The 142,541-nt window shown below is 35.4% G+C and overlaps 14 protein-coding genes and 2 non-coding genes across 29 annotated transcripts; 9 read left to right on the forward strand and 7 right to left on the reverse strand.

Moving 5' to 3' along the window:
* Positions 1-2,043: 2,043 nt before the first annotated feature.
* On the forward strand, positions 2,044-13,719 carry LOC145032128 (agamous-like MADS-box protein FUL-L). Of its 2 annotated transcripts, none has more exons than XM_078980825.1 (8): positions 2,044-2,426; positions 4,888-4,966; positions 5,153-5,217; positions 12,695-12,794; positions 12,886-12,927; positions 13,072-13,113; positions 13,252-13,358; positions 13,465-13,719. In XM_078980825.1, the coding sequence occupies exons 1-8, from the start codon at positions 2,242-2,244 to the stop codon at positions 13,568-13,570; spliced, it is 726 nt and encodes a 241-aa protein (XP_078836951.1). In that variant the 5' UTR covers positions 2,044-2,241; the 3' UTR covers positions 13,571-13,719. The 2 variants fall into 2 exon arrangements, with proteins under 2 accessions (XP_078836951.1, XP_078836952.1); XM_078980826.1 differs by lacking the exon at positions 2,044-2,426 and adding an exon at positions 2,593-4,138.
* A 54-nt stretch (positions 13,720-13,773) lies between these two features.
* On the reverse strand, positions 13,774-16,802 carry LOC145032125 (Regulator of chromosome condensation (RCC1) family protein). Of its 2 annotated transcripts, none has more exons than XM_078980817.1 (9): positions 16,606-16,802; positions 15,903-16,177; positions 15,644-15,837; positions 15,458-15,505; positions 15,286-15,358; positions 15,020-15,191; positions 14,439-14,861; positions 14,179-14,370; positions 13,774-14,099 (listed from the first exon to the last, which is right to left on the reverse strand). In XM_078980817.1, the coding sequence occupies exons 2-9, from the start codon at positions 16,153-16,155 to the stop codon at positions 14,063-14,065; spliced, it is 1,392 nt and encodes a 463-aa protein (XP_078836943.1). In that variant the 5' UTR covers positions 16,156-16,177; positions 16,606-16,802; the 3' UTR covers positions 13,774-14,062. The 2 variants fall into 2 exon arrangements, with proteins under 2 accessions (XP_078836943.1, XP_078836944.1); XM_078980818.1 differs by having other exon boundaries at positions 16,506-16,617.
* Positions 16,803-20,565: 3,763 nt separating this feature from the next.
* Positions 20,566-22,297, forward strand: LOC145032130 (Thioredoxin superfamily protein). Of its 2 annotated transcripts, none has more exons than XM_078980831.1 (8): positions 20,566-20,758; positions 20,967-21,120; positions 21,197-21,316; positions 21,384-21,427; positions 21,510-21,635; positions 21,751-21,835; positions 21,952-22,008; positions 22,095-22,297. In XM_078980831.1, exons 2-8 carry the CDS (start codon positions 20,980-20,982, stop codon positions 22,170-22,172), a joined length of 651 nt encoding a protein of 216 aa, XP_078836957.1. In that variant the 5' UTR covers positions 20,566-20,758; positions 20,967-20,979; the 3' UTR covers positions 22,173-22,297. The 2 variants fall into 2 exon arrangements, with proteins under 2 accessions (XP_078836957.1, XP_078836956.1); XM_078980830.1 differs by having other exon boundaries at positions 20,567-20,758; positions 20,956-21,120.
* A 71-nt stretch (positions 22,298-22,368) lies between these two features.
* LOC145032129 (E3 ubiquitin-protein ligase At3g02290-like) lies at positions 22,369-24,545 on the reverse strand. Of its 3 annotated transcripts, none has more exons than XM_078980827.1 (5): positions 24,335-24,545; positions 23,511-23,793; positions 22,961-23,411; positions 22,770-22,879; positions 22,369-22,690 (listed from the first exon to the last, which is right to left on the reverse strand). In XM_078980827.1, exons 2-5 carry the CDS (start codon positions 23,625-23,627, stop codon positions 22,661-22,663), a joined length of 708 nt encoding a protein of 235 aa, XP_078836953.1. In that variant the 5' UTR covers positions 23,628-23,793; positions 24,335-24,545; the 3' UTR covers positions 22,369-22,660. The 3 variants fall into 3 exon arrangements, with proteins under 3 accessions (XP_078836953.1, XP_078836954.1, XP_078836955.1); XM_078980828.1 differs by lacking the exon at positions 24,335-24,545 and adding an exon at positions 24,195-24,328; XM_078980829.1 differs by lacking the exon at positions 24,335-24,545 and adding an exon at positions 24,137-24,313.
* Positions 24,546-44,857: 20,312 nt separating this feature from the next.
* On the forward strand, positions 44,858-48,258 carry LOC145032132 (AUGMIN subunit 5-like). The gene is made up of 7 exons (XM_078980832.1): positions 44,858-45,816; positions 45,886-46,483; positions 46,557-46,709; positions 46,771-47,326; positions 47,440-47,635; positions 47,716-47,848; positions 47,934-48,258. The coding sequence occupies exons 1-7, from the start codon at positions 45,275-45,277 to the stop codon at positions 48,060-48,062; spliced, it is 2,307 nt and encodes a 768-aa protein (XP_078836958.1). The 5' UTR covers positions 44,858-45,274; the 3' UTR covers positions 48,063-48,258.
* An 82-nt stretch (positions 48,259-48,340) lies between these two features.
* LOC145032133 (uncharacterized) lies at positions 48,341-49,878 on the forward strand. Its single transcript, XM_078980833.1, has 2 exons — positions 48,341-48,518; positions 48,863-49,878. Exons 1-2 carry the CDS (start codon positions 48,341-48,343, stop codon positions 49,768-49,770), a joined length of 1,086 nt encoding a protein of 361 aa, XP_078836959.1. The 3' UTR covers positions 49,771-49,878.
* On the reverse strand, positions 48,727-51,533 carry LOC145032134 (transcription initiation factor TFIID subunit 8-like). The gene is made up of 2 exons (XM_078980834.1): positions 49,997-51,533; positions 48,727-49,746 (listed from the first exon to the last, which is right to left on the reverse strand). The coding sequence occupies exon 1, from the start codon at positions 51,049-51,051 to the stop codon at positions 50,047-50,049; it is 1,005 nt and encodes a 334-aa protein (XP_078836960.1). The 5' UTR covers positions 51,052-51,533; the 3' UTR covers positions 48,727-49,746; positions 49,997-50,046.
* Positions 51,534-51,616: 83 nt separating this feature from the next.
* On the forward strand, positions 51,617-51,688 carry TRNAT-CGU (transfer RNA threonine (anticodon CGU)). Its single transcript has one exon. It is a non-coding gene; the product is annotated as a tRNA-Thr (tRNA).
* A 21,796-nt stretch (positions 51,689-73,484) lies between these two features.
* On the reverse strand, positions 73,485-75,697 carry LOC145032135 (uncharacterized). The gene is made up of 3 exons (XM_078980836.1): positions 75,422-75,697; positions 74,187-75,024; positions 73,485-74,107 (listed from the first exon to the last, which is right to left on the reverse strand). The coding sequence occupies exons 2-3, from the start codon at positions 74,987-74,989 to the stop codon at positions 73,921-73,923; spliced, it is 990 nt and encodes a 329-aa protein (XP_078836962.1). The 5' UTR covers positions 74,990-75,024; positions 75,422-75,697; the 3' UTR covers positions 73,485-73,920.
* A 56-nt stretch (positions 75,698-75,753) lies between these two features.
* Positions 75,754-76,392, forward strand: CRR7 (chlororespiratory reduction 7). Its single transcript, XM_078980837.1, has 2 exons — positions 75,754-75,983; positions 76,060-76,392. The coding sequence occupies exons 1-2, from the start codon at positions 75,813-75,815 to the stop codon at positions 76,327-76,329; spliced, it is 441 nt and encodes a 146-aa protein (XP_078836963.1). The 5' UTR covers positions 75,754-75,812; the 3' UTR covers positions 76,330-76,392.
* Positions 76,393-76,412: 20 nt separating this feature from the next.
* On the reverse strand, positions 76,413-77,114 carry LOC145032137 (uncharacterized). The gene is made up of 3 exons (XM_078980838.1): positions 76,848-77,114; positions 76,662-76,782; positions 76,413-76,567 (listed from the first exon to the last, which is right to left on the reverse strand). The coding sequence occupies exons 1-3, from the start codon at positions 76,982-76,984 to the stop codon at positions 76,523-76,525; spliced, it is 303 nt and encodes a 100-aa protein (XP_078836964.1). The 5' UTR covers positions 76,985-77,114; the 3' UTR covers positions 76,413-76,522.
* A 22,238-nt stretch (positions 77,115-99,352) lies between these two features.
* LOC145030255 (uncharacterized) lies at positions 99,353-100,728 on the forward strand. The gene is made up of 4 exons (XM_078978651.1): positions 99,353-99,544; positions 99,621-99,870; positions 99,947-99,987; positions 100,090-100,728. The coding sequence occupies exons 1-4, from the start codon at positions 99,353-99,355 to the stop codon at positions 100,726-100,728; spliced, it is 1,122 nt and encodes a 373-aa protein (XP_078834777.1).
* Positions 100,729-102,276: 1,548 nt separating this feature from the next.
* On the forward strand, positions 102,277-106,564 carry LOC145032138 (putative alpha-amylase 2). 2 transcript variants are annotated; one of them, XM_078980839.1, is made up of 14 exons: positions 102,277-102,512; positions 103,088-103,236; positions 103,318-103,378; positions 103,464-103,857; positions 103,938-103,969; positions 104,040-104,172; positions 104,272-104,369; positions 104,458-104,608; positions 104,728-104,854; positions 104,968-105,083; positions 105,266-105,342; positions 105,711-105,845; positions 105,952-106,020; positions 106,096-106,564. In XM_078980839.1, exons 2-14 carry the CDS (start codon positions 103,094-103,096, stop codon positions 106,366-106,368), a joined length of 1,809 nt encoding a protein of 602 aa, XP_078836965.1. In that variant the 5' UTR covers positions 102,277-102,512; positions 103,088-103,093; the 3' UTR covers positions 106,369-106,564. The 2 variants fall into 2 exon arrangements, with proteins under 2 accessions (XP_078836965.1, XP_078836966.1); XM_078980840.1 differs by lacking the exon at positions 102,277-102,512 and adding an exon at positions 102,538-102,558.
* A 455-nt stretch (positions 106,565-107,019) lies between these two features.
* Positions 107,020-107,092, reverse strand: TRNAA-UGC (transfer RNA alanine (anticodon UGC)). Its single transcript has one exon. It is a non-coding gene; the product is annotated as a tRNA-Ala (tRNA).
* Positions 107,093-111,048: 3,956 nt separating this feature from the next.
* On the forward strand, positions 111,049-114,109 carry LOC145032139 (uncharacterized). Of its 2 annotated transcripts, XM_078980842.1 has the most exons (5): positions 111,049-111,286; positions 112,110-113,065; positions 113,162-113,286; positions 113,364-113,681; positions 113,759-114,109. In XM_078980842.1, exons 2-5 carry the CDS (start codon positions 112,232-112,234, stop codon positions 113,997-113,999), a joined length of 1,518 nt encoding a protein of 505 aa, XP_078836968.1. In that variant the 5' UTR covers positions 111,049-111,286; positions 112,110-112,231; the 3' UTR covers positions 114,000-114,109. The 2 variants fall into 2 exon arrangements, with proteins under 2 accessions (XP_078836968.1, XP_078836967.1); XM_078980841.1 differs by having other exon boundaries at positions 112,110-113,286.
* A 20,420-nt stretch (positions 114,110-134,529) lies between these two features.
* LOC145032141 (uncharacterized) lies at positions 134,530-138,867 on the reverse strand. 7 transcript variants are annotated; one of them, XM_078980844.1, is made up of 17 exons: positions 138,784-138,867; positions 138,579-138,706; positions 138,153-138,189; positions 137,680-137,819; positions 137,513-137,584; positions 137,367-137,439; positions 137,248-137,285; positions 137,070-137,183; positions 136,835-136,954; positions 136,595-136,744; positions 136,442-136,519; positions 136,191-136,343; positions 135,999-136,103; positions 135,824-135,892; positions 135,670-135,732; positions 135,466-135,578; positions 134,530-135,352 (listed from the first exon to the last, which is right to left on the reverse strand). In XM_078980844.1, exons 3-17 carry the CDS (start codon positions 138,187-138,189, stop codon positions 134,890-134,892), a joined length of 1,788 nt encoding a protein of 595 aa, XP_078836970.1. In that variant the 5' UTR covers positions 138,579-138,706; positions 138,784-138,867; the 3' UTR covers positions 134,530-134,889. The 7 variants fall into 7 exon arrangements, with proteins under 7 accessions (XP_078836970.1, XP_078836973.1, XP_078836971.1 ...); XM_078980847.1 differs by lacking the exon at positions 138,784-138,867 and adding an exon at positions 138,299-138,401 and having other exon boundaries at positions 138,579-138,777; XM_078980845.1 differs by lacking the exon at positions 138,784-138,867 and adding an exon at positions 138,284-138,401 and having other exon boundaries at positions 138,579-138,777.
* Positions 138,868-142,541: the final 3,674 nt, after the last annotated feature.

The following is a 142,541-nucleotide window of genomic DNA, read 5'->3' on the forward strand; positions in this document are numbered from 1 at the left end:
AAAAGAACATTAGTAGCGACAATTATAAATTGATGACATGATACATTTTGAATTCATCAAGGTTGGATACCACATTTGACGAGGCAATCGCCCATTAAAACCCATCTCTAACAGATATATATAAGACATACACGAATCACATCCTCATCTGATATGTCATTAAGCGATGCTTCAAATACATCAATGACATCTTTTAATTCACAATGTTATTGTTCTTAACCATAATAAATACACGAGATTGGAAAGTAAGACCGAAATCAGAGGCACCAAAAATATTCATCAGACTGAAAGTCGGTGACAAGACAAAATTATTTCTTCCCAAAAGTCAGCTCATACCCCTCTATCTTACAAATCACTTCCTCTACTTCGCTTTGAGGGTCTATTACAACTTCTGTGTAACACGTAATGTAGAAGTAAATGATCCCCCTCTACCCCCACATGAATATCTACCCACCTACCAAAACAAGTCTTTCGGAACATAGTCTCGTGTGGCGGTCTGTCCTTAAGTCTCACAAGAATATCCGTATAAATTTCAGGTTTGCAAGATAGTGTAATTGATGCATCAAAAATTTTGTCATGTTATAGATAAAACAAAAAAATATATATTAAGGTAATTAAGAAGTTTAAATGGTGTTCCAAAACCAAATCCGATGAACATTTTGAAACTATTATGCACATTGCAAACATGTTCGCAGTGTCAAGATCAGTCCTTTGCATTCTGTACATGCTTGGGATGTCTTTTGGGTGTTTCAAAATACCAATTTTCAATGTATAATAGTCTAACACAATAACTAAACTAATTTTGGTTGGTCATAACACTAAATTAGCTAAAAATTGAACATATATAACATTGTCCACATGTTCTTCATATTTTAGACGTGTTCTTAATGTTCCGGAGTAATTATTTTACACTACTAATCTTATAATTAAACAACTAAAAGTGTAGGAATGAATAACTTACCTATAAGACTACCAAATCTTCAAAATCATGTATTCTATCTTCTTTTCTTTCTTTACTTTGAAATGTGTAGTATTTCGAAATAAGACCCATAATAAAAGTTCTATACTTCTTCCTTCCAAACAAGTTGGAATGGGCTGAAATGAGCATTCTAGAACGTGTTAAATGGATCGGGCTCAATCCATATAGTATGAAGTGGGCTCCTAAATAACCTATTATGGAGAAAATGGTTATTAAAAATAAAAAATAATAATAATAAATAATAAAAAACTGTTTATCTTTTTTAAAAAAAAAACCACCAAAAAATAATTATAGTACTTAATTTCTCAATTTCTTTTCTGTAAAACACATACTTTAATTATCAAGTCACACTTTAATTAAGTATGCCATACTCTTGTATTTGGATTTACATGATTCAAATTCATCCCAGCCAACACATGTACCCTAAAAACAAGACAGGGAGATAAGAAATCCACCAATGAGAACTTGACACCAAATCTGTCCTAAACCATCCTGGTTTTAGATCCCTTTCTTATGCAACTATTCCCTTTCACCGTCCTCTTCTTTTTTTATTCCTTACTTCCGTTCTCCCTCCATTGATATATATCTTATAAAAATTGTATTCCTACATTTTAGATATCAATCAAATAGTTATAAAATCCAAGTGTTAATTGGTTTAATCGTCTCTCCCAAATTCAAATTCCACATTTTTTTATCCTACAAATATGGTTTCGTGGATCTTATATAAAAGAGTATGAACATTAATTTCTAGGTTTATATAACAAATCATGCATTTAGTTTTTTTAGTACGTACGTACATTTTTCTTAAACGTTAAAAAAAAGATAGAAGCGTAGAATACACATATAGTCTATCGTAAGGCCATTAATCAGCCTTTACCTTTACCATATTTATAAGAACTAAACTATTGTCAGCTGATGAGGCAGTTAATGTTTGAAGTTAGAACGCAAAATCTTTCAAAGTTATTCGGGGTAAGTTAAAATGATCTCACAAAGTATGTAATAATAATTTTATGCTGTTTATAAGATAAAATACATATGGTATGGAAACAGATTTTTTTATGTTATGAAAGATTGTCTAATAAAATAATACATACACCAAAATAGAAAGGAAGCTACAGAAAAACATTCTCCTGTGTCTTTGTCGTCGTCTTCTTCTTCTTCTTCTTCTTAGATCTGCTTCGCATTTTTTATTGTTTTTTCACTTTAGAAGCTGATTCTTTTTAGGGTTTTCTGTAGAAAGAGACCCTGTAAAAGCAAGCTAGATGGGGAGAGGAAGGGTGCAGTTGAAGCGGATCGAGAACAAGATTAGCAGACAGGTAACATTCTCCAAGAGAAGAACAGGTTTGCTCAAGAAAGCTCATGAGATCTCTGTCTTGTGTGATGCTGATGTTGCTCTCATCGTTTTTTCCACTAAAGGCAAACTTTTTGAGTACGCCACTCACTCCAGGTGCGCACCCCCTTCTTCTTCTTCATCATCATCATCTTCTTCTTCTTCTTCTTCTTCTTCTTCAGCAGCTTCTTTTAAATCAGTGGCTTGAAATACATTTAAAAGTCGACAGGTTTTATTGTCTGATCAGATGGGTTTTTAAATCATTCAGAAGTTATTTTCCATATATATCTGTATGGATACGTTCAAGATTTCAAGTTATTTTTGTCTTGATTTTGCTTTGTTTATGTTTTTATAAGAAAGTCTAAAAGAACAGGCACCAAATGAAGTGTATGAATATTTAAAACCCTAAATCAAAATTTTTTTGGTCAAGTTCATACCATCAGGGTCAAATTAACCCTCTTAATCTTGTGTGTGTTCTTGAGGTTTTTCCTTATTCTTTTTTGTTATCCTGACACAAATCCTGTGGGTTTTCTTCACTCTCTCTCTCTCCTTTCTGCATGCATCTATATATATTATTATACATATATAGACTCATTATAATATATTACTATATTTAGTCCAGTATGAAACCCCTTACCTTGGGTGGATTTTGGTATTTGTTTTTTTCTGGGTAGTGTACTGTTTTATTTGTTTGAAATTATTAAAAAAATTGTTACTGAAAAAAGTTTAATTTTGATATTGGAACTCCCAAGAGTTTTCTTGAGCTGTGTGGCACTGCTGCTTAATTGCTGTCTCATTACAGCCTTAACATCATCGTACCATATTTTCTTCAAAGTGATTACAACTTTAATTTGTTTGTACATAAGCAACAACTTAAGACAACCTAGTACTGATCACAAAAGCTGTATCCTAGGCTAGCTGTTGGGAGATGATATGTACTATTTCAAAAGATTTTTTATACATATAATATTTCAGCTCTAAGATTAATATTGGAATCTAGCATAATTTGTATTCATTTCTTTTGGGGTAGACTCCAGTTCCTTTAGGGTCGATTGACAGGGTTTTAATTAGGAGGTTCGTCAAACCTCTATAGATCAAGCACAAAGTTTTTTTATTTTATTTTATTTATTTATTTATTTATTTTTACAAGCAATAATCTTGCAAAAAGATCTCGCCGGAGAAGGCTAAAAGATGAAGCATTAAAGTAAAATTAAGGTTACCAATTTCTCAAAGAATGTTCCATCCTTCAATTGTAATTATTTCTCTTGCGAGTGTTCATAGAAAATCAAGTTACCATTTTTGTTCATTTTGTTTTCAAAGAACAAAACACAAGAAATTAAGCAAGAATTTGCATCGATTCAAGCTCTCAGTTGTTGATATATTCTCTGTCAAACTTTTCAAAACCTCTATGAACTGTATATAAGGTCTTCAGTTTTTATATATGCTTCAGGTCTGTAAAGTTCAACGTATATGACTAAGATTGAAATTTCAAATTTAGGGTTTTTATATACGTTGAAGCTAATCAATAACTTACCATTGATTTTGCAAATTTTAGGTTCGAATATCTTTTGCTGTGAACGTAAACATGTTAAATTCGCATCATCCGTTAATTAGAAATATCATATAGAAATGAGATTGAGTGTGGTAAATGTAAAATGGTTTGAATCTAAATATATGGAAAGATAGATGCTTATATATGAGGACAATTACATGTTATGCAATTGGAATCGTTAACTAACAAAGATAAAGCGGACTGTGATGATTGCAAGAAGCCTGGTATATATAAAGAGGTTAGAGAAATGACATAAATTTCTGCAAAATTAACAAGTGTACGTGTTGCTTTAGCTCTTGCTTTTTAACTTTAGCAGTTGTGTTAGTGGAAATTGACAAAATTAAACGTATGATGATTAATTGAATCGACATTGGCATGCCATTGCTGTAAAGCTTCAAAGCGTCTAATTTGGTCTTCAAGATTTATGATATTCCCATAAAGCTGTCTTGGGTCTCAAGTCGTACTTCTTTTTTAGCAGATGATCATCTTAATTAAACCAACAAATTAACCTTAAAAACTAGACCTAAGTTAATTATATACGGCAAATTAAAAATCAAATTGATGAATAGAAATTACTTCAAATTAAAAGGAGGATTGATTATATTCCATTTAATACCAAGAAAGAAAAATTGTTACAAAAATGCCCTGAAATGCATGCCCTAAGTTAATTATAGAAATTTGGTACATAAAGCATGAGAACATGTAGATGATAGCTAGCTTTACTTTAAAGGATTTAGGTATCTCAAGTAGGACATCTATATATACTTAAGTAGGAGCCACAAATTAGGTTTTAATGATTTTGCTGTGATGAAAATGGTTCAGAATATCGAATTGAATGCCATGTACTTTTACCTACTTTATTCTAATCAAACGTCTTAAAATACCATTTTTAATTTCTTTCTTGGAATATTTAATTTAACAAGTAGTCTATATATAATTTATTGTTGATCAATAGTAAACTGTTCATTAAAATTCTTGCAATATATACACATGTATACAAATCTTAAATTTAGTTGAAACATGCAGTATGGAGACGATTCTTGAGAGGTATGAAAGGTATTCGTATGCAGAGAAATTGCTCACTGCTCCTGAAACCGAAACACAGGTTCGCATTAATTTGTTGCTATAACTTTTATTGGATAAAATATTAATTGAAGGAACATTATGAAAATTGTCATTAACTGTCCAGTTTTCTTATGTTTTGTCTAAATCAGCATTCAAATCGAGCATAACTGCCTTAAAAATGTGTCAGGTTGAATTATTGACTTTTTGAGAATATGTGTAAGTACAGGCAAGCTGGACTCTTGAATCCTCCAAGCTTAAGGCAAAGATTGAAGTTCTTGAAAAGAACATAAGGTAGGTTCACTTAATAGCAATATAATGTATTTAATTAATGCATATGTTCGTTTAATTAGTGAACAATTAGTTATGTAATCTCCTAATATATATATATATATATATATATATATATATATATATATATATATATATATATATATATATATATATATACCCTCAAGGGTATATAAGCTTAGGTACCCAAACTTACTATATTATGTTGTTTTGTATCATATGCGTACATTGTAATTGTCCAATGTTCTTATAATTCAACTTCTAACTTGATTTACTTTTAAGATTTTTATAAATTTCACATTTATCATCCTCTTACATAATTTTCATTTTCAACTCTAATATATATAGCCTAATAGGTGTTCGGCAAAAAGAAGTGATATAAGAGGAAAACAATAATGAAATTTCGAAAATCTTCAAAGTAAATCAAGTTAAAGTTGAAGTTTAATAACATTATAATGAATATATCAAACAAAACAACTAATTATAGTGAGTTTGGGTACCTAAGCTTATATACCCTTAAGGTATATTCACTTTTACCATATATATATATATATATATATATATATATATATATATATATATATATATATATATATATATATATATATATATATATATATATATCTGTGAGAACACTATTTAATGTGAGAACGTGTTTTATGTTACTATTCTACTATGAATTTTGTATATACAACGATATGACATTATTCGTCAACAAATATACGAACAATCACAAATTAATATTCACATTAAAATTTTGTATGTACAACTTTATGATATTATTCATCTCCGAATATATGAACAATCACATATTTAACATTAACATTAGAATTTACTAAATTACTACATATATATAATTTTTATAGTAGAATAGCAATATAAAATTGAATATATTCATATTATAATTACTACAATACTATACATTTTAAATTCATAGTAGAATAGTAATATAAAGTAGTGTTCTCACGTTCTCACATTAAATAGTGTTCTCATTTGAACTTACCCATATATATATATATATATATATATATATATATATATATATATATATATATATATATATATATATATATATATAGTATCCTTATATTTAGTTGGGATTAGTAGATATTTAGAATCCTTTATGGTATCATAGCCTTAGGCTTTTAAACCTAAAACTCTTCGGCCGCCAATGTGCCATCAAGCGCACCACCACTCGTCATGACTCGAAATGCAAAGTTTGAGACAAAGCTACACCATGCATAGAAATATTACTATATGTTGTCAAACTTTTCCAACTCCATGCACGTTGTTACAAGGTTCTACATCACATCGATGACACACCACCATCAGACAAAAACCAAGCCAACATATATACCATGGGATGAAAGCCGAACACATCCCACAAACAAAAATAGCTTGCCTTATATATTCATTCATCCCAAATCTAGATAAGATCAACGAAAATTAAAGCTTTAGCACTTGAAAACCGTTTTCTAGAAATTCCTGCCAAGCAGCTGGAACATCTAAAGAACGGACCGGATAAGCATTATGGTTGCAATCTACTGGGGTAGCTTGGGTTGTAAGGCAACATAAGTTGCCTCTTGCCTAACCCACAATACCTATCATTTCCTTGTTCAGACATTTTGATTAAGGCTTCGTACTATATTCTTGGTTTAAAATTATATTGAGGATTCGGGACACTGCCTCTCGACAACGTCCGCTGGTTGGTGAGTGGGACCACTACCAAGGGATCATCCATCCTTGTGTCTTGGAACAAGAGCCAACAAATTATATTCTTCTTCATCCAATCTGCATAACAACAATGAAAGTTGTAGTTTTATCATTCGGAAAACAGTTTCTAGAATAACCATTAGGCAGCTTAGTTGCGACCTACAAAGGGCATCCACAATTCATTGAACTTTATAGAGTTCAATGGATTGTCACATCACATGATCCATTAAACATCTATACAACACCCACAACCCATTAAACTCTTATTCAACCATAATCACCACTTTATTCCTTCTATTGAGTTGTTCAATGATCATTAAACTTCTTTATTCAACTATACTCTATGTCATCACCCACACTCTATTTGACTCATATTCAACCCTAATCATCACCTCATTCAACTTGTATACTACTTTCATTGTGGAGGCTCTAAGGTAACGTGAGTTTCCTTGTTAATTTGTGGAGACCGATTCACCATTTTGGCCTTATAGTCGCTAGGAAAACCAAGTATGAGGTCCTGCTTTAGAGTAAAGAGGAGCCGGTCCTAGAATAAGTTTTTCATGGGAATGTTTCTATAGCAGATACGATACTAGATTGATTTATTGGCCATATTTGTCATAGCTTTTTGGGTTTCGTCTTATTAGCAGTTTTAGGTCAACTTACTAGTATATATTACTCTGTGTTAGCACTCATTTTAATTCCAGTTATACTAAATTTTCGGTGATACTCTCTAATCACCAACAACCCAACATCCCAATAGCCCCCCACTTACTAGTATACTAAAGTTTCACTTGTGGACGTAGCAAATCACTCTGACCATGTGAACAACATTTTTGTATATACCGCTCTATGTTAGTCATTTGAATCATTTGTAAAAGTGCTTAAACCCTAACATGCCTTTGGCTTATCCTTTCCTTATTCATGTATTTTGATCAAGATTTTCCATTGCATTCTAGGTCTAGAAGCATGTAGAGGTTTTGGGTAACGGCCAATCGTAAGGGGGCATAACTCTCTAAACCTGTTTTTTTTTTCATGTTGCTCGAGATCAAACCCATCGTATATATAAGTATGGATTCTGCAACTCTAAACTCGTATTTGATCATAATTTAAATATGTGTTAGCACTCATTTTAATTCCAGTTATACTAAATGGTCAATGATACTCTAATCACCAACATCCCAACGGCCTCCCACTAATTTCCATAGCATAACTCACACCACCTCCCCCAATGGCCTGCAAGTTTTGCTTTCTCCAACACCAAAAATTGTGACTTTGTCTAAGCGCAAACTTCAATAAGTTTTTGAATTTCATATCTCGTCACAGCACTTCATCTTATCCATTGCCAAATCCACTCGTAAATCTCTCTCTGACCCCTCTCTGCCTCCCTCTAAAAGGTTGTCATACATGATGAATATAGTGTGTTACATATTAACAATATTTATTGTATGGATGTCAAAAAGTTCCGTGGGCGCCCCGTCCCGTTTGGGGAATTTTTTTAAAAAAAATCGAGGCAGGGGACGGGGGCGGGGGCAAGATTAACCCCATTTTAATTTCGGGGCGGGGGTAGGCAATCCCGTCCCGAAACCCCTATGGGGGCCCCGTTAACCAATTTCATATATATTTACATATATTAATATATTAATATATTAATTATATAAATATAATAAACAATAATATGATTTTGAGCTTCCAAAATTTATCAAAAAACATGTTTTTAAGTTGTTAGTATAATGTTTTTAAGATGCCAAAACTTTTTTATTTTTAATATATAAAATTATGTTATAAATAATTATTTGTTACTTAAATAACAACTTCTTTTAGCCCAAAAAAGACAACCCAAAATTAATCGGGGGCGGGGGAACGGAGGTGGGGGCAGGGACGGGGGTAATAAAGGGGATTTCAGGGACCGGGGGCGGGGACCGGGAAGTGGGAAATTTCTAGGGGTGGCAAATCGGGCCATCGTATCGTGTTTTTGTCTGACACGACACGACACGACAAGGTTTTATGTAACATGAACACGATACGATATTGTGATTTTTTTAACTAACACAAAAGCGAACCAATTAAAAAACGACAAACACGACACGATAAAGATAACATAGTAATAAAAAAATAGTTTATTTAACTAATATTTAATCATACATAACTCGACAAACGCAACAAATAAATGTTAAATCGTATCAATTTTGTGTCGAATTTTAAACACGAACACGAGACGACACAACATCGTGTTTTTTACGCTTAACATGAACATGACACGAACACGAATTCGAATTTCGTTTTCGTCCCAATTTCATTTTGTGTCGTGTATTTTTGTCGTGTCGTGTCAATAATTATCACCCCTAGAAATTTCAAGGGCGGGGTAGGGGATGGACTCCCCGTCCCGTTTGCCCCCGTTGACATCCCTAACTTAGTGAGACCCTTAGATGCTCTTGTTATTAGGTGTATGTAGCTATTCCATCACAAATTATACTTGGATGGCTTTGTACAACCATACAAGGCATGTCTTGTAGTAAATGCTACTAGTATTGATTGTGATCATCCTTTAGTTTGGCTATCAATACAATCACCGTGCAAGGAACCTTAGCGAAATCATTAACTCGAAGTCAAAAGAGCATTCTTGCAAAATTCCTTGGAGAACACACGCATCGGCCTTTTATGTATTTTTGACTCCTTTACACCTATGGAATTCTATGTATTGTGCCAAGTGCCACATGAATAGTAGCATTAGGGGCGGACATAGGAATACATATTAGGTGTTGTCGAGGTTGAAATAAGTGTTGCCGATGAAGGAAAAATATAAAAGAAAGTTCAAAAATCAAAAAAATTTCCACTACATCCGCAGGAACTAGGTGTTGCCGGTGCCACACCGGGCACCTAGGTAAAACCGCCCTTGAGTACCAATGCTTTGACACGTTTATCCATTCATTCGATTCTCGTTGCGGACTGTGTGGTATTTATTTTTTAATTTTCAATGCATGAATAAAGTGCATATCTATTACTATATATGGACGACATTGTTCTAACTGCCTCTGGACCTAAACTAAACTGTTACATTTCATAATAGTTACATTATCTCGTGAGTTCGTATTGACCGACATTCGTACACTTTACCACTTTCTTGGTATTAGTGTTATCCTTAACTATAGAGACTTATCGCTCTCTCAAACCTAGTATGCAAAACACATTATCTCTTTGTCCTCCATAACATCCTACGATGCCACAACTCTTGTTGATACTATTCAAAAATTAATTGCTTCTCACAAACCACTCATGAAAGACCCCACTTTTTATAAAAGTCTCATTGAGACACTACAAGTCTACAATACCATACGACCTACTCAAGGGTAGTGTGCCAAGATTCATGTCATTCAACTTCCGAATTTTGTGTCGTCCTAAGCGAGAACTGTAAGATTACTTGGGTTGAAACTTGTGTAAATAACAAGCAAAAATAAACCCTTATGCAACAAGTAAAAAGAATACGTGAGAATGGAATAATTGAAACCAATATATTACTTGAACAAAAATAAAATAGAAAAAGTCTTGCATAAAAGAAAATACCATACCATTGATCCTATTTATACTAGACAAATAAGTATCCTACTTGAATTCTAAAACCATGCAGGATATAAAATAAAAGACTTAAATATGGCTACTTTCCTAATTGTCCATTATTTAAACTAAACAAAAATAGACTCCTAAAATAATAAAACCGATTAACCCAACAATCACCCCCTTATTCGGATTTGTCATACGAGCCACTCGTCGTTCAAAACAAAGTCGGTTCCTCTTCGATTAGACCCGCTTCTTCCTTTTCCCATTTAGGACACTCGTTTTTATAGTGACCAAGCTCACCACATTTGTAACATCTAACGTTACTTTTATCCCGGACACGTTCATTACCATCTCGACTTCTCCCGGACCCCCGACCTCTTCCCCGGCCACGTCCAAAGTCATCCCGATTTGAACGTCCATTGCCACAATGCTTACAAACATGTGACTTTTCATTACTAGCCAACAACAACCCACCTTGAGTGTCCTCCACTTTCTCAGTTCCTCTTATACGCTCCTCGTACGCCTTCAATCTACCAACCGCTTCATCGAATAACATTGAATCCAACTCGAAACATTGCTCTATTGAAGCCACGATTTGGAGAAACGACTTAGGCATCGAATCTAGTAACCTTTTTACCAAATCACCTTCTTCAAGCTCATATCCAAGACTCCTTACTTTTGACGCTAAACCGGATAATTTTGTCACAAAATCATCAACCGTTTCATCCTCTTTCATGCGTAAACTTTCAAGCTCCCTTTTTAAGGTTGCAAGTCGAGCCGTTCTTACCCGATCCACTCCCAAATATCGTGTTTTTAGCCCATCCCACACTTGCTTTGGGTCGGTGTAACTCGCCATTTGCAACACCATGTCTTCGGGTATCGCTTGAAACAAAAAAGCAAGAGCTTGTTTTGACTTCTTTTGATCTGGTGCTTTATCTAACGTCTTCGGTTCGACCGTCTCCCATATGCCATGTGCATCCATAATTGACTTGACTTTAACCGCCCACACCGGATAATTCGTTGGAGTCAAAACCGAAACTTGATATGTCAACGAACCTCCTTCTTTAACCAACGCCATCTTTTTCTCCTTAACCCCGACTTCTTTAATCAAGCTTGTTCCGAGAGCACGTTTCCACCGGACAACAAGACAAGGTCACGACCACCTTTACCGTCTTCCGTCACCCGCAAAACGAACCGAATCAAAGCCACCCGCTTTGACGTCTTCCCGTTCGTTTACTCCGCGCCTCCGGTTAGTCTCTCACAAGCCCGATTAAAAGAAACCGGGGTTGTTTCTAATCAACCTCGAATCACACCCCCTTCAACAAAACCACGCTCTGATACCAAGTGTAAGATTACTTGGGTTGAAACTTGTGTAAATAACAAGCAAAAATAAACCCTTATGCAACAAGTAAAAAGAATACGGGAGAATGGAAGAATTGAAACCAATATATTACTTGAACAAAAATAAAATAGAAAAAGTCTTGCATAAAAGAAAATACTATACCATTGATCCTATTTATACTAGACAAATAAGTATCCTACTTGAATTCTAAAACTATGCAGGATATAAAATAAAAGACTTAAATATGGCTACTTTCCTAATTGTCCATTATTTAAACTAAACAAAAATAGACTCCTAAAATAATAAAACCGATTAACCCAACAAGAACCTCATCTCTTGGCCGTCCAAACAACAATCCACTTTATCCACGTCCAATGTTGAAGCTAAATACATGGCTATAGCTAATGTAGATGTTGAGGCAAGTCTCAAACTACATGCTCTCATGTTCTTAGCTACAATGGTGTTTTGTGACAATATAGCTACTATACAATTGTTAGGCAACCTGGCACAATAACAACAAACCAAAGTTGTTGAATGTTTGACGTCCACTTTGTTCGTGGAGAATTTTGTGTTGGCGACAACTGCGTACTACATCCCCCGTCTGCCCACCAACATGTAGATATCTTATCAAAAAGACTACCCTAACATTGTTTACAAATTTCCACTCTAGCATGAACATCCGCTATCCTCATTTTCTATTGTAGGGGTCTAATAGCAATCTCATGTATCCTTGTATGTATTGAAGATCAATCAAAATATTAAGAATTTTTTATCAATGTGCTAATCTTGAATCCCATTTTGAAAAGGTATATGGTCTTAAAACGTTATATTGTAGGGTTGTATAACCATATGTCATTTGAACATGTACAGGCACTATGATGGGGAAGATCTAGAGCAACTAAACCTTAGAGAGCTTCAAAATGTGGAGCAACAACTTGAGACTGCTCTTAAGCGAATACGGACAAAAAAGGTAACCACCTTCTGGTTCTTCCAAAAATACATATCTGCTTTCCGTATGTATATAATAAGGACTAATTGCTACTATACACCCTAATATGCAGAACCAACTCATGCATGAGTCCATCTCTGAGCTTCATAAAAAGGTAGCCGTATCATCTCTTATGCTGCCAAACATATTTATATTGATTTGGAATTATAAAATCCTGAAACAATTTAGGTTGAGGCGCTATTTTTGATAATTTTAGAACACGTGTCATTGATTAATAAATCACTCTTTTATATGACAGGAGAGGGCATTGCAAGAAAGAAACAATTCACTCTCTAAGAAGGTACTTCTTTTAAGAAACTGTACTCCATTCAACGTGGAGTGTAATAAAACTTTAAATGTTCACATGAAAACGACAACCTTTTTCCACATGTTTCAAAGTTAAAATGACATGTTTGGCAACTATCTGATTTGGGCACAGTTGAAAGAGAATGAGAAGACCAGTGAGCAACAAATTCCAATGTTACAATTACCTCAGCATCCACCTCAACCACATCCATGTTCAGTTCCTTCTTTTGCAAACACAAGGTACGTACCCCCCACCCCCCCCCCCCCCCCCCCCCCCCAAAAAAAAAAAAAAAAAAAGTTTCTGTGCATATGAGGGGTAGTTTTGTAATTACATTAACTTTTGCAGTGGACCATTCATTGGAGCGGCCATGAGGGAGGAGGAATCAGCTCAAGTTCAACACGTCTCCACCACCATGATGCCATTGTGGATGATCCGCCACATTAACCAATAAGAACTTAATCTCCCACCCATCGGAGTGTGTGAATATAAATATATAATTATATAAAGTGGTCAACTTTTGATTTCTACAATTATTATCATTATATATGTTTGATTCCCGCTACATATATAAACATATTTATGCTCCAACGCATTCTGAGAGGTGCATCCAATATGATAACAACATCAATCAGTAAAAGAAATTTGCTACTATGCTTTAGTAAAAGATCCACTTGTATGCATGACCATGACCATGACCATGACCATGAATATGGATGTTTGTTTGCTATTATTTGGTTTCATATATTGTATGTATCCACATAATAATGACTTGCAACTTACAACGACATCAACAACACCAGTTTTAACACTTAATTTACATATACAATAGTTCTACAACATTAACATGACACATGTTTCTGCCTGTTCTTAAACACACACATTTGTATAAATCAATTGTTGAAGTTTGCCAACAACATGTGAATATCAAATTACAGGAGCAATTTTAACATTTGCAAGTCCCACCATCAGAGTGACCTTCCCTACAATGACAAAAAAAACTGGTTCAGAAGACAGTTGACTTTTATGGTCAAACATGTCACAACTTTAATATATAAATACCTTAACCTCTCACAAAGCCGAACCAAAGCATCTGAACCAGTTCGATATGCAACATCTTCAATCATAGAAGCATTCCTTGGTGTCAAACAGTCTGCAATTTGAAACTCACACAACTCTTTTAATGAACACGCATCTGTTAATACAGCAGAGTGGCCCCCACCAGCTGCCAGCTTCCTTACTTCCCCCAAACACCTGTTTCGGTTATTCATCAGTCAAACCTTCAAGTCAAAGGAGAGAGAAAGAGAGAAAGAGAGATATACCAATCAACTGGAGATGGATACCAAGCATAAGTGCACTTCTGGTTAGCAGCTTGGCCATAGCTGTTATAGCCCCAACCATGGATTCTACCATCTTGTGTGCAGATAAGTGTGTGAGAATGTCCACAAGCAACCTGTTTGACACCGAAAGGAAGGACCAAAACCGGAATGTTCCGAAACATGGTTACAGAGTCGCATGAAAAGATTCCGTTTTGTGGGCCCAGCCCGAGTTGACCAGATTGACCACCACCCCAAGCGTATAGACCTCCTTTTGAAGTCAAAGCACAGGTATGCACACCACCTGAAGCTACACTCTTCACAAATATCCCATTAAGTGCCACCACACGCCGTGGTATCAACTCCTTGTCCTCTGATTGAAGAGAATAATGACCAAGTTGCCCCATGCTTCCCAACCCCCATGTGTAGCTGAAATCAAATGGGAAATTACAAATTCAAAATCAGAATTGAAATGATGACAACATATGATTTGATGTGAGGTTGCCTTGACCTCCAAGCGATTAATCGGCTTGTGTTCTAGAACCTATCTTCATCAACAAAAGGCCCATTTTTTTTAATGCACTTACACCTCTCCATCTTCTGATATGGCTGCAGAGTGATACTCTCCACATGAAACTTGAGTGATCTTTACAAGCTCAGGGGCTTCATCAAGGAACCTAGCATATGCGTTTATAATACGTGCCTTTTGAAGGCCTTCACAAGTAACACCTCTTCCAAGTTGACCATATTCATTGTAGCCTGGTTTATGATTTAATACACGCATTTAATAAGAGATCAATACTAAAATACTTTTTTTAAAGAACATAGAAATGAAGGTGTTTATATTTTATACCCCAAGCTTGTAGCAGCCCTTCCTCTGATAGTGCCACAACATGCACAGCTCCACATGACACTTGACGAATAATCTGAATAGTTTGAAATTATTGAAAGACAAAAGAATTATTTTTGCGATTTAATGGAAGGAAACATAATAATAATAATAATAATAGTATTCAAATTCTTACTGTATTAGGAGAAAACGCTCCCCAGAATACACGAGGACAATTAGATCCCTGAAAAGAAGGAAGAAATGGAATTACAACTTTGGTACCAATATGGGCAATGTACTTCATTTCTTACATATTATTATTAATTTTTTTTAGAAGAGAAATGTAAGTAGGTTGCTATTATGGGTGAAAAAGATTATGAACCTGATTTTGTCCCCAAACCCAAAGTCTTCTAGAAGAGATTGTCCCATCGTTTTCACGTGGCTCTGCAATAGCAGCAGTACAATGGGCCCCACAAGCCACGGATACCACAAACTCATTTTGCAAAAGCTTCACTTTTTTAGGATGTTTTCTACTCGTTTCAGTTCCATCACCCAACTGACCAAACTCATTTGCCCCTGAAAGGATGTGCTAAAAAGTTACAATAATCACAATTTGAAGAAGGGTAAAAATGGAAACTGACCCCAAGTAAAGAGGGAGCCATCAGAGGCCACGGCTGCAGTATGTTCTCGTCCACAAGTCACATCTAACCAACGTGAATTGGCTCCGGCTGGACACCCAAAAAGATCAGGCGGAAGCTGTTTTGGGATCCTTAGGCTTTGCTCTTCACATTTTCTACCGGTTTGTCCAGACTGGTTATAACCCCAAACGTAAAGTGCACTTTTGGTTGGGGAAACCACCGGTGGAGTGTCTCCAAATATTTCATCAATCGCCATTTACTCACACCGCCTGACAAACCTAATCAAACACAAATCACAAATCAATATGCATTTTACAATCATGCATTAACCAATTGTAATCCCGATTTGTTGTCAATTTGGATTGAATTGAAACCGAAACTATGAACAAAGATCTAAACCCAAAAAATCAAAAGTGAAGATGATCAAATATCAATCAAACGATGTCCCAAAAAAGATGGAATGTAATAACAAGGGTTTCACTTTTGATTTCTCGTATATTCTTAACCGCTACGGAAGCTTGAAATGAAATATAGATCAATAGTAATCAAATTAATTTAGGTAATTGATTGATGATAGGAAAGTAAACAGGTGGCAAATTATTTCACCTTGGATTTCTCAAATTGTTCTTGACCGGCAAAGAAATGTTGAAGAAAAGGAATTAAGTGCGTAGATGTTAGATTATATAAGCAAGAGGGGAGAGATTACCTTTGACTGGAGAAGATCGATTGTGGATAAGATTTGATTTTCGGAACAAAAATAGAAATGATTGGGTTGTCGTAGAATGATTGTTGAGTTCCGAGGACCTTGGGGGATAAACGGTCGAAGGGATTCGGTGTTCTTGTCGATGATCGGAAAAATGTGTGCCGTTCGACACCATAGAAGAATCTTCCAGACCCTTTGGGTTTGGTTATATCTAAATTCACTCCCCAAGTTTTCACTTTAATCCACTGCGTTTTACATTAATACCATTTCAGCCCCTACATTTCTTAAGCCATTAATAGTATTAAATCTTTATGGTCCACTGATCTTCTTTGGTATTATTATATTGACATCGAAATTAATCCCAAGTACGAGGCTTGTCTCTATCTGGTTATCCATTAAAAAAATTCTAGCTCTTTAACTCTTGTTAGGTTTTTGTTTACTTCGTTGAACTTTGTTCAGTTTTTTCATACAAATTAAAAAATTACCGGAATCCCATTTTCAAATCTTCAATTTGATCGTCAAGCTCAAATGCGTAAACGTTTTAGTGTTGCTTTTATCATAACTAGGAAAAGATCCGTGCGTTGCACGGGTGAAAGTTTAGTGGCAAAAATATAAAGAAGTAAAAATATAGTGTAAAAGTTATAAACATGAAAAGTTTGTTGAAACTTTAGTGGCAAAATTAGTAAAAATAAAATACCAAAACTATAAAGAGGAAAAGTTTGTTTAAACTTTAGTAGCAAAATTATAAAAAAAGTAAAAATAAAGTGGTAAAATTATAAAAAAAAATAAAGAAAAAGGGTTTTAAAGTAGTAAAAGTGAAAGTTTAGTGACAAAAATATAAAAAAGTAACAATAAAGTGGCAAAATTATAAAAAAGAAAAGTTTGTTGAAATTTTAGTGGCAAAATTAAGAAAAAAATAAAAATATAGTGTTAAAATTATAAAGATGGAAATGTTACTGTTGAAATGCGTCGTGCGCTTTAATATATAACTAGAATGGAATCAGTGCGCCTTTGGCGCTGTGGTTTTGGAATTAAATTGCATCACAGTTTTGCATAATAAGACTTAGACATAGCAACAAAATATTTACAATATCAGATTTCTTGTATAAGGACAGTTACATACCAACATAATACTAATAGCAAAGATTACTTCCTTAAGGGTTGCATAGGTACATATTGTTTATTTATAGTAGAACATCACTAAATAGATAAACATATTACTTATAAGGATGCTTGTCTTCAGGGAGTTTCTTGATTTGTTGTTTGAGATTGTTGATAAAGGCGTCATATTTATCCTTCATTTCATGGATGGTGTTGTTCATTTTTGTTGTCTCGTAGTGGTTGTCAAGCAGCACATGTTACGCCGTGATTTGTTATGTATAGTCGGATATTTACGTCAATTGTGAAACTTTCTTCTAACCTCGATTGAGTTGCTGAAGTATGTCTACAATTTCTCTAAGAAAGTCTATCATAATCATCAAAGTGTTATTGAAATATGTACTATTCATTTTGATATTTATGATGCGATGTGGTTTAGATTTAGTTTTCAAAGTTACAATTTATATGTGTGGTATATTGTCATTTTGTGCATGTAGATAATGTAAGTTGTAGTTATAGACTTCTATGTGTGATGTTTTCTTGTTTGTAGCATTGTTTATTGATTAATTGCAAAGTAATCAAGAATAGTATGTGGCTTGTTATGCAGTGGGTTGGTAACAAATGTTATAGTAGGTTACAATTAAAGATTATTATTATATGATGACAACTTTAAGTAAGTAAAAAACAATAATAGTAAATAAAATTTATAAAAACTTATAAACGTGTGTGTGATTAGTTACGTAGAAAAATTTAGTTGGAATATTACTCTCATGTTTTCTAATAATATTTTTTTATTTAGGTCGTATTAATTTAGTTTATATGAATATGTAATTTTTTTTAACTGATTCTTATTGTGATGTTGTGTGTGTATATATATATATATATATATATATATATATATATATATATATATATATATATATATATATATTTGTTTTACTTAAAATCAATTACGTTTTTTTTTATCTTATAGAAAAGATGAACAGTAAGCTATTATAGGTTGTAGTTGATAAGATATTAGTAGAGTTAGGGGCTGTTTGGTAGGATCTGAATTTTTAAGAGATCTGAATTTCTAAGAGGGTCTGAATTTTTAAGTTCTGAATTTTTAAAATGTTGTTTGGTTAGAACCTCTAAATTGTTGTGCTGAATTATGAAATGACCATTTTACCCTTCTAAGTTATTTTTGTTGAATTCAATGTTTTTGTTTATAAAATAATTGATCCAACTTCTTGAATAACTATATTAAAAAAATATATAAACACCATACAGAAGAATATAAACAATGTACTCTTAAGATTATAACTGTAAAACTAGGAAAGGTCTTATATCAATATAAAAATTAATGAAATAATGTATACAAATACAATCATATATGTTATTGAATACAGGAATGGAAAAATGTTGCTAATCTAAAGACCGTAATAATAACCGGAAGTTGATCAATTAAACCAATTCAAGTACAATCTTCTTGCACTTAATTTCTCTTCTTGCTTCAACATTATCTGCTATAGACAAACCAGAAAGAAAGAATAGTTAGGTTCTTTTTGTGCTTCAAAGTCTACATTAAACTATTAACCAAATCTCCATAACACGGTTTTGAGGACAAGAAACATTATAACTTTTATCTACATGAAATTACTTAAGTGGACATTGGGTCAAAGAATCATCAAATAAAAAAATGAGCAATCCATTGATTTCTAAAAATCTCCACCTTAATGACGTCTTGAAACACAAGAAACATCACAACTACATCACAACTATACACCAATTCATCATTCATACTTTAAATTTCAAAAAAAAAAAAAATTCAGCAAAATCAACAAATAATTTCATCAACTTTAGAGAATGTTTTCATAAACTTTATCACAGATTCTTTAACATCATAACATAACTCCATCAAATAATTTCAACCAAAACAAAAAAAAAAATCGATTTTAACAACAATCAACAAAGAAACTCAAGATATTTCATCAACTATTTCAGCAAGAAATCACAGATTTCAATAAGAAGTACAACTTCATCATTGATTTCAGAACATAACATCAATTTCTGAAGAAGACACATATGATTTCAACATAAAAAACGGAACATCTATATCTACAAATGAAAATCATATTTTAGAAGAAAAAAAAGACCAAAACAACCCTAATATCTTGAACTCGATTTTTAGAGGAAGAAGAAAAGAAAACATCATATGATTTCACATGAACAACATTCGATTTTCAGAAGAAAAGAAACTGAGCCCTAATATCTCGAACTCAATTTTAAATGAAAGTGAAATCAAAACCCTTACCTGTAGAAGTTGGCGGAGGCGGAGGCAGGGCTATTGAAGCTGCCGGTGGTAGAGAGGAGCCAGAGGGGGCGACGTAGAATGGAGGGAGGTGGACACGAATTAGAGATGGAGGAGAAAGATGCAGCGGGAGTCGATGGAAACATATGAAAAGAAAAGAAGCGCTCCGTGTTTTTGAGGGCATAGTTGTCTTTGTTTTAATTCAGATACGCATACACATCTGAAATTTTAAGAGGTAAATTAAAAATTAAGATGTATTTTTTAAGAAGCTACCAAACATTATATATCTGAAAAATTAAGAGGTTCCCTCTTAATTTTTCAATTAAGAGGCAAACAAACGGGGCCTTAGATATGTGTCCCAAAATGAAAAAGCGAAGAGAGTATAAGAGAGTATACTGTTCGCGAAGATTTTAAGCTTGTTTTAACTCAAATCGGATCTCTAGGGCTCAAATTCAGTCAAATTCATTTGTTAGTCCAAAAACAAAAAAAAAATCGTAACTTTTATCAGTTCACCTTAACCCCTTCTACTTTACACTAGTACCACTTCAGCCCTTTATTTTCTGAACTCATTGGCGATCATCCATGACAGGTTGGTAGGCGGTTGACATTTCGAAGTCAAACAAACGCGTCAGATAGAAGACAATTGAAACCCCAAATGATGTGATTACATTCATATTTGGCATCAGTATACGTATATATACAAGCCAGAAGGAACCCTCTTCTATGTTCGCCCTCCGTTCAACAACTTTGAAGTTCGGAAATTTTGAGGTCAGTCTTCAGCCTTCAATTTTGACAAAATCTTCACACTTACCGATTCAATATATCAGCTTCATGATCGGATAATTAACCTTTTTTGTTCATTTTTTATGGTTGTTAAAAACATTGCATGTGCGTTTGAAACTGGTAAAAACGGCTGAAAATGTTTTAGGGAACAATTGATTTTGAAACCGATAACTTTTGTTCAGAAATACTGCAGATACACCTGATCAATGGCTCAATCAACAAATACAGCTGGGAAGAAGCTCATTAAAATTGATGTGACTTCGGATAGTGTGTGCCCATGGTGTTACGTGGGCAAGACGAATCTAGACAAAGCTTTAGCTCTATCAAAAGATCAATACGATTTCGAGGTTCTAACTTTCTCTCACTTCAATCTGTTTTCTTCTGTTTTGAAATATATTAATCTGTTCATTGTTTCTGAAACAGATTAACTGGCATCCATTTTTACTAAACCCTTCTGCCCCTAAAGAAGGGGTTAACAAGATCGATTACTACAGGAACAAATTTGGTTCTCGAGCTGATCAAATGAGTGTTCGGATGTCTCAGGTAACTCACTCACTTCGCTTTCAGTTTTCAATTCCTGGACGTTTGTATTAATGCTATCGAATTGCAGGTTTTTAAGGAAATTGGAATGGAATACAGCATGTCAGGCCTCACGTAAGTTTATAATTCCATTCCATTCCATTCTTAAACTGTGGAAATACATCAAGAACTCACTGATTCTGTTTCTGGAAAGCAGGGGATGTTCCCTGGAAAGCCACAGGCTCATACTTTTTGCAGGGAAACAAGGGCTTGATAAGCAACACAATCTTGTTGAAGAGATATTCAAAGGCTATTTCACACAGGCAAAGTTTATAGGTGACAGGTAACTAACTTCATCTCATCATATATTATCAAACACCCTTTTGTTACTCATAAACAAAACTTCTTATTTCATTTTAATGTCAACCAAATTGAATGATTGAACAACTTGAATACAGGAACTTTCTTGTGGAATCTGCAAGGAAAGCTGGGATAGAAGGAGCAGCTGAGTTTCTTGATGATCCAAAAATGGGACTTGAGGAGGTAGTATGCTTCAACTTTATAAAAAATTTCAAACAAAAATAAAGATGTCTGTTCAATTGTTTTACATAGTAAAACCAGTTTATAATAAACTTGTTGGTTACTATGAACTCTTGAAGGTTAATGAAGAACTTGAGAAACACTCCGCCAACATTTCTGGTGTCCCTCATTATGTGGTAGGCGATTGGATAATTAGATTTACTCTTTGGCTTTTGCCTTATAGTTTGAATTAAAGGCTATTTATATATTTATTTTGTCTCAGATTAATGGAAAACATCAGCTGAGTGGTGGCCAACCTGCAGAAGTATTCCTGAGAGCTTTTCAAGTGGCTGCTAATTGAGTGATTTCATCTAGTGATTGCTACATATAAGAGTGTTATCAAGTCGTTTTTATACATTAATGTTTGCAATAAATATATCACTTATCTGATTTATTTTTGGTTATATAAACTTATGTTTTTGTTTATGTGCTCGATTTGAATCATAATCATTTGGAAGTCGAAACAAACTGCTTTCAAAAGTCTTTGAACATGTAAATACAGATAAAGTGAAAAATACAAGAGCATTCCCATTCAATGGGCATGTATTTCCTGTATAATTCAAGAGATTTCTTCAATAATTGAGTGTAAGAAAACATGTGAAATTATATGGAACAATTAATCCATTTTTATACATGATAATTAAAAAAAAAAAAAAAAAAAAAACACTGGTAACATGCGGGTGGGTATTCACAAAGAATTTACAAGCTGTTTTCTTGGTTTCTTTATCATCTTCATTTCTTTTGTGGCCGCGATTATATTTATAGCAGCAACACTTCATGTTAAAAAGCCTAAACAGTCTCCTCATCAAATGCCATCACCTACAAAAAAAACATCCAATGTTGTTGCCATGAAGAAAATGACATAAATACCCTTCCATAACGAAAGTGAAACCATTACCTTGCCACAAACAGGGCAGCTGTCACTTCTTTCCATCCACTCGTATATGCAACCAAGGTGAAAATGGTGCGAACACTTTGTAACTATCTTAGGGTTTTCTGTAGTATATTCTGCAATCCAATACGTAAAATGTCATAAATACCCTTTCCATAACGATATATACATCATATACAATGCAGAAATTTATTTACCTTCAAGACATGTTGGACAAACGTCTTCATCTTCGGATGAAGAAAATATATGTGCATATCCAGTTGAGTCTTTTGCGTTTGAAACCTTTAAGGAAGATTTTGTCTGTAACCCTTTTGTTCCATCTTCACAAGTGGAGCTGTTATTATTCCATTTGTTTCCAGCAGCACATAAAGGATCTGTTTCTGTATCACTATCACTTCCTCTTAATGGTTCACCTTCTTCCTGTGAACGACTTGAGCCTTTCTCTCTTCTAGAAACAAGTCCATCTCTCTGAAGACGAATATACCTAGGATCAACATCATAAGGTAAAGGTCTAGGAGGTGATCTGTACACCCCAGATAAAGAATTGTCAAGTGATGCTGATGAACTAAAAGATGTTGTTGTCCCTTGAATGGAATTAGGGCTTGGAAGCCTCACATGTTCTTCCCCTCTTTGGAATAATGATGCGTACTATTCAAAGAAAATCATGGAATAAGTAACCATTGAGTATCATGAGAGGGAGAAATAGAATCATGAAACATTTGATTAGATGAGGGGTAATGAACATACCATATATAAGAAATTTTGAAGAAAGCATCTAAGACAGATGCAGTTTCTGTAAATCGAACTATTGGGATTAACATAATCTTCACATTCATCACGCAAGCAGCAACAAACGGAACCCATGATGATGATGATGATGATGATGATGATGATGATACTCTAGTTTTAACAAAGAATCAGAGAGGATTTGAGGCCCGCAGAAGTTACAATGGCTCTGCGAACCAGTAGACCCTCTCTATCTGACCTCTCACCTCCGTATGAATACGCCAAATCAATTGTCGTTTACTGCCTACAATTGAATTCATCATGTACACATTCAGTCAGGAATGTTTCTTTTGGAAACCATAATTCCACATTAGAAAAAAAGAAGTGAATTCAATGAGTTAATCCGAGCTCGTAATTAAAACCCATGTGGTTTTCGATCATAAAACCCTAAGATCAGATATGGAAATAAGCATGAATTTTTGTAGAATCAAGGGGGCGGCAGACGGAATAAATGACTTGGTATAACCACAAAGCAACCAGGTCAAGATTTTTTTTTTTTTTTTAAAAACATCTAAATTCCCTAAAAGACTTTTTCCCAAATTGTGTATGAAACGTGTGTGCTTTTTTCAGTCGATTCTGAATTTAACCTGTTTCAATTTTATTCAAAGTCGTGCAACCAAAAATAAGAATCGGATGAACCCCGACCTAGAATGTCAATTCTTCAACAGCGTAGAAAACCCATAAAAACAGATTTTGAATCTTTCAATTGGCAGCGATAACAGCATCAGAAATCCGAAGAACACGTAACGATGATGGATAACGGAAGAATGAAGAGATAAGGGTACCTTGAGACAGTGAGAGAGGTTGATGATTATGTTGGCGATGATGAACAGAAAACCTGAAAATTCGAAGTTTGATGTTTGGGGTTCTGTTGCTTAATTATCAATTATCATATATCAGATGATATGAGAAATTCTTCGAGTATTTTTGTTGGATTTTTCGGCGAGAAAGACTACGAGAACACGCGGTATTCATGTCAATGGTGGGTGGCAAGTTATAATTGAGAAAGTATGGGTCCTTTTGTGTTAATTTGTAGAAACATGCTTCAAAGTTTTTACGATATTGCAGTTAGACCCTTAAAAATGAATACAAATCACCGCAAGTCCCTATGATAGTTACTTTACTTACATTTGGAATTTAAAAATAATAATAATATTTTTTAGTTACTCATGACTCAACTATTAAAAACATTAAAGATCAAAAGAGGTAAGTCAGGTTTTGGCAGTTATATCATTCTAAGTTAAATCTTTGCTAAAATACAACCATACACTCGGGGAAAAAAATATATTACGAAAGATATGGTTCTAGAAATAGAATGGTAACATTAATAAATAGGATTTTTATTACATATTCGGGTTTATAGAGACATTGAAAGAGATGAATATTACGCTTATAAATTCTAAATGATAACTCTTTTGATATTAAACATGGAAACTCATTAGTTACCTTCCATGCATACCATTATTTTTCATTGTTTCTAGTAATATCAAAGAGACGCCAATCGCCATCTTTTGAAAATATCATCTTAGTTTATGAAACACAAAATCATGCTAACTACACATATCAACAAATATAACTATACGTAATCAAATCTTATAGGTCAAACGGCACAATAACTATAAGCAAATGGTTTTTTGTAGATTTATTCATTTCTATTTAAAAAAGAATTCCTTTTATTGATGAAACTATCAATATAGATACATTTAGCTTTAAGAAAATTTACTTTTTGTCTAGTATTGTCATCAAAAAACATGACATAAGAGTTAGGACTTCAAAAAATATTATATGTATAAAATATATGGTTTATTGAATTAATTGTAAACAACAATTGATTAAGTTTTCTATATCAACAAAAATATCCTCGAATTATAGGGTTACTGTGTTTTTTTTTTCAATGATATACATTTTTAAAATGATTAAACTTATCAGATGATAGAAGTCTAACCGTTAAACAATTTCATACAAAAAGATTAAGATTCAAACTTTGCTCAATAACAAAGTAAACTAAGAAAAAGTAAACTACTTTCAAATGGATTGTAATGATTCAATCATTATCATACACATACATACCAAGGGTCTTTATTGTCATTTTAATGATTTTTTGGGATGACTTTGTAAAAAGTTTTACCAACTACACTGGACTGATACAATAGCCTTATGTGATAGATCTTTTTTTGTAATTTATTATTGTGGTTGCTTTCAATCGTTTCAATTGGCCTTAAAATAATGTGTCTCTCATATTACTTTTTTATAGTTTTCAATAGTTATATCAAACACACTTGCTAAATTTTACACTTTTTTATTTTATTTTTTAAGATACTAATATTCATTGAATGGTTAGAGCTCTATTGTGTGTAGCATGATGAGGGTTTTTTTTAATAACCCTACAGAATTTCATATTTTACAAGAGAGTCCAGCATGCATAGAAAGCAATATAGGGTTTTCTTTTCATAATTGAAACAAGCTATTGTTGCGTAATCAATTCTCTTATTACGTGAATTGTATAAATAATACAAATAATAGTTTATGAAAGGAAACTATAATCAAAATAGGATTCTAAAAACTAGCTCTCATGTGCATATCTTTTTATCACATGATTATAACAATAATATATATAATATCTAATATTCTCCCGCAGTCGCAACGGGAGGTTGACGAATGTTGAGATTGTCTCGAAAATCATCAAATAAAACATGTGGTAGTCCTTTAGTAAAAACGTCAGCTAGCTAGTAACGTGATGGAACATGCAAAACTTGAACCTCGCCTTTAGCGATCTTTTCCCGAACAAAGTGAATATCCATTTCAATATGGTTTGTGTGTTGATGCTGAACAGGGTTGTCGGATAAGTATATGGCACTAGCATTATCACAATAGACGATAGTTGCCTTAGAAAGGGGACAATGTAACTCGAGGAGGAGATTACGTAACCAACAAGTTTCAGAGACAACATTAGCAATGTCACGATATTCTGCCTTAGCACTAGATCTAGATAAAGTTGGTTAACGTTTGGAGGACCATGAGATCAAGTTGTCTCCTAGGAAAACACAGTAACCAGAGGTAGAACATCTTCTTGTGGGACAGTCTCCCCAATATGCATCGGTATAGGAAAGGAGTTGGGTAGCGGCAGATTTAGTAAGATGTAAACTGTGATGTAAAGTCCCTTGGACATAGCAAATGATGCGTTTTAGAGCATGCATGTGAGCGGTATGTAAGGCGTGCATATGAAGACATATTTGTTGTACAACGTATGAAATATCTGGTCGCGTAAAAGTACGATATTGTAAGGCACCGGCTAAACTCCGATAATAAGTTGGATCGGGAAAGGGATCGTCGGCTTTGACATCAAGTTTTGAGTTAGTGTTAACATGGGTTGTGGTCGGTTTATAACTCGACATGCCAGCACGCTCAATGATCTCCTTCGCGTATTTAGTTTGACTTAAGAATATACCTTGAGAATGACGTTGATCGGTGATGCCAAGAAAATAACTTAGAGGTCCAAGATCCTTCATCACGAATTCGTGTGCTAGAAGCTCTGTAAGAGTATGTCGAAGATTAAGAGAAGAAGTAGTGATGTTGATATCATCGATATAGAGGAGTAAGTATGCAACATCATTACCTTGTCGATAAATAAATAACGAGTGATCTGACACACTGTGCTTGAAACCGATAGTCCTGAAAAAATCATCAAAACGTTAGTACCATGCCCGAGGGGATTGTTTAAGACCGTATAGTGATTTTTTAAGGAGACAAACTTGGTCGGGATATTATTGTCGCGAAACCCCGGTGGTTGATGCATATAAACAGTTTCGGAAAGGTTGTCATGTAAAAATGCATTTTTTTACGTCGAGTTGATGTATTGACCATGATTTAGAAAGGGCAAGACTCAAGACAGTATGTACAGTGGTCGGTTTAACTATCGGGCTAAAAGTGTCGTCACAGTCGACTCCAACCTGTTATGAACGACCGTCTCCCACCAGTCATGTTTTATAACGTTCAAAGGAACCATCAGATTTAAATTTATGTTTAAAAATCCACATAGATCGAATAATATGCATATCCGGTGTTTTTGGTTGTAAAACCAAAGTCTTATTCTCAATTAGTGCATTAAACTCATCGGTCATAGCTTGTTTCCAATTTGGATGAGATAACGCATCCTTCGAATTGCGTGGAAGTGGAGAAATAGTAGAGTGAGAATAAAGGTTGAATATGTGTTTAGGTTTAGAGATACCGGACATGCTTCATGTATGTATGGTCCGAGATGACTGTGTCACGACGGGAGTGGAGGGAGGTTGGGAGGAACTCTTGTTAGAAGGATTGTTGGAGCCTAGAGTGGTAGACATAAGGTGTAACGCCCGCAGATCCGGGATAGTCAATTTAGAGGCAATAGGGGTCGAAAATGACTTTTCGACAAAAGATTATTTAGAATAAATACTCTTAACCAAGTTGTGGAATATTTTTCAAGGTTTCCGTACATATAAAGAATGCCGAAATCCGAGCTATAACGAAGAAGTTATGGCCCGCCGAAGTTTTACGGCAAAACCGGCACGGCACCGGGAGACGTAAATAGTGAATTTATGATATAAGACTTTTTAGCCTTAGCAATCTAAACAAAAGTCTTAGAATATGTTAAACTAAGAACATCGATAAAAAGAACGCCCAAATCTGACTTCGTATGAAGAAGTTATGATTTTTCTAAGATTCGGCTTAACAGTGCACGACCCGAAACTCGAATTTTAGTTCGAGCGGTTTTTGGCTTACACGACCTAAATGAGAGTTGAAGGTCTCATTAATAGGAACTCAACGGTAAAAAGACAGATGAAAACGGAGTCCGGATGAAGGAGTTATGAACTCTTCGCGATCATTTAACAGTCTAAACGCCTCCTACTGTTAAATTTGAGATCGGTCGAGAATTAGCTGACAGAGTCTAAACGAAAGTTGTAGATCTTGATTTTACCTACGCGTGGATATAAAGAACGTCAAAAACGGAGCTCGTATGCGAAAGTTATGATTTTTCTAAGTTTGAAGGCTGATACGCGATAGGGGGTGATGTGGCACCACCAGAATTGGACACGTGGCACCACCAGAAGGCCACCACATGGACCAACTCGACGAGTCATGACTCAGACTCGACGAGTCCATCAGATTCCTCCCCTATAAATAGAGGTGCCGGGTTCCCTCATTCTTCACACCTTCCTAAACTATTCTTTCTCTCTCTAGACTCTCTCTCTAGCCCCCTAACCCCCCTAAAAGCCTAGGTAAACCCCCTAGCACCCGAAGGAAGCCCCGAGGCTCCCGGAGTCCCGAGAAAAAGGTTCTTTCGGCTCGGAAACGCTGCTCCAGCGAAGCCCGGTTTTCGAGAAAAACCCGTTGTAAGTGAGCTATGCCTACGCTATCTTTAGTATAGCTTATGTTTTAATATAGTAACATTATTAGGAACTTATAATGAGTATTTAGGCTATTATTATTAGTTATATTGAGTGTTATTTAACGCTTGTATAATAATAATAATAGTCAGACTATTAGTTTGTCACGGTTATCGTTAGACTAAACCCTAGTGGTATTGATACTAGGTTTTATCGAAGGAAATTGCTTTGAGAGTATCGAAGTGTTGTCTGAGTGTTGAGTCACCGCCTATCAGGTGAGTGCATAGTCCCTTTCATCTTACACATAGATATGAAGTATTTTAATATAAATTACGTGTTGTGTGTGTATATTGTCTGAATACTTGCTGTCTATGTTGGGTGAAAGATTTTTATACATGTTTTAAATGATTTAAACTGTATATGTATTTTATATCTACAAAATGTGTTGGGTAAAACATGGGTGGATGAAATAGTTGTTTTGTGATAACACGATGTTGTCAGTGATCCATTCATCTAGTGGAGTATAGATGGAGACCATGGGCGATACTAGATGGTCCGATGGAACGCTAGTAAGCTCGTAACCTGTAAGTGTTTTTGAACTAGGTGCTCATTAGGTATTTTGAACTGAGTGTGTTCACTACGTATCTTTGAACTGAGTGTGTTCACTAGGTATTTTGAACTAAGTGTGTTCACTAGTTACTTTTGAACTAAGTGTTTACCAGATGTTTCGGACTACGTGTTCACCAGATTTATTCTATAAGCCTTGGTAATGATGGACTTCGTGTCGATTCCTTAGGATGATCCTTAGGAATAAATAAACGAGGAATAGTTGATTCTTAGGGTAGATCCTTAAGACTAAAGAAGATAATGGGGATGGGTAATTTGGTTTATTGTTTGATTGTTTAAACATAATAATTATATTATTGTGGGTTGAAAACCCTATGTACTCACCAGGTTTCCCAACCTGACTCACTCAGTTTATTTATATCACAGGTGTTGATATGAAGTCATTTTACACTGAGAGATTTAAAGAGATGTAGATCACTAGTGTAAATAAATGTAAGTTCTGTTTATGCTTATGTTTCTGTATTAACGATGACATCCCAAACATTTTGAAATGAATAAAATACGTTTCTTCGAAAATGTTTTAATAACGTATTTATCGTATTTTTCTGGGAACAAATTTCGCAACATTTTTATTAAAAGAAGTACTCTGATTTTTATAAAGCATAAACAAAATCGGTCTTTTCTGGCCGTAAAAATGGGGATGTCACATAAGGCTGGTTTGATCGGGAAAAGGGGAAGCCGAGGCAGAAGAATAACCGGTGGAGTTAGGGTTTGATGACGGTTGGGAGGGAAAGGAATTAGGAAAAAGGAAAGAGGGATGTATAAGATCTATGAGAAAATTATAAGAGCATGGTGTTGTAGTGGGATTTTGTTTAAAATGGAAAATATCTTCATTAAATAAGACATGGCGAGACACGATGATCTTGTTGTTTTGGATGTCAAAGCATTTATATCCACGGTGGTGAGCAGGGTAGCCGAGGAATACACACGGAGTGGAGCGAGGGTGTAAATTTTTGATGGTGGTAGATGGAAACAATGAGTAACACAAACAGCCAAAAATATGTAAATGTTTGTAAGAAGGAGCTTGTTTGTATAGTAGATGGGTAGGGGTGTGGTTGTTAAGTGCTTTTGTTGGAATGATATTTAAGAGGTAAATTGTCATTTCAAGAGCATGGTGCCAAAACGAGGTTGGGACATTGGCGTGGGAGATAAATGTTCGAATTATATTATTAATGGCTCGAATTTTACTCTCGGCTTTCCCATTTTGAGATGAGATGTGATGACAAGAGAAACAAAAAACCATTCCATTTGAGGAACAAAAGTTGTGAAAAGATTTGTTATTGTATTCAGTATCATTATCACATTGAAAAGCTTTGATATTTGTGTAAAAATGAGTTTTGACAAAGCTACTAAAAAAGAGGAAAGTAGGAAAAACTTGGGACATATTTCCCAAGGGAAAAGTCCATGAGAAATTGGAGTAATCGTTAAGAAAGAGAACGTAACAACGGTGTCCCTCGGAACTCAAAATCGGTGAGGTCGAAACGTCACTATGAATAATATCAAAAGGGGTAAAAGTAGTAGTCATATAATTAATAAATGGTAATTTAGTTTGTTTACCAAATACACATGATTTACAAAGAAAAAAATATTTAGTACGATTACAAGAGATAGACTTATTTTTTCTAAGTAAACTTAAAATAACCGCGACGGGATGTCCTAAGCGATGATGCCAAATGTTTTGAGAAACTGCGGAAAGAGCTTGAGGTTGTAGTTGTTGGATAACTGAGGATGAAAGAGAATATAAATCACTCTGGCTATTTCATCTCATTAGTCGGATCCTCATTTGGTAATCCTTCACAGTAAAACCGAAAGGATCAAATTCGATAGCTAAATTATTGCCAATAGATAAACGACGGACAGAAATAAGATTTTTAATGAGAAAAGGGGAATAAATAATACTTTTAGGCGGATTGGAGGGTGAGGGGTGAGAAAGATGTGTGTCCGTATCCATAGATTGGAATTTTGTGACCATTATCGACAATTATATTTTTATTTAATGCACGTAAATTTGAATAAGAGTTGAGCGTACCTTGGGAACCCGTCATGTGAGACATAGTACCGGTTTCAAAATACCAATTATCATCAGGTTGTTGTGGTGAAAGAGCATGCATGACTTGATTGAGATTGGTGGGTGAATATGTCGGGTAAGCTTGTTGTGGACGTGGGCCAAGAACACCGGGTTGTTGTTGTTGTGATGGTGTATTGGGTCGAGTCCAGGAAGAGGTTGGGTAAGGACATGGAGGCATGGACCAAGGAGGCATGGCCTATGCCCATTGAGAATATTGGGCCCAAGGGGGGAGTCGATTATTTGGTTGTTGACAACCCGCTGATGTACCAGATCAGCCACCATGCCCTCTTCCTCCCCCCCCTGTAATTTCCACGACCGCCTCGTCCACGATAAGAGGTGTTGTTGGACTGGCTGTCGATAGTAATGGTGTTATTGACTGCGGTGGTTTAGATGTGTTAGCAATAGCAGAGGATGACCCCAAAGGGTTCAATCTAGCGTCGGTGGTGGTGGTGGAAAGAAGAGCAGTGGATGATTGATGTGCTTTGTGGTTTTCTTCAAGTATCAATTTTGACCTAGGCTCATAGAACGGTGGTAGGGGATTGCTTTATTGTATTATCGTTGCTACATTATCGTAATTGGAATTCAATCCTGATATGAGTTGTAGAACAAGACGGTGTTTAGAAACCGGAGAGCCGACATTCAATAGTTGATCAATAATTTTTTTAAGTTCTTGATAGTAAGCAGAAACGTTGGTGAAGTTGTCAAGTTTAAGGTTGGTGAATTGATGTTCTAGGTAGAGAGCTCTAGAGTTCTTGTTGTCCTAGAAGATGTTTGCAAGAGTTTCCCAAGCCTCTTGTGCAGTTGCTTCTGGTTGAAGAATGGTGTGAATCAAATCATGGGAGATAGTGCTATAGATCCATTGTAAAACAATGGCATCAAGATAGGACCATTGTGTTGTGGCGGAAGCAGCAGCGGCAGCGGAGGTAGCAGCGGCGGCGGGATCAGTCGGTGGAGGTGTTGTTGCAGTTGGTTTTGCAGGTATGATGTATTTTAAAAATAGTAACGGTTGAATGAATTTTGGATTCAGTAGCCATGGTAAAAGGAATGAGAAGAAAGAAAAAATAAAAAAGAAAAGAAAAGTAAAGATGACGATATAAGAGAAAAGAAACATATAAGAGATGGATGGTAGAGTAATTAAGAACCAAATTTCTATGATACCATGAAAGAAGCTATTGTTCATAATCAATTCTCTTATTACGTGAATGGTATAAATAATACAAATAATGGTTTATGAAAGGAAACTATAATCACACTAGGATTCTAAAGACTAGCTCTCATGTGCATATCTTTTTATCACATGATTATAATAATAGTATATTTAATATCTAATAATAATCACCCTAGAGAATTTCATATTTTACAAATAACGGTTTTCTTTCCATAATCAACTTATTGAAGCATTTTTAAACAATACATTTTTTATTTGGTTGTTTATGTGAAAATATAGACATTGTTGTTAGAAATATGTTTCTATTTTTGTTGCTGGTTTGGGATTAAAGCACTTGGAAATTCGGAGATCATGATTTACACTTTCAAATTGACGTTTTTGGAGGTACTCCCAAATCTTTATTTGGATAATACTCAGAAATTTGAGAATAATGAAGAGAATGAGAAGTTTTGTTTTGTCCGTTGTAAAGTATCATACACCTTGGATTTGACCAAAAAAATATTTAAATATGTCAATTGGTTAAAAACCATCATAAGACAATTGCAACGTTCAAAAAATTGTCACAGAACGGGCTTTTAATCGTTGGAAAATAAGTTTAACAGAAGAATATCCACCTTTCAGTCAAACCTGACACGGAACAATCGTTTTAATCGTTGGATATAATACTGACCAGCACGTGTTTCGATGCAAGTTTATTGCGATCCATGGTTGCGAAAACAAGTTCATTGCGATTGTTATAATGAATCTTTGCAATGTGATCCTATAAGGATCATACCGATGTGAACCATCAATGATTATTTTGATGTGAAATTAACAATACCATTCAACTTGATGCAAAAGTTACAAAATGTTGCGTTACAACTAGTTGCGATCGATTGCAATTGAACAGTAACATACTATCATTGCAAAATAGCATTCACATCCAGTATTCCAAAATCACATTCGCTTCTGATCACATTCTCATCACTTGAAATTACAAACTCAGTATTGGTCTAAAATCAACTATACTACGAACTTAGTTTCGATTCAACACCTACTTACTCCGAATTACAACTTCAAAAAAATCGAAATCAATTTAGCCCTTACTTAAAATCTTAAATAAACTTAAACAAGTATGTACTTCACACCTTCCTTACTTTTACTATCCATCAAGATTAATTTTGGTCAATGAGTGAATCTATTACGCTTAAATACACTTACTGGAACAATTCACCAACAAACCTCCCTCGTTTAAGTGTAATCTTGATTAACTTAAAAAAACAAACAAAACAAAAAAACAAAACAAAACAAAACAAAACAAACTGATGTATAAATGAAGTATCATGATGATTAAATTTCATATTAGTATATTACTCATTCCAAATATTCGAATATCAGGATGTCACTAAGGATTGAACCCTTTCTACCCAAGTGAATACATGAAGATAATATACACAACAATTTACATTCTCATAATTTCTAATTTAACACTACATTTTACTAGCTTGTGTCTCGTCCTTCAATAAGCATATCAAATTCAAGTGCCAACTTCTTAAAGCAATTAAACGTCATGCTTATATAGGTAGTTCTTTTGTTCTTACACCTGCAAATGCAATTTTACAAAGAACTATTAAGAAATAAAATTTCAACCTCCTTTACTTGCTCTATAGTGAAACAACCGCACTAAATACTCCCTAGGCTATCCTAGGGTTCCACACTTCTTTGCCATCAACTACTGAAGAACTCCTCACAATGTCAATTAGTTATTTCATGAATACAATTACATACAACAAAGCTCATATAATCCTTCGAGTAACAGAATCATCCCTACAATGGTTGGACTCAACCGAGAGCTGCAGAGGGTCAAATCCGTTACTCTGAGATTATCCAACCTTTTTCACATGTGAATTGACATATTCATTTAATAGCTAACTCACATCACTCATGAGTTCCATAAAGCACAAAGCAAGCAACATTCGTGTAGAGGAGCCGACTGACATAAAATGCAATAAAATCATATAGATCGTTATACTGAATCCTCGATCTTCAACTCCCCATACCACAGGTACACCTTCGCCCTACTCTCACTCTCCCCATAGTGTCTAATCATTCCTTTCGTTGACCCGCTAAACACTGCATCCACTCATAAAACTTCCACCAACCCTGCAACACTCGTGCATGCTAGCCATACATAACGCTGGATCCTATAGACAGTCGAATACATGATCCTACTCTAAGCCTTTCATCAAAAAAGAACATGAAATAAGGCCAAACTAAACATTCTCAAGCTATAGAATATTAGTTATGTACAACAATGATGCATACACTGAGCAATTATAGTAATGATGTCAATTTCATATAAAGAAGAGTCCTAGGCTATTAGGCATCATATAATCAGACAGTTCTATCATGAAATTCCTGAAGATCCATAGCCTATCACTAGCATGTTGTTCTAACATATCATAATATCAAATAACATAATGGTATTTTGGGTTCTACTTACTGGCACCGACTGAGCGTACACATTGCATACTTCTTAAGTATTTTGAAACCCATTTGAAACTCGTTCGAAATATCTTTCCTTAGTTTAAGACTGGATTCACACGAGTGTTTCTCCAATTCAATTGAATTAAGGCTCTGATACCAACTTGTAACATCCATAAAATTTCATAAGATTTAAACTTTTCAAAACAACCCTTTTTCTATAGAAGTATTTACAAAACCGTTGTTTCCAAAACGTTATTTAAAAATCAGAATCTCTTTCAACATAGTTTTCAAAACATTCACATTATCAGAGTTTCCCATAAAATACAATTCCAAAATACAAGGATATGTATGATCACGCCTTTACCTTGCCACGATCCACTAAAGTACCTAAAACCATAAACCAAAACTATAAGCATGAAGCTTAGTGAGTTACTCCAAAATCCAACACTCAAACAGATAACATATACAAATAACAACATACTATGGGTCCAATCGACCATCGGATTGGAATACCCCAAGCCCTCAACCATGGGATTGGAATGCCAACATACTATGGGTCCAATCAACCATCGGGTTTGAATGCCAACATACTATGGGTCCAATCAATCATCGGGTTGGAATACCCCAGACTCTCAACCATCGGGTTGGAATGCCAACATACTATGGGTCCAATCAACCATCGGGTTGGAATATCCCAGACCCTCAACCATTGGGTTGGAATGCCAACATACTATGGGTCCAATTAACCATTGGGGTGGAATACCCCAGGCCCTCAACCATCGGATTGGAATACCCTCGGCCTGTTGGCTTATGCAAAAAACAGAGAAGCCTCAGCCACCATATGCACGTATAACAAATAATCATATGATACAACCAGTCAAACAAATCTAACCGATTACTAAGCATAGCAACATCCTATCTACCAGGATATCGACCTAACAGATCATAACAACATAACAACATCCTATCTACCAAGAGACTGATCTAATAAATCATAACATCATAGAAACATCCTATCTACCAGGATACCTATCTAACATATCATAGAAGCATAGCAACATCCTATCCACCAGGATACCGATCTAACACATCATAACAACATAGAAACATCCTATCTACCAGGATACTAATCTAACAAATCATAACAACATAGCAACATGCATAACAAAAAATCAATTCACTGGGTCGACATTGGTGCCTTCGATCCGCAAGTACAATGAGGAAAACTCACATCACAAGCAGCACTAACTGATAAGATCCTACTCTCAAATCTCATCTCCAGACTCCAATGCCTACAACCACCATGTGACCATTTCCATCAAAACTCCGAAATACCTAAATGCTCTCAAAAGTCAAACTTGGTCAACCATGATCAAAGTCAACAGTTAAGGTCAATAGCCCATGTTGAGCCAACTCGTCGAGTGCATTTATCAACTCGTCGAGTTCCTTTAGTATTCAGAAAGTCGGGAAAAACCCCAACTAACTCGCTGAGTTGGCAGGAAAACTCTCCGAGTTTTACCCTCTTACACATTTAGTCCTTTTTCATCAAGTCCAATGTTTCAATATGTAGATCTAGCACCCAAGAATTGGAAAGTCATGTAAAGATGCCAACTTTACATTAATGCATGTCCCAAAGAGGCTCTAACTCTCAATGAAAGCTTAATAAGGGATCTTAAGCATGAAAGAAGCCTATAACTCAATAAAGCTTGCAACTTTAAGCCAAAAGAGGCCATCAAAAGTCCAGATCTAATGTGATAACTCAATGAAATTATCAACCCCATGAACCATCCCAAAAATGAGTCACACATGACAATAAACTTCCAAGGTAGAGATCTAAGAAATAGATGAATAAGTTTTCGACTTTATACCTCAAAAAAGTAGCTAAACTCAAGGAGATTTTGGATCTATAGCTTTCCCTTCAAGCTAGGCACCATCAACTTCAAGCTCTTTCAAAAAATGAGACCAAAGAAGCAACTTTTAAGCTCACACACTCAACTTGGGGTAAGATGCATGAATTCTAGGGTTTCTGGACGGAGGAGGCGATTACAGAGGCCATCAATGAGACTTAAGGCCTTTAAATAGGTTGAAACACCCTAAAATTAGGGTTTTCATATTCATCCACCGAGTCGTCGAGCTTTCCTCTCCAACTCTTCGAGTTGGTCCAAAAAGATCTGCGGTCCAAAAACTTTAAACACGTTGAGTTGAAGCCATCAACTCGACGAGTTCCAAGGAAAATTTTGCCATTTCATAAAAATTCTCATACTTGGGAATTAGGATGTCACAACACTTTTTGTCCAACCTTTGGAAAATTGACAAGATGCATCCTTGTGGTTTCATAATCTTGCAGTTTTGGTCCTTGATCCATATAAATAGTCTATATTGCCATTTCTAATTTTTTTTATATTTTCTTTTACTTACTTATAAATTTTGATAATATAAAAAATAAAAAATGTCCACCACACCCACCCACCCCTCCCCACCCCACCACAACCCATCATGTTCAACTTTATATTCACCATCGGAAACATTCCCAAAGCATTAGTCATCACTACTTCATCTCCTACCATCATCAATCAACATCACCACAAGAAAATCGGAACAAATCTATTTCAATTCGTCTCCTCATGGATGGTGATTTTTCTCCAAGAACACAAGAAGACAAGGCACACACGATTTCTTTCCGGTAAGTACTTCCCCACTGTAACATCTGTAAATTCATGAAAAATTTAAACTTTTCAAACAATTCCACAAAACAACATTGTTTACAAAATAGTTTTCAAAACATGTCTATTATCAGAGTTTTCCAAAATCATAAAACAAAACACGAGGAGGTGCACGATTACGCCTTTGCCTTCCCATGATCATCCGAGGTACCTAAAATATAACCCAAAATTGTAAGACCAAAGCTTAGTGAGTTTCTCTCAAAATACCAAAACAATACCAAACCAAAAATAATAACAAGAATCAACATGCATAAAGAGCTTTCAGCACAAAGCAGTACCGCCTCAACCCAACCATACATACACTGTGTTGACACATACATATAATAGACATGCATATAGATAACTCGTCGATAACAAACAGACAGATCTTATAGATCACTACACATAGCATCATCCTATCTACCAGGATACAGTTCCAATAGAACACACAGTACTCGATCATATGATAAACCAGGATAACAATCCAAAAGGGTCAGCCTTGGTGCCTTCGACCCCTAAGTACAGTGAGAAACACTCACCTCGCAAACTGAAAAGAACGGATGAGGACCGACTTCGAATCTCAACTCTCTACACAATACCTACATCCACTGAAAGACCCTAACTTTCGTATATATGAAAGACCCAAATTTTCATACATAACAATATAGTTACCCTAACACATGCTACTTGCATATTCATAAAAACAATATTTTACATTGATAAAGAGGTTACAAACTACTGGATACAAACCGACTAATTTAAAGTGTTATATATTACATTACTTCCCAGGATTCTATAGTTTTATACATATGGGAATGCAAAATACAATAGTTTCAAACTATTCAAAAATCTTCTACCAGTATATAACTATACTGGATGATTATCTCCTGCAACTTGTTAAACATTGCGAGGGTAAGCGGTAACGCTTAGTGAGTTCAATAATAGATACAATATAGCGTTATGTCATATATATACTTCAATATGGCAGAATCAAAGAGGAACAAGGAATAACAAGGGAATATGTGAATCATGTGGCAAACATTCCATATCAATCATTGATTTGATTTAAAGATATACAATCAATGAGACATAACAATTTCCATACTTGATATACATCAATAAAGCTTTGGCCCAAATGGCACAAAAGACATACAACTTCGAATTAACATTTTGGTAGATTCCAGGCTTATAGCCCTGTCTAACCATTTGCCAATACCATAGAATATAAATCATTCTCTTACGGAGACATGTTCTACATGGCCAGAGGCTACATACCAGTACCAACGTGAATCTAAGTCCTTTCACTGATCACATGGTTAAATATATTTCTTTGCTATTAAAAATAGCGAATAAAAATAACTCGGGAAAATGACCCGGAATAATAACACTGAAAAGCACATAGCACATATAACACATAACATACAATTGTTCCTATATATTAAACTCACCGTGAAATAGCTTGGGGCTAAAATATTAATTTGGGCAGTACTTCGGCTCTAAACATGACTTTCATCGTTGAAAACCGGGCTCTGCGAAGGTAGAGCTTCAAAACCGAAAAGATAAATTTTTCGGGCTTCTCGGGGGTCTCAGGGCGTGTTTCGGGCTTTAGAATCAGTACCGGGGCTTCGGGGGAAGTCGGACAAGTAAAAATATCAAAAAGAGGGGTGAAAGTACCAAATTTCCAAAATTACCCGAGAGGTCTCGCATGTCCTCTATTTATAGGGGAGGGAGGAGTTCGGATCTGAAGCCAAGAGGAACACGCGGCAGCAGCGAGAGGCTCCAGATGGTGCGCATGTGAGGGAGGCAGGGCGAGTCAGCAGCAGCGAAGGGCAGGTGGAGGGGCGACGTTTGGACACGAGGCGAGGCGCGCGTCGGACGCGCATTGAGCCGCGACTTCGGCCAAATCAGAAGGCAACACACGTTGGATCCGGGTAGAGCGGCTACTCTTCATGCGACGTGGCAACACTATTTATGCGAAATTCTCGGAGATAGAACCCAAAACTTCTAAAATCCATAACTTTCGCATACGAGCTCCGTTTTTGACGTGCTTTATATGAACGCGTAGCTAAAATTATGCTCTACAACTTTCATTTAGACTTTGTCGGCTAATTTTGACTTTAATTTTCATATTATTATTTTTAACAGACCGGGACAAGAAAATTCATTACAAATTCATAACTTCTTCATCCGACATCCGTTTTCGTCAGACTTTTCACCGCTGTAATACTAATGAAGAGATCTTCAATTCTTGTTTAGGTTTTATTGGCTAAAAATCACTTGATCTAAAATTTGAGTTTTTAGCTGTCTACTGTTAAGCTGAAACTTCGAAAAATCATATCTTCCTTATACGAAGTTAGATTTTGGCGTTCTTTTTATTGAAATTCTCGGTTTAACGAATACTACAACTTTCATTTAGATTACTAGGGCTAAAACTAGTTTATCAAAAACTCACTTTTTACGTCATTCGGCGTCGTGCCGGTTTTGTCGCGGATCTTTGATTGGTCATAACTTCTTCGTTATAACTCGGATTTCGATGAGGTTTTCGCTTAAATGTTTCTAACGAGATTATCTACGACTTTCAATAATAAAATTTTACTTATTTCAAATTTTATATTTTCGCTATATTTCATTAATTGGCTTTTAATTGGAATCTCATAAGACTTCCAATATTTTACGAGTGATTCTAAACATAGTTTATTTCATTTCTAGTAAAAAACTATCTGTTAGAACTCAACATTCAAATTCACATAATATTTCATAATATTATTTATTTAAACATGATTTCAAAACGTGTATGTTACATCCACCAAGTGACCAATTCCATCAAGATCCCAAAATACCCTCAAGGTTTAACTTGGTCAAAGTCAATGGTCAAGGTTAACAATCCATGTTGACCCAACACATCGTGCCTCCCTTTGACCACGTTGTGTTCCGCGAGCATACAAACAGGCGGGAAAACTTTAGCCAACACGCCATGTTAACTTGCCAACATGCTGTGTTCGCCAGAGTTCCAACAACTTAATACATTGAGTTGCCTTTTCGACCCCAACAACTCTAAAGCTCAGATCTAGAACAAAAATGCGGTTAGGAATGATAAGGTTCCAACTTTATCCACTGGGACTACCAAAAGGGTCCAAAAAAACAAATTACAAGCTTGACAATGCAAGGGCTTAACCACAATACACTAAATCCTTAAGATTTGAAGTCCATCCCTTCCTAAAAGTGATTCTAACACCTAAATTATCCCAAAGGTTGGTGCTTTTTATACATACATGTCTAATGCATGTTTTGAACCCATATTAGGTCAAAAAGGGGATTTATGGCCTAAATTTTATGCATGATATCAAAACTTGATCATAGACCAGATCCAAGACACTACTAGGTCACCTTGACCCGGAGATTCATAAAGTTGCAAACTTTATGAGATCCAACCATTGCAACATTCAAGAACAATGATAAAAGCGACAAAACTCAAGATCTAACAACATTGGATGATAAAAATTGGGTCTTGAACACTTACAAAGGTCCAGAAGAGTGCCAACTGAAGAATGAGGGTTGCTTGTTGGATATTTGCTTCCTTCTACCACCTTTTTCCTTCAAAACACCAACTAGTTTCACAAATGGGATAGAAATGATTAGAGTTTCTTTAAGAGTTGAAGGGCTGATGGAGGCTGAGGGTGAACAAACCCTAGCCTCCACGTTCCTTTAAATAGGTAGGAAACCCCAGAATATTAGGGTTACATTTTCACCGGTCAACACGTTGTGTTTCAAGAGGAAACACAACGTCTTCCAAGAGGAAACACGCTGTGTTGCCCAAATAAATTTTGCGACTTTTAGTATTTAGACACGTCGTGTTGATACCTCTAACACGCCGTGTCCAAATCCCAAGAATGCTACCAATTGACCAATTGACATGAAATAGAATTATATGGATGAATCTAGAAGTACTTGAACATCAGGATGCTACAATTCTCCCCCACTTGAACTAGACTTTGCCCTCGAAGTCTAATGCGGTGAACAAATCAGGATAATGCTCCCGCATCATAGCCTCCGACTCCCAGGTCCACTTGTAGCCCCTCTGGTGCTGTCATTGTACCTTTACCAAAGGTACTTCCTTGCCACACAAAACCTTTACCTTCCTTTCTGGGATAGCTATCGGCCTCTCAACATAGTTCAAACACTCATCGACATGAATATCATCCAAGGAAACCACTGCATCCTCATCCAATACGCACTTATGCAGTTGAGACACATGGAAAGTGTCGTGAATCTGATTGAGCTCCTCAGGAAGATTTAATCTGTATGCAACCTTGCCAACCCTGACAATCACCGGAAAAGGCCCAATATACCGGATGCCCAATTTTCCCCTCTTAACGAAGCGTGTCACACCTTTACAAGGTGAGTCCTTCAGTAATACCATGTCGCCGACTTGAAACTCCAACTTGGATCGGTGCCGGTTGGCATAGCTCTTCTACCAACTCTGAGCGGTCTGCAGTGTCTGCCTGATTTGCTGGATCCGCCCCATAACCCTATGACCAACCTCGCCCAGGTAAACTGGGGTACGACATCTCCGTCCATACAAGATCTCAAAAGGCGGAGCACCAATGTTGGAGTGGTAACTGTTGTTATAGGAGAACTCCGCAAGAGGTAGAAAGGAGTCCCAACTCCCACCAAAATCGATAACACATGCCCTCAACATATCCTCAAGGGTTTGTATCATCCGCTCACTCTGGACTTCGGTCTGTGGATGATAAGCAATACTGAAGTGCAACCTCGTGCCCAGTTCCTCATGGAACATCTGCCAAAAATAGGAGGTGAACCGAACATCATGGTCTGAAACAATAGAGACCAGAACACCATGGCGAGCAACGATCTTGCGAACATACACATCGGCCAACTTCTCGGCCGAAGAACTTTATTAGCCCGATGCCCGGTGCGACTGGATGCTGGGGTGAGCCCGATGCCGGACAGGAGTCCGATGCGGGGTAAGCCGATGTCGGGATTCATCCCGATGCAGTGGGAGCAATCCCGGAGTTATGTTACTTGTTATATGTGCTTGTATGGTATGTGGTAGTTTGGGGGAGCTCACTAAGCTTTGTGCTTACAATTTCAGTTTTGGTTTCAGGCACTTCAGCTAGCAAAGGGAAGGGCTCGAGCTGATGGCATGACACACACCATATTCTATTAGCCTGGGAGTTTACTCTGGTGTTTTATGTGATACTGTGATATGTTGTCAAATTTATGGGATTTTGATATACATGTTCTATGATTTTATACTATGGTGATGATATTTATGTTTATTAAATGATTTTGAAAATGAAATTTTCGGCTAGTATTTTTGGGATGTTTCAGTACAATTAGAATGGAACTAAATAACTCATTAATAGTGATTTAAAGAATTGGCTATACCAAGAAGAAGACCTTGGAATTTCAAGTCTCTTTCTAAAGTAATATGTAGAGTTGGTCATAGTCATTCAATGCACATGAATAAAATGGAGTTCACTTGGTCTCTTAAGTAGGGACAATGACATGTGGTTGATTAAGTAGTAATTTATGTTTGGTTACTTAAAAGTAGGGACATTGACATGTGATTGATTAAGTAGTAATTTATGTTTGGTTTCTTAAGTGGGGCCAATGTTCATAGTTTTTTTAAATGTGAACTCATACCCTTGGTCACTTGAGTAGTGACAATATCATATTGATGCTTGAGTAGGGCCATTCATAGTTAAGAGGAGTCTCATAAGAGTTACATTAGAATGTTAAGTCGAACATTCACAATAAACATTCATGCATGAATTTCATCGTTTTTATACATGTAAATATATAACATTTATCATTAAGATGCATTTAGGGTGTGATATGTAGGGACATGGGGAAAGGAAAGGCTTAACTAGGGATGTGTGAAAAGCCTTATATGATATGTCCCTTATATTTGGTATTTCGAAAATGATAGATGATACGATATTAATGCTTACGTTGTTATTTTGAGCGTGTAAAATAATCATTATAATTTGTTCATAGTCATAATATACACCTTTATACCCTTATTTTAATTGCAAACATTTCATTCTATAAGGTAAAGCAAATTACTTGATCTCTGTATATCATTTTATAACAATATACTTATTTCAATATACAACAATTAAGCTTATTTATTTATTTATTTAACAATAGACCACCATAAAAATGACCATAAAGTTGAAGCTTGTGATATTCAAACTTCACATCCACTTCATTGTGGAATGTTTATATCTCAAACGATCATTAATCGACCACCTTGATATAGTAATCTACTATAATAAATGAAGGTTTTTTTGCCACATGTCATTTTCTCATTCATTTGGACATATGATATTTTCTAGATTTTTAAAATTTTCTATTTCCCACTTGTTATTTTATTGTATTTTTCATTTTATTAAATTAAAATTCCACATTTAATGTGTAAGGTAATATATATGTAAAGTATTTATTAAAAAGAATTTATATATGTAATGTATTCAATACATTAAAGTCTCATTAATTTTAATAATTCAAATTTTTCTTATTTTTCTTATAAATTCAAACTTTTCAAATTGTTAAAATTTTTTATATATATTTTTTTAATTAAACCCATATAATACATAGGTTTTACACTTAGTATATAATATTTAAGAATAATACTATCTTAACACATCATGGAACTTTAAGGGCGACTTCTTATTTCATATAACTTTTATAAAGCCTTATTATATCCTCCTATTATCTACTTCCGAAACATAATTTTTTTGTTTATATTATAAGTTTTTACCTGATGTTTTTGTAATGGATAACTCGTAAGATTCTCTTTTAGGCTTTTAACTAGGAATAAAAAGTACAAAACACCAAGCCATTTTTGCAATTTACTAAAATGTAATATCTAATTATCTCTATAGCTAAAATCTAAAATGCATGCCATAGGCGATGTCCGGTAACAATAGGAAGAATGTGGTGGAATCCAAAACCATTTCACGATTACGGGCGGGACATTCCATTTGAACATTCAGAGTCATACTCAGATCGCTCATTGTCAACAACTCCGATCAATTTCCCGACCAGTGGAGCAACTACACGCTGTAATATCTTTCAATATGCTTTTCCATTCGATCTAAAACCTTGTAAATTATCGGCGAAACCCACCAACTTCTTCAGATCTACTTGCTTTCCATAACCTTCTTAATTTCTCAACCGATCATAGCGTTTTTGTTCCACTACCCGACTTGATGATTGAAATTCTATATATCGAGGTTTCCAATTCAGTGTCAAATTAGTCAAATTGGTATTTTAAAACCCTAGTTTTTGGGTTTCTCGCAAAAATGCAGAGCTCGTCGACGAGCTCTGTCGCCCAGCCAGAAGCCATATTAGATTGGCTCCAGAAGGAAATGGGATATAGACCTCTTGGCCCTTACATGGCTTCGAGTAAGGCATCAATGCCATCATCTGACGCAATTCGTAGGGTTTGTCGTGGGAATATGATCCCTGTTTTTAATTTTCTATTAAAGAGGGTTAAATCGGTGAAGACGGTTAATGATATCCGGCGGAACATCCTCGTCCATGGTAGAGAAGACAACGCTAGTGGCCATGACAGTACAGAATCTAGCAAAAATGGCAAGGTTGGGAAAGGGACTAGAGGAGCAAACAGGAAAGAGAAACCAAAGGGAAGGATTGAAAGCACGAATGCAGGGGACATCAATAACAGAGAGACAGCTCTTCAGGAAAGAGATTCAGCTGAAAAGGAAGTGGAGAGGTTGAGGCGTATTGTGAGACGCCAAAGGAAGGAGTTAAAGGCACGAATGTTAGAGGTTTCACGTGAAGAGGCAGACCGTAAAAGAATGCTTGATGAACGATCAAATTACAGGTTTGTTGTACTGAAAACGAATCTCATTCTTAATGTGGAGTATAATACATATTCTCGTTCATAGTGTAGGCATAAACAGGTGACATTGGAAGCTTATAATCAACAGTGTGATGAAGCAATTAGAATATTCTCCCAGTATCATAAGCGTCTTTCTTCCTATGTTAATCAAGCAAAGGATTCTCAGAGACTGGAGGCTGATTCTTCCAAACAAGAAGACACATTTCTAAATGAAACGAACAAGGAAAGGAATATACGCAAGGCATGTGAATGGCTTGCAGTACATATGACAGAAAAGATCCATAATTCCTTTCCTGCATACGAAGGAATTGGTATTCATTCAAACCCACAACAAGAAACTGACAAGTTAGGGATTGATGTTGATGGAGACATACCAGATGAAATCCAAGACGTGATTCATAACTGTCTCAAAAGTCCTCCTCAGTTGCTTCTATCTTTAATCACTTACACTCAAAAGTTGAAATCTTTAATTGCTAAAGAAACAGAGAAGATTGACATTAAAGCCGATGCAGAAACATTAAGGTACAAGTATGAGAACAACAGAGTAATGGATGCTTCCCCTGATGCCAGCTCACCATTACAGTTGCAACTTTATGGTAATGGTAATATTGCTTCAAAAGGAACTCAAAATCAACTTCTTGAAAGACAGGTATTTTCTCTCTACTTTATACCCTTCACAACATATGCCATTTAGCTTTATTTATGGAAGCCAATGCATACAGAAAGCACATGTTCAACAATTTGTGGCTACTGAAGATCAACTCAATAAAGCTGCAGAGGCTAAAAGTGCATTCCAGAAACTTCAAAGGCGTCTGTATGGAAGTGATGATGAAGACTCTTTTTCACAGAACATGAGTAGTCTCAGACAGTTGGAGGTAATACAAGTTAAACAAACCTTTCAAATGCCTCTTAATTAACTGTTTTCTGTCTGTACAGCTGGAGGTGTGGGCCATGGAAAGAGAAGCTTCTGGATTAAAGGCGAGCTTGACCACTTTGATGTCTGAAGTTGAGCGTTTGAACATGCTGTGTGAAGATAGAAAGGAAGCTGAAGATTCTTTAAAGAAAAAGTGGAAGAAAATTGAAGAATTTGATAGTAGAAGGTCAGAGCTTAAGTTCATCTGTAACACTCTTATGAAAGCAAACATGGATGCTGCTGCATTCTGGAGTCAACAACCTTTGATTGCAAGAGAGCATGCATCAAATACCATCATTCCAGAATGTGGAGTTGTTATCAACATAACAAACAACACAAAAGATCTTATTGATAAAGAAGCTTCGGCCTTTTTTCGCATACCTGATAATACTCTTTACATGCTTCCATCAACTCCACAAGCACTGTTGGAATCCATGATTCCAAATGGGCCCACTGGACCCGAAGCAGGTGCTATTGCAGAAAAGAATGCCACTCTACTGACAGCAAGAGCTGGTGGAGGAGACCCTTCTGCAATTCCTTCCATTTCCCGTGTTTCTGCAGCCCTCCAGTATCCTGCAGGTATGTTTAATACTCTTTTTGCCTATATAGGCAATGTACCTTAGTTTTGTTTTTTTTGGATTTTGTAAAAAAATAAATAAATAATAAGTACGTTGCTATTTCCTGTAATTTAGGTGTGGAAGGTTCAGAAGCTAGCCTAGCATCCGTGTTGGAATCAATGGAATTTTGTTTAAAGTTGCGTGGGTCCGAGGCTTGTTTATTGGAGGACTTATCAAATGCTATGAATATGGTCCATACAAAAAAGGAACTTGTTGAAAGTGGTCACACATTATTAAATCATGCTTATCATACTCAAAAAGAATATAAAGGGTAATATGTTAATTATTTTTTGTCTATATATATTTATAGTTCTTTTTTCTACACCCTTTACATTATTTTATATCTTTCAGGACAACGAATTACTGTTTAGATTTGGCTTCTGAACAAATGGAGATAGTTTCAGAAAAGTGGATGCCTGAGTTAAAAAATGGAGTTTCAAATGCTCAGAAATCACTGGAGGATTGCAAATATGTTTGCGGTTTGGTAAGCATCGATTTTTCCATTCTTTTTAATAAAATCTGTAATTTTTTTTTATTATAAAGCTGAATGAGATGTAATTTTGATGCAGCTTGATGAATGGTGGGAACAACCAGCATCAACAGTTGTTGATTGGGTAACTGTAGATGGACAAAACGTTGCAGCTTGGCATAATCACGTGAAGCAACTTCTTACATTTTATGATAGCGAACTTCTGTAGCCTTTTTGCTTCATCTCTCTCTCTCTTTTTTTTTTTTTTTAATATATAATAATAAAATTATATTTGTAAGTTTTGGGTTTTGAAATGTACCATAACATTCATGTGAACCAACAACTGGCCTCATGGCTCAATACACGTTTGCAACCAATAGACAACCAAGAAATATACATGCATACAAATACAAACATTTGTATAATCCTATTATTTTGACCAAACCATATGCGATTGACAAAATGATACGAGTTTCCTCTATATAAAATTTGTGGTGATTCTATTCCATGCAAAGAGTAATGATTGCTTCGAGAATGTTGTCATGGGTTTGTTTGAACATAGTGTTGACCCTATGTTTGACTTTGAAAGTTGTATCCGAGGCTAACCCCACTACACTTGTTGGTATTGTTTATTGCGACACTTGCTTCAATCGAGATTTTTCCCATTCGAGTCACTTCATTTCGGGTAAGTCTTGTGTATTTTTTTTAATGAGCTTTCCGAGTTGAGCCAAAAAAAACATGGCTTAATATATTAAGAGAATAACTCTTTACCTATTTGTCATCTTTTTCCTTCTTAACTTTTCACATTAAAATTGACAGAAGATTGTGAAATGTGTTTTTTTTTTTTGGAATGTAAAGGTAAATTGGTAAATCGGCCTAAAAGATAAGATTAGTTTAGAAAAGAAACAGAACTATTTATAAATCATTTTATCCATACATAGACATTATTACTTGATGAAAAAAAGAAACAGCCCATTACTTTTTTATGTAGACGGCAATGGTTAATGGTGATGTGGATTCTGTGTTTAGGTGCATCGGTGGTGGTGGAATGTGGTCGGAACGGAGTTGGGGCCAGCGGAATGGAATCGCAATTCCGAGAGGAAGTGAAAACGAATTGGAAAGGCGAGTTTACAGTTAAACTGCCTTATGCGGTTACAGATAAAATCAGGGAGTGTTCAGTTAAGTTGCTTAGAAGTAATCAACCGGATTGTCCGGTGGTTGCCACATCAACTGAATCGTCAATTACACTCAAGGCAAAAACCCCGGGAAATCGTATTTTTTCAGCTGGGATTTTTACATTCCGGCCAAGGAAACAATTAAGGGAATGTCAAACGGGAACAAGAAACAAGAATTCCGACGATGGAATTAGAGCTGCAACGCCATTCCCATCACCTATTGGAGTGGAAACAACAATGGACTATAATGATTTAGCAGACACAAATGCTTTCGGCCTACCATTGCCTTACCAGTTTCAACAACCTTCACCGGTTCCAATGTTTCCATTCCAGCCACCTTCAGCGATTCCGATGTTCCCATTCCAGCCACCACCGGATTCCATGTTTGTTCCTGATCCCCAACCACCACCAGATACAATGTTCACGCCGGATTTCCAGCCACCGCCTGATTCCATGTTCGATCCAGTGCCATTACAGCCACCACCAGATTCAATGTATGACCAATTCCAGCCACCACCATCTACTTTCACTCCTCAGTTCTTCACACCGCCACCACCTCCACCACCATCATTCTTCCCTTCACTGCCGTTTCCACCAATCCAACAGCAACCAAATCTCATTCAATCTCCACCCCCACCATCATTGCCGCCACCAGCATTGCTTCCACCATTCCCTCCATTCCCATTTCAGCCAAGTCAAGGGTTGCCTGGAACGCCACCAGGAATGTCTTCTGTTCATCTAGAGAAAACATCATCTCCTTGATTAAGATATTTATGAGTATCATTGTACAATTTAAGACAATGTGATACCAATGTATGGTGAAACTGAATGAAGTAACATGTTCTGTTTATAACAAAGAGAAGCATAAAACTTAACACTTGGTGAGAGCCCAAATGTATAGACAACATGGGTAAGGAAATAAAACAATACACAAAAAGTAAAGAATCTTAATTTAAAAGAATCATCATTACTGAAACAACAAACATACCTTTAAAATCATGTTAGTGGGAACGATCCTGCTATGTTAATCTTCCTAATTTACATCTGCATCATTTCAGTATGCTTTCCATTTTCTAACAACTCCATCAGAATTTTCTCTTTTCTTCTTTTCTTGTCATCCCTCAACTCATCATCTGTTGTAAACCAAGACATGGCTTCCAAATTTCCTGAACATGTCTTGCTGATTTGAAACTTTAATTGCACTGAACGACTTCTTTCTACAACAATATCTTTCCTACTTTCCTCATTATCAGCATCTCTGCTGTTAAACCCATGAATCACAGGAGCAAATGACCCCAACTCAGACAAATGCTTTGCCCATAAACTATGATTTCTGGCCACTTCTTCTTCCACAAGTCTAGCAGGAAGAGAAACCAAAGAAACCTCCTTCTCACCACATTCTAGTGGAAATGCAAGAAAAGGATTATTCAGTAATTGCGGCCCCATGACCTTCTGATCTTGGTCAACTCTATCATGTCTTGTTTCAGTTTGTTCAATACTATCTGAAGCCAAGGTAGTATACGTATTGGGATCAGGGAAACAGGGTAACCAAGGGGGGATATGATCCACTGGGGGTGTCTTTCCAGCATGAAAGAAACTTGGTATTGGATGCCGTTCTTTAATTACAGGAAAAGGGGGAATGGAATAGGCGAATCCTACTTCTTCAGAGACACCAATATACTGAGAAATCTCTTTTATAATCCCGGATTCTGAAAAACAATGATCAATGTCGGAAGCACCTGTAAATCCCTGTGAAAGCCCCAAATCTTCTAGCCCATGAACTATATCAAACATGTTACTTTCCGTTCTACCTGCCAAATTGGCATAGAAATTGGACGTCTTGCCAATGTCCTGAATATATTTGCAGGTTATATCAGATAATGTATCAAGTGCGGACTGTTGAAACCCGCGAAACCCTACACTCTCACATATTTGGGCCACTGCAATTCGTGCGAGTGACTCTGTAAATTCGTCTTTCTTCGTCCTCTTCTTCAATGTAGAATTATTAATTCTTGAACTCTCTCCACCACCTCCATCGCTCATGTTATCAACTTCATATCACTTCGTTTCCAACCAATTCAAGAACAAAAGAAAAATGAAACCCAATTGCTTGAACCAACTAACAAAAATGATAAATCCTAATCCCTAAATCGCTCATATAATCACTACATCCATTCCACACAAAAACCTTGAACTTATTGTCATGACAAATCCGGTACACCGTACATTATCACGTGCAAATGAACATAACAATTAACGAGCATGCGATTAACCAAATTTTGAACTTACTAGTTGTACGTGTACGTTAGGGTTTCCGCGATTCGCTGAGTAATAAGCAGCAAAATGAGATTCCAATCACATGACAATTGAAATGGATAAGAGAGGCAATTGATTAAAACGAAATCGGATCATATGGGTCGAATAAACACTCGAGTAAAACACCGGATCGGGAAAATACGATCCGAGTTTTACACTGGAAGACAGTGGACTACTGGTCTCTGGATTTTATCGTAAGAACATTGGGATTTGGGAGAGTGAAATGAATGGTTGTTTAAGCCATCGTTTAACAACTACAATATATATATAAAAATATAATTTTCAATCAACTGCTTCCGTAGCATAGTGGTAGTGCGTTCGCTTCGTAAGCGAAAGGTCGCGAGTTCGATCCTCGCCGGGAGCTTTTTTTATCACAAGATCACGTATTTTGCATAAGCCAAATTAAAGTTATTATATATATAAACTTGTGTACCAAACACTAGAAATTACACCTTATTAAAGTGCAAAATTAAACCTTCATGTGTTCTTATTAGTATCCTTTGTGTACCAAACACTAGAAATTATACCTTATTAAAGTGCAAAATTAAACCTTCATGTGTTCTTATTAGTATCGTTATTGTATGTATAAATTTGTGTACAAAACACTAGAAATTATACCGTATTAAAGAGCAAATTTACTTAAATAGTATTAACTATTAAGTTGATAGTTTCTTTTGTAAAAAGCCAAATATCTTTTTAAAATATTTGTAGAAAATATAATGTGGGATAATGACTCGAAAGGGTAACGAACTTTCGATTTTGTTCACATTTAGTCACTAAACTTTTTTTTGTTATCTATTTGCCACTGAACTATTAAAAATGTTCATATTTTACCCTTATGATCGGTTGTTACCTGTCATAATGGTAAAACGTGAACAGTTTCAATAGTTCAATGGCAAATAGATGATAAAAAAAACTTTAGTGATTAAATACGAACAAAAATCAAAAGTTCGCTTCCCTCGAAAAAAGTTTAATGATTAAATTTGAGCAAACTTCCTCTTGTATTATGTTTTAGCAAATTGTTTATTGTTGTTAAATTCTAGCGACATTTGTTGATAAGGAAATCTATGAAATAAAAAATAATAAAAAATAAAAAAACAAAAAAAAAATTGAAAAGTATATTTAAAAAAATGAAAAACCGAAACCAAAATAAAAAACCAATGGTTTTGTATTTTCCAAAATAAAAAATCAAAGTTTTCAATCTGATTTTGGTTTTACAAAAATTCAACTTTCAAATTTTCATATCTAAATCTCTCTCCCTCTCTCTCTCTCTCTCTCTCTCTCTCTCTCTCTCTCTCTTATAATCGAAAAATGATTATAAAACCAAAAAGAGATTGAGAAAGAGCTCAATTCGAAATTTTTCTATCCAAAACTCCCTTTTAACACATGGCAAAAACATTTTAATTAAATTCATTAAATTCCAAAAAAAATCTTCAATTTTTAGCTTCATTCACAGATTGACTTTGACAAAAATTTGGGTAGAAATTCTCAATTTCAAAATTTTGTCAAAGACGGTCCGCGAACGAAGCTAAAATTGAAGATTTTTTGGATTTTTCGGATTGAAGCAAAATGTTTATGCCATGTGTTAAGGGGAAGTTTTGGATAGAAAAATTATGAATTGGGCGCTTTCTCATTTCCTTATTGGTTTTATAATCATTTTTCGATTATAAAAAGAGAGAGAGATTTATATATAGAAATTCAAAAGTTGAATTTTGTGAAACCAAAATCAGATTGGAAACTTTGATTTTTTATTTTGAAAAATACCAAATCATTGGTTTTTTATTTCAGTTTGGGTTTTCGTTTTTTTTAATATATTTTTCGGGTTTTTTTTTTTATTTCATAGATTTCTTCATCAACAAATGTTGTTATAATTAACAAAAATAAATAATTTGCTAAAACATAATACTAGAGGAAGTTTGTTCACATTTAGTCATTGAACTTTTTTAGAGGGAAGCGAACTTTCGATTTTGTTCACATTTAGTCACTAAACTTTTTTCATGATCTACTTGCCACTGAACTATTGAAATTGTTCACATTTTACCCTTATAACCGGTAACAACCGGTTATAAGGGTAAAATGTGAACAATTTCAATAGTTCCGTGGCAACTAGATAACGAAAAAAAGTTTAGTGACTAAATGTAAACAAAATCGAAAGTTTGTTACCCTTTCAAGTTATTATTCATATACTGATGTAGTCAGTTTAAACATATTTGGTCCGAAACAAAAGAAAAAAACAAACTTTAAAAAAAATGATCTAACATCCATGAAAATTTAATCATTAAAGAAAAATATTTTTTCTAGCTTTTTTTAGATACAAAATTATTGATAATAATATAAAGATCAACCTTGTTTGATATATTTCTCTATCAAGGGCGGACACAAGAATTGATAGCAAGTGTTGCTGATTTTTTATTTTTTCTGGCGAAACGTAATATAAAACCAAAAATTAATTAATTACGTCTACTAAAAAACAATAAATTACATAAAAAGTTAAGAACATAACAATTATCTATTACAATTTAATTTGTCATCTTCGTGCCGACATCTTTTGAAACCGCGCGTCGTTCAAAAAGTCATCACCAATGTCATTGGGCTTTTTTCTTAGACTTATTTGTTTTTTAGGGCTACAATTAATAATGTTTTTAGGCTACTAATTAAGAGTTTAAGTTATAAACTAAATAACTAATTATAACTTTAGGTTGTAAATATATTTTTGACATTCCTTGATCCGATAGAGTGACAAAAAAAATTATGTAGTTGTCAATTTTTTTACGTAGTTGCCGGTTTTTTTACTTAGTGGCACGATAAGTAAAAAAAATCGAAAAAAATTACCACTGCATACGCGGGAACTAGGTGTTTCTGGTGCCATACCGGACACCTAATAAAAACCGCCCATATTCTCTATCGACTCCTTTTTAGTTGGAATCTATTGTTTATCAAAGAACATCAAGATTCTTATATGATCATAAATATCTAAAGGAAGAGACAAATGATCTTCCAAAAAAATAGTTTTCAACATCACCATTATTTAGGGGTGTTTGGCTAAGCTTTTGAAAGGCAAAAGTCCTTTTAGAAAAAGTTGCAAAAAGTCAGGATTCTGTAACTTTTCCAAAAAATTCATTTTTCCTTATATAAAAAAGTATTTTTTACAACATTACCAAACATCTTTTACCTTTTTATCTTTTCCTAAAAGCTAAAAGTTGTTTTAAAAGATAAAACAAACACCCCCTTAAATTAGGGAAAACTGCAATAAAGTTCTTACATATTGTCCTCATAATCGATTTAGTTAATATACTTTTTTATTCAATTAAGTCCACAAAATCGGTAATCGTATTCAATTTAGCCCTTTTACTGGGTCAACAGGTCATCCAACTTTCATAAATTACATTTTTAGCCCAGATTACAAAACTTAATACAAACTTGGTCCAAAATTTACACTTTTGGCCCAGATTTTAAATTTTATTACAAATTTGGTCCAAAATTACCCTTTTGGCCCAAGTTTTAGAATTATGTTATGAATTCATCATAACTTTAGTTTTTTACAACTTTTTTCTCAAAAAAAAAAATTCGAATATGTTTTTCTTTATAAAATTATATTTATACAAAAAAAACATATTTTCCCATAAATAAATCTTATATTCTCTAAGCTCTAATATTGAAACCCATAGTTAGTTTAAAATTTAAAGCAAGTTTAAGTAAAATCAAAAGCCAAACGAAAATGAAAATAACCCAAAGCTAAAAGTCCAAACCAGAAAGAGAAATATGAAAATTGAAAACCAAAAGAAAATCTAAAAAAACTAAACCTCGAATCCAAAGAAAACAAGTCATGTGAACTCAAATACAAACCTAAAGCCTTAAAAAAGTTGTGAGATGGACCAAGTACAAACCCAAACTTAAAAAGATAAATTGAAATAAAATAATAGAAAATAAGTAACAGACATACATAAAAAAAAAATGTTAATATTCTTTTAGATGCTTTTAATTATATTGATTTGGTGGAAAAAAAATTTTAGGTTCTTCCGAAAATCATACATAAAAAAAATGTTAACATTCTTTTAGAGGCTTTTAATTATATTGATTTGGTGGAAAAAACTCTAAAATAGGTTCTTCCGAAAATCCAGCTCACATACCCACTTCTAGTGAACTCCTAGTTAAAACTCTGACCTAAATACTAAACCTTCCATATGAGAGTTCATTGCTTTATCCTATGGAACACTAAGTGATTAGTGAGAAAATTTCTAATTGTTTTAATCATTTATGCTTCATTTGCAAGTTGAACTATATCTATTATAACGAGTAAAACGCAAAAATGTTTCACTTGTATCTATTTTTATTGTTTAGGTTTGAAAATATATATTTAAAAAAAATATATGTAAGTCTTTATTGTGTTTTTGTTGTCTGTCTAATATAAATTACAATATATATATATATATATATATATATATATATATATATATATATATATATATATATACACACATACAAATTTATAATACATACAAAATAAGGAGATGAAAAGTGTTAAGACGAAGTCTTGAAAACAAAGAGGTTAAATTTTGACAATTGATAAATTTAAATGGTTGTGATTAAAGAATAATGGTGATCCATGTGAATAAATTTGGACCAATCACATAACATATGGATTATACACATCACACTATAAATCACATAAGATTCTTATAAACCCTAAAGACTCGTTACATATATTCGTTGTACATAATACGTTCCTATCTCTCTCTACACTCAAGCAACTCGCCTCCACTCTATCAACACTACATGTTGTCGTCCTCATCTTCACCACTAATAGCATCGCTGCCACTCACGTCCGCCACCTCAAACGTCACACAAGAGCCACCAACATCGATTCACTACCCATCCCTGCATCCGTCCTCTCATTCTTTACCAAAACCACGAACTTCCGCATCACCATCTTTCTCTCTTCAACCTTTTACGTCTCTTTCTAGAAACTAGCATTACCGTTGATGATGTCACGCACACACACTACACAACAAATCAAGGTTGGATATGAGATGCATAGTCAAATATGGGTTTTTTGTAAATGCATTTGGGTTAGATCCAACATTTGAAGGCACCGGCATATGGTTATATATGTGAATCCAAACTAGATAAAGTAGATTTCGAATTTCATATAAAAAATATTGTTATATTTTGTTTCTAGGGATTATATTTTAATTAGTTTTTTTTTTTTTGGCTTATTGATGAAAAACTAATTCAATATCTTTTTAGTTGTTTAATATAAAATTAGTTAGATATTTTTTTAGTTTTTATAACTTAAATTTTTATAAATAAATGATTAACTGCATTGGTGATTACTTATGGTTTCTTTTGGTTGTTTTCAGGTTTTGAAATGTCTATCAGATATTGATGTTGTTTTAAAGAAATGGAATGGATTGGCATGCAACTATGTTTGTATATACTGTCTATTTTTCAACATAGTTGGTTTTGTTGTTTGCTATATGTAGAATGTTGTTAAAAACATGAAGAAGAACATGTTTGTTATATATTTGTTAATATATTTTTAAATAAATTATTCTATTGCTTATAGTAATGGTTTATTGGCCTGTTTTTTCATTCTGTTTATTGTTACGTGATTTATCGAACAAAATTAGTCTTTGGTTTATGAGTTTTTACTTACTCCTTTATTCATTAGAGTTGTAGAAAAAGAAGTAGCCATATAATTAATATTTTTTGCTTTTCTAAATTAACAAATTATAAATGAATAAGTAAAGTTTTGAGAATTACGATGACATCTCAATGTCCACTGGAAAATGCTTGATTGCCTGTCTCCGGTTATTCTTAAACCATCTATTAACTTTTTAGACATTGTTTCTACAGGGAAAAAGAGTACAATATGTATACATCATCATCAAGCATGCCATGAACTTTATAATCCACTCTCAAACAAAACGCTCCAATTAATGTCTGTATATACATTTAATCCGTGAACTCTAGCTATATTTATGTTTGTAATTAATCTCTTGAGTGAAATATTAAATCAAATGTTATCGTCCTTACGTGAATAACTACATTCGTAGATTAAGAAAATCCATAACTGCATTGATTTTTATGAGCCATTAAATGTCATTAATTCCATGGACTTTCCTTTTCATTTTCCAAGTAATTCGTGACCGTGATTCGTACACAACAGTTTTTTGTCATATACAACAATTTATGTATTATATAGTTGTACAATACAACATTTTAAAGCACTAATTGTTGTGTATAAATAAAAATTGTTGTGTACGGATCAACAATATTCCATTCAAATCTATCTATTTAATAAAATAGTAGGTTTTTAGGACAATGTCATTTTGTTATAATTTATTATTTTTTTCACCTACATTCTTCTACCTATCTAGTAAAAGAGTACATTTTTAGGACAAGTATCATTTTCTTATAATTTATTATTTTTTTCACCTACATTCACGTGATGTCTTATATCGATTCCCGCTGTGGCAATCCTTGTGTTATCTCATACTAATACTAATATTGATATGTGAAATACTTTGAATTGATATTTCAACTAAAAATCAGGGATACCTTATCAAGAATTAATCATAATTTTGAAAATTATCTTCTCTCATTCTACCTATGCGAACGAAAAATCAGGCGTGCTCACCGAAAACCTTGATTGAATTAGCATAAGACGATCTATTCCAAATATATTGCTCAATCTTTTTATTTAGTCGATTTGCTGAAGGTAACCCCACAATTTTAACCCTAATTAACGGCAACAATTTAGGCTCTGATGATTCTGATTATTTTTTGTATCTACAAATGACGAGATTAAATGGTTTTATTTGTATGCATTCTCATTTTTTTTTCTCGGTATACATCCATGGAACCCCCGATGGCTTGATTTTCTCGATCGCAGGTTGGATAAAAACAATCGCCTCATTCGTGGTGCGTATACCCTTTCATGATGAAATCCTTATCTCTTCTTGACCTTATATATGTGAGTATTTTGCAATTTTAGTTTAACACTTTAAAGATTCTTATGATAAGTGCACTCTAAATTCCCCTGTGCGCGACCCCTTGTCCTTCTCCACTAGTTTTCTTACTTAAATTCCTGTGGACCTATTAAATGCATGTTTAATTGCCATCAGAGGTAAATTCATATGTTGGTTAATTTTGTTTTTCTTTTCCTTCATCTTCTCAATAACCAGTAAGTCCAGGTGTTTTCAATTTTATTTTATTTTCTTGTTTTTTGTTTTATTCATCCCATGCCCATAACCTAACCAGTATTTACTAATAATCAATGTTTTTTGCTCGATCATATAATCATATTATGTATGGAGTATGTTTTTAGGGAGTCTAGGATTATTGACTTATTTCCACTTTTCAATTACAAAATAACACTAATTTAATTATAAAAAACGACCACATGTTACAGTTTGTTTCGGCGAATTCTCAAAATGTGTAAATGACACATCTACTTTTCAGAAAAAGAAAAAGGTTCAAATGACTTATGTTTCTTGTGACCTGGACTTTCTATCATTTGATCTTTTGTTTTCAGGAACGATTGAATGGTGAATCAGTTATATTTTATGAACAAAGCTCAACGCATTCATGAATTATTGGTAATTGCATCAAACTTTGTAGTAGTCTAAATTTCTTATTGACAACGAGGTATGAAGTCACACACAAACTTTAGTTTTATTTTTCTATTTCTTTCTTTAATCCCTTATAATTATGAAAAAACACAAGGTTAAATCATAAAAAAATATTTGTAATTTTCTTGTGTATCCAATGGATAAAATCCTTTTGAAGCTTCTTATTTTGGTGGTTGTATTTCATGCTCTTGCCCATGTAATCAACAATATTTAATAGGCAGCTATTGATGTCACCTTCACAAAGACAACCGAAGGTAACATCATATTTTTGATGAATTGCACAAACACTATAAATGCTTTTATGAATTTAAATGAATGTAAAGTTGAATTATAATGATTTATTTAGTTAGTTCTTTTTTGTTTTATTTATTTAATTAATCATTGTACTCTGAAAGAGGAATACTTAATAAGTAACAAAACATTAAAATAAAAATTGAAACAATTAAGAATTAGAAATGAAACTATGATGTTATATTACACAAAAAAATAAAAATAAACCGATAAATCTTGCATTTACCTACTGATTGGCAAAATGCCCCAAATAGCAATGTACTTTAATTTGTTGTGAAATTACAATATCTAACTTTTAGTTCTAACTCTAACCTTTTTTTAATTTACTTTAATTTGATTTTTCTTATTCTTATTTAAGACTTGAACTTTAAAAGTATAATAGTTTGCTATACTTTATTCATTGTAGTTCCCCTTCTAGAGAAGAAAGGGACGATGCATAGAAGAAAGGGAGGATGCACAGTCCTATTATCAACCACTTGCATCTTTTGTGAGTGAGACTACTAGGAAATGATGGATATTATATGTAATATATGGGAAGTATTTGCGCAACTCTGTTATAGTTATTCTAGGGTTAAATACAGAAAAACCGATCACATTTACTTGAAATTAATGAAAAAACCAAAATGTTAAACTTTTTAGCGAAAAAAAACCTATCACATATGGTCCTCATGAGAGGTAAAAACTGTTAAATAAAATTATGTGAGTTGTATGAGTTCTCAATCGTTTGCATAACAACCTGGAAGCAATGGTATGCCCTTGTGCTGCCAAGTGGTAAGAAGTTAAGATTGAACAAGGTCAGTCCATATGGGTTTTGGATTTGTCACTAACCATGTCTTGTGATTATGGTTATGACAAATTCACATAGATAGCAACATATATACCATAAATCTAAGTGTCACAAAGTTTCTATCCAAATCATGAAAATGATTATGAGGAAACGCTTTCACTAAGTACAATTTAAATATATAGATTTGTGATATTTGCATTCTGCAATTCAATTATGATTACGACATCCTTTTTTATAATTTGAATTTTCAGAAATGGCAAAAGGGTCTAAACATTTGGAAGTTATTGTCGTAAGTTCTCAATAGTTAAGACACACATGTGAGCTATCTAAGGAAAAGGTGTATGAGTTTGAGAAGCCTAGATAAAGTCTTATCGAAGCATCTTGTATCAGAAATCTGAACTAGGGAAAGGAAGTCAATAAGTATTGATTTCTAGAAGTACAACTGATTTCTGAATACATGTCAAAGCTAGTGGGAGCATAAGTGTTATGCTAGTAAGATAATAATTATTACGCTAGTGGGAGCATAATTATTATGGTAAATGTTGCAAATTAGCAATGTTAATTATAGAAAACAAAGGTTTCAAATCGCAAAGTTGTAAAGTTTGAAAAGTTGTTTTGCTATAATTAAGGGAGAGGAAATTATACTTCATTTATTAGATTGATTTTTTTAATCAAATTTAGTAAAATATATGTGAATATTATGTTTGAATGGTTCAAGATAATGAAATTCTATATATGGAAATGTTAATTGCGTTCTCAAAATTTGATTATGATTACAACATCCCTCTCCACAATTCGAATTGTGAGAACATGGCAAATAGAGATATTATAGAAAAAGACTGATCAAGTATCGTGTCTTTATGTTAGACATTATGAATCGCATCCCATATGCTTTGGGTATAGCATCGATTGCATATGCTATAATATTCTCGTGTTCTAAGTTTTCCAAATGCATAGGGCATTGAGAGGGAAAAGGGACTAGAACAGGATATGACTAAAGTGGTTAACAACTGTTAAAGACAATCTAAGGTTCGCCAATGATTGGTCGCTTAAGGATAGTTGGAAGTATAGTAATGGATGGATCATATTAACATTATTATGAATAGACAATATTTTATTAATAATGAGTTGTCGTATGGCAAGATGTGGAATGTTTCCATATTGGGAGTTGGAGATTAAGAATACATGAGAAAGTTAAAAACTTTTATGCAAGAAAGATGTTCAAAGGAATGTACTTTGAATTTGAGACTTCGCTTCCTTGGAATTGTTTTGTTAACAATCTCTAGTGAAAAGTTTTTTAATATCGTTGGTCAAGTCTTTATGACTTTTGGTACCATGACATTACAAAGGTTGCATTACATGATAGTTTAGTAGTGACAAGAATTTGGAATTCTTACACTTGCAATAAAGATTTGGAATTGTGAAATGAGCATCATTGAAATGTTTTCAATTGATCTATTTCACAAAGTCAGGACCATAGACAAACATGGTGTGCATGCTTGGAGCACGGAATAACTATTGTTTTAATTCAATTATTAAGTTAATAAATCAAAACATTATACAATAAATAATGAGTAATCAATATTGAATTCAAAAGTTTTGGGGCCATATAGGATTAGTATTATTCTTGTTTTTCACTTTGTATGTTTTGATTTCCCGAATAAATATGTTATTCAAACCATCCACAATCTATCATACTTTGGAAGTATGTATTGAGGCAAGACTGTCACGAATGGGTTTGTAGTTTGTCTAGGTGTTTTAGACATAGCTACAGTGTTCATGAGTACTCCTGGAATAAGTGTAACGACCCAATTTTCACGTCCGAAAATTTCGTTCGAAAACGTTACTTTAGAAAACATTAGCAATTAAAAACATTGTTTGATCAAACCATAACATAACGTAAACCATGTCTAAAAGCCAAACCATACAACCCATCAAAATATCAGAGTACAAATCCCAGTGAATCTCGTAAATGCGGAAACCAGAGTGTGTGCATGATGTGCTGCTACCGCGCCAGCTCCTTCCCATTCGGTGAAGAGGTACCTGAAAACAAAACTATAAAACGTAAGCACAAAGCTTAGTGAGTTCCCCCAACGTACCACATACCATACAAACACATAACATGCATACTGCCAGGCTATTCTGGGGTGCCTGACTACCCCGTACGGCTATTCTGGGGTGCCGACCTACCCATACGGCCATTCTGGGGTGCCGTCCTACCCGTGTCAAGCCATTCTGGGGTGCTGACTACCCATGTCAAGCCATTCTGGGGTGTTGACTACCCATCGATCCTAACAACCGATCCTCGGTGACTGGTCCCCTCCTACTACCTCTATCGCATAACATAACAGGCCAACATACAAACATATCATCACATACTGTCAGACATTTCTGGGGTATCTGACTACCCTGCGATCCTAACAACCGAACTCTACTACTATCGCATATGACGTATCATGCTAGCATATAACATATCAGGTAATAGCAAACCCAGATGATATCACAAAGACAATCATCTATCATACGTCTCCTACTGGTGGACTGGCATTGTGGCCTTAGACCCACCACTACTGGAAGGTAACTCACCTCAAAGTAGCTGCTGAACTGATCAGGAACTGACTGACTGCTGCTGCTGCAGCTCCGAAAATCCTCCGGCTGCAATTCCCACAACATACTCACTCAAACACTGCTAACTGTCCTTTGGGTAAAATGACCATTTCACCCCAGGTCTAGCCCTGAGTCCAAGTCAGAGTCAACTTTCAGTTGACCCGACTCGCCGAGTTGGCTCACCAACTCGCTGAGTTCCTATCCAGACGATTGTCCTGAGTCCCTGATTCTACTCGTCGAGTTAGGCTATGACTCGACGAGTTCTTCTTCTAAACTGACATTGAAGTTCTTCATCCTACTCGCCGAGTTGTATGAACAACTCGTCGAGTTCATCTTCATCCGATGAACACTCATGCTTAGACTCGCCGAGTTGTATGAACAACTCGCCGAGTCTGTTCTTGATCTATGAAGATTGCCTTGGACTCGCCGAGCCAGGCCATGACTCGCCGAGTCCTACCATGGGTGAGTTCAGCTTCCAACTCACCGAGTCACCCCCTGTGACTCACTGCTCAAACTCGATACAACATAAAGGGACCAATTCGGTGACTCGCGAGCAGACTCGCCGAGTCACATGAACGACTCGCCGAGTCGTCGCCATGCATCCGTTAAATACACCGATTTGTTCGATTTCAGTCCATGCCATTCATAGATCTGGGCTTCTAAGACACAAATCACACGTAAAGTTTCCAACTTTACGTGTAGATATTCACCAATATGGATTTTAGGGCTCAAAGTGCACCAAAAGGGGTAGATCTAGGGCTTTCATGCAATATGACCCCATAAAGGCATTAGATCCAAGCTCCGGGGACTAAATCATGCCTAGGTCTAAAGGCTAACAACTTATTACAACCCACAATGCACAAACAAGCTTGGGGAATGGCTCAAGAAGGACTTCCATGAAGCTAAAAGAGACTACAAGCTTGAAAACAGAGGGGAAACGAGCTATACCTCAAGGAAAACGTTGAGATGACACAAAGATGCCTGGCCTCCTTCTCCTCTTCTTGATCTACTCTTCTTTCTCCTCAAAATCTTCAAGAACACACCAAAACACTTCAATCTCTCAAGGAAATAAGGGTATAAACGATGTTGGGAGCTCTGAGGGTGAATGGGGGTGAGTTTGGGGCGGAAATGAGGGTTTAAATAGGGTGCAAACCCTTGAAATTTAGGGTTTCATCCAGCAGCGGTGACTCGCCGAGTCCAGGATATGGACTCGCCGAGTCCAGGATATGGACTCGCCGAGTCGCCAACTTAAACGTGTCCTGAGTCTCGTCCCTACTCGGCGAGTCGGACCTATGACTCGCCGAGTCCAAGGCTAAAATGGGAAATACTCAAATAAAATTTACATACCAGGAACCAGGTGCTACAAATCTCCCCCACTTATTTTAGACTTCGTCCTCGAAGTCTGCTGCTCGATCCTGAAACAGCTCGGGGTAATGCTCCATCATCTCGTCCATCGGCTCCCAAGTCCATTCCGAACGCTTGCGGTGCTGCTATTGCACCTTCACTAGTTCTACCCTCTTGTTCCTCAAATCCTTCGACTTCCTGTCGAGTATTGCAACTGGGCGCTCAATGTCATTCAAGCTGTCATCAACCTGAATATCCTCCAACGGTACTACCGCTGAATCGTCCACTAGGCACTTCCACAGTTGAGAAACATGGAAAGTGCTGTGGATCTGACTGAGCTCGGCTGGCAGATCCAGCCTATAAGCCACCTTGCCCACCCGGGCTACAACCCTGAACGGTCCGATGAATCTTGGGACCAACTTGCCCCGCTTCCTGAATCGAATGATGCCTTTCCAAGGCGACACTTTCAGGAGAACCATATCCCCGACTTGGTACTCCAAGTCGGATCGATGCTTGTCGGCGTAACTTTTCTGCCGACTCTGAGCAGTCTGAAGTCTGCTCCGAACCTGCTGGATCCTCTCGGTCGTCTCGAGCACCACCTCGGTGCTTCCCATGACTCTCTGGCCAACTTCACCCCAGCATATCGGGGTTCTGCACCTCCGCCCGTACAACATCTCGAATGGTGGTTGGTCAATACTCGCGTGGCAGTTGTTGTTGTATGAGAACTCAGCCAGGGGAAGATAGGTATCCCAGCTACCACCGAAATCTAACACACACGCCCGCAACATGTCCTCCAAAGTCTGGATGGTCCGCTCACTCTGACCATACGTCTGCGGGTGAAAGGCGGTGCTAAAATGCAATCGAGTGCCCAACTCGTCATGAAACTTCTTCCAAAATCTGGAAGTGAAACGCACATCCCTGTCCGAGATCACCGATACCGGCACCCCGTGCCGCGCCACGATCTCCCTGATATAGATATCGGCCGATATGCTATCCTGAATCGGAATAAAGTGAGCACTCTTGGTCAGTCGGTCCACGATGACCCAAATCGAATCCACTCCACGCGCAGTCCTGGGAAGCTTTGTAATAAAATCCATGGTGATGTCTTCCCATTTCCACAGTGGAATGTCCAACGGCTGCATCTTACCATGCAGTCTCTGATGTTCGGCCTTGACCTTCCTGCAGGTCAAGCACCGCTCAACGTACCATGCGACATCCCACTTCATGCAGGGCCACCAATAGTTCAGACGGAGATCCCTATACATCTTCGTCGCCCCGGGATGAATAGAGAATCGGGACTTGTGCGCCTCATCCATCATAATCTGGCGGACGCCCCCGTGATACGGCACCCACACCCTATGGTGTAGTGTCAATAGACCCCGGCTATCATAATCAAAGGATGCACCTGACCCACCACGCGCTCGCTCTTCCGATGCTCCTCCTTGATAGCCTTCTGTTGAGCCTCCCGAATCCGCTCCAATAGGGGAGTCACTATGGTCATCCTCATGCATACGTCCCTGATCGGCGCCGCCTTACGGCTAAGCGCATCGGCCACCACGTTGGCCTTCCCCGGGTGGTAAAGGATCTCGCAATCATAATCCTTCACCACATCCAACCACCGACGCTGCCTCATGTTCAGATTCGACTGGTCCACGAGATACCTCAGACTCTTGTGGTCCGTGTAGATGGTACAACGAACCCCGTAGAGGTAATGTCGCCAAATCTTGAGGGCAAAGACCACGGCCCCCAACTCTAAATCGTGTGTCGGGTAGTTCGCCTCGTGAGGCTTGAGCTGCCTCGAAGCGTAGGCAACGACATGCCCCCTCTGCATCAGAACTGTGCCCAACCCTGAAATGGACGCATCACAGTAAACCACAAAATCCTCTACGCCCTCTGGCAGGGCTAGGATCGGCGCCTCACACAATTTCTGTCTCAGCATCTCAAATGCAGCCTGTTGCTCGGGTCCCCACCGAAAGACCACGACTTTCTTCGTCAGCCGCGTCCGGGGTACAACTATCTTGGAGAAATCCTAGATAAATCTCCGATATTAGCCCGCTAATCCCAGGAAACTCCGAATCTCAGATGGAGACTTCGGAACCTCCCATCTCATCACGGCCTCGACCTTGGCCGGATCGACCAGAATCCCGTTCTGGTTGACGAGGTGCCCAAGAAATTGCACCTTGCGTAGCCAGAACTCACACTTGGAGAACTTGGCATACAATCTCTCCCTCCTCAGGGTCTCCAACACCTCCCTCAGATGCTCCTCATGCTCCTCCTGAGTCTTGGAATAAACCAAGATGTCATCGATAAAGACTATCACAGACCGATCCAACATCGGTCTGCAAACGCGGTTCATGAGATCCATGAACGCGGCAGGAGCATTGGTGAGCCCAAACGGCATCACCACAAACTCATAGTGGCCATAACGTGTCCGAAACGCGGTCTTTTGCATATCCTCCTCCCTGACTCTCATCTGATGATAACCCGAACGCAAGGCAATCTTGGAGAACCAAGATGCTCCCTGAAGCTGGTCAAAGAGGTCATCAATCCTCGGGAGTGGGTAACGGTTCTTCACCGTCACCTTGTTCAACTCCCGGTAATCTATACACATCCGATGCGACCCATCCTTCTTCTTCACAAATAGAATCGGGGCTCCCCAAGGCGAACTGCTCGGACGAATGAATCCCTTGTCTAGCAGCTCCTGCAGCTGCGTAGACAACTCCTGCATCTCGGGAGGAGCCAACCGATACGGTGCTTTGGCTATCAGAGCCGCACCGGGAATAAGGTCAATCCTGAACTCCACCTGTCGCTCCGAAGGTATCTCGGGTAGTTCCTCCGGGAAAACATCTGCAAAATCTCGAACCACCAGAACCTCGCTCACGGTCGCCTTACCCGCCTCCCGGGTATCCATCACATACGCGACATATCCCGCGCATCCCTACTGAAGATAGCGCCTAGCCCTCGCTGCTGAACATACAGTGGGTCCACACTGCGGCCTTTCGCCATGAATCACTAACTCTCCCCCGCTTGGGGTCCTGACTCACACTAGCTGTTGCGCGCAGTCTATCACCACCCCATTAGGGCTCAACCAATCCATGCCAATAATCACCTTGTTCCCACGCAATGGAATGGGAACCAAGTCTACCAGGTAACGCTCCTCAAACAGTCGCAGAACACAATCTCGAAACACCATCGATGCTCGCACCGATCGATCATCAGCAATCTCTACCTCTAACGGGCAATCTAACTCGCCTGAAGTCTCATGAAACCTCTTGCTAAGCGCAAGAGAAACGAATGATCAAGATGCACCCGAGTCGAACAATACCTGAACTGGGATGTCGTTCACATGGAATGATCCTAATTCATATGTATACACACGGAGCACATATCAATATCATAACATCATTAGATATACTGGTGCTCCCTGAGGGATCATAGCTACTTACAAGTTCCCTGGTCTTGTCTTGGCCTTCCTTGGTTCGGGTACGGATCCTCTACTTTCAGTAGTACGGGCCCATACTACCTTCCACATCTATCCGTACCTTCATCAAGGACTGCCTCGACTCCAACAGATCCCTTACACTAAGGCTGGTTACTACTATACTCATCCCAGGCACGCCCTAGGGAAATCTCCGGCTCTACTCGATTCAATCCTCAGCTTCTGCAAGCCTCCTTGTAATGCCAATTAGCCATCACCCGAACACCATCACATACGACGAGACTCAGATAATCCTTCGATTACCCGACTCGTCCCTACAACGGTTGGACTCAAACAAGAGCTGCGCAGTAGGATCAAATCCGGTACTCTAAGATTATTCAACTCTGATCACATGTGGTGTGACGTATTCGCCTAATGGCTAATTCCCATTATTCGGAGTCCCACGTAGCACGAAGCAAGCAACATTCGGACAAGGGAAACGACTTCAAACAATTCCACTCTCATAGAGAGGAACTGAACTAGCACACCGTGTTAGCTCATACTACCAGGCATACCCTAATAGGCTACCCTACCGCTGTCTACACTATACAAGCATGCAATTCACATATAGGTGGAACACATAAGGCAGGCACATAAGGCATCATTCCTAGATCCTTAGTCCTATTCTAGCATGTTGTTCTATAAAAGCTGATAAACATAACATAAACTGGTATGGGTACTTTGGGGAATACTTACTTGAGCTCGGCCGGTCGCGCACATCACACACACTTTTGTTCTTTCTTAAACTCTTTTATCCTTGTTAGAAACCATTTTCTTTTAAAAAAAAAATTCTTTTAATCCCTATATTTGAGCTCAGACACCTCCGAAGGTGAGTCCGAATCCCTCAAACCAGGGCTCTGATACCAACTTGTAACGACCCAATTTTCACGTCCAAAAATTTCGTTCGAAAACATTACTTTAGAAAACATTAGCAATTAAAAACATTGTTTGATCAAACCATAACATAACGTAAACCATGTCTAAAAGCCAAACCATACAACCCATCAAAATATCAGAGTACAAATCCTAGTGAATCTCGTAAATGCGGAAACCAGAGTGTGTGCATGATGTGCCGCTACCGCGCCAGCTCCTTCCCCTTCGGTGAAGAGGTACCTGAAAACAAAACTGTAAAACGTAAGCACAAAGCTTAGTGAGTTCCCCCAACGTACCACATACCATACAAACACATAACATGCATACTGCCAGGCTATTATGGGGTGCCTGACTACCCCGTACGGCCATTCTGGGGTGCCGACCTACCCATACGGCCATTCTGGGGTGCCGTCCTACCCGTGTCAAGCCATTCTGGGGTGCTGACTACCCATGTCAAGCCATTCTGGGGTGTTGACTACCCATCGATCCTAACAACCGATCCTCGGTGACTGGTCCCCTCCTACTACCTCTATCGCATAACATAACAGGCCAACATACAAACATATCATCACATACTGTCAGACATTTTTGGGGTATCTGACTACCCTGCGATCCTAACAACCGAACTCTACTACTATCGCATATGACGTATCATGCTAGCATATAACATATCAGGTAATAGCAAACCCAGATGATATCACAAAGACAATCATCTATCATACGTCTCCTACTGGTGGACCGGCATTGTGGCCTTAGACCCACCACTACTGGAAGGTAACTCACCTCAAAGTAGCTGCTGAACTGATCGGGAACTGACTGACTGCTGCTGCTGCAGCTCCGGAAATCCTCCGGCTGCAATTCCCACAACATACTCACTCAAACACTGCTAACTGTCCTTTGGGTAAAATGACCATTTCACCCCAGGTCTAGCCCTGAGTCCAAGTCAGAGTCAACTTTCAGTTGACCCGACTCGCCGAGTTGGCTCACCAACTCGCTGAGTTCCTATCCAGACGATTGTCCTGAGTCCCTGATTCTACTCGTCGAGTTAGGCTATGACTCGACGAGTTCTTCTTCTAAACTGACATTGAAGTTCTTCATCCTACTCACCGAGTTGTATGAACAACTCGTCGAGTTCATCTTCATCCGATGAACACTCATGCTTAGACTCGCCGAGTTGTATGAACAACTCGCCGAGTCTGTTCTTGATCTATGAAGATTGCCTTGGACTCGCCGAGCCAGGCCATGACTCGCCGAGTCCTACCATGGGTGAGTTCAGCTTCCAACTCACCGAGTCACCCCCTGTGACTCACTGCTCAAACTCGATACAACATAAAGGGACCAATTCGGTGACTCGCGAGCAGACTCGCCGAGTCACATGAACGACTCGCCGAGTCGTCGCCATGCATCCGTTAAATACACCGATTTGTTCGATTTCAGTCCATGCCATTCATAGATCTGGGCTTCTAAGACACAAATCACACGTAAAGTTTCCAACTTTACGTGTAGATATTCACCAATATGGATTTTAGGGCTCAAAGAGCACCAAAAGGGGTAGATCTAGGGCTTTCATGCAATATGACCCCATAAAGGCATTAGATCCAAGCTCCGGGGACTAAATCATGCCTAGGTCTAAAGGCTAACAACTTATTACAACCCACAATGCACAAACAAGCTTGGGGAATGGCTCAAGAAGGACTTCCATGAAGCTAAAAGAGACTACAAGCTTGAAAACAGAGGGGAAACGAGCTATACCTCAAGGAAAACGTTGAGATGACACAAAGATGCCTGGCCTCCTTCTCCTCTTCTTGATCTACTCTTCTTTCTCCTCAAAATCTTCAAGAACACACCAAAACACTTCAATCTCTCAAGGAAATAAGGGTATAAACGATGTTGGGAGCTCTGAGGGTGCATGGGGGTGAGTTTGGGGCGGAAATGAGGGTTTAAATAGGGTGCAAACCCTTGAAATTTAGGGTTTCATCCAGCAGCGGTGACTCGCCGAGTCCAGGATATGGACTCGCCGAGTCCAGGATATGGACTCGCCGAGTCGCCAACTTAAACGTGTCCTGAGTCTCGTCCCTACTCGGCGAGTCGGACCTATGACTCGCCGAGTCCAAGGCTAAAATGGGAAATACTCAAATAAAATTTACATACCAGGAACCAGGTGCTACAATAAGATTCGAGTATTCGATTCAACCCACGCTTATCTGAATCACTTCATGGATTTTATCATGAGTGATTTTGAAACGGAGATATGTGAGTTGTAGTTGTGAGTCGGTTGCACATTGTCATATGTAAATGCACCAGTCACTTGGTGTTATAAAATATATTGTTATGTGTAATTTGATGAGTGAGTACAAGCAAAGATTTGGGTCGAAGTTTATCCTTTCCTTTTACCCCATGTGGATAAAATTGATATCCGTGGGACCCTCGATGATTTAGTGATGACACCTAAGTGCTTGGCCAAGCCTGGACTGATTTGATTTGTTCAATTAGTCAGTTGTCATAAACCGGAAATCGGGAAACAATAGATGGATAGAGAGAATGATTAAAATCCATGTCTCGTGTACATATGCTATCTAGAATAGAGGAATATATGATCCCTTATCTAATGGACGCGTCATTGACTAGTCCAGAATTCGACGGCGGCTTTTAAGAGCTACAATTGCTAGTCGGGTTGTGGAGTCGTACTTGCAATAATAGTTATTAAACTTATCCAAGTGGGAGACTGTTGGATTAGGTGTCTAAACTCATAACTATAATTGGTATGTAATTGACCCGAGAGTAGCATGGTCTATTTGGGTTGCATATCACCCGGACAATTTGATAGGATAGACTTTTGAAAAGAGGTTATTTGTGATTTGTTAATATATTATAAGTTCTAATATATTAACATGAAATCATATTATTTAATTAGTATTGACCAAAAATTAATTTGGAATTATTTTAGTGATCAAAAGAGACTAATTAAATATAAGGGGATTGATTTGGTAAATCAATCATTCTTATGGTGTGGGCTTATGGTTATTTAGGATTGGCTAAACCAATATGGTAGTCCATGGATAGTCCATGGAGGTTTTAACTCGTGGATACTAAGTAAGATGAAAAGTCATTCACATTAGGGTTTACATGGATGTAACCCTAATCCTAGCCACACTATATGTGACAACTCGACTATTTTTACGTTAACGTTAGCCGATTCCATTAAATAAATTTTGATTTTTTATTTAGTTTCCATCAGATTCTTATGGTTTGGAAAATCATTTAAGTTATATAATTAAGTTTTATATAAGAGTCAGAACCAAAATCGTGCGAAAACCCGAGTTTATTTGAAAATCAACGAAAACCGGCATGTCTGGTGTTTACGACCGTAAACCAGTTCACGGTTGGTGGGCCCCACCACTAACCATGAACCCAACCTATATATATGTACTCCTACCCCTCATTTACATTTTTTTGGCCGAAAACTCACCTATTCTCTCTCTAAACTCTCAACCGCAAACACAAAAAATACCCTCTTTTTCTTCCGAAAATAATCAAAAACTACACTTGGGTGTTATTGTGGAACCTCTAAAACGCGTTTTTCATCAAATCCAATATTGTCATTCTTGAGTTCACGACCGCAAACCCTTCAAATCTTCAAATGTCGAAATCAGTTCACGGTCGTGAACCCTTCAAACCTTCATATATATATATATATATATATATATATATATATATATATATATATATATATATATATATATATATATATATATATATATATATATATATACACAGTGTTCTAAAAGGCGCGCCATGGCGTGAGGCGCGGCGTCGCCGTTACGAAAAGCTTCATAACGTTGTTGTTAGGTGTGGCGCGTGGCAAGGCGTGATATGGCGTGCCATGGCGCGTTATGGCGTGTTATGGCGCGTGTTTTTTTCGTTTGAGACACGTTTTTTTTGCTCTTTTTTATACCTTTTCTAATCGGACATACAAGTATTGTGTTTTTTTATTAACTTTCTGTTATTAGTTGTTGATATAACATTTTTAAAAACTAGGTATATTTGATATAAATTTATATTTATGTGGTAATATAATTACAAATGAATACAAAATCATCGCCTTACATTACGCCTTGAAAAACATCATGGCTCGTCATAACTCGTTAAGCTTGAGGCTTGGCCTTGCCGCCACGCCACGCCTCATGCTTTTTAGAACCTTGTGTATATATATATATATATATATATATATATATATATATATATATATATATATATATATATATATCGAGCTTGCTACGAGGCACCACCCTACGTCACTCTCCCTCGTCTCCTTACTTCACCAGCGAAGAGGACCACCACAGTCAACTGTGGCAAACTCTCCACCTCCTCTTTTCGTAACCAACCACCGCAAATGCTCCATCACCGCCATTGTTTTCCCTTGGTCCCTCTTCGATCAGCAAATGGTAAACGAAGCAGTAAATCCGCCATTGCCATCGCAACCATCCGTCATCGTCGTTTCCAACACCACATGATGTCTTCGTTGCCCTTCTACCATCGCTGCAGTTTCAGCCCCACCACCACCCGTTCCTGCTTTTGTTGGTAAGACCACCACTGTCGTTTCTTTGGAGCTATTTGGGAATTTCTCTACAAATGAATTTACTGGATGCCATTGTTAATGAGGTCTTGAAGGTTTTTGCAAATCACGTGGTTAAAGTTTTTCCATATTTAAGACAAATCAACAATTATGTTTTTGCGGATTTTGTACTCAAATTCCGATTGAATTTCTCAATTGATTGTTTGAAACGTTAAAGGAGACAAGATGGAGAAGTTTGGTTTACTTGAATTTTAATTTTGATTAGTTGGCTGATTTGACTTTTAAAATTAGTAATATCAGTTTTATATGTGTCATGTAGTATATTTATCTGTAGTTTAGGTAACAAGACTAAAAATACAGGTTTGCTTACAACTTTGTTCCATTATAAAGTTATAAAAAAAAATTAAGCGATTAAAAAGATAAACCCTTAAATGTTGATACTCGTATGTGTTAGAAAGAATTCGTATGTGTTAGAAAGAATTTTAAAAGGATATTTATTTGTATCCGATATCCATTTACCGTCGTACGGATATGCTGTTTTGTTTCACATTTCTTTTTATTAAAATGGCGACGCACATACTCGTAAACTACACTTGAATTGTGCATATGTGCCAATGAAATTTGAATCCTCACACGAACATTTCACCATGCTAACAGGCCAAATGCCTATTAGTGGTAATTTAAAACGGACACAAGGGATACTCGTATAAGTTGAAGATACAACTAGTACAAACCCAAACAGTGATCAGATTATCGTATACCCAAAATAAAAGTCGACCTCATTTTATTAGCATCAAAAAGTGCTAAAATGAGCCAAGGAACATAATATAAGATTTTATCCTCTAAAACATTTTTAGAAGATAAAAATCTGCATGTATATAATAAATACCTTAGCTTCTTATTCATTACAAAGAGGATCTGATTTGTTAAATCGGCGCAGTTGGGCTATCGAGATCTCGAAAACAGGTGGGCAAGTCCTTGAATTTTCTCATTCAATCGTGTCTCGTCAACAACAAATTGGGAAACATGAGAAGCAATTGAACCATTGGTTGCCACCAGCTTTAGGGGTTGTGGCGGGAGCTGCAGGCGGTGGTGTAGTTTCTGCCTCCGCTGCTCCAGCAGGCGTTGGCGGCGTTGATGATGGTGACTGAGGTTTTCCAGCTTCTTCCTTCACCGGACTCCCCTCTGCAAGTCTGAGAGTAGCAAACACCATAAGCTCGATTCTACAAATCATGAATCATCAGTATCACCCATGGATTATTAGAAACTTACAAAGGGAATGCAAATGAACCAGTGCTTTGGGAACTTGAATCCGAATTACGAGTCCCCTCCGTCGGAACCCTAGAATTTGGACTGGACTCCCAATCCGGTGAGCTTTCCTTTCCCCTTACGAAATCGGTTGGTGATGCATTTAGGGTTTCAAGGAGTTCTTCCTTCTCTTCGGCACTCTTCCGTTCGTCTTCTACTGTTGTTTCCACCATCGGGCTTATCAAACTGCCATGTGGCGTAAAACATGAATACTCGAATCCATCGTCCAGCCAGTGAAGTTTTCCAGACTGGCTTATAAAAAAATCACTATCCATGGAGAAGCTATTGCTCCCCATGTGGATACTGAATAACGATTCATTCGACGCTGCACTCCATTCCGAATCATCACTCTGTTTTGGAGAAAATATAGATGAGGGGATCCTGTTTGGATCATAGTCATCGGAATGCGCCATCACTTGGATCGGAGGGGATTGTATTGGAGATGCATTTGATGTATCGAAATCAGAGAATCGTGGTGAAGCCATTGATGATAAATTCACTGTTAGTCTCCCAGATGAACTCGTTTTTGCTGATTCCGTATTATTTGATCTTAGCGAGATAGATTCGTTTTCTTCAAATTCTGGGAATTTCACATCATTTTCACCACCATTTACTTCCATTGGATGTGAAGACGATGAGGAAGAGGAAGAAGAGAAAGAAGAGGAAGACGCACGGCCAACCATCTTGTCATCATCTTTGACGCTGTAAGTAACATCAAACTCCGAATCTAGGTGTTCACTGCTACCACTCCCGTTCTTGTGTTTCATTTTGTTTTGTTCAACAGATAAACTAATGTCTAATGCTGTAAAACGAAAATCGTGTGCGTAGCTATCAATCAGTCCATGAAGCCATGAATTATAATCATTCCTATGATAATCTAAAATTCAAATTTTTTTTCTCAAATTAACTTACTACTAGTTAATCAAGACATTTACGGATCTGTGAGAAATAGATTCTATGAATTTTATGATATAATGATGATCATATATGCATGGCTTCAAAATTGACGATGAGAAGGAAAACTCTGGTTTCGTGGCAACGATTTACAGTTCTCGCGATTGCAATTTGAACAAAGACGTAACAATCAAATCACGAGATGAAAATTTTGAAACGTCAATGGATTCATGCATCGTTATGAAACGAATGATGATTCATAGAACGACATGGAAAATCGAAAATTTGTGAGTAACTGAACTTACTTGAACATGAACATTCCCCTTATAGATGGAACCCTACGGGTTAAGATCGCCGGCAGCACCAATGTTGCCCTAAATTTTAACGATGAAACCTCGGGGCACGAGATAGAAGATAAAGGGGAAAAAGTTTTGTATAGAGGGAAGAACAGGGTTTGATGATCGAATAACAGAAGGCTGAGCGCCCATTTAGGAAACGCTCATCTGTATGTGTCTCTTTTCTTTTCATATTTGACCGGTATTTCTGTTTGTCAGAAGGTTTAGGGATGATTTTAGGAATAAAACAAAAGATAAAGGGGTGAAAATGTAAGTTACAGAATTCTTCTATAACATAACGTTAACCGTTCAAAAGCGTTCATATATCTTTCACTTATCTACACTCTTGCACGCCATAGCCATGGAAGCAGCAATGCAGAAACAGCTTTTTCCCAACCATCTGCTAATTTCAGCAAGAACACCGTCATTTGTCCACCAGAAATCGAGTTTTTCAACTCGATTTTTGAGTTACTCCGGTTTCCCAAAATTTCCGATTGTTGAACGTCGTCATAGGAACGCAAACGCAACGAAGGCAAGGTTTTTGTTTTTGCTCTCTAATATTTCTTCTTTTACCGATTGTTGATATGCGGTTTGTAGTATTTAAATAGATTAATGCGAGGAGAAGGAGATCAAACATGGAAACGGATACGTATGTATTAATGGAGCCAGGGAAGGCTGAAGAATTTGTAGATGAGGAAGAACTGAGAGTCAGATTGAAGAACTGGCTAGAAAATTGGCCAGGCACATCGCTTCCTCCTGATCTTGCAAGATTTGAATCCATTGATGATGCTGTTTCCTTCCTTGTAAAGTCAGTTTGTGAACTCGAAATTGATGGAGATGTTGGATCGATTCAGTGGTATGAAGTTAGTTTGGAATGAAATCATTCAAGCAATTTGCAATTACAATTTACAAATCAATTAAATGCCATAGTTTTGCCTCCATTCAGTTCAGTCCAATCGAGTATAAATCAATATATAAGCTTTATATCATTTAAAAACAGTTTCACAAGGTTCAATCAAACACAATGAGATTCAAATAATTTCTAACCAAAACCATATTTGAGCAAATCGATCAAGTTTTAAGAGCACCGAGATCTTGGAACTTGGACGCTTGAATCTGCAAGTGTCACGGGATCTTACATCAATTAACATAGCACAAAAGATAATCAAAGGTATGACAACTGAAGCATGTGTGCATCATGAGGTTTTACCTTGTGTTGTTGATTTTTAGTAAACGAGGGTGGTAAGAGACCCGATGATTTGTTAGACTTTGTTCTAGCAAGAAGTCCTTTTGAAACAGGGGACATGATCTGATCAGTTGGGCTTTTATACCTACAAAAAACCACCAAAATATTTAATTTTTGAATTGAAAAAAGGAGAAAGAAATAGTCGCTTACATTTCTGGATATTTGAATGCTTTTGGAACTGTAAGACGATCAGGGATGGCGAGTTTAGCAGAACCACCGGCCGGAGATGGAGAATTCATCTGAAGTGGTTGAATTGGGGGTGGTGTTGACGGAGACTTTTGATCCATGGCTGGTGACTTATGAATTATGATCGAGTGTTTGAGTTTAGATATAAGAGGGAGGAAGGTCTCTTTTTAAGGGTTGAAATGAAATCAAAATGCTAGGGTTTGGTTTTATTCAGGGTTTTGTCAGTGTGGAAGACGGTAAAGTCGGAGGATAAGTAGACCGTTGGAGGAACAAGGTAGTGCTTAACGGTCCAATTTAGTGGGCCAATGGTGGCTGCGACTTATTTTATGTTTGACTACAAAACTATGCATTTAATATTGTATTTTTACTTTTTAGTAATCTCGTATATAAATTCTTCCTTAAAATATCAAAAACATTATATATATATATATATATATATATATATATATATATATATATATATATATATATATATATATATATATGATTGGGTGGGAAGTTTTAAGTTATTTTATAATAATTAATGTTGTTAAGATTATCCAAAAAAAAAAAGGTCTAGAATCGTTTGGTCAAATTGAAACATATATTATACATTTTTTTTGTTTGCATATTGAATTCAATGCATATCAGTAAACGGACAACAAGCTGTGCCGTTAGCCTTTTTTGGATGGCAAAACTTATTTTTTTGAAAACAACATTTGTGGATCTAGGAGATATGACATTAGAATGTATGACTCGTTGGACTCTGTTAAGGAGCTCCACCGCCTCTGGTGCGAGAAAACCAAATGTATCGAATGCAAAAGGAACAAACACATGTTGATTTTCTCTACATGCATTGTCGTGCTTTACCACTTTGCACGCAACGGCTTTCAAAGCGGCATGCCCAACTGTGAAACCTCCGCTCCCCAAACCAACGAGAGGAGATACACCAGTAAGATCCACGCACGCATGCTTCTCTCCTATCAATCCAAAGACCAAAATGTCAGCCGGTCTAAGTGTGGACCTGCCATCCTGCGGGTCCGTCAAAAAGGTCACTGGCACTTCTTTCTTCACAGATATACCAGCACGCCGACAAGCATCAAAGAGAACATTCCGAACCACATCATGTCTATACTTGAAACCAAGGAGCTCTCTACAATGAACCGCGTGTTCCCCAAAGGTATCCAAACATGCCTTGCGACAAACTGGGCATATCTCGTCAGTTGGGAATATGAGAATCATGAGGCGGTAACGAAGGATAGTTCGGTACTCCACATGAGACATATGCTAGCCAAGACCATCAATAGGGATAGTTAGCAGAAAATCCTGAGCATGAGGCGCCCGCAGACACTCAAAGACTGCTTTCTGTCTGACAGTCATATCGAAGTTGACTTCCATATCTTGGACGATTTTGCAAAAAAGGGCACACGCCAAAGCTTTTTGGGATATAGGGGGACGGTGTCCTTATTAGTGAAACCGCTACAGTCAAATATTAGTGAAACCACTACATTCTAAAGATTAATGTGCATGGAAATTTACTAGGTAACGAACAATATTAACCATATTTATCTCATTAAAAAAAATAACCAATGTTCGGAACAAATTATTCCGGAGTAATAATATTTGTTTCAAAATTGGTGAAGTTTGACGTAAAATAGTCTAAAATATGACATTTTAGAAATTATATTTATTTCAGACTTTTTTGGGTTGACGATATATGACATAAAATAGTTGAGTTGATAAAATTATTTCAAGTTGTTCATATCAATTTAGAACAATTAATTTGGGACTTATTTAATGTTGATTTAATTTTCATTTAGAGTATCCACTTATTTGGTTCGAATTAAGATTAAAGTAGTTTGTGTAACCGTTTGATTTGGATGTCTTAGATTCTTTGTTGGGTCCATTAGATTGTGTAAGCACACTCACCAATATCACCTCCACCAACGTTTTTTTTTTCAACATCTTTTTCTTCATGCATCGCCTTTTCCTTCTCAATGTCTGTGTTGTAACATCTTATTTAAAATAAAATAATTAAATAATAAACTCGAAACCCCGAGAAGCAACTTTTATTATTATTTTATATTATTATAGCCCCAAAATCAATTAATAATTATCGGGATGTCCGTTTCGGGGTTAAAGTGTAATTTCATGATTTATTTTGAAAATGGTTTTAGAAGGTAGGGTGTAATTGGTAACTTTCAGACTTATTCTAGAAGGATTTATAGGAGCAGGGGGGTAAATGGTAAATTTTGGGGTTTAATTTGAAATAAGAAGGATAAGGAGGGACTGGAAGTGTCAATAGGGTCAAAGATTAAGATGGGATAGGTGCGTATAAATGCATTAGACATGCATTCCTAACCCTAACCCTACTTTCAAACACCAACTGCCACTCTCCCTTCAACCTCTCTCCAACCGTCACCCCCCCCCCCTTTCCTCCAATCTCCGACGCTACTACACCCTCCATTGCCGTCAAGTCGCACACCACCTCGGTTGGGGTCCTAAACCACCGGAGCAACCACCACTCGCTCATCCTAACATCGGGAAAACGAAGTTGTGTGCGTGGCTGCCATCGTTGCTCGTTAGACTGCCCTTCAGTCTTCATCGTCGCCATGGAAGCCTTCATCCACCACCTTACGAACCTCCAACCGCTAGTGCCGGCAACAGGAAGCGATGGTGTGGCTTGTGAACCACCAAGATTTGTTGCCCCTGTTGCGCTGAAACGGTGGAAGACATAGTCACCACCATCGTCGCTGTTTCGTGCTGCCAATCGTTCGTTATCCCTCCGCCACCGTCCTCCTCTTCCAAGACTGAAGTACAAACGAGGTGGGTCGTTTATACTCGTGTATGGATGTGTATTGCAGAATATACTGGCGTGTGTGTGCGTTTGGTCGGCCAGAAGTGGAAAAGAACCACCATGACTGTCAACCATGGTGGTTGTTGTCATTGTTCCCTTTTCTGCAACCACCAGCCGCTGTTTGGTGGTGGCTATGTGTGTGAGTTATAGTTTGTGAATGTATTTTGTTGGTTTGATGTTGTATGGCCTTTGTTTGGCCGGAATCCACGAGAACAATCACCACCACCACCACCACCGTGAGGTAGTGGCTGCCACCATTTACCACCACCGGCCACCACAAGGTGGTTGTGTGTGTGTACGTGTGTGTGTGTTTAACTTAGTGCGCGTGAGTGTGTTATTTGAGATTTGCATTGTAAAAGTGTAATAGGGTAGGAATAAACAAAAGAAAAATCATAACCACCGCCGTAAGGTGGTGGCAACCGCCTCCTGTCGCCACCAGCCGCCGTGTTGGGTGGCGGTGTGCCTCGTTTGCGTTTTGACTCGTTTGACATGCTTGGACAGAATGGGCCTAATGAAACCCTAATGGGCCCAATGAAGCCCCAATTGACTTAAAATCCCAATCATGTTACTAATGGGCTAGTATTGGGTTGGAAACCTTAAGTAGGGTTTGGAAAACCCTAATGTCATGAAACCCTAATTTTGGGGATTTATCGGGATCAACACTTAAATTAATTACTAAACTAAAAATGTTAATTAATAATCATTTGCAAATTAACAAAAGGCAATATTGGACTCAATGGATTAAGTCCTTAATGGGTTAAGTAGGAACACTTAACCCTAATCGTTATTTCATGTGAAAACCCTAATTTGATTTGGGCCTTCCTATTGTGCCTTGGTGATTGGACTATTGATGACCTATCCAAGAACAAGTAAATGGACCAAAATAATTGGATGAGTTTTAAGATAAGGCCCATGTAAAGGACTTGGGCCTAATTTGGAAAATTGGGCTATAGATGGGACATAACTGGGCCTCGTTGATTATGAGATATTGGTCTATTAGCATTGTTAGATTAGGTGTCTAAGCCCATAACTATTTTGGTATGTACTTGATCTGATTATAAACATGGTCCTTTTGGGTTGCCTTCACCATAACAACTGATATGATGAATTATAGAGAAAGAAGATAATTATGGATTATTAATATATTATAAGAATAATATATTAATTGAGAAATCATATTATTTAATTAGTATTGATCATAAATTAATTTAAAATTAATTTGGTGATTAAAAGAAACTGATTAAATTGATAGAGACTGATTATGTAAATCAGTAATATTTATACTTTGGGCTCATGGACCATATTGGTTTAGGGTGGATGAAATCTCTATGAGAGTCCATAAAGATTTCGTCCATGGCATGTCCAATAAGGGGTCCATATGTTGCTTAGGGCCTAAGTAAGGAAATTAGGGTTTCCAAGTTGATAACCCTAGAAGCCTCAACTATAAAAGGATCCCTAAATGCTCCTAAAACATATCTAACCCTTCTAAGAGAATCCTTGGATGTTTTTGAAGCCTTTCCTCTCTCATTTGTTCTTCTTTGTTGCTAGTGGTGTTTGTGACTCCATTAGAGGTGCAACATTTGAGGCAATAGGCTTTCAGAAGTCAACTTTCTCATTTGTTCTTCCTTGTTGCTAGTGGTGTTTGTGACTCCATTAGAGGTGCAACATTAGAGGCAATAGGCTTTCAGAAGTCAAGATCAAGAAGGATTGTGATTGTTATTGCTACATAACAATCAAGGTAATGTTTCTAACCTTAGTCATATGTCAATTTCGAACTATATGCTAGTTCATAGGGTCTATTGTTTTGGTATTCAATGTTGTATGTTCATTATAAAAAAACCTAGATCAAAGCAATTTGGGTTGCATGTACACCATAGGAATGATGTTACGCTCATAACCCATCAGTTAGTCTAGGTCGTTTTTCTAATTGAATAAATACAAAAGTGAACTGCCAAAGGATCAAAAAGTTGAATTTTTGTTGTCTGTGAAGCCGACTCAGCGAGTCCATCAGTGGACTCGACGAGTTGCATGAACTCGACGAGTTCCACAGTGGACTCGACGAGTCCAAGCTGCTGTTGCCGAGATTTTTGATTTTTTGAGTAGTTTTTGATGAGGATAATTACCAAAACTCGTTTTTATTGCTTAAAATCAATTTTTTATGTTTGGAATGGTTATCTTTTTCAAAATTAATGGATTTGGTTAAATATGGATAATATAAGATTATTATGAGTCAAATATTTGACCTAGTAAGTTTGAAAAGTTTCAATTTACACCCTCTAGGTTTTATAGTTTAGATTTAAACTTAAATGTTTTAGTTTTTGAAATTTAAATAGTCAAACCCTAATATTTTGAAAAGTTTTAAAATTTGTCCTCAAGTTTTGGAATTTAAAATTTAATTAAAAGGAATTAATTTTGAAATATTAAATTCTAGAACCCTAGTGTTTTGAAAAGTTTCAATTACACCCTTATGGTTTTATTAAATTAATTAAGTGTTTAATTAAAAGAGAAAAGTAATGAATCCATAATAATATGGTTTAAGATTAATCAAATTAAAAGTTTAATTTATTAATAGATTAAACCACCTAGTATTTTAAAAGTGTAAAATACACCATTATACAATATAAAATTAAAAGTCTAATATTATATATGTATGAGTAAAGAGTCAGTCTTACCCTTAGTAGGCCTCATTCACGAAGCTGGTCTATAAGGGGTGTTTAAGGAGGTGACCTGTAAAATGAACGACGTTGGGTATCCACTCTTACCCACCGCACTTTTGACTAGTGGAGGGTCGTTAGCCGAATGGGTAGGGTAAGACACAACTTTCCATTATAAGTATAATGAAACACGAAGTAACTAAACATTTCTACAAATTCCCAAATATTGGTTACTTTAGGAAAAATATGGAATTGGTGCTAATCCATGAAATTGCACATTGCACCTTGTTGATCGTTAGTGAAACGTGTGTGGTTAACCGAATCACTAATATGGGACCAATGAAGGATGACAATGGGTTTCTCGTAAGATTATCATTGATCAATGGAGCGTGTGTGGTTAACCGACACATTGATTGGGTGGCGATCGACATCAAGAGTACCATTCTAATTCTAATTGTTACCCACACCTTGTTTGTGATCCTCAGCATCCCAGTCACAAACTTAAAGGGCATAATCGAGATTAAACATGCCATTGAAAAGTTCAATGAAGGTCAAAAGATCTAGGAGTTTCAAAACATTTAAAACCTAATTTTCTTTTCGTTTTTCATGGTGGAAATTGATAAATCGTCATTTACATACCTTCAAATATTTTGCAATTGGATTACGACATTCATCTTCCTAATTGTAGAATATTGTGTTGGATCCTAGCCTTGATAATTCATTCGGGTGTTATATCAAGGATTATTATCAACTAACTTGAATTTTCTCCAGTTTTGTAGATGTCAAATGACTATGGTCTTCCCGTATCCTTTTGGAAAAGGCTTTCCACTTGAAGGTGATGTTCCACGATTGGATCGTGGAAATGGAAATCATGCTTCACTTCCTCCACCTCCTCCAATAGTTCTCCCTGGCCCACGTGTTCGGAGACTTGAAAAGTTCAAGGTCACTCAAGTCCTATTGGCAAGTAAAAACGAAAATGGAAAGTTTTTGTGTGCACACGTCTTGGAGATAAAGTCACACATTGACAAGTTGGGAATGTTGGGTGTCATTGTCTCAAGGAAGTTAGCTATTGACTTGGTTCTTCAATCACTTACCGAATCATATAGTGAGTTCATTAGAGAGTATTATATGATGGACCATGACGTGACCCTCATTGATCTTACATATTTGCTTATTGTTGCTGAATCAGCAATGATTTGGCGTACTGGTCAAGCAAATTTGTTGGGAAGATCAACCTCCAAAACTTCCATGGACATTAACAATGGCAACATTGGAAGTCCAGAAAAGTCTTCTCTTCCCAATGGAAAGGGATCAATCAAGGTCAAACCGTTTGACCGGATGCTAAAGAGAAAGGCCAAATCTGAGTTGTCCCATATGTTGTTCCAAAAGAGTCCGTTTGTTTCTACTGCCAAGAGAATGGTCATTGGATGCAAAGCTGCCATATGTACCTGAAAGATCGCAAGGATGGGAGAGTCAAGATGTATGACTCTGCTTCAGGTAAATCCACTATCTAACTCTATTAAGTTCCTATTTGTAGATTCTTAATACATGATGTGGTAATATTACATTTTGATGTTTTGTAGGATCGAAGAAAGGAAAGGAAGCTTAAAAGGAAGAGTGAGTTGAGTCTGATCACGAAGAAATGGATTTCGATCGCATGGTTCGAAGATCGGATTTTTGAGCTGCTACCTAGAAGAGTTAGGATAGATTGCTTAGGAATATTTACATACTTTTCATTTGTAATTGCGATAGTAAGGACAAGTTTTTCCGCATTTTTATAAATTTTGGTTTTGTCTTATTTATATTCTTGCAATGACATTTGTGAAAATTGATGTTTGTATGTTTCTATTTTTAGCAATACTGAAATGGATGTGATTCTTAATTATGATATTTGTGGTAGTGTCATAAATTTACAAATAAGGAAAGATTCTCATCACCCAATTTTCAATTGGACAGAAACTTGGAATCATGCGACTTGCATCGTATGATGAATGAGAACCTTCATCTTTGGGAAATTGAGACTAATTCCTTGTTCACATATGGATTTGAGTCAAGTGAAGGAATATGGGATCTAGTACACATTGTTTTGCACTAGTCAAGTGCATCACAAAGAACGATAAGACTTTTCGTGATGATTTACTAAAAAGTTTAGTAATATGGTTATGCTTACAAGATTAAGTGTAATTCTGAATCGTTGAAAAGGTTTCAATGTATAGCAGAACGAATAAGAAGAATCAACTAGGCAGAAAGATAAAAGTTTCTCCAATCTGAAAAGAAGGGAGAGTACTTAAGTATCGTGTTTTATGATTAACTTATGATTGAACTGATCCTCTAAGAACACCTCAGTGCACTAGTATGGCTAAGAAGGGAAATCAGAAATTTTTGAATGGTTAAATCAAAAGGTGAATCATACTTCGTTCCAAAATCAAGTTTTAGAGTCGTACTCCAAGATTGTGATTTGAGTGAAATCATCTTAAGAAGGTTTATAACACTCACCAAATGTGGAGTAGAAAAGGTTCTTACTTTTGTACATTTGAAATTGGTAAGTTGTGATGTCTTGGATAAGACAAAGACCAACTAAGACCAATTGTGTGAAGTGTTTGTCTTGATAATAACCCACACGAACTCTTGAATATTTGTTTGTCAATGAATTTTTCTTGACAAGAGAATATTATATGTCAATAGGTTATTGGGATTCTAAATGATCTTGAAAAGTTTCAAGAGATAATCAAGAATAAACATATTGTTTCACACTAGCACACACTTGAGGTTTGTAACCTATCGTGTTGACATATTCTTGTTTCTGTGCCATTTCAGTTTGGTTGACTATGCATGTGAGTCCTAAGAGTTCTTATTTGAATGCATGAAGGCAAAGCACCTTAATCATTGAAAGTTTATTGATTTGTATGAGTGAGCTGATTAACTACTTGGAAGACATGGAAGGACCTTGTGCTGCCATGCTGCAAAAATAAAGATTGAACAAGTTCAGCTCATATAGTTTGGATTTGTTACAAACTTTGTGTTGCTATTATGGTTTTGACAAATTCACATGGATATGAACACATACACCGTAAAATCTAAGTGTCATAAGGTTTCTCTCGGCTTCATGAAAATGATTGTGAGGAAACACTTTCACTAGGAAGATTTTAAGGAGATAGCAATTGTGTAAATTGCATTCTCAAATTCGATTATGATTACGGCTTCCCTCTTCATAGTTTGAATTGTGAGATTTGGAAATTAGTCTGAACATTTGGGACTTATTGTTTTAAGTTCTGAATTAGTTCAGACACACATATGAGTCATCTAAGGAAATGTGTATGAGTTCAAGAAGCTTAGTTAAAGTCTTATCAAAGCATCTCGTATTAGAAATATAATATTTGGTAATGAAAGTCAATAAGTATTGATTTCTAGAAGTCCAACTAATTTCTTAATACATGTCAAATCTAGTGGGAGCATAAGTGTTATGTTGGTAATGAAACAATTATCATGTTAGTGGGAGCATGATTATTATGTATTGCGAGTTAGCAATATTAATTATATAAAAAACAAAAGTTTCAATTCGCCAAGTTGCAGAGGTTGAGAAGTTGTTTTACTATATTTAAGGGAGAGGAACTTATACTTCATTTCAAGTCTAAAAGCTTAGATCAAGAAATTTTAATCAAACTTAGTCATGGACATATATGAATGTTATGTTGAAAAGGTTCAACATAAGAGAATTATATATATATATATATATATATATATATATATATATATATATATATATATATATATATATATGTTAATATTATAGCAAGAGACTGGTAAAGTATCATGTCTTTATGTAAGGCATTATGTATCGTATCCCATATGCTTCAGTATAGGATCAATTACATATGTTGTAATATTCGATAGTTTTGATTTTGAAAATGCATAGGACATTAAGAGGGAAAAAAGGATCAGAATCGGATATGACTAAAATAATTAAACAACTGTCAAGGACGATCTAAGGTTTGCTAAGGATTGGTCACTTGTGGGCAGTTGGAAGTATGGTAATGGATGGACCATATCGACATTATTACGAGTAAATAGGATTCTATTTAGAATGTGTTATCATATGGAAAAAATGGAAATCTTTCCATAATGGGATTTGGATATTAAGGATCTATGTGTAGATTAGAAATTTTTATGCAATAAGTATGTTCAAAGGAATGTACTTTGAATGTGAGACTTCATGTATATGGAGTTGTCTTGTAGCAATATCCAATAGAGCAATTTGTAATTTCATTAACAAGGTCTTTGTGACTTTAGTGCTATGACATTACAAAATGATCATTGCATAAAATGTTAGAATCTAACACATTATGATAGTGACAAGAATTTGGTATTCTTACACTTACGATAGGAATTTAGGAATTGTGAAATAAGTGTCATTGGAAATGTATTCAATTGATTTATTTCACAAAGTAAGGATCATAGGTAAACATAATGCGCATGCTTGAAGCATGGGATGACTATTGTTTTTCAATTCAAGTATTAAGTTGATTACTCGAAACATTATACAATGAATAATGTGTAATCAATATGGTAACTAAACAAAAGGTGTTTTTTTATACTCACAAGTTTGAGGCCATATTGGATTTGATTACTCTTGTGTTTCACTTCGCGTGTTTTGACTTCCCGAATAATAAGATTATTCAAGCATCCACAGTCGATCATACTTTGGAAGTAGGTATTGAGACTAGACTGTCATGAATCTGACTGTAGATTGTCTGAAGCATTTTAGACATAACAAAAGTTTGTTGCAATGTTCATGAGTGCTCCTAAAATAAGATTTGAGTATTGGATTAAACCCATGCTCTGTTGAATCACTTCATGGATTTTATCACGAGTGATTAGTGAGACGATAATATCTTATATTCTTGAAACGGAGACATGTGATTTGTAGTTTGCAAGTCGGTTGCACATTGATAATATGTAAACGCACCCATAATTTGGTGTTATAAAACATATTGTTGTGTGTGATTTGATAAGTAAGTACAAACAAGCATTTGAGTCAAAGTTTATCCGTTCATTTTACCCAATGTGGGATAAAAGCGATATCTATGGGCCCCTTGATGATTTAGTGATGACACCCCAAAGCGTTTGGCCAAGCTTGGACTAAGTTGATGTGTTCAATTGTAGTCTGCTGTTAGTCGTATTAAATCGGAAATCGGAAAACAACACATAGACAGATAGAATGATTATAATCCATGTCTCATGTCTATACGCTATCGAGAATGGAGGAATATATGATCCCTTATCTAAAGGACGCATTGCTGATAAGATTAGAGTTCGAAAACGACTTTTGAAAGCTACGATTGCTAATCAGATTTTGAAGTCATACTTGCAAAATAGTTATTAGACCTATCCAAGTGGGAGACTATTAGATTAGGTGTCTAAGCCCATAACTATTTTGGTATGTACTTGACCCGTTTACGAGCATGGTCATTTTGGGTTGCCTTCACCATAGCAATTGATATGATGGATTATGGAGAAAGAGGATAATTAAGATTTATTAATATATTATAAGAATAATATATTAATTGAGAAATCATATTATTTAATTAGTATTGATCAAAAAATAATTTGGAATTAATTTGGTGATTAAAAGAGACTGATTAAATTGATAGGGATTGATTATGTAAATCAGTAATATTTATAGTTCGGGCTCATGGACCATATTGGTTTAAGGTGGACGAAATCTCTATGAGAGTCCATAAGGATTTCGTCCATGGCTTGTCCAATAAGGGTCTATATGTTGCTTAGGACCTAAGCAAGGAAATTAGGGTTTCCAAGTTGATAACCCTAGAACCTCAACTATAAAAGGAATCCTAAAGGCTCCGAAAAACATCTCTAAACCTTCTAAGAGATCCCTTGGACATTTTTGAAGCCTCTGCTTTCTCATTTGTCGTTCCTTGTTGCTAGTGGTGTTTGTGACTCCATTAGAGGTGCAACATTTAAGGCACTCGGCTTTCAAAAGTCAAGATCAAGAAGGAATGTGATAGTTATTGCTACATAACAATCAAGGTAATGTTTCTAACCTTAATCATATGTCAATTTCAAATTATATGCTAGTTCATAGGGTCTATTGCTTTGGTATTCAATGTTGTTTGTTCATTATAAAAAAACCTAGATCAAAGAAATTAGGGTTGCATGTACACCATATGAATGATGTTATGCTCATAACCCATCAGGTATACCAATAGTTTGGACTAGAATTAATGGATGGGCCTAAGGAAAGACCATGTAGAGGTCTGGGCCCAATTTGGAAAATTAGGCCATATGTTGGGATTTGGCCCATTACTTGACTTATGGGCCATATGATGTTATGCTCATAAAAATCCCATTTGTTTAATTTACAATACATAACACTTTTGTTCAATCAATTAATACACCAGGATCCTCAAACAAGAGCTTCCCCGGTTGTGTACAATCGAGCCGGTGTCGTCCCGTGAACCTGAGAAACCTGAAACACATAACACAAAACACTGTAAGCACGAAGCTTAGTGAGTTCCCCAAGATACCACTCTAACACATATTAGCCAATCAAGGTTATAACTCTGTTGACCCTCTGGTCTGTGTGTCTCTGTGGGACCCTCCAGTCCTAACTCTCTGTGGACCCTCTGGTCCTAACTTTATGGACCCAAAGGTCCTAACTCTGATAATTCAGAATCATGCATATCACATATCACAATAAATCTCATAAAATAAATAGCATACAATTACACTAGCACATAACTCTAAACCTAACTCTGTAGATCCTCTGGTCCTAGCTCTATGGACCTTCCTGTCCTAACTCTGATATACACACAACATAAATCACATAGAAATAATGTAGTGCCACACATAGCATATATAACATACAATAACTCTGTCACATAACTCTATTACCACTCTATGTAAAGTATAGTGAGAAGACTCACCTGCTACTGCCGACTGAAGAACAAGATCACGCTGCTCCGACCACCGCCACGAACTCCACCACTGAATCACCAAAACTAATAAATACTAATAACAACCAAAATACCCCTGGAAGTCAACTGGTCAAATTTTGGTCGAAGTCAAAGTCCTCAGTCAAAGCCAACCCTCCTGACTAACTCTACTCACCGAGTCAACCCGCTGACTCGTCGAGTCCCCATGCTCTGAAACTCCTATAACATGAATCAACTCGCCGAGTCTCCCCAAGACTCGCCGAGTCCCACAACTCTGAGTCAAACCGTACTCAACTCACTGAGTCATCCCTTGACTCACCGATTCTCAGCTTAACCAGAAAAGGTTAGGACCTCAAGACCAGACTCGCTGAGTCCAAGAACAGATTCGCCGAGTCCAAGGCTATCTTCAAACAACTCGCCGAGTTTCCTCCTATCTTCATGCAACTCGCCGAGTACACCCATGTGACTCGCCGAGTACCACTAGCTCTTAACCCATACGGAGGCTTTCCAAGCCATGCAGGGTCTCCAATCCATAGATCTACTCTTATACAAGCCATCCATCACGTAAAGTGGCAATCTTTACGTGAATCCAAGGAGATCTAAGCATAATACACTCTTGGGATAAGGTTTGGGGCTAAAAGACTTCATCAATAGCTCTTGAACAGGGACTTTATGCTCTTTTGGATCATCACTATTCTAGATTTGAGGTAGCAACCTCATATCTAACCTCCAAACTCAAGATAGCACTAGATATACACCCAAAAATCCCACAAATGATAGATCTAGATGGATAACAGCTCAAGGAACGAATCATTACCTCAAAAGAAGGCTCCAACAGAAGAATAAGTCAAAACCTTGAAAAGCCCCTTGCTCCAAGCCTCTTAATCTTCAAAGATCTCTTCAACAAACACTCCTTCAAGATCCAAATGTTCTCTAATTCTCTCACAACGAATATTAGGGTTTCTGGACTTCAAGGGAGAGCAAAGAGGCTAGGAAGAGGGTATTATGTTCTTTATATAGGGCTAAATCCCTGGGATTAGGGTTTTCTCCACACAACACCAACTCGCCAAGTCCAGCCACCGACTCACCGAGTTGGCCACTAGACACGCGAACATAATCGCGACCCTACTCGCCGAGTCTACCCATGGACTCGCCAAGTTGATCATTCACATTTTCACTTTAAACCCTGAAGTTTGCACCCCCGAAATCGGGATGTTACATTCTAAACCCTAATCAGGATAAGTGATGGAACTACTCAATAAAAACATTGTTACATACCCCTCGAGGACATATAACACTCATAACGAGGCTTAATGGGGTTTACAAACCTTGCATTTTGAAGCTAAACACTCGCAAAGGTCACAAACAAAGTCTCTCTCACTCTATCTCTCTTTATCTCAAATCTCTCCCAAATCTCTCTCATAACCTCCCTCAACTTTTTATAATCATTTGGGGAATCCTGACCCTTAACTTAGTCAAAAACCTCATGAAACGGGAAGTTTATTGGTAAAACAGCTCTATAGGACCAAAACCTCTTGGAACCGAAACCCCTAAGAAGCTCCTGGACTGAAATCCCCCTCGCATGGACTGAAACTCCTAAAGAACCAAACTCGCATGGAACGAAGCCTGGAAGAACCGAAACTACCAGAACTGAAACCACCAGGACCGAAATTGTAGGGACCGCAACTGAACCTCAGAGGACAGAATGTCCCTTCGGATCGAACCTTCCCTTCGCCTTCGCCTCGCTACTTTCACTTTCGGGTCCCTCTGGCGCTTCGCCTGCGAAACTGTCCGGCCGAACCTCCTCTCGGTTCTCATCAGCAACCGAACACTCCCTTCGTTTCTAAACATCCAAGGACCGAACTTCGGTCCTGAACTCGGATTTTTCGTAAATTTCGCAGTTTTTCCCGGTTTTTGACCACTTTCTCATTTTAAGCCCATTTTTCATGATTTTGACGTGAGATTTTCATCCAAACTCATATTTTGACATATAAGACCCTATATATATATATATATATATATATATATATCCATAATTTAGACACATTTTAAGGTAAATCTTTGTTTGGGAATAATATCTAGTGGATAAGATATTAAGGTAGAGTGTTGAATTTACCTTAAAGTTATGACACAAGCAATACTCCACACCCACTCCATGACCATACTCAGTCACTATTCATCCCTACCTAGTCAACTATTTGATCTTTCACTCTCTTTTTCCAGCATATGATCATGAGTAAGGGCCGAAAACCCTTACTTCTCCTCCCACATTCCTCCCACTTTCACCAAGAAGCAAACTCATTTCTCTCTCTCACTTTCTCTCTCTAAACTCGAAATTGAAGGCTATTCTTGAGCAATCTCCTCCAATTTTGGTAAGTAACTTCATCCTACACTTGATTATCTTACATTCTTTCACTCAGATAATGGATTCCTTACACAAATAACATCATATTTGTTCATAGAATATTCGAATCTTCAAGCATCTCCCAAGTTTTCTTGACTTGGAAACTCCCTTTCATCATCATCCATCTACTAAAATCATTCAAGGTGAGTTCATACCCCCATATTTTCTTGCTTTCTCTAGGTTTAAGGGGGAGAATACGATTTAAAATCACCAAGAACTTAACAAAACGCAAACATCAACTTTCCACACAAAAGTTGAGTTCCATTCACGGACTGTTTTGACCGAATTAAACTTAAAAATATTTCAAAACTGTTTAATATGCAGATATTTCAGGTTTATACCTTTAAAATGACTACTTTCACATTTTCATACAATTTTTCTACAATTTATGGTGATTTTTACAAAACTGTCTACATTGTAGCTACGAATTCGGACCAATATGTGAATATGAACATTTTCATTCTAGTTAGAGACTTCTAAAAATCATAATAAAATTTATGAACAAACTAGACACATTTTATAAACTCTCAGAGTTTAAGGATTCAATTTTCAACTTCGTTTGATTTTTCTGTGATTTTTCTAAATCGGTGCAAAAATGGTAAAAACGAATTTACATTTTACAACTTTCATAACACTTTGTAACATGTTGAGCAAAGTGTTTATCTTTGATGACTTCATACTTTGCATGTGTTTTCTGTTTTGATATGATTATTTAACATAGAAATGTTCACTGAATTGTAAGAGTCCTTTATTATTACAATTAATGCAAGACGAGGCATAATAAACATAGTTATGTTTTTGCTATACATTCTACTTACACAGAAAAGGTTTCTATATGTTACAAACATTTTGATAAACTATAATAGGTATAGTTTATGTTTCATATACATTACAAACAATTAGGATAAACTATAACAAGTCATAGTTTATGTTTCATTACAGCACACCACGAAAGAGTACACTTCTACAAAAAGGGATTTTCAGTTCACTTTACGTAAATCTGTTAATGAATAAATTTGTGAGACATTCGCTTCACGTTACTTCCAAATTAGTGCAACAAAAGTCATGTAATTGTAACCAGAGTCTCTTGTAGGGAGAGCATGATAGTTGTGTATAGATCTATATTAGGTTTGACAAACTCACACCTTAGTTGCATGTAACAGCTAGATCGATAGGTCTAGGGTGACAAATGTCATTAACATTCCAACGTCTGAAGAACGTCGTATACAAGGCCGACTAAGTCATAGCATGGTTATAATAACTCATATGGGGTATTAGCAAAACATAATATTTACGAGATCTCCTTCCAATTAAACGAGTTTATGTCGATTTAAACTTGCATAATTTACAATTTATATGGAAAATACTAGTACATATTAGTCTTGGCATTTAAGACTACAATACATTTTAAAAGGAAAATATTGAATTTTACTGGAACAAACATTACTTTTACAAAGAAATGATTTCAACATTTCATTCAAAAGCTTATTAACTCACCAACTTAATTGTTGACATTTTTTTTAAAATTACTTGTATTCTCAGAAAATCAGTAAAATAGGTAATCAGCTACTTTTGAGGATGGGACGCTAAGGCGTCAAACATTTCATTTTTGTCAACATAATGTAATTGATTTAGAAACATGTAAACTTATACTATGGTGTAACTTTTTTAATTATAATTATGTTGGTTGTGTTTGCTATGATCATTATTATACACGTTGTTATGATCCTGTATATGAAGTCCTCTACCCCCAGACGTTTTCGCCATCATTGGTTTGGGGTGTGATATCGGAGGCAATCCAGATGTGAGTTGTGGGCCCGAAAGGCAATCCAAACTCACACTGTGGGCCAGGGGTAATCCAATCTATAAAGTTGTGGACCTAGTACATGCTGTTATTTGTATATGTGTTATTTGCAGTGTATCGGTATACTGGGGGAACTCACTAAGCTTTGGGCTTACATATTTAGTTTTTGTTTCAGATACCTCAAATGATTGTGGGAAGGCAAAGACGTGATCGTATAGTTTTCTCATGTTTATGACTTTGTTTATGGGATACTCTGATATTTTACTATTTTGAAAACACGTTTTGTAATGATTAATGGTTTTGAAATGTTTTGAAAAAGTTTAAATTTGGCACGATTTTTATGGATGTTACATGTGTCGATCATTATATCCCTCTCCAACGATCTGCAGCCTACCGTCTCCATCTTTGAAGCCTTATGTAGAAAGACCTTTCTTGCCAATAAGGTGCTCAGTAGTATTCATGAACAACTTTGATATATGCAATATCTTCAGAACTCTTATTTAATATATAATTCCCTTTTAGGGGTATCCGGCGATCTTTGGGGATTCAATAGGAACTTGTTGTAGCATGAAAAATGCAACAAGAACCATGAACTTTTTGTAGCAATGAGTCCAAATTGATGTGTTTGTGCTTTTATTTGTTGTTTTGTTTTCTAAAGTTAGTCTTACATAGTTGTTTTATTCTAGGTTTTATAGAATCGAAAGACCATTGGATGTTGTTTGGTGTGTAATTGATCATATACAATAAAATTAGCAATAATTATATAATTAAGGCTGAAATAATTATTTTATGTGAAATTGCTACAATTATGTTTCAAATGCTACTAACAGATAAATATTTTTACCAATTATGTTTCAAACTACTTTGGTTGAACAATGCGTTTTACCTAGACTTCAAAGCTATATTTATAAACATTGCGGCCAGGAGGTGATGATATTGATAGTATAGAAAAAAAAAAAGAATAGGTAGAAAAAGACAAAAACCATATTTGCATTTAACATTTTCACATGCATAACCTGGCAGCTCAACATTGCCGCCAGTGTTTGTGGCTATTGCAGGACAATGTTGCCCACATAAAATACTGACGACAATTAATGAGCCTAAGATTGGAGAGAGTGTTAGCACTCTTAGTACCTTGTTACATAGTTTTTTTTTATTGACACACAAGCATAACATGTATATGTTGAAAAATGTAGGAAGTGGTAATGTAAGGAGTTTAATAGGTTTTATTTTGAAAAAAAAAAAAAACAAATAGCCACAACCAATCACAACAAGCCCTTTCCTTCACTCTTCTCTCGCTACGTCCGTAGCAACCCTGGCTTAGTGAGTCCCCTAGCGGAGCTAGGGGCGGTGTTCCTTCTCCTAGCGAGCCCCATAGCAACTCCACTCCTCATAGCAGTGGCGGCCCTGGTGGTGCCAGTGGTGCGGTCGCACCAGGCCTTCGATCTTAGTGGGGCTCCAATTTTTGGGATAATTTATAGTTATAGTATTGGTATTTTTGTAAAATATATTTTTATGTTTTATCAATAAATATAATTAGCCTAGTAACATTTGGTTCCAATTTTAGATGCAGTTTAATTATGAAAAAAAAAATCAACAAAAATCAAAATCTAATTATAAATTTAAAATTTATCATCAATTTAAGGAAAATATCTATATCTAAAAAAAATGCAAATTTGTTTTCTTTATAAAACTTTGACAACGTTTTTATACTTTTATAAACTCACCAAAAAGTAAGAAAAAATCAGACCCTACAAAACCTAGTAATTGTGTTACTCATCTCTCGTCTTTTGGCTTTTGTTGTTGTGAATATCTCTTTGATTACTTACTGCAAATTAATGTTAGTATATCATCACTTTTAATTTTTCAACTATCCTTATCGCTTGATTGATGTGCTTTGCTTTCTGTCATCTCTCCGTGTTTAATGCTCCATAAAGTTAATGAATAATGAAAATGTTGTTCGTTTATTTTTTATGTATTGGTTTGAAAAGGATTTGGATTGTGCGAGAGCTATAGCTTTTGATTTGGAAATTGATCCAATGTTTGTTGAGAAAAATAATAAAAGAATAGTTGTTAAAAAAACTTTTGATGAAAATGTCGTTGGGTCATTAGAGCTGGTACATGAACTTTCACTTCAAAAGTCATTTAGGATTCAATATTTTGTGTACATAGTTAATCAAACTATTGGTTCATTGGAGCGAAGGTTGAACAATACAAACAATATGAAGACATTTTTTGTTTCTTATTCACAGCAGAAAAGTTGAAGTCAATGAATACTAGCGAGTTAAATTCATGTTGCAAAATTTTGGAGAAGATGCTGCAAAATGGTCATATCTCAGACATTGATGTTGATGATTTATTCAACAAACTAGAGTCGTTACAAAAACATTTACCGGTTGAACACAATACAGCTAACAAAATACTAAATTTCTTAAAAATGATGAACACTTATCCACTTTCTTATCTAGCATACAAAATATTATTGATTGTTCCTATTACAGTTACATCAACGGAAAGAATCTTTTCAAAACTAAAGTTTTAAAAATCTTATTTGCGTTCGACCATGTCTCAAGAGAGATTAAACGCTTTGACATTGATTTCGACTGAGAAAAAGTTTCTTGAGAATATTGATTATGAAAGTCTCGTAGATGAATTTTCTTCTAAAAATGCTATAAGGTCGATGTTTAGAAAACAGTAATGCATTGTTGTTGTTTTTTTTTAAAGTTGTTTATAATAGTTTTACAGTTTTATTTGATTACCAACGAGTGAAGACATTATTTTGTAGCAGTGAATTTATGAGATATTTTTTAGCAACTTTATGTTTTGAATTAGTGGTAACAAATGTAGTTAATAATATTTACAAGAAATTTTTTATGGGGGCTCACTTTAGTTTTTGCACAAGATCTCCAAAATATCAGGACCGGGCCTGCCTCATAGTCTAAGGCGGGAGGGAGTGGTAGCCCTCGTAACACATTGTCATATAGGTTTTTTTATTGACACATAAGTTTTTTTTAATTGTCATGTAAGCTTAGCATGTTTACATTGAAATATATAGGAAGCGGTGGTGTGTAGTTTTAAATAGATTTTATTTTGAAAAAAATAAAAAAAGTAAAAAAATAAAATACCAACAGCTAATCAAAACTCATTCTTATCATTTTCTCTATCCTCTATCCTCTAGTTAAGCACTTAGCAATAGCCCTTTAGTGAGACAGAGGGTGATGTTGGCTTGTGCTAGCAAAGGTCTTAGCAACCGACCTGCGACCCGCACTTATTATGTAAATATTTTTTTTTGACAAAAATGCAAAAATGGTCCCTGTGGTTTGACATTTTTTGTGGATATGGTCCAAACCTTTTAAAAATTGGATTTCTGGTCCTTATTGAAAGGTTTGTTTGTGGAACAAGTCCCTGGGGTTAACAGTCGTTTGTTTGTGGCTGTTAAACCCCTCATGTGCATTGCACACGAGGGCATAAATGTCTTTTTACTTGAGGGACCATTTTTACAATTCCTGAAATAAACCCGCTTGTTACAGTCTTAGCACCATATTACACACAAAATCACAAAATATTTAGTTATCTCTTCCACTTCCATCTTCTTCGTCATTCGTTTTGAACGCAAAAACCCTAATCAAGATTTGGTCCAAGGTGTTTACTTGTTTTTGCTTTTCAACTGTAAATGGTGTTCGTAATGTGGGCGATTAGGCCAAAAGGCGAGACGTATGACATCACAAATGAATATGGTTAGTTTCACTTATCCTCTGTTTACGAAATTGTGTTAGGTTTCTTGATGATCTGAAGAACAGAGCCAAAAATACAAACATCTGATAATTTCTTACTTAATGTTTTTTGTATCTTGTAGAGCATGTACCAACAATGTTCATCATAAAGCTACACCATGGTGGAAATTTTACGAAGCTTCCAAACACGAAATATGTTAAAGGTGAAGTGTGATATATTGATTTAGTAGACATTGATGAGTTCTCAGTTCATGAACTAGACGCAATGATGCTAGAGCTAGGTTACTTTGTACCCCCAGTAATATATTACCATTTTAGGATTCCTCATGAAGACTTGGATTTTGGCCTCAAAGCTTTAGGGAATGATAATGATGTCTTGAATTTGGCTCAGTATATTGGAGATAACAAGGTCACTGAAGTGTATACAGAACATGGAAAAACTAATTTGCTGACCTATTTTATGTCTCCAAAAGGAAAGCAAAAAGTTATTATTAAGGAGCTCTGTGATGGTGATCTTCCAAAAGAAGCAAATGTACCTCAAGTACCAGCAAAGGATAAAACCCCTATGATAGATGAAGCTAATGATCAAACACAGTTGGCATGGTATATGTCCTTGATACTCTTTGACAAAGTCCCTACACAAGTTTCACCACAGTATAGAAGAAATGGAAGGGTGAACTCAATAGTTGGTCAAAGTTCTTGTGCCAAAAAGCTTTGTTTAGTTGAATTGGATGATGTGGTAGAAGATCAAGGTGGTGATCATGCTAAATTGGATGATGTTGTACAAGATCAAGGTGGTGAGAATCCTAAATTAGATGATGTGGTACAAGATCAAGCTGGTGAGCATGCTAACATGAATGATGTGGTTCAAGATCAAGAGGTTGAGCATGCTAACATGGATGATGTGGTACAAGATCAAGGTGGTGACCATGATAACTTTGATTATGATGAATTTCATTATGAGAACTTTTCTCATGATCACTTTGATCCTTTTGATGGAGAACATTATCAACCACCAGAAGATGAGAATGTTGAAGACCATCAGTCTGAACATGAAAAGTCTGCTGACAGTGATGATCTTAGGCAACAATCAGAAGAACAATATGATGAACTTGTTGATGATGAAAACAATGTATCAGAAGTGGAGGTGGATATGACTGACTTTAACCTCAATCTTGATAAGGATTATGGTTGTGTTCAAATGGATGGGTTTCATAACGGGGCTGGGACAAATGATGAACATGAGGACATAGAAGTCATTGACAATGATAGATGGGATTCTTTAGATGAAGGGTCAGAAGATGAAACGAAAAGAAGATGTGTTCTTAAAAATCTGGCTAAGGAGAAAAGATGCAGTCTTGGCAATGTCCATAAGGCCAGTTTTTATGTTGGGCAAAAGTTTAAATCAAAGAAAGAATTGAAAGAAAAAATTGACATGCACGCACTAGAAACTAGGAGGAATTTATATTATAAAAAGAATGACAAGCTTAGACTTCGGGCATTGTGTAGAGGTGTAGTCCCTGTCATCAATGCAAGTGGGGTGGTTGGCCTTAATCCCAAAAATAAAACCAAGGGCAAAAAGGTAAATTCAGAAAAAGTAAACTGTAGTTGGTTCCTTCATGCTTCTAGGTCAAACACAGAATCTCCCTGGTTTGTAAGGACATTAAATGACAACCATACTTGCCTTCAAAGTAGGAAGATTAGAGCTTGCACTGCTACTTTTATATCCAAGCGAATCATGGACCAAATCGACATGAATCCAGGGATTCCACTTCGAGCATTGCAGGAACAACTTCAAAAGGACTTTGAGGTAGGTATTTCTATTGACAAAGTATTCAGGGCCAAGGCTATTGCTACTAAGATCGTGGAGGGTGACTATACGAAACAATATGAGATATTGAGGGACTATGTCCTTGAATTGCAAGCAACCAATGTTGACACAACTGTCTAGATTGATGTTTACAGTGAACAAAACCCATCAAACCCAACGAGGAGGTTTAAAAGAATCTACATTTGCTTAGGTCCCCTGAAAAAAAGGTTTTAAGGCTGGCCTAAGGGATCTTTTGGGTTTCGATGGTGCGCATATGAAAGGACCATTTCCTAGGCAGGTTCTAACAACAGTTGGGTTGGACTCTAACAATGGTATTTACCCCCTTGCTTATGCCATTGTTGAGACAGAGAACAAAAGTAGTTGGGTATGGTTCTTGCAGAGTTTAGGAGAAGACTTGGATCTTGGTTCAAACTCTAACTTTACTTTTATCACAAATCGACAAAAGGTATCTCTTTCTAACTTGTATTATTAATTACTTATTATTATATAAACTAAATACTTAATTTTTGTTATTGTTCTAGGGTTTAATACCAGCAATAGCCCAACTATCCCCATGTGCTGAGCACAGGTATTGTCTCATGCACATACATCAGAACATGAGAGTGAAATGGAAATTAAAAGAGTACAAGGATCATTTATGGAGATGTGCAACTGCAACCACTGTACCTGAATTTGAGCATTGCATGAAAGAATTTAGCAACTATGACAAGGAGGCATGTGAATGGCTTAGAAAGATTCCTCCAAAACACTGGGCAAGAAGCCATTTTACAGGTACATAAATTACCATAAATTACTATATGTTAAATGTGTACTTGTACTTAAAAGAATATGTTAATTTTTTTAACAGGCAGAGCAATCTCTGATATAATGTTAAACAACCTTTGTGAGGTATTTAACAGCAAGATAATAGAGGGAATAGATAAGCCTATCATAGGTTGTTTGGAGTATATTAGACAATACCTGATGAAGAGAATTTGTAATGTTATGAAGGTGATGGACAAGGCAAAAGGGCCTTTAACACCCACTGCAACAACCATATTGGATGTAAACAAGTCTCATGCATCACATTACATTGCTAGGTGGAATGGGGGTGAGAAATACCAAGTCACTGGGGCATGGCAAGACCAACATGTTGTAGATGTTAGGAACAACACATGTACTTGCAGGAAGTGGGAGCTAATAGGCATCCCATGTAAACATGCCATTGCAACCCTTTATGAAATGACCAAGAACTCGGAGGATGTTGGTGACATTTACAGGTGGGTCAATAAGGTATACTGGTTGGATACATGGAAGAATGCATATTCCTATAAGGTAGAGCCCATAAAAGGAAGAATAATGTGGCCTAAAAGTTTGTGTCCCACAACACTTATCCCTCCAACACATCATAAGCAACCAGGTAGGCCTACAAAGAAGAGGAAGAAAAGTGAGGATGAAAAATTGAGTCAGAGTCAAAGAGGGAGTCAAAGTCAGACTGGTACTCATGGTGTAAGTCAGGAAGAAGGCTGTAAAGTGGGTCCTGATGGAGTTCAAAAATTAACAAGGAAATATGTCAGTGTAACATGTGCAAAATGCAAAAACAAAGGTCACAACTCAAGGACATGCAAAGGTCAAGGCGGTAGAAGTTAGGTGGAAGTTGAAGATCAAGGTTGTGTTTGTTTTGGCAGATGTTATTTGCTACTTTTGGAAGTGTTTTGATGTTAAAAAACTTATGACTTATGGTTATTTTGGTTTTCATTAGTATGATAAGTATTAGAACATATATATATATATATATATATATATATATATATGGTTGCATATTTTGGGATAATGTAATTGCACTATATGCTTGTAGTCTATTATGTAATTGCAGCCTTGGTTATTATGGTTTTTGGTTATTATTGTTTATTATAACCATTACAGTCAATTATTCACATTAACCTTTCTTTCACCTTACAAAAACTACAAAGAACCTTACAAACAACATAAGCAATTCCATAAAATTCATTTTTGTCAAAGCAAGACAAAAATCAACAGTTGTCCAAATTTCTTGCCATTGACTTTGATGATGAAGAAAATGAAGATTTGGAAAATGAGAAGCTGGGACAAAAGGCAGTTGTTAAGTACAACCAACTGATTGGAATTCATACAAAGAACCTTACAAACAACATAAGCAATTCCATAAGCAAAAACTACAAATAACCTTACAAACAACATAAGCAATTCCATAAAATTCATATTTATATCAGGAAGTCATTTACTACATAAACAGCTTACTTTGACCTTACAAACAACTATAAAGAGCCTAGGTCAAAGTACCAAAAACCATTAATCCACCAAAAAACCACACTTTTATCGATCTCCAACAAATAAAAACCTACCCCATTTACCTATTACCTAAACCTAAACAGACCTTATGAACAAAATCACAAAAAACACCCAACTAGCCAGCAACATGATCTTTAGAGCTGTGCACCAAGCTTGCATTCGGTTAATATTTCTCAATAGTCCAGGAATAATGACTTTAGACCTTTCACACATGGGGGGATCAACCCATCCGATGAAGCGACAAGCAGAATCCTTCAAAAAAGGGAAAATAACAAATGTTATTTGATTACAAATCAAAATGGGTGCAAACAAATTTCTTTACCTTTTGAGGGCAAGCATAGAAACGTATGCCTGGGTTCTTCGGTGTCCATGAGCATTTAACAACAGCAAACTTACCACAAAAACAGAGAACCATCGTGTGATTAACTGACACCCCAACTGTTAACAAAGAGAGATGAGAGATGGAAGAGAGAATGAAGAACAACTTGAAAGTTGCAGAACAACGTTTGGGGAAGAACTTGAACGTTGGGGAAGAACGTTGGGGAAGTCTTTATATATTATTTCAAGAATTGTAAAAATGGTCCCTCAAGTAAAAAGACATTTATGCCCTCGTGTGCAATGCACGTGAGGGGTTTAGCAGCCACAAACAAACGGCTGTTAACCCCAGAGACTTGTTCCACAAACAAACCTATCAATAAAGACCAGAAATCCAATTTTTAAAAGATTTGGACCATATCCACAAAAAATAACAAACCACAGGGACCATTTTTGCATTTTTGTCTTTTTTTTTTTTTTTTTTTGTAAGTATAAAACTCCAGATGACTCACGTTCCTTGCGGGGGTAATAAGGTCATTTACGCAAAGAGTGCTTTATGGCGAGATCCCGTGTGCGGCACCAGCACCGAAAAGTCTCTCTCCTTTTTCTCCGCGCCATTAGGAATTAAGAAGTCCCGTTTTCGTCGCCAATACTTACATAAATGACGATATGTATCCATTGATAATTGTATCGAAACACTGTTGCAGCTGCCAAATGCAAATAATGCTCGATTAACCACCCAGATACTTTATAGCAGCCTGCTTCTGGTGTTGAATTCCCGATTTCAGGTCAGAGATATCTCGTATTCCTCTACCTACTTCTGTAATCACTAATGTATGTTAATTTGTATGGATTGAATTTCTATTTGAAATTAGAATTTTTACATGCTCAATGCAAATGTTTATGCATGCTATAATCTATATGCTTTAATGTGTGTGTGCTTTGAACTGTTTTTTTTTTTTTTTTTTTTTTTAATTTTATATTTGTATGTCTGTTTGATTTGACTTCGTTCAGCTGGTATAATTGTGAGATTTTACATCTGACGTTGATTAGACTAACTAGTTTCTATACTCCATTTCGTCCAATTCAATTTCGTAGTTGAAACTGCTTGTTCTTTTTTCTCTTGGAAGGGGTGATTTGGCACCATTTAACCTAGCTTAATAAAATAACCTATAGATACATTACTAGAAGTGCTAGTGTGACATGATCATACGGTTTCCAGATTAAGGAGAAATTAATCACGTTTATCAGTTTGATTATGTGAAAACTTTGTTACTATTACTTCCCTGTAGTAATTTTAATACTCGATAATATTTGTAGTTTTAACTCTAGGATTTGTTATGATTATTCATTCTCTTGACAGGAATAAATGGCTACAATCTCACTAGCAGATATTGCCTTCCAGACCCATCCACACCACCTTTTTGTTTCCTCAGGCATCGGTGGATCTAAATCGTATGTCAGTCCCAAGAAATACACACTCAACTGTAGAAAGCACTCCAATAGTAAAAGGTTTATTTATATTACCTTTCTTACTCACCTTACTTTCAAATGTTCATAAATTTGTTAGACTCCGACATGTAATCTTTGCAGAAAATGCTTACACAAAAGTCACCGCATGTTCAAATCAAGTAACTTTATGTGCTGCAGTGTGGTATGTTATACTCCTTTAGTTGTAAGCTGTTGAACATCATTGTTATTGACACTATTTTGATACCCATGGCATAATGCATGAAAAGGAAATAGCAATATCAGAAGGTTCAATAACTGTTGATAATGGTGGAAGACTAGCTCTTGTAGTTGATGATGATTCTCAAAAGTCAAAATTACTCAGTGATGGACCACGTAGAGAAATACCAGACTGGATGGCACGAAGGATAGGCTCTGTTCGTCCTAAGTTTCCTCCTAAAAAGATTGACATTTCTGAAGTCAACACATCAAAATTCAAGTCTTTGGAATTGCCTAATCCTTCTGAAGTATGGTCAATTGCAAAAGCAAAGCCAAAAGATGGGGACACATTAATTGAACATGTGATCGAGAAAGAGTTAATTGAAAAGAAACGGAAGTCTCTAGAACGTGCTCTGCAACGAAAAACCATTCAATGGCAGAAGACCCCAGAAGAAATAAAACTAGGTTCTTTTTTAATCTTTTCTTTTCTATTTATTTTGCCCATTATGTGTAATTTGACTTGTTCTTTGCTTCACAAATCACAGAGCCAGGAACTGGCACAGGACGTGAGATAGTGGTTAGTAATTTTATATAAATTTGCTACAATTTTTGTTCTTTCATTGATCTCTGATAAACTGTTTCCATAGTTTCAAGGTTTTAATTGGGAAAGTTGTAGAAAAAAGTGGTACATGGATCTGGCTCCAAAGGCTGCAGATTTATCTCGCTGTGGTATAACAGCAGTGTGGTTACCTCCTCCAACTGAATCTGTTGCTCCACAAGGTCTTTATGACTTAAAAACATTTACTTTGAAATTAAAAAAAAAAAAAATTACATGGCATGATATAAAAAGTGTTGATACATTTCATGGAATGATTTCAGGATACATGCCTTCTGATCTATACAACTTGAACTCAGCATATGGGACACAGGAGGAGCTGAAGCATTGCATAGAGGAGATGCACCATCACCATCTTCTGGTATTATTTAGTCATCTTTAAAAAATAGTTTGGAGGAAAATCTGATGATACATAAATATGTTTTTTTTTTTTTTTAAATCTTTTACAGGCGTTGGGAGATGTTGTACTAAATCATAGATGTGCTCATAAACAGAGTGAAAATGGAGTATGGAATATTTTTGGCGGGAAACTTCCCTGGGGACCTGAAGCAATTGTTTGTGATGATCCAAATTTTCAGGGTCGTGGAAATCCTTCAAGTGGTATGATTATGATTTATGAATAATTGATTATGTTTATACCTCTCTAAAACAAATATAAATATGGATTATAGATTCTATGTTTATGTAAGGATATGTGTTTTTCTTGTTATGAATTGCAGGTGACATATTTCATGCTGCACCAAACATTGATCATTCCCAGGATTTTGTACGAAATGATGTAAAACAGTGGCTGAACTGGCTTCGGAATAATATTGGTTATGATGGGTGGCGCCTTGACTTTGTGAGGTCAAAGGCTATTTTGGTCTTTTTTTTTTTTTTTTTTTTTTTTTTTTTTTTTTTTTCTTACAAGCCGATTCTTATGTTATTTATGTTATCTCTTAATTTATTCATCTTTATAGGGGTTTCTCAGGTGGATATGTTAAAGAATACATTGAAGCTTCAAATCCTGCATTTGCCATTGGAGAGTATTGGGATAGTATGGCTTATGAAGGTGGTAATCTGTGCTACAACCAAGGTAACTTTTATATGCATTTTTCTTAGATACCACATAAAACGTCACATGGAAAGAACAGAAACATAAAACTGAAAACTTGAAAAGTGAAGCTTTTTCTAGTTCTTGTGGTAATCTGTGTTTGTTTTGGTGTTTCATTTAAATTACTCATTAAGAGCTGATTTGGATTATTAATATGTTCTCAGATGCACATCGCCAACGTGTAATAAACTGGATCAATGCCACTGGTGGTACCTCATCTGCATTTGATGTCACAACAAAGGTATGAGAATTATCACATCGTTTGTTTTCAAGAGGAAATAGAAACTACTTGATGGAATGGAATGGAATGGATCATTACATTCGATTATCATTTTTGGTTGGCTTAAGGGAATGAAATGAGTCGTTCAAACATGTTTGTTATGTACAATTAGAAAATTAAGTTGATAAATAAAAAAAGAAAATGTTTGTTTTTTCATAAAAATGAACTTTGATCACACAAAAATATATCGGTAAAAAAGTGCATATAGACATATTCCATATTTCCATCAAGAGACTATAAGAAGGAATCACATTCCATTCCGTGTTTGATAATGATTAGTATGGTACATATGATTATGTAGATTAGTAATTGTAGTGGAGTCCATGCAGGGAATACTTCATTCGGCATTGCATAATGAATATTGGAGATTAATAGATCCTGCTGGAAAGCCACCAGGAGTCATGGGATGGTGGCCCTCACGTGCTGTCACTTTCTTGGAAAATCATGATACCGGCTCAACACAGGTCAAGTCCTCCTCCTTCTCTCTCTCTCACACACACACACACAGAGTCACATATCACATTATATGTAAATTTTGGTCTCATGGGTATTTAATATATACATATACAGGGACATTGGCCATTTCCACGAGATAAACTTATGCAAGGATATGCTTACATCTTAACCCATCCGGGGACTGTAAGTTCCATCTGAATAATATTATTTGATATTTTCTGTTATAGATTTAATCGATTTATATTTTATATATTGCAGCCTGTGGTGTTTTATGACCATTTTTATGATTTTGGGATCCATGATGTGGTAACGGAGCTAATTGAGGCTAGGAAACGAGCAGGGATCCACTGCAGGAGTGTTGTCAAGATTCATCATGCAAATAGCGATGGGTATGTGGCCCAGATAGGGGACACCTTGGTCGTCAAACTTGGTCACTTTGATTGGAATCCTTCAAAACAAATTGATCTTCATGGGACTTGGCAAAAGTTCCTGGATAAACCCTCGGATTACCAGATTTGGTTCAGAATCTAGTACACTACTTCTTTTATAACTTCCATATTCCAGGAAATTACAACTAATAACTAAATGGAACATTCAGTAATATTTACTGCTTAATAAGTAATATTCATTCGTCTAAACAAGTGCAACACCAATATGCTTTAGAATAAGCGTTTTATGTGGAACAATTTAGGAATCTGATCAATAGTTGACGATTTTTTTTAAAATATATTATTAGTGTTTAGATTTAGATAAATAAAAGTTTGTCCTTGAGGTGCATATAACTTATATCTACTTGTTTCGTTACAATAAGGAAACTCAATGTAAACAAATAATAATAATAATAATAATAATCTAAGACTTTCTAGTTAAAATATATACTAATTTAACATACCATTTCGTAGGATACATGTTTTAAGCTAATCACTGTTTATAAAAAAGATTGTACACACTATATTTACCAAAGAGCAGACTTTTTGGAAAAGGAAAATAATGGAGATGCAGGGGTATGAAATCGAATATAAAATACCATTTCGTAGGATACATGTTTTAAGCTAATCACTGTTTATAAAAAAGATTGTACACACTATATTTACCAAAGAGCAGACTTTTTGGAAAAGGAAAATAATGGAGATGCAGGGGTATGAAATCGAATATAAAATTAAAACAGTATTAAGAGAATAGTGGAGATGCGGGGGATCGAACCCCGTGCCTCTCGCATGCAAAGCGAGCGCTCTACCATTTGAGCTACATCCCCTATGTGTTCTACATTGGAATCAGCTTATTATTATTATATTCCAAATTATTTTGCAAGCATTAAACGAATCGTAATGTTGTTATATAAAAAAGAGACCAATTAAAAAACAAATAATTTTACCTTTTCAAGTTTACTATTTTGAGTAACTACTAATATTTTTAAATCTTAACAACTTAACAATTAACATGCAAAAGCTAAACTTAACGATAACTTAAAAACAACCTTATCCAATAAAAACCATGAATTATAGAAAAGAATATGAAAGTTGATTACCTTTGACTAAGAACAAAATAAAAAGTTCACTGGCTTAAATAGAAATAAAAGTTAGATGTAGTATCCTTAAATAGAAAATTTCACAAAGTTTGCCATTTTTCTAGGATCGACAGTTGCAATAATTGATTAACCTTTTTATATAATTCACCCTTATTATTATTATGATAAGGGTAGAGTTATACATCATCTTATCATATCCTTATTTTTTCACCCCACAAAACTGATAATAATTGATTAACCTTTATATATAATTCACCTACATCAATTTCTCGTACATTTTCTCACCCCACAAAACTGATAAGAAATGATCTTACCATATATCGTCAATCCTTTCACTTTATTTTTTTAATTTTAATATAAAAATAATATATCAATATTATATTCTATTGTTGGAAATTAAATATCTTTAATTTTGATATAAGATATAATAATAACTAAAAAAAAAATAAAGAAAATATATATGGTATAGTCTTATGGTGCGTGGGATCTACCACACTACCCCTTACCTAAAGGATGTGTTATTCCCCTCATATGACACATCCATGTCTCCTCTACCGCATGATGCGGCAAAGCCACATATCATTATAATATGTAGAAAAAAACACTATTATACATTCTTATATATAACAAGTGAGGTTGGTATGTACGTTAGATCCTATATTTTCGAGTGAATAAGCTAATACAAAATGTCAGTATGTAAAATTATTTGCGTACTATATATATATATATATATATATATATATATATATATATATATATATATACACACACACACACACACTAGCCGTTTATCCGCGCAAAACGGCGGCGACGAATAGTTTCTTTCAAGCAATTAGTTCCATTCGGAAACATGTTATATTTCTAAGAACACTTGCACCATTATCGATCGGTTTCACAAAAATAAAAAGTGCAATGCCAAAACCAAAAAATATTATGGTGGTGGATTCCATGGAGGAAAAGGAGATGGAGATTTGAATTAGTCTCCAGTCAACTATATTTTATGCAAAAAAATTAGGGAACTCCAATTTGAATGAACTTTTAAATTTCAAACGATTTGTCGAAAAAAAGTGTTTCAGATTTCGAATGCACCAGATACAAGAGAAGAGATATTTTAGGAGTACAAGTTGGGTCAAAGTTGATGAAAATACTAATGCAATCCCTAAAAATAAGAAAATACTAATTTAAATGTGTTTTTAATACTTGTATCCCTAACATTATCATTTGTAAAATATATATTATAATATTATTATATTAATAGTTAGTTGTACTGTAAGCTTAAAGACTTAGACGTCTTAAAAAAATATTATTATTATATTAATTATATTTATAGAAATAATAAAATTTCTTTTATAAGGTAGTGTATATATATACACACACAGACAAAATAATTTTTATAAAACAAAGACGGATGAATAACTTATTTATTGAAATAAATAATAAACAAATGACAAAACAACCCTTCACCACGGGATATATATGTCTCTCTCTTTAGATATGTGAGCGAGCATTGTTTTGTTGAGCATTAAGAAGATGCTAGGTCTCTAATCTAGTTTGTACCCTGATAGTCCAGGTTTGTTGTTTCTGATTGTGTTCCTTTAATTGTAATACATGTAAGAGTATGATTTGGTGGTGGTGGTGGTGGTGATTCGTGATGTGATAGTTGGAGATGCTAATCGGTGATAATGGACATTTTTGGAAAAATGATAAACATGAAATAATTTTTTTTTTTAAAAAAAAAGATCAATAAAAGGGCAAAATAATCATATTAAGAAAATAACATCTTAGCTATTACATGTAACGATCAAAGGACCTTCAGTGTAACACTTGGAAACCATAAAATCATCCATATCAACTATATACTCAGAGGCGGATCCAATGTAGAGGCTGAGGTAGCCTAGGATCCCTCTCAAATTGTTTTTCAATAGTGCAATTTTTTTTTTCTGAAAAATTCGTTTTATGTTGCGGTGATACTTTGGAAAAAAAATTTAGATTACCATAAAAAATTTGTGATACCCTTTTATTTTAACTATGTCCCATCACTATTTATACTTGGACCAATAGTGTAGTTACATACAAACCAAAAGGACCAAAGATGTAATTAACTCTAATTAATATATAAATTTAAAATATTTATTGATTATTTGATTATTAGACGGTTACATCATAAAAATAAGGTAGTATTTGTTTTTTGTCTGCAGATCTGCGAGACGTCTTCTGTCTGCGCCGCGCAGACCACGCGCAGACATTAGTCTTCGCAGACTGTTTGTTTTTTTGAAGACTGCAGACCTAAAAATGTCTGCGCGCCCTCTTCTTGGCGCAGATGTGGACCAGAGTCTTCTAACATCTTCAGACATCTTCTAGCTTAAAAAAACATATATATCTTTATTTTTTTTAAGTTTTTTTTTTAATTTATATTTTTTTCAACTTTATTAATGATAAACAATATGGAAAAAAAAATTACAAAACTTAAAAAAAAACATTTGACGATACAAACATGATATTTTTAACAAATTTATAAATAAAAATTTATTATAATAATAGTCGTTGAAGTTGTTTATATAAATATGAAAAAAAAAATCATAATATATTCTTATATTTTTTTGCCAAAATTTTGTAAAACTTTATTTAATAGAGTATCATCAATTTCTCAAGAAAATATTTATCGTACGTTTTTAATAGATTTATTTGAAAAAACCGAAGTTTATTTCCATCTATTTATGTATCAAATTCTTTGATCACTAATTATAATGTTTAGTTATAACTTTGCAATCAAAGTTGTTGGTTTTTATCAAATATGTATATGAATTAATACCATTTTTATTTTTATTTTTTATATAATAATACATAAAAGTTGATCTAGATTCGTTATATATTTATAATAAAGTCGTAAAAATATATAAAAAATTCGCTTTGAAGTTTTAAAAAATCAGTTTATTTAGATTTCAGTTTATTTTAATAGCCCGCAGATGTTAAAAAAACAAACAGTTTTCTTTTTTCAGACTGCAGACGTTTGGTCCACCTCTTCTACTGCAGAGGTCTACAGATGTGGTCCGCAGACTGCAGACATTTTGCCTCAGAAAAAACAAACAGCACCTAACACATCATTGGATTTCTATATCATTTAAAAGTTTTTGTTAAGCAAAATTATCAAAAAAACTTCTTCAACGCAGTTAGTTTTTCTAAAGGGATGTTTGTCAAATGGGTTTATTAAGTTATTAACGACCAGTCATAAAAATAGTTTATAATATTATTTTTTGTTATTGCATTATAGCTTATATAAGCAAATTTTGCTAGACACCTTTTAAAAGAAAAAAAAATAATGATTTTATGATTAAATAATTAAAAATTCTAATCAATGAACTGAAAATTTATATAAATTTACAGTGAATTTTATAGTATTTAACCTATATCAAATTCAAAGTTTAATGGAAAGATAAGAAAAAAAGGGAAGATTTTATGGTACAGCTCTTCAAAATCAGCCGTCTGATCTGATCTCCCCAATATCGAAATCCACGGCTAAAACCACTACACCGACATCTCTCGTAAGTCGTAACCCTAACCTCAGCTTCAATCTCTATCTGAATAGTGAATACCAGACCTCAGCCTCGGCACCAAGCCTCCAGGTTCAGAACCGAACCTAGACCGATAAAAAAGTAAAAAAAAAACCATAACCAAAGTGTTTATCACCTTTGTCCGAAAAAAAGAAAAAAGAATCCATCTTTCTCGCTCATCGTTTTGGAAAGAGAAAGTGTGTTGAAATTAGTGCGAAAAAGTAAGAGATGCATATATATACACACATGTGCACATACAGGGAGAAAGCAGTAGAGAAAGAAAGAAGGTGCATTCTGCTGCTTCCGTGTGCAGTTGCAGAAAAAATTTGATGATCTTCATCTCCATTAAAAGGAAAGGAGACCTTCCAAAGTAAGAGTTTTTACACTATTTTCATCAAAACCCCGAAAAAAGAAATTCCATTTGAATCACAAGCTTTAAACCCTTATAAATTATTATCACAATTTTAGCTGATTATTGGCTTCATTTGTGTTGTAGCTTGTACGCTAAATAACTTTGTACTGGTTGCTGTAATTCCGCTAAAGCTTAGCATTTTCTTGGATAAATAGTTTGACATTATTATTTTTTCTTTCTATTTTTAGGAAACTTTTCAAGGTTGGTTTCATGCAGAGGTTTTTCTGGGGTTTGAGTTTCGGATTTGCCCCAAATTTAACTTGTCAGTTGATAATTTGGGCCCTAAGTTCATGTGCGAGTGTTTTTGCTACATAGGGTTTTGCTTGGTTCTAGTGCATAAGTGTGTGTTCTTTGAAATTGGTTTAATTTTTCCTTCCTGAAATTGTTGTTGATTGAGACAATGGGACTTCCTGAATTTATACTATTCTATTGTTTTCTTACCTAGCGTAAAGACATTAAATTAATTAAAAATATGAATGAAATTGGTTTCGTTGCCGAAGCTTGGCTAATATTATCTAAATTTGGTTGAAAAGAGAAGCTTCTATGTGTCTTAAATTTTTAGAAATGCGTAATATGTGTTTCAGTTGCATTGTTAGTTTTTGTTCCTCTCATATCCAATTAACCATCTTCCATGTCAAAAAAAACATGTAGTTTGCAAGAAAAAAATGATTTTGGCCAAATTTCAAAAAAGTAAATGCAAAAGAAAAGTCATATATGGTAAATTTTGTCCAAAATGGGTCATTCTTGCAAAGTGTAATGTTCCTTTCACATTTGTTTATAGGTAGAAGTCTCAAATTTAATGCGTTTCAAATGTTGGAAAGACAAATTATGCTCAAGCAGCTATAAGAACTCAAGAGGCAAAAAAACCTACAATAATTAAATGATGCCCATCAACAAAATCCCATGCATCATAATAAGTATTCCTCTATGACTCAATATGGAATGCTAAATAATGGTGTGCAAGTTCGTGATGCATCCCAAATGTTCATGTTTGGTGACACAAATTTGGTTCATGGATTACCAAACAGACTGGTTTATTCACAACCTCAAAATCAAGTTCTGCATGCTCAGTTTCAAGGACAGTTTTTTTCTCAAGGTGGAGGTCAAACAAGGAAAGCCCAGAAAGTCAATAACCAAGATAGATACAAAGAATTCTGTGGAATTCAAGAAAGTGGAATGGAATATGTGAGTGGGAGTTGGAGTGCTCTTAAGCAGACTGCTGTAGCAGAAGCCTCTAGTGGTGATTCTGGTGTACAAGAAGAGTGGAGTGGGTTGAGTTTTCAGAATCCTGTACTCTCAAATGAAAACCAGCCTTCAAATATGGTGGAATTGGAAAGTGGGAAACAACAAACTCCATGGCTGTATAACATTTTACCAGAGGAGGTAACTTTTAGAAACAGTGATTGTTCTGGTATGTCTGGTTTCATGGACAGATCAGCTGTTTCAGTGAAGAAGGAAGATGGTGAAAAAAAGTCAACTTTTGAGGTCAAACCAGGAATTGGTCAACAGGTTGCATCTTCAAGAAGACAACCGAATAAATGGATGGATGTACCTATGCAACAAAACCCTCCTACTCCTAGTACCTCATATCCAACAAATAGGAAGATGGAATCTGGTAAGATGCACCAAAGTGGTTATCATGGACATGCAGTGTGTTCTTTGAATCAAGCACCCATGAACTATGATCCCAGGATGATAAAGAAAGAAAAGGTGGAATATGACAATACAGTCCCTCAAGTAACCTCACTTTCCCATTTGAATTCTGCTTGTGGGAATTATAAAAGTCAACCCATTTCATCATCTGCATCGCGTTCATCTTCCATTTATTTGCAGCAGTTAGATGTGGCTAAAAAGAATATGGTTGTTTTAAATTCAAAAAAGAGAAAAGCTTCTACATTTGAACAGCTTCCATGGCATAAAGAAGTAACTGAAGGTTTTACAAGGCTTCATGATACCAGGTGTGTACCAGATCAATCCCCATTAGCTTCTTAGTACATGCGTCTATTAAATCCATGACAATTTCATTGTTTTGCAGCAATGCTGAGTTGGAATGGGCAAATTCTGTAAACCGGATGCCTGAAAAAGTAGCAGACTTGATGTCAATTGTTGACCGAAAGAGAAGAAGACTTATCTTAACAACACAACTTATGCAAATGTTGTTTCAATCTGCACCAAATATTGTCATTTCAGAAGATGCTACTAAACATTGTGATACAATCACATACTATGTTGCTAAATTTGGTCTGGGTGATGCATGTAGGACTTCTAGAAGCAGTGTTGAACAGGGTAGTCTTTTAAAAGTTGTAGAAGGTTTTATTGATAGATCAAAGAGGCTGGAAGACATGTTATTGAGGTAACAAATAACAATATCATATTATGTTTTATGGTTTTACTTGCATATTTTAATGAGTTATAAAATGTTGAATGAAGGTGGGAGAAAGAAGGATCTTCGATTCTTGATATAAAGGTGGAGTTTCAAGATTTGGAAAAGTTTTCAGTGATCAATCGTTTTGCAAAGTTTCATAGTCGAGGGCCATTGGTTATAACTGCTGACACGTCATCATCTGGTGGAGCCTCTTCCACTGTGCAGAAACTTAACCCTCAGAGATATGTTACAGCTAGTGAAATGCCCAGCGTAGTGCCACAAGGGCAATATTGTCTTTCACTATGATAATTAGTTTGATACACTCCTTTCTCCACCCTTATGTATCCTCCAATGTTTGTCTAACTAACACTTAAGTTGATATTTTGAACTAAGTTAACTTTTGACAAAGTATATAACCTTTTTTGTACATGTCAATAAGATACTAGGAAGCTTTTGGGGGTTACCAAATCTTTTTTATCAACACAGCTCAGAGTAATGGCAGGTATGTAATTTAATTTCTTCCCCTTTCTGAAAGTTGGCATCTTGATTAAGACGTGTGTAGTTTCTAAAAAAGTTGATATTAGATGTTCATCTTGCTTTTAGCATAATGGTGAAAAGATTCTAGATTTTCTTCCCCTTAATGGAAAAAAGAAAATTGAAATTGACTTTTAGTCTTGCCAATCTTGTGTTTTTCTCAAGTCACATGCTTTGGTTTCTTGATTTTGTTGGTGGGAAAAAGCTTTGGTGTTTGGTGTTTATACTAGTATATACTACGTATTTATAGCATGGAAATGCAAAAAGTAAAAGAGAAAAAAGAAGAGTTTTTAGCATGCTATATTTGTGGGGATTCTGTATATCTGAAAAGAAGAGTGACATGTCAGGTGATGCAGATAAAGATTTGGTCATTATACTATTAATAGCCATGTTAGTTGGAAAGTGATGTGTGAGAAGGATGGAGTATATAACTATCTATATATGAATATGTTTATTTTTACACGTGTGGGTGTGTGGGGTGGGGTGGGGTGGGGTTTTTGGCTTTTATATATAAACATGGGAAGAAAGATCTGCTGACAACATTACAAAAGAAAGTATGTGCTTTTGTTAATTTGTGATGTCAAGCGGGATAATGGTTTCTTGATGTAATTGTGGTCCCACAAAGGAAAGAAAGATTTATACTTGGATATTTAATTTGTTACTAATTGGTGTCGACTACTAGCAAAATCTACTTTGATGGATCACTCATCTATGTAGCTTTAGCATTAGAATCTGTGACTTTGAACTCACCAACGAGTCCAAAACAGATGCATGAGGAGAATGAGTGGTGTGAGTAGCTATCCTTGGGTGCCTTCTTTTTCACCATGTAACTTAAAATGAAAGCATGATATAGTGTTAAACTAAATATGAAAAACTGTCGCCTTGTCAAATTAGCAAGTATTTGAATAATATGGCGACTTCAAAGACACAACAGATTCAAAAACTATGAAGTCAACAATACATTCAAGATAAAACATGTGGGGTTAAAGCAGTAATTTTTTTTTTTGTTATATTACTATTACATAAAGTGATATAATACGTGTAGTAACAGTTATCTATTAATTTGGTATGTGATGGAGAATATAAAAGTAGGAAAGTCGGCTTGTTTATAAGAACTTGAAATGGGTTTATAAGGAATCATTTGTCCTTTGTCTTCAAAGGATTTAATGGGTCAAAGATAGGCTAAGCCCACAAGCATACCTCGATTTAGTGGGCCAAAGGATAGGCTAAGCCAACATGCATCCCTCGATTTAGTGGGCCAATGGATAGGCTAAACTAACATGCATGCCTTGATTTAGTGGGTCAACGTGCAGGTGGTTCCCGATTCTCTATTTCTGTCTTTTTGAGTATTCACTGTGTTTATTGGTTCTTCCATGACCGATGGAAAGAAAGATAATTTGTATTAAATTTTGGGGGTTTATGTTGAAGCTTACAGCTGTAGTGTTGTAAAAACCTTTAAGGGTTTACACCCCGTTCCCGAGTTCAATTTAAGGAGAGAAAAGAAAGGAAATGAGTGGAAGTAAGAGAAATTGGTGTTCCCGAGTTTCATTAAAGGAGGGAAGTGGAAGGAAATGGAGGGATCACTTTCCCTCCTAACTTTCCTTCCGATTTGGAAGGATTTGGAGAGAAATAACAAAATGTTTAACTTTCTTTCCATTTCTCTCAAACTCGGGAACACAAAAAACAAATTTCTTTTCCTTTCTCTTCTCTTCTTTTCTCTCCTTACTTTCTTTTCTTTTCTCTTCTCTTCTTTTCTTTGCTACAACTCGGGAACGGGGTGTTAAGGATAAGAGGTCTTTGGTGCAGTTCCCAATAAAAAATCTAATTTGAGATATTCACGTTGGATTTGTTTGTTTTGTTCTGTCTTTTAATTTGACTGATAATGGAACAGTCTTATTCTATCTTTCTTATAATAAAACAAATTCGCAAATGATCAATCTGATTACTGAACGAGACTTGGTAATTTAATAATAATAATAATATGATTTATTATTTGCAATCAATCAACATTTTACTCTCAATGTTATTTATCGACCTATTGATTACTTACAGTTCAAATCCTTCTTAATAAATAAAGGTTTTTTTTTTTTTTTTTTGTCAAATGTCAATCTTTTATTAGTTTTGACACTTATCATTTTGTAGTATTTTTGAAATAAATATTATTCATTTATCAATTTTTGATTTGTTTAGATTTTTAAAATTAAAGTCATATACTTATATATGTAAAATATTAAATATCATATATATATGATATTAAATTGTAATAAATACGTTTCTTTCTTTTTTATTCTAAAGTTATACATTAAAAAATATTTTCTGTTTGTACTTTAATTTAATGTTTAATCTTTTTTTAAATCAGTTCGTATAATACACGGGTTGCACACCTAGTGAGTTAATATAGCTTGTAGTTTGTGAAAGAAAGGAACAATTGTCATTGTCGTGAATTAGAAATTAAAACATGTGATAAAATGGCAAGAACTATAATAGATATCACGGAGTGACAATAAACCAAGATAGATGTATGAAAGATTGTTTAGTATGATTAGTTGATACCTTGATCTAATGTGGATATGATGAATCAAATCCATAGGAGTTAAAGATTCAAGAATTTAAGGGAAGGGCAAGAAGGTATTGGATACATAGTCCGACAACCTAACTATCGATGTGAGTATATGTGGATTTTTATCATCGGATGCATGGATAACAAGTTATTCTCTATGAATTAATGTCAATTTTCATATGATTAGAAATATTTGCAAGAAAGAGCCATGATACTTGTTTTAAGTTATGTGTTGCAAGCATTATAAATGTTTATAGATGTGGTTTTAAGTAATTGTATAATATGAAATGAGTTTTCTATGTTAGTTATTTTCTAGAACTTTTATGATGAATTCATGAAACATCTTACACATAAGAATTTTATTTATTGTTTGGGTAATATCTGAATCTTTGTCATAAGTTTTAAAGTATTCGAGACTATGGCTTTTAATTTGGTTCATTACTATGAATAACTAATAAAGGTTCAAGTTTGCTTGAAAAATTTGATGTTTAATATATGTTGAGGTTTTAATTTAAGCATTGCCACGAGACACATATTTAAAGACATACAAAGCTAGATTGATATTTTAATGTTTTGGCTAATCAAGCCTTCAAGTCACAAATGCATTCATTTTGAGATAGTCTAGACAAATGTCCCCATAACGTGAAGAGAAGGCTCTATTGGGATGATACATCCCGCCGCAAAATTGATTTATTCTTCTTATTCTGGTAAGAAACAATACGGAGAAAATCCGTGAGATTATTTTTATCGGAGAGACTAATATACGGGGGAACTCATATGCTTTCTATTGTTTAATGATTCGACTGTACTATCTTCATGATAACTCGAGTTTATCAAAGTATAAAATGTTTTATTTACAAGATGGGAGAACCCGTAAGTTTTATTTAATTTGTTTTTAGTGTAAGAGCATCCAAGAGATTTTGCTTATTTTGTATGAAGTTAATTTGAGAACAAGTTTTATCGAAAGGTTTATGATAATGCAAATTGTATCTTATATGTTTGCATGAAGATTAGTTTTAGTATAAGTTATACTAAAACTGTTAAACATGCTTTGTAATTATAGTTCATTTTGATATAAGTTATTATCAAGTATTTTGAAAAGTCAAAGTATGAGTTAAATAAAAAAAATTCTAATGAGTCCTAAAACCATGTAACTCACGAGCAATTCGACTTACATTTTGTTTCTTTTAAATGCAAGGTGTAGGATTTCAGAAGCAATGACTTAGAAGTGACAATTTATTAGAAAAAACTTTTCGAAGGCATCGAAGAGAATCAAAGAGATTTTCTTTCTATGGTTAATTTAATTTTTCCTTGATTGCAAAATGATAATTGGTAGGTTAAAAAAAAATTTAAGCTTATTCATAATTTTAGACTTTCGTTGTCGTTTTTAATGCTTTTGGAAAACCGGTTTTGAATAAAACTCAACACTTTTAACAACCATAGCTTTTACATAATTAAAGTTTTGTATGTCTCGGGTAGGAACAAGTGCCTAGTGTCCAAGTACTTAGACTTCCAAATGGGTGTGATTATTACAAACTAGCCATCATACTAGAAAGAGTTATCTAAGAGGATGATGCACAAGGTCAATGACTACTTGGATGATTTGTTGAAGCACCTTCGAATTGAGGAGGAGACTCGCAGCAAGGATAAGTAGGGTAAAATCGGATTGAGTGTGCATCAACTATTGTCAGAAGGGGATTCTAGTCAAAAGAGCAAAGTTAGGTTCAAGAGCAAGAAACGCAACAACCAACCACCAACAACAACCAATAAGAATCAGAAATGACACATCTGATCCTACACATGAATCAACAAACATAGTCGAAGAGATTATTCACTTGGTAGAAAACCTAGGTCTTGTAGGATTCATCATGATTAGTGGAGGCCCGAAGTTGGTTCATGGATATTAAAGCTATCGTGCACATCTACAGAAGCAAGTTGAACTTCCATAATTATGGTCTCGTTCAAGAAAGAACAGTGGTGGTGTACGTTAATGGAAAAAAAAAGTTTAGGTCTTTGGCATTAACACAATGCAATTGAATTTCAAGAATGATCACTGGTGGGGTGAATCAAAATTTGGTGTGTTTGGGTCCATGGTTTGATTATTGTAGGTGATAAAATAATAGAGACTATAAAAGTGTGGAAGTGTTGTTCGTGTTTATAGTTGTAAAACTGAAATATTTGGAAAAAAAATCTTTTTAAATGCTCAACATTATATATTTGACCATTTCCCTATCCCATGGTGTAAAGAACCGTGTTTTTCCTCACACCATAGGATGCCAAACATGTTTCATGCCTCTTGGGGCAATGTTCACCTTCCCATTACTAAAAACCTTACCTGTGAAATATAATACATTAAAAGATGTGGTAAAACCATATCTCTAATTTTTTTCCCTGTAACCTCAATACCACGTCACTCCCCACTATTCCCCCATCTCTTCCCTTGTCACCTAGGAACTGATCACCTCTCATTTCTTTCATTTTTTATATATTAAAGGTTCTTATACAGTTATACAATACAAATGAAAGAAAAAAGTGTAGGATACAATGACTTACCATCATGGTTGGCTAAAACATGTGTGGGGTGAAGGTGAAGGAGTGGTGTTTACATCAACACGCCCCCGTCCCTAGCATCACATCGCAGTGTGCGATTCAGATGTATGCATACCCCCATACCCTTAATGTATTCTATATGATTCATCAGTTTTAGATAGAAAAGTGTTGAATTTAATGTGTTTTCTTAAACTATATATTTTCATAATTTAAAATTGTTTATCTTACGATACATAGTGTTCTTTTTCTTTGTTACTCATTTTAATCAAATTTTAATGATAAATATAAAGTTTAGTGCTTTTTAAGTTCTTAGAGGAAATATAAGTTATGTATTCGAGGAACGACAGAATCCAAAAGGTTGGACTTATCCCCTATTCTAATAAAAACAATATCTTTATGTCTGGTGGCATTTTCTGAGCCCCTTCCCAATGAATTTTCCCGCTCAAAGTTTCTATGTGAAGTTCCAAAAACACCCTTTCTACCTATGAATATCCCTACCTGCATTCATTCTCGCTCTGGCGTTGGAAACAATTAAGAGTTTCCAAATTCTATGCTATAAATCAGCCTCCAATCTCTAGAAATCAGGGATGTAATCCCATAAAATTGATTTGGTTTTCAAATTTCAACCCTAAAGGATCGTTTCTCTCTCTCTCTCTCTCTCTCTCTCTCATTTGATGATTTCTTTAGCTACCAAGTCTCAACCATCTTTATTGCGTAATTCCACTACCTATGTGCGGAAATGAAGTTCAAATTGGTAAGATCGATTCTGATGGTTTCCCATCCACCCTTTGTTGATCGTAGTTGTTTCTGATATCAGGTTATTAGATATGGCTTAGAAATCCATGAAGGTTACATCTACAGTTCTGAATCTTGGCCTTGATTCCTCGGAAACAAGGGGAAAACATCATTTGCTTTGTCCCATACTCTAATGAGCCACCATGACTTAATCATATGCATTCTCCCAATCTGCCACCATATCTAAATTGTCCTTCTATTATCCCCCACTACTCGCTTATTTCATGGATGCATTTGAATATGGATGGAAAAGTTGACTTTATTTGGCTCAATCGTACACAAAAGTGGAACGGTTATTCTATTCCAAGTAATATCAATGCTTGTGCAGGTTATGCTATTTGTGCTGCATATGGAAACTACAACATTAACAGTTCCCTTGCTTGTAGTTGCCTGGAAGCTGGTTTCAAACAAATAACACCATTATCCTATTGGAATGGGAATGGATTTCGTACACTTTCGGGGGGGGGGGGGGGGGGGGGGGGGGGAATTACAAGATACATATTGTTCATTGTACAATTTGGGCATGACAATTAGTGGATGTGAAGCGACTTGTAAAAGAAATTGTTTTTGTATAAATTATGCAAGTTTAGATATCAGAAGAGGTGGAAGCGGATGCTTTCTATGATTTGATGATCTAATGGATTCAGGTGTATAATGAAACACAAGAACTTCACATAAGAATGCATGTTTCTGAATTACCAAGTAAGTCTTCTCTGTTCCGTCTCCATATCTGTTATTAAATCTTTAATTGTACTTGTAAACGATTCGTCTGTATATCTACAAAATAACATTGTGACAATCCGTTGTCATTCATTTGGATTGAATTAAGGCCTTACTGCTCGGAATATATATGGCTTAGTCACTATACATCTATAAGTATTGCGCTTGATTGGCTTCTTTGCTTTTCATATTATCAATGGGATTGCTCACGGACTTCTTTATTTGCATCAATATTCAATTTATTATTATTATTATTTATTTAGTTATTTTTTTGCAATTTCTTAGGGTTCATCCGGAATTAGTTCATGTGGAATCCAAAAGTTCAAAAATCAGAAAACTATGGAGATCAGCCACAAAATTACAAATAAAACCTCCATTATCACAATGCCAAGCATAATCAGCTTTTGTTGAGACCAAACAACAGTTTAAGTTGGACAATCGTCTAACTGCATTTTAATTCATTCCATTTCTGCCAGATGGTCTTGCTGATGTAAGCTTCCATTATCAATTCTTTTTTGCAAATACTTTGAAAAAATGCAATGGTTATACTTGTCATATTTCTTTTAAAGCTTTTACCTGAACTCTTTAGAAACATTTTTTTCAGAAACTTGAAGAATCCATGGTAATATACAACGTTTCGTCATATTTTCTATCATTATAACTAATATGTTAGACATGATAAATCATATAAACGACCATTTTGCCCCTATTTTCTTCATTAACTCATCACCATGTTGAAGGACTTGAACCCAAGTTTAAAAGTGTATTCAGCCAAAACATTCTAATATTAAAAAACTAATTGTAAGAACAAAGTAAAACAAAAAGAATGAAAAAAAAAGTTCCTTTCTTCTTTTTTTTGGCTTCGAGGGTTCCTTGCTATGGTTGAAGAATTGGACACAACAGATCAAGATGTCTTTGTAGGGGGTTGTTGATGATAAAAATAAAATGGGACTAAGAGCACAGAAAAAAAAAAATACTATTTATGGACTGAAAATGTTAAAAATTTACTTCTTAGGGACCATATCTGTAAAAATCAACAAAGCGCAAGAACAAAAAATGCTAATTATAGATCCAATTATTTATTACCAATAAAAGCTATTTAGGAGGGGTTGAGTAGACCTTGATAAAGTATACTCCATCTATTGATTTCTTTCATGTTCAAATAAAATGACTTATATCAATCAATCAACAAACATTTTAGTAGAACCATAACATGTGATGTGATTCATTTATTTGTTTAATGATAGTATTCGACGTGTGCAGGTGTCCATATTGACGGAATATTTTTCAGATGATTTTTCAAATGTGCAATTGGATTTAGATGATGACATAGAAGAAGAAGAAGAAAAGCTGATCAAAACTCTCTTTGTATACCCTTCACACAAGGCACATAAGATGAAAGGACATAATGATTGAAGGATGATAAGTTGGTATTAAGGATCTACATCCTTGGTTTAAATGAGTGTCTATAATAGATTTTCTCTTGAATTCTTAAACTACCCATTGGAATTTGGCAACCTTATAATGGTGTTATTGAAACATATAACATTTTACTTTAATTTTAATATTAGGTGCATGATTTGATCATTCAAGGAAATGAAATCGAAGAAGATGGGTGAGGGATGGGGTAAGTATGAAAATGTTCTTTCTGTATTTATTGTAGATTGCATTGTACTTTCATTTAAAACTACCTGGATATAAGATTGTATTTTCATTGTTTTCGAAAATCTATTCAAATATAACATTGTAGTTCTTTTGGTAGCATGATCTATCATTACATTTCCATTCATCCGATTGATGGAAAATTACACAGAATAGTAACATACTTTAATTTGGATACCAATATATGCAATGTACTTCACTATTTGTCTCATAAAACGAACACAATCCGCCCCGCGCAACGCGCAGGTGACCCCTCTAGTTATAATAATGAAAATATAAATATTAGAATTTAATAATTATTAAGGTGGGTGGCGAGTTACAAATTGTTGAATTTGTTCTTCTTTTTTTTTTTGAAAGGGGAGAATAACATTAGCACAAAACAAAAAGACTTAAGCAAGAAGCTTAATCCAAATACCAAGAGTCAAACCGAAAATAAAAGAACATTCGTAACAGGAGAAGTACACAAAATCGAACAATCAAGATAACCTAACTTGGATCTAAATTTAATCCAATTAAATGTACTAATGCAAACATCATCCGCCAAAAGCATCGAAGCTTGCCGAATGTTCGTGTAAAAAATACCATTACGCGCTTTCCAAATGACCCATAAGGTGAAAAAAGTAATCGCCCACTTAAGCTTTTGAATTTTTTTGTCAATAGCCTTGAAATTCAACATCTCCAGAAGATCCCCACACGAATCAGGAGGATTCTTGATAATCGCAGCCCACACCACAAGTCAACTCCATAAAACCTTCACCACATCACAGTTAAAGAACACATGATCTAGAGTCTGACGTTAATTTGACAGAAATGGCATAAAGAGGAATTAACATTAATACCACGGTTCAAAAGTTTTGAAAGAGAGAGGTCATGTTTTTAAATAATCTCCAAACGAAACAACTTATCTTTAAAGGGATCCTGTTTTTAAATTTGTTCATATTTAATTATTTTTTTATACATATAGACAACAAACTTATTGGAAATGTTCACATATGATTATTATAACTGGTTGTAACAAATTACAACTTAAATAACGTATACATGACAAAGATAATTACCCACGATGGTAGGAATTATTGGTTTTGTTCACATCTAGGCGTTTTCCTTTTATTGCTCACATTCGACCATCCAACATTAGGGATGAGCATAGACAAGTACTCGCCCTAATTGTCTGGAACCGAAATCGGAATTGGAACCGGCTGTTCTTGGAATGTAGGAACCGGAATCGGAACCGCCGGATACCCGGTTGTTTCAAGCATGTTTTTTTTTTCTATTTTTCCATTAGAAATCAACAATTTTTTTTACTAATTTTGCTTAAGTTCACTAGCCTTTAGTATGCTAATAATAGAATTTTAGATATCAATTTGTTAGAAATTAAATTGCATTGATTATTAGATATTAATTGGATTAGTGATTAATGATTATCTATCTTAGTTCATTTTACCCGTTCTACACATTCATATTTTTTTAGGGTGGGGGATAGCTAAAAATTTATATTTTTGGATCTAATATGTATAAATTAAAGTATAGGGGCTACTTCTAACCTAAAAATCAAGGGGAGGGGGGAGGGGGGAGGGGCGGAGGGCAAAACCCCCCTCCCCCTAATAAAGCTCCGCCCTTGATATATATATATATATATATATATATATATATATATATATATATATATATATATATATATATATATATACACACACACACACACACACATAACATGTCCTAACGAATACCTAACGGGTAACATTTCAGAAAATTAAAAATCGGAACCGGAACCGCTTAAGGTGGTTCCAGTTTTGAAACCGACAATTCAGGTTTCGGTACCGAATACTCGATTCCGATGCTCACCCCTATCCAACATGTTAAAGTTGTCCATATAATACTATTGTTTTAGAATTAAAGTTGGTAGTTGAAGTCAGAAACATTTGCTCCACTCTTGTTACCTCAATCAAATTGTGGCCTTGTTTGGTAAATTATCACCAATTATTACTTTTAATGTATTGATACCAATGCAAAAATTCTTAATATATATCAATTAAGAAAATACAATTAACCAACTAGCACGTAGTAGCATATAAATTAATCATCTAAAGTTTGGTTGTGGGTCTCTAAAATTCTAACTAGGTAAGCGTAAGGTTTATTGAGTTTTGTAGTTCTAAGTAAAATATTTTAGTGTATTTTAGTGTAGTTAGACTTTAAGTTATATATGAGAAAAATATATTAGTGTACTTAGACCATGTTAAAATTTCACATTTGTGATGTCAAAAAATTAGATGTATTCGACAAGAAGATTACAAACAAACTCTAATGATTTTATTAATATAATTTGGCCGCACAAAAGGAAATAAATATACAAGCATTTGATTTGTGTGACAAGAAGATTAAGAATAGATTGTTCCCAACTCCAACTGCAAACTTCAATTTCTAAAACCTAACCTACGATTTTCCCAACTTCAGCTACTTGTTTTAAATTTCTAAAATAATAGTATTATATGAACAATTTCAATAAGTTGGATGATCAAATGTATGTAAGAAAATTGTCTAAATTTGAAAAAAAAAAAAAAAAAAACAAATAGTATAAATAGCTCCTCAGTAATTATCTTTGCTATGTATATATAGCTCGTAAATTGTAACTTGTTATAGCTTTTCGTAATTATCATTTATAAACACTTTCAATAAGTTCGTTGTTTATATGTTTAAAAAAAATTACCAAAATATGAATAAAATAAAAATATAATTACTCTAACAAAACAATTTCCCAAAAATATAAATATGTCATTTTCATTATAATCCAATAATTCCTTCATTCCTTGTGAAAAAAAATAGTTTAAGCATGTTCAATGTAAGTCGGACCAAACCGAATTACAATTAAATTTGGTTCGGTTTGACAACCAAAGAAACTAATTTTACGATAAAAAAAATCAAGAAATTTAAATTTTACGAACATAAAATCCAAAAATTTTAAATATAAATATCTAAAGCTAAAATTTCAAATGTCAAATACAAAATTAAAACAAAACATAAGAGAAAATGGGAAGAATCGGCTAAAGAACACAAATTTTGAGATTTTGGAGATGTTATTTTGAAATATAAAATATCATCATGTATTTTCATTTTTTCTATGTAATTTTTATAAAAACTGTAACATTTACTTAATAAGAAAATTAATTAATCATATTTCGGTAATTCTATTTTGTAAGATCCCAACGCTACTAAACCAAAAATCGAATTGGAAATTTGGTTTTGTCTGAATTTGATCTCGGTATGATTTTCGATTTCTTTTGTTTCAAACCAAATAATACACAGATCAGATTATGTTTGTATTCAAGTATACTTGTGTGCCAATTATAATTTACACAGTTGTTGAGTAAAATCTGAATTTACAGCTTGTAATGCAATAGTAAAATCTCAATAAACAACTCGTAATGCAAGCAACAAGGATTTTAATTTTTTAACTACACACTCATTATTTAACCACAAACGAAAATGCCGCCCACAAAGTATCTCAACCGCGTCAAACCACCAACATCCACCGTTAACAACGAGAAATTGCCAAAATTAATGATTATCTTCACCTCCACTGAACACACACAGATGCGCCACCACAGTGTGCCCAACCTCCGTTCTTATCGATTTTATTAATAATTAATAAATCTTTAAAATTAATCAATCAATTAACCATACAAATCCCAAATCAAATCAAAATCAACATATCAAAAACTTCAAGCGGATAAAAACTAAAGATTTCAAAATACCAGAAGGTCGCATTCATACTCTAATTAAATGCCAAATAAAATTAAAAATTTAAAAAAAAAAAAAAAAAAAAAGGATAAAGAAATTAGAGGTCTCTCTTTGATTATATCGCTGATCCAAATTAAAAAAATAATAATATATTTTTAGTTATTACTAATTACTGCTGTACAAGGGAGGAGGAAGAGGAGCCGTAAAAATCGACTAGTTTTTGTAAAATTGAGACTTGTGTGCGTAGAAGGAGAATGTAATCGGCCGTTTCTTGAAACAACTGATCGGCTGATGATGCGGTGGCAGTAGCGGTGGTTGTAGAAGCGGCTCTGTCGTTTTCCTGAGTGGGTATGAGGTTCTTCAGAGCCTCAAGCTTGTCGGAAACAGAAGATGTCCTCGTTATTGTTGATTTATTATGATGAGGTCTAGATCTTCTTCTGTAGTTTGTAGTCGTCGATCCTTTTCTCGCCGGAAAATTCTTTAATCTCCTCGGCGTGGACCCCATAACCAAGAGCTTCAAAGATAGGAAGGAGAGAGTGGAGGATTGTGCGTTTCCGTTTTGAGTGGGGTGATTCATATAACGGAAGAGCCATGGGCGTTATGGGGTTTAAGTAATTGGATCTTTTTCCTTTGCCTCCGGTTTTCTCCATTATTTACGAATTTGCCATTCTTCATTTTATATATGTTATAACAAAACCTAAAATGTAATATATTAACGTTTTTGTTACCTTTTTTTTATTAAACGTGTTATTACCTGTTATTACGCAGAAAACGACAAACATATGTTATCTCACTTGACTTTGAAAGATTTGTAGCGGGAAGAAAATGGCACCCATCTCCTACAAAGCCTGCTCATCTGCAAATTGGCACATGTGAAAGCATCACATAGGGTCCTTCTCATCTTCAATTTACCAAAATACCCCTCTTCCTATTTTTATCCATATAATATCTGTCTAAATTTACTATATTTATATAAAAACATATGAAAACAGACCTCGAAACTTCTTCAATGTTACCCTTACATAATCGAAAACGACATTTCATGTTGCCATTGATAGCTAGGCATTTCGACTCTTAGCTTTCCACGTGAATCGGTGTCGAACCTTATTTAATATAACGAAAAGGACTGCACATGGGTAAAACCGTCCAACGAATTAGGTAACAGCTAATCGTTTTTTTTGTCCCTAGCTACTATTGTTGATTTATTGAGAGCTAGTGACATATCACAAAATATCAAATCATGATAAATAAATTGTGCGAGTTTAAGAAAAGAAAAAAGGTTATAGAATTGGAAAATAAAGAAGGGTAAATTAGGAAAAAGGAATATGTGGGGCCTAGTTGTGAAATAGAGGGAGCGTGGCCTCCCTAAAGGGAGCATGTGAAAGGGGGATGGGCCAGCAGGGTGAAAGGGGTGCGTAGTGCGCAAAGCGGCGCATGCACATGGAGGAGCACATGCAGAAGAGAGTTGTACGTTGGAGAGAGCATGTGAGGGACAGTGAAGCAGCATGACTTGTACCGCATGTTCTGCACATTCCCTGCAGCTTCTGCTCCGATGGCAGCCAGCCACCACGCCATTGCTACCTCATTTGTACAGCTTTCCTTGCAGTATGTACAACTTCCGCATACCTTATCTTATCCTTAACTATCTGTCAAGTTTTATTTCATGTTTCAGGTTTGGTTTTCGTAGTTTTTATGAAAAATGGTAGGTTTTGATGTAAAATATGATTTGTTTCAAACTAAATTGAGTAAATTCAGTATAATTTGAATATTAGGTAAATTGTGTACGGAAATTTACTTTTAAGAATATTTATATATACTAATAGTTTTGTATTTAGTTGGATATTTTTAGATTTGAAAAGACTTTTTATGAAATTAAATAAACAAGTTGACTAGACTACTCAAACTTTGAGGTGGCATGTGATGATGAAACGTGGCAGATAAAGCACGTGATTATATACGGAGCAATTAATAAACTTTGATAAGAGCAACGTTTGTTTTATCTTCTTCTATCTACTTTTACTCCAACGCCTCACTAACTAGAATAACTTAATGATATAATATATCATAAACAATTGAATATTTGGTATGATTCGTCTAGGATATTATTTTACTTTTTCGTACACATTTGATCTTTTATTTAAAAGAGGTTTTGTTTGTATTATTCCACAATATTCCAAATGAAGTCGCAATATATGTTAATCGATCATCAACAACTTCTAATAATGTACTTATACATGTTAATTCACGAATACAAAAAGGGATAAAACATACATCGAATGGTCTCGGGTCACATGTCTGAGAATTTGAACTCTCACCTACTTAGGAGGTGATATCTTTCCAACACACCTACTAATGGCCATTTGGAGTCAAAGAATAGGCTTTTACTTTTGTGAAGAAAAAACATGAACGATATTTTTTTTTATCACTAAATACTGATATTTTTTATAATAAGTAAAAGAATCCATCAAAGGTAATGATCTAACAATCCTCATAATTTAATCATCAAAAATTGCTAAAATTCATGATCATGATTGAAATGAACCAGTAAAATTGAACATAAGCCGACAATTTGAAAGTAGAAATAATAAAGGCAATTTGGAAGATGTAGAGTAAAAATTAGTGGGGTAATCAAGGGATCGAAAATGTAAAGTGATAGAAAAAGGAGGACCATATCGGGTCACTTTTGGGGTGATATTTGTGTCCGGTGTAGGCGGGAGTCCATGTGCCAGACGGAGTTCACTTTATTCCCTTTGTTTCCCGGTCGGTTGAGCCCACTACCACGAGGCCCGCTTTCAGTTTCACTCACTCAGACACACTTGTATCTTCTGCATACATGTTTGTACATGTTTTTGGACTCTTCTTCCTCCTCTACTTCCTTTTATGAAATTTAATGACGATGGCGGAAAATGATTTTTGTTTTTATAGAATCTAAGACCACTTCAGTTTTAAACTGATCCCCACTTTGAATGGGAAAGTAATTAAGGAGTTTGAGTTACATAGATATTGAGGTTTTTTCGTTTGTATGTAGATGTTAAATAATATATTATCTAATTTGTTAGAAAAACGGAGAGAATATAGGATATGAAAATAATCAGAATCCTGGATATGGTACTAGATCGTGTCTATTCAATGTCCATGTCATTATGCATAAGTTCGACCTTACAATCGTCTTGATATCACGAATCTTGTAATATGATAATCCAAATGTGTGGTGAGTTGTGTGTGATATTCAATCGGTCATGAATTGAATGATCATATTTTGACTATTTGTCATGAAATACATCATTGTAGGCTATCCGAATAACATGTTGATGTATGAGATGTCTTATGAGCACCCAGCCAAAAGCCAACAAAGCCAAAATAGTTCTCGAGTAATGTCGACTAGAGCTTGGTATTTAGCTTAAGTACTCAAACGAGTTGTTAGACATTGTTTCTTACTCCTACGCATTAGTGAATCCCCACAACAAAAAACAGTAACATGTAGTTATTGCTTAGCTGTATGCATGTCTAGTCACCACTCACCTTGAATTAGAGAAGGCTATTAAAATCAGCGATGTCAAAAACTTTTGTGGGGCATTGATCCCGTATGGGGATATGTGTTTAAAAAATTAGAGCTGCCCCGTTTTAATTTTGGGACCGGTGTGGATAATATAATGTTTTTGAGATGTTTTTAAGTTGATAATATAATGTTTTTGAGATGTTACAACATTTACTTTTTTAATATATAAACTTTTTAATATATAAATTTCGGTAACTATTTTTTACCTAAAGAATAACATCTTTTAGGGAAATAAAAAAAAAAAGATGATTCTTTTAAGCGGAAACAAAATATCAGCCCAAAAATTATGTATACGGTTTCAAATTAGACCTCATTGTCACATTAAAAGTGGATGACACGTAATTGTCAATGAAACTTGATATGAGTTGTATCAACTCTTCATGTCTTTCTAGTAATGTTGTAATGTTAGAGGTTTTTGTCGCACATAAATAAATATATGAGACAATTTTAAATGATAATAGTGTTTGCTATTGTGATTGTTTATGAGGTCTAATGCCCAAGTCATGGATACAATACAGAAGGTAGTGTGTAAGGTCTTGGGAAGAGTTTATGGGGTAAGTAACAGAAACTCAAACACATTTACCTAACAAAGACCATTTTAGACGAATACAAAACTAGGTCAAGTCCTATTATACAACTTTTTATAACCTAAGTTAACAAATTTAGTAAACCATTACATACCACATCCTCAATTACCGAATTAGAAGACTATATATAAACTTATTTTATGTTTATGGTATTGACGAAAGTGAAAATCTGTATATTTCGGCATCGTGGAGTGAAAAAGACCAACAATATCCAATTGTGTTTGTCATTGCTCTAATTTACTACGTTAGCTTCAGAATATGCAGTTGTCATAAAAAACAAAACTAACAACGCTATCTATGGAGGGCTGGAGGCTGCCATATTCCAAAGGTTATTGGGATGAAACAAAACATATACATCATGTGTTGGCTTGAGGGTCCTGAGAACATAGAATAAGACACAAGAAGAAGAAGCAGCACATGGCTTATTAATACTCTAAGATCCCACGGCCAAGAAAGACAATTTAGAGGATGATGATGCTTTTATTTATTTTTATTTTTTTATAAATATTTTATACAAAGATGGGTCTTAAAAATGTGTAAGACGGAGACGATTATATAAAAGAGTATATATAAAAGGAAATATATAAGACGAAGACAAATATGACTTAAAATATATAAGACGAAAAGATTTTTAAAGAACACAAATTTTCGATTTTGGGAAAATTTTAGTGCTTATATAAAAATATTGAGTTCCAGGATTTTCTTCTTTGTATTAATATTAACTATTTATATAACTATTTTATTGTAGTAAAAGAACTGTCATCAATATAGTTTTTAATAACTGTCTTAGAAAAAAAAATAGATAAATTTACAAACTAGTAAGATTTAGAAAATAAATCAAATACCAAAATAACTACAATTTATGCATAGACCCCTATGAAAATATCAAAAATAATGCAAAAGTGCCACGTCGTTTCGTGTCATTTTCGCAATATGTTTGGTATTATCTAAGGTGTTGTTTGCTTTTTGGAAGCAAAATTCATGAGATTTACGGATCACATTTGCAACTCTTTGCAGCAGAAGATGTGAATTAAACGGTTACAACCTATAATAATAAACTTGTTTGTTTTGTAACATTTGCAGACCGCTACAACAAACTGAAAATTAAATAACCTAGTTTTACAAACTGAAAATAGTTCTCAACACCGTAAACTGATTTTATAAAAAATTGTGGAAAGTTGGAAACAATAAAAAGAAATTGTATCAAGTCCGTATATCAAAAGTTTTTTTTTTAAAAAAAAAAAAAATCAAAGTTTTAAAAAAATCAAGTTATACCAAATTTTAATTAAAAAAAACACTTGGAAAAAAAATGAAAGTTGAAAAGGTTTGAAGAGGCAAGTTAAGTGTTGCGTTGCACAAAACATACGCAGAGGTTTTGTAGTCTGAAGTCTTCCAAAGAACAAACTATTGAAAGAGGACAAGTGTTGCGCGTGAAAAACTCCATGTGAGATATAAAAGACCACGATTTTTTATATGTAAAATCCTTAATTTTCATATTTAACTTCATTTAAAAAATCAAACTTAAAATCATCGGAAGCAAACAATTTAATAAGAAGCTATTCTCAAACAACTTAATAAGAAGATCAAATCCCAAACACATGTGGGTTCAAAGCTGAGAATGACAAGAAACGAAATAAAACAAATAATCAAAAGAACACCTAAAAAAATGCTATATTTTCCAACGGAAATACAGTGTTTTATAGATTGACTTGTGAAAAAATACCAAACAATAGAAAGTTTTCCTAATCTTTGTTGTGAAGATGCTAAATCTATGCTAAAATATCAAACAATAAAAAATTTCATAGCGATTTTAGTTTCAGTACAAAAATAAAAGATGAAAAATAAAGAAGGGCCGCCAAAAAATTTCATAGCGATTTTATGGTTTTAAATAGGTGACCAATCCTGCCGAATTTACAATCATAACACCCATTTTGTAAGAAGGGCCGCCAAAAATAGTGAATATTTGTCTAAATTTATCTTTTATCCCAAAACATTAGACCGAAAAAGAATAGTCCGAAAAAAAACCGAACAAAAACAGACAAACCCAAAACCAATCCTAAAAAGAACCGAACCAAAACTATGTCTGATTAAGGCTCTGTTTACACTAGGCCTAGTAATGGCTGTCGACGCTGGGCGCTGGTCCATGACTGGTTAAGACCCAGTTAAAGGCATGGTTGTGCTATTTTAGAGTTCACAATCATTCATCAATACGATTTATATAATTAGATGTCGATACTTTTCAAAATAAATATGACATCTTGATATATATATATATATATATATATATATATATATATATATATATATATATATATATATATGTTGTTGATTTTAATGTCACCGTATCATTTGTCTAACTGGAATTAACATGTAAGCTAAGGGGCTTCATAATTTGTATTATAATATATGTTTGGGTTTGTGCGAGTGTATGTATGTATAAGATCAAACTAGAAGTCGGTTCGATGACAAGTCGGGGGGTCCGGGGTTTCCAAAGGGACAGCGCCCCTTTAGCGGGGTCTAGGGTCAGCACCCCTAGCGGGGTCCAAGGGGCAGAACATAGGGTAGAAATATCAGTTTGGAAAGTGTTCTCACGATCCAAGTTGGTATCCAGATCTCCACCACAAACCCTAAATTTCTAACAATATAGGTATTTAGAGGAAGATTCAATTGATAAAAAAAATTAAGAATTAGAGAATGAATTTGGACCGTTCATTTCGAATCTATCGTTTAAGCGCTCCAACATACCAGGCCGAGGGAACAGTTATTCATATATGAATACGTATACGAATATGTATATTCATATATGAATAAGTGTATTCATATAGGAATATATATTCGTATATAAATAAGTATAGCGGAACTGGTTATTCATATATCAATATGGCAGCGGTGGGTGGTGGCAGATGTGACAGTGGTTGGTTGTGGTGGTGGCGGAGGTGACGGAGGTAACGGTGGTGGTCGGTGATGGTTGGTGACTGTGGTGGTGGTTGGTTGTGGCAGGAGGAGGTGGTGTATAGGGATGAGATTTAGAACCGGAAAACCGGAATCGAACCGGAACCAGAACCGTTAGAACCGGAATATATAGAATCGGTTCCAGTTCCGAGTTCAAAAATTGGCTTTATCCGGGTTTGGGTCCATCGGGTCCGGGTAAACCGAAACCGGTTTTTGGAATTGGAACCACTTTTAGGGTCGGTTTTGTGAAACATTTAAAAGATGCATATCTCATTCGTTTCAACTCCGATTGACATACGGTTTTTTCCAACATGTAGTTTTATATTCATTGACTTACAGTCCCCAAAAGTCGATATATCAAAATTGGAAGTTTTTAATTTTTCAATTTTTTTGTATTCGGTGAAAGTTTTAAAACATGCATATCTAATTTATTTGAAGTCAGATTGACATGTAGTTTTTTTCCAACTTGTAGTTTACAGTTTATACATGATTTTAGACTATAATTTTGTCATTTTTGGTTTAACATTCAATGATTTACACTCTTCCGAAGTCGGGATATCAAAACTGAAAATTTTCAACTTTTCAGCTATTTGTTTTTGTACTTTGTATTATATGAAAATGTTAACACATACATATCACATTCGTTTAAAGTCATATTGACATGAGGTTTTTTCCGGATTGTATTTTATTTAGTGTTTGTATATGATTTTGTTATTATAATTTTGTTAATTTTGGTTTCATATTCAATGACTTACAAATTCCCCAAAATCGGGATATCAATATGAAAATTTTCAAAGTTCAACCCACTTTATTAATATGAAAATTTTCAATATGAAAATTTTCAAAAATGAATTACCAAAAAATTCCGGTTTTTCCGATCCTAAACCGACTTTATTCGGTTCCAACCTACCCACTTTGATGTTTCCGGGTTTTCCGGTTCTAGACCCATTTTACCCGGAATCGAACCGGAACCGTTTCCTATATACCAGTCCGGTTTCCGGTTCTACAAAATCTCATTAACCGGTTCCGAATTTTCCGGATCCAGGTCCATCCGGTCCGGGTTTGGACCCACTTTCATCCCTAATGGTGTATTCATATATGAATACACATATTTATATTCATATATGAATATTACTCATCCTCCGTCAGTCAGAAATATTTTACGGCAAAAATATATGATTTATTGAAAATTCATTCTCAAACATTTACTATTTTTTCAATTAAACTTACCCCTACATATTTATTCATTCTCATAAGTCATATCCATAACATTATCTTTTCCACAAAGAATTATAAATTATCATTAAACAAAAACCTTCAAATTACAAAACTACAGCTAATCTTACTCATAGACATTAGGTAGCAAACCAGTATTTATGCATTCCCCCCATTTTTATGTAGCGAACACCGATCCCTTTGATAACATTAATAAGACAAGCCGCAAGAATGATGAACAAGATCCATTAATGTACATTGCATTGCTTAATTCTGCTGTAAAATCTAACAGCCCATAAACAACCATCAAATGACATCTCCCAATCAATACGGGCTGTCATAACGACGGGCCAAACTTTCCGGAACAATTGGCTCACCCGTAAATGGGTCAAACTTATACGGTTGACCCGTAAACGGGTCAAATCTCATTTGTGGCCTACTTCCTGGCCTATCATTAATATAAGGATCCGGGCTCGGGACACTTTTTGAAAAAGATAAAGTCGGGGTAGGGCCCAGTATTCTGTTGTATGGATCTTGTGAAGGTTTTGCAAAAGATGGGCCCGGGATTTGGTGGGATTGGACCGGACTCATTTCCTCCATGTTTCCATAAGCTGTTGGAATATGTGAGTTTACTAAATATTTACCATAAGAAGAAGAAGAAGAACCAGGCAATTCATGTAACTGTATAGGACTTCTGTCTTCCGTTTTTACCATACCCGGTCGACTCGGTAGACGATAATCTGAATATAATGTAGAATAACGGGATGTATAACTGTCACCCCGGCTGCTGCATTGTGCACGTGACTTTTTTTAACCCATAATAGCAATGTACTTTATAAATTTTATTATTCATCTGATAATTTTATTTATATATATTTATAATTATATGATAAAACGAACCTTGGGTCAACATAGGGAAGAGAGTCAACAGATGGAAGGTGGGCCCTTACTGGTTCTCTTAATCTTAATAAACTTGAGGGCTGTTGATTGGCTCCAAATTTGTCCACCTGGTACTGTTTATATAATTATAAAATTAAAAAAAAAAATTATGTTTATTGGGTCATAAACTAATAAAAGTTTAAACAGGAAAAACTAATAACATACCCTAGAAATTAGGGCTGCAAGATAGCCTCCTTTGTCATGTTTCTCTGCTCCTGATAACATGAACTGTAGAGAAATGTGTACCGTGATCAGTTTATGAAGGACTGAAAGTGAAACTTTTTTTTTGTGTAGATACAGAATTAAAGATATACTTAACCTGATCAAGAACTGATATGGCCATGGATTCAGGTAATTCTGCTAGATTAGATAGGGATTCAACTTCGATCTGGTTAAGGTCAAATTAAAAAAAGAAAAAAGAAATAGGTCAGCTTTCAGACCATATTTAATTATTTATTAAGTAAAATAGAAAATTAAAAAAATACGGAACGTACATCGAATCGAGTGGCAATACCAAGGCGTAAAATTCGAAGTAACCGCTCTCTGACAGCTACTGGTAACAAAAGAACAGCAGCTTCATGGGGATCAACAACAGCTTCCTAAATGATTGGAAAGATACAGAAATTACAACAAAAAATAAAAATGAATATTTTAAAAAAATAAAAGACATCAAAATTAAAATAAACCTTTTGAAGTGTCTCTTCATGACCATCAAATGAATTCAAGTATGGGTCGTGGTTTTGTGGTCTGGGTTTATTTAAATTATCACGGAGCTGAGTGTTTTGAAAATCTTCATGAACCCTTTTTCTTTTTTTGTCCATAGGTCTTGCAACTTCAACCTAGTACACAGGCGTTAATGATTAAATAAATTTCAGATTTATTTTTTTATGTACGGGATAATATAAAATTAAAAAAGTAAAAAGTAAATTTATGGTACCTGAAGTTTAACTGATGGCCCACCTTTTGGGCCTGGAACTATTTTTTCATTTAGTCCCTCTATGGCATTATCAAGGTGCTACATGTGGAAAGAAAATTTAGAAATTAAAATATTTAATATACATACTAAAAAAGAAAAAATTACACCACTTACTGATCTTTGAGAAAAATGAACAAATCCAACTGAGGAATCTCCCTTGCTGGACACCACCACTTTTTCTACCTTCCCAAAAGGCATGAAGAGTTTCTTTAAGTAGTCTTCATCGATAGTTGAGGGTAGTTTTCTAACGAATGCTATTTTTATCTTGAAATAAATAAAAAAAAAAAAAAAATCATTTAACAACATATAATTCAGAATAATCATGAATTTTAAATTAGTGTGATCAATGAACACCTTAGCAAGTTCATCCGGATCTACTTCAGGATCCTCTTCAACCCATTGAACAGATGGATGTAAAGTACCACCAAGAACAAAATCCGGCTTTGATCCAGCCCTAAATGCACGTGCTGCAGTCTGAGATTTTAAAAAATAAAAAATAAAAAGAGTAGAAATATAAAAACAAGATAATAAAGTGAGTAAAATAAAACGGTTGATACTTTTGTTTAAAAAAAAAAAAAAGATGACTTACAGCATGAGATGAGAACTTCACGAAAGCAAAACCACGATTTTTAAATTTTTTACTGGTTGTCTCACTACCACTTTGGGGCATTGCAAGATCAATGGAAACAACATCTGGAAAAACCTATATACCATAAAGAACAGTTATATATAATTAATGTATAATGAAAACAAATATATAAGCTTACCTGGCGTACAACTTTATTAAAATCATCAGCACTCCACCCTAAATGAAGAGAATAACTAAGATAAAGGGAACTGAAAGACTGAGATTGTAATGAAGAGGTTATCAAAAGTTAAAACAAACCTTTGTTAAGGTTTCCTAAAAATAATGTATCCTGTGCAGCTGATGGAAGAACACCAATCTTTTTACCTTCTAGCTGGAACATAAAGGCCAAAAAAGTAAACTTTACAAAATTCTAAATTATTTCTCTCTTCTAAATTATTTTGTACCATAGATCCAGATAAGTCTTTCAGAGCTTTGTCAGCAGCTTCTTTTGTTGCAAAGCGTACAAAGCCAAATCCCTACATATTTGTGCATATAAAGAGATGTGAGAGTTTAAAAAGAGAGAAACAGATAATGAGTAATGAGAAATAATAATAATATACAAATGGAAGACCTTTAGGATGCCATTTTGATCCTTTATCAAGCGCATGTCTGTAATTTCTCCACAAGCAGCAAATACCTTTCGAACCTTGTCTTCATTCAGAGAACGAGCCAAACCTCCAACAAATACCTCCACACCTCTGCTTCCATGCTCTGAAAAACCAAAAAGAAAGACCCCAACACATGATTGAACTGGATGCATATAAAGTCTTTGAAAATATATAAATTAGAAGATGAATTCCCTATCTCAAGAACTAGTAATGTTCCTCTATTCCAAAGAAGCTACATTTTCATCTTCTTACAAATGTAATTCGCTTAAATAGTGTAAGTATAATAATGATGATGATGATGTTCGTGCGCTATATTTGAGATTCCAAGCCTTGTGTACTAGAAGAACAATGAACTTGTGGTTTCGAATTCTACCTTATAGTTAGAATTGAGGGCAATAAACTTAGCTAATGGAGGATTAGACAAAGTGGAACTTACGATAATCAGTGGAATTCTGATCCAGTGAGTAGCTCATCTGCAATCAATAACACATCCAATCTAGTAAGCTTCTTTCCAAGTTTGCATATTGCAAAATCACGTAAAACCTATCGAAGAAAATCAAGACAAACTTCTTTCCAACTGACTTGAGTTGGTCAGTTTGGTTGGTCAGTTGGAAACTGAACTCCAATTTGATACTCGTATTGCGCCACTTTTTTAGAACTTGTGAGAATTTATTTGTGCCTAAATCTGAAAGTGCATCATGTTCATAATTGAATTTCGTGCAATCAAGTATGGGAAATCGAAGTTTACACTACAAGTCTATAAATTTATCCAGGAACATTTTGATAATCAAAACTGATCATGTTCCCTGGTGTAACAAGGATGCCAATAGAAAAACATGACCGTGTTTCTCCGATTGATTACCTGAAAATGCCCCCTCAATCTTCGGAGAAAGATGTCCGTTGAGGCCAAACCCTGGTGATTCCGCCGCAGAAACTTGACTTGTTGTACGGGAAGGGAAAGGAAAGAATCCTGATACGAGGAGTGAAGTCCTGAGATTTAGGAAAAAGGGTTGTATGATGATGTATCTAACTATCTATGGTTATGGTTAGGGTTCTTGTTTCCGTACCTTCTCTCCCTATTTAGTGTTTACTCCGTGTTTTTATCTTTCTGGGTCTCTCTCCCCAATTACCAAAATGTGGCCTAACGAGTAAGGCAATCAAATTGTTTTATGTGTTATCTTTTGAGTAATTAATGTGTTATCTTTTGAGGAAATTATTGAAATGGTCCTTGTGGTTTAGATAAATTTACATGTTCATTAGATATTTGAACTTAGTATTCATCGAGGGATATTTGAACTAAGTATTCATTAAGTGTTTTTGAACTATGTGTTTATTGGGTAATATCGAAATTAAGTGTTCATTAGGTGTTCATTAATTATTGTGAATTGTGTGTTCACTAGAGGTAATCTAAGAACCTTGGCAGCACTAGATTTTGTGTCAGTTCTTTAGGGCAATCTTTAAGAATGAATGGGAGAAGGGTAATCGGTTCTTAAGATAAAGCTTTAAGAAATAAATGGAGATAATGGTGGTGTGAATTTAGATTGATTGTTTGATAATTATAAATAATAATTGTATTATTGTGGGTTGAAAACCCTATATGCTCATCAGGCTCCCAAGCCTGACCCACTCAGTTTTCTTTGCATTACAGGTAATGGCACAAGAGTATAAGTTGGTGGTCTTGACGAGAGATTTTGGATTATAGCCTAGTATTTATGAATAATTGTTGTAAGGTCTATCTTGTTCTGTTTATGCTTTTGGTCTGTATTGAACATGACATCCCGAGATTTTGTTATACAATGAAAATACATTTCTTTAAAGAAATGCTTTGATAATTTTTATCATATTTTGTTTTGGGAACAAATTTCGCAACTGTTTCCTTTGTAAAATTACTCTGATTTTAAAAACAAGGCATAAACAAATCAGTCTTTTATGGCCGTGAAATTGGGGATGTCATACTTTACGTATTATATCGACCCTAGGAGGTCAGATCTACCCTTTGGATGAGATGAGCTCAACAGAAATCGATTTTATGGACATAAACTTTAAGGGACACGGCGAGTCGTTCTTGGGACTCGGCGAGTCGGGTATTGGTTCCCCAACCTTTTATGTTTCTGAGGAAATTGGTTGAGTCTAGAAGATGAGTCAATAAGATGGACGTGATTATGGACCTGGAAATCATGGGACTCGGCTAATGTATGAGTGGACTCGGCGAGTCTAGGGCAATCTCCCAACCCATGAAGACGGACTTAACGAGTTGTTCATATAACTCGGCGAGTCATAGACTGTACACATTTATATGATGAAGATAAACTCGACGAGTTCAAGGCTGAACTCGGCGAGTCGGTTGAAGATGGTCCCTATATTATGGTTGAAGGAGGACTCGTTGAGTTCTCGCTAGACTCGAGTAGTAAAGTCGGGGGTTGTATTATTTCGAAAGAATATGGACCCGATGAGTTGGTGGACCAACTCGGCGATTCAAGTCAACTGGAGGTTGACTTTGACCAAAGTTGACTTTGACTTTAACCTGGGCTAGAGTTGACCCTTGAAGAGAAGGGTTGGTTCCCAACCCTCTAAAGAACTTTAAACGGTCCAATAAACCTTGGACTCAACTTTCTCTTTTTACCAAACCTTATAAGTCCCTTCCACATCGAGACTTTAAGTAAAACCGAATCTCTAACTTCAAAAGTCATCGGTCTTCGCTTTTTGTCAACATAGCTCTTTTGACGATCCTGAGCTGCTAACATTCTCTCCCTGATTATTTTCAGCTTTTTAGCAGTTTGATGGACTATCACTGGTCCCATAAACTGCTTTTTCCCAGCATCAAGCCAACAAGACGGCCTACGACATTTTTGTCTGTACATAACTTGATAAGGTGTCATCTTTATGCTCGAGTGGAAACTATTATTGTAAGAGAATTTTACCAAAGGCAAATGTTCATCCCAGTTACCTTGGAATTCCAGGGTACATGCTCTCAGCATATCTTCAAGCGTTTGTAACGTTCGTTCGCTCTGACCATCAGTTTGTGGATGGTAAGTTGTACTCAAACACAACTTGGTACCCAATTCCTCTTATAAACTTCTCCAAAATTGCGAGGTGAAACGGCTGTCACGATCTGACACAATCGTTAACGGAACACCGTGAAGCCTCACAATTTCTTTCACGTAAGAATTCACAAGCTTATCCATAGACCACTTCTCATTGGCTGCTGTGACAACCCAGAATTTTCATTTGTATAATTTCTACAGTCAAACACTTCAAATATTAGTCAAAAACATTTCAGTACATTTTTTACCGGATTTAAGTCCGTTTGGGTGTTTTATTTGATTTTAGTCAAAACGATTTAATAAAGGAAGTGTCGTTATGAGTGAGGTGTAACAAACAAAACAATTAACACCTTAGCTAGGTGTTTACGTCCAAACAAGGGGTGTTTGGGCCGTAAACACCATTTTCCCAAGAACTCATGCATATAGCATGAGTTTACACCCTTTTTCCTCATTTCCCACTCTCCACCTCAAGAACACCAATCTTTTCTCTCAAGTATCATCACACACTTCCTCAAAATCCGCCAAAAACGTAAGTTTTCCTTCTTAGATTCGTTCATACAACACTTAATCTAGTGTTTATACATCATTTCATCCATGAATTCTTGGTTTTTACATAGATCTTCAAGTGCTCTCCAAGAACACACACTAGTGTTTTTGGGTCCTAAACACTCTTACAAGCTTCATATAAGTAAGTATACTCCTCCTAGCTAGTTATTTGCTTAGTATACTTGATAATCCATGGAATGAACACCAAAATCCCCAATAACACATGTGTTTACGGTTGGGGATCTCCCAAAACCGTAAACACCACTAAGTGGTGTTTATATGTCTCTAACACCTTCTAATGCTTGGATAAGAGGCTAGAAACTTGCATGCATGATCTAAGAACCACAAAACACGAAAAGGATGAAGTGGACAAGAGTTTACGGTCGTCAACCCAAGGGTTTACGATCGTAAACTCCCATGGAGTGGTCCAAAGGCCGCAAACTCCAAAGGAGTGCCATTTCGAGCCCTAACCACTTCCTAAGCCCTTGATTCAACCCTAGAGCACTTCTTTGTGAAGCATGAGACCTTGAAACATACAAATACACCATTCCCATGAGTTTACGACTGTAAACTCATGGGGGAAATGGTCCAGAAACCGTAAACACCCTTAAGGGCCACCATTTGAGGAGTAAACTCCAAAGTGAGGCCATACTCTCCTTAGGTACAACCCTTAGCACTCCTAGCACTTGAAACAAAGTGTTTTCATGCATTAGAGTGTCTTTACTTACTTAATTAGTTATTAAATAACTAATTAGATACATTTATGTATCACTCCATGTTACATAGGATCCGGGTGTGTGTTCAAGTCCTCACTTGACACCTAACATCCTACTTGGCACTTCCATCAAATCCACTCACTACAGGTGAGTTCATACCCCCTTAATCAACCTTTTAATTGTTTTTAAATGCTTTTATGGGGGGATACAAGTTGAATAAAAAAAAGTTATAGTATCAATCACATGTGATTTATAACTTGCAACCAAAAAGAATTTTCTATATTTTTAACTGCTTTGCTAACAAAACTGCTTTAAATGTTTATCAAACTCATTTTCATGTTAAATTGTTATAAAACTATTCCCAAACTCTTTTAAAACTTCTTTTGTTCCTAAACCATATCTACGCCAATATATTTATATAAGTAAGACTTGAAGGACTTAGGACTGATAGCTCACCTTACTTTCTGTTCGCGTTTGATTGTGGACTTAGGGTATTTTGTTATCTGTCCAATCGTCGTT

Source organism: Lactuca saligna, chromosome 2, assembly GCF_052625555.1.
Source record: "Lactuca saligna cultivar CGN05327 chromosome 2, ASM5262555v1, whole genome shotgun sequence".
Classification (NCBI taxonomy): domain Eukaryota; kingdom Viridiplantae; phylum Streptophyta; class Magnoliopsida; order Asterales; family Asteraceae; genus Lactuca; species Lactuca saligna.

Bases quoted from the DNA above. Each gene is read 5' to 3' on its own strand.
- LOC145032128 (XM_078980825.1), top strand. From the start codon at position 2,242: ATGGGGAGAGGAAGGGTGCAGTTGAAGCGGATCGAGAACAAGATTAGC. The intron at 12,795-12,885 runs GTAACCACCTTC...CCTAATATGCAG, and splicing joins AGCGAATACGGACAAAAAAG to AACCAACTCATGCATGAGTC. The intron at 13,114-13,251 runs GTACTTCTTTTA...ATTTGGGCACAG, and splicing joins ACAATTCACTCTCTAAGAAG to TTGAAAGAGAATGAGAAGAC.
- LOC145032125 (XM_078980817.1), bottom strand. From the start codon at position 16,155: ATGGCGATTGATGAAATATTTGGAGACACTCCACCGGTGGTTTCCCCA. The intron at 15,359-15,457 runs GTAAGAATTTGA...CAAACTATTCAG, and splicing joins GAGCGTTTTCTCCTAATACA to ATTATTCGTCAAGTGTCATG. The intron at 14,100-14,178 runs GTATTTATATAT...TTGTCATTGTAG, and splicing joins CGGCTTTGTGAGAGGTTAAG to GGAAGGTCACTCTGATGGTG.
- LOC145032130 (XM_078980831.1), top strand. From the start codon at position 20,980: ATGGCTCAATCAACAAATACAGCTGGGAAGAAGCTCATTAAAATTGAT. The intron at 21,121-21,196 runs GTTCTAACTTTC...TTTCTGAAACAG, and splicing joins AAGATCAATACGATTTCGAG to ATTAACTGGCATCCATTTTT. The intron at 21,428-21,509 runs GTAAGTTTATAA...TCTGGAAAGCAG, and splicing joins TACAGCATGTCAGGCCTCAC to GGGATGTTCCCTGGAAAGCC.
- LOC145032129 (XM_078980827.1), bottom strand. From the start codon at position 23,627: ATGGGTTCCGTTTGTTGCTGCTTGCGTGATGAATGTGAAGATTATGTT. The intron at 22,880-22,960 runs GTAAATAAATTT...ATTGGATTGCAG, and splicing joins TTGTCCAACATGTCTTGAAG to AATATACTACAGAAAACCCT. The intron at 22,691-22,769 runs GTAATGGTTTCA...TTTTTTTTGTAG, and splicing joins GCTGCCCTGTTTGTGGCAAG to GTGATGGCATTTGATGAGGA.
- LOC145032132 (XM_078980832.1), top strand. From the start codon at position 45,275: ATGCAGAGCTCGTCGACGAGCTCTGTCGCCCAGCCAGAAGCCATATTA. The intron at 46,484-46,556 runs GTATTTTCTCTC...CAATGCATACAG, and splicing joins ATCAACTTCTTGAAAGACAG to AAAGCACATGTTCAACAATT. The intron at 47,636-47,715 runs GTAATATGTTAA...TATATCTTTCAG, and splicing joins ACTCAAAAAGAATATAAAGG to GACAACGAATTACTGTTTAG.
- LOC145032133 (XM_078980833.1), top strand. From the start codon at position 48,341: ATGCAAAGAGTAATGATTGCTTCGAGAATGTTGTCATGGGTTTGTTTG. The intron at 48,519-48,862 runs GTAAGTCTTGTG...TTCTGTGTTTAG, and splicing joins TTCGAGTCACTTCATTTCGG to GTGCATCGGTGGTGGTGGAA.
- LOC145032134 (XM_078980834.1), bottom strand. From the start codon at position 51,051: ATGAGCGATGGAGGTGGTGGAGAGAGTTCAAGAATTAATAATTCTACA.
- LOC145032135 (XM_078980836.1), bottom strand. From the start codon at position 74,989: ATGAAACACAAGAACGGGAGTGGTAGCAGTGAACACCTAGATTCGGAG. The intron at 74,108-74,186 runs GTAAGTTTCTAA...TGCTACTCTCAG, and splicing joins GGTTCATTTGCATTCCCTTT to ACTTGCAGAGGGGAGTCCGG.
- CRR7 (XM_078980837.1), top strand. From the start codon at position 75,813: ATGGAAGCAGCAATGCAGAAACAGCTTTTTCCCAACCATCTGCTAATT. The intron at 75,984-76,059 runs GCAAGGTTTTTG...GTATTTAAATAG, and splicing joins GGAACGCAAACGCAACGAAG to ATTAATGCGAGGAGAAGGAG.
- LOC145032137 (XM_078980838.1), bottom strand. From the start codon at position 76,984: ATGGATCAAAAGTCTCCGTCAACACCACCCCCAATTCAACCACTTCAG. The intron at 76,783-76,847 runs GTAAGCGACTAT...GGTTTTTTGTAG, and splicing joins GCATTCAAATATCCAGAAAT to GTATAAAAGCCCAACTGATC. The intron at 76,568-76,661 runs GTAAAACCTCAT...TGACACTTGCAG, and splicing joins CTAAAAATCAACAACACAAG to ATTCAAGCGTCCAAGTTCCA.
- LOC145030255 (XM_078978651.1), top strand. From the start codon at position 99,353: ATGAAAGGACCATTTCCTAGGCAGGTTCTAACAACAGTTGGGTTGGAC. The intron at 99,545-99,620 runs GTATCTCTTTCT...TTATTGTTCTAG, and splicing joins TTATCACAAATCGACAAAAG to GGTTTAATACCAGCAATAGC. The intron at 99,871-99,946 runs GTACATAAATTA...TTTTTTTAACAG, and splicing joins GGCAAGAAGCCATTTTACAG to GCAGAGCAATCTCTGATATA.
- LOC145032138 (XM_078980839.1), top strand. From the start codon at position 103,094: ATGGCTACAATCTCACTAGCAGATATTGCCTTCCAGACCCATCCACAC. The intron at 103,379-103,463 runs GTATGTTATACT...ATGCATGAAAAG, and splicing joins ACTTTATGTGCTGCAGTGTG to GAAATAGCAATATCAGAAGG. The intron at 104,609-104,727 runs GTATGATTATGA...TATGAATTGCAG, and splicing joins TCGTGGAAATCCTTCAAGTG to GTGACATATTTCATGCTGCA.
- LOC145032139 (XM_078980841.1), top strand. From the start codon at position 112,232: ATGCATCATAATAAGTATTCCTCTATGACTCAATATGGAATGCTAAAT. The intron at 113,287-113,363 runs GTGTGTACCAGA...ATTGTTTTGCAG, and splicing joins ACAAGGCTTCATGATACCAG to CAATGCTGAGTTGGAATGGG. The intron at 113,682-113,758 runs GTAACAAATAAC...TGTTGAATGAAG, and splicing joins CTGGAAGACATGTTATTGAG to GTGGGAGAAAGAAGGATCTT.
- LOC145032141 (XM_078980844.1), bottom strand. From the start codon at position 138,189: ATGAGCTACTCACTGGATCAGAATTCCACTGATTATC. The intron at 137,440-137,512 runs GTACAAAATAAT...TTTATGTTCCAG, and splicing joins AAGACTTATCTGGATCTATG to CTAGAAGGTAAAAAGATTGG. The intron at 136,955-137,069 runs GTAAGTCATCTT...TTAAAATCTCAG, and splicing joins TGAAGTTCTCATCTCATGCT to ACTGCAGCACGTGCATTTAG.